General features: G+C 32.8%; 3 protein-coding genes and 1 long non-coding RNA gene across 7 annotated transcripts; 3 read left to right on the top strand and 1 right to left on the bottom strand.

The window, feature by feature from the left end:
- Nucleotides 1-25,360: 25,360 nt before the first annotated feature.
- LOC111916889 (homogentisate 1,2-dioxygenase) lies at nt 25,361-28,882 on the bottom strand. The gene is made up of 9 exons (XM_023912544.3): nt 28,599-28,882; nt 27,748-27,978; nt 27,587-27,666; nt 27,321-27,488; nt 27,064-27,239; nt 26,632-26,701; nt 26,327-26,481; nt 25,887-25,970; nt 25,361-25,749 (listed from the first exon to the last, which is right to left on the bottom strand). The coding sequence occupies exons 1-9, from the start codon at nt 28,793-28,795 to the stop codon at nt 25,525-25,527; spliced, it is 1,386 nt and encodes a 461-aa protein (XP_023768312.1). The 5' UTR covers nt 28,796-28,882; the 3' UTR covers nt 25,361-25,524.
- A 23,977-nt stretch (nt 28,883-52,859) lies between these two features.
- LOC111916891 (ras-related protein RABA1f) lies at nt 52,860-55,505 on the top strand. Its single transcript, XM_023912546.3, has 2 exons — nt 52,860-53,356; nt 54,932-55,505. The coding sequence occupies exons 1-2, from the start codon at nt 53,136-53,138 to the stop codon at nt 55,362-55,364; spliced, it is 654 nt and encodes a 217-aa protein (XP_023768314.1). The 5' UTR covers nt 52,860-53,135; the 3' UTR covers nt 55,365-55,505.
- A 28,832-nt stretch (nt 55,506-84,337) lies between these two features.
- LOC111916921 (dynamin-related protein 4C-like) lies at nt 84,338-85,252 on the top strand. The gene is made up of 2 exons (XM_023912573.2): nt 84,338-84,843; nt 84,907-85,252. Exons 1-2 carry the CDS (start codon nt 84,338-84,340, stop codon nt 85,250-85,252), a joined length of 852 nt encoding a protein of 283 aa, XP_023768341.2.
- Nucleotides 85,253-92,082: 6,830 nt separating this feature from the next.
- On the top strand, nt 92,083-95,351 carry LOC111916892 (uncharacterized). 4 transcript variants are annotated; one of them, XR_002858726.3, is made up of 5 exons: nt 92,083-92,210; nt 92,859-92,922; nt 93,004-93,065; nt 93,134-94,727; nt 94,802-95,351. It is a non-coding gene; the product is annotated as an uncharacterized LOC111916892 (long non-coding RNA). The 4 variants fall into 4 exon arrangements; XR_008226782.1 differs by having other exon boundaries at nt 92,096-92,333; nt 92,859-93,065; nt 93,134-93,239; nt 93,690-94,727; XR_002858724.3 differs by having other exon boundaries at nt 92,097-92,333.
- Nucleotides 95,352-144,179: the final 48,828 nt, after the last annotated feature.

The raw sequence follows: 144,179 nt of genomic DNA, 5'->3' as shown, positions 1-144,179 counted from the left end.
CATCCCAACCCTTCAAATTATTGAAAACCACTCGAAAAGTATGATATCCTAGACCCAAAGCTTTAGTACACTAAAAATGAAAATGCTCGATGAAGGAAAAAGAGTAAATTACCTTTTTTTCTTGAAGTAAATGTGTTTTTTGAATTTTGGTCCTAAAAAGTCTTTCTTGCAATTTTGATCCTTTCTTATAATATATTGGCCCCAACTCCAAAACAATAATTTATTTTAGAAAGATAAATTATTGTTTTGATTTAATACAAAAATATTTTTATTGCAATTCTAGTCCTTATTTGAGTTTTTTTAAAACTCTTTTCTATCTTTGTTCCAAATAAAATGACTATCTTTTTAGACCAATTTTACAAAATTCAGTTTTATTCATGAAAAAATAGTCACTTGACTTGAATAGAAGTGCTAAAACTCTATAAGAACATCAAATAAAGATCACAATTATGAAAAGAAAAAAAGCCTTTGAGACCAAATTACATAAACCAATACTCGAAGGTCAAATATGTAATTTACTCTATAGTCATTTTACTTGGATTATGAACCAAAAAATATTAGAAAGACATCAAAAAGCTATTGAGACCAAAAATTTTCTTATAAAAAGAATTATACTAAAAAACAAGCATGTAGTTTTCAAAAAAAAAAAAGTAAAATACCTTTTTAAGTTTAATGATTTTACGATTTTAGTCCCAAAAAAGATTAATATAACACTTTTGGTCCTTATTTAATGTTTCATAACAATTTTGCTCCCTATTCCAACTAAATTAACTATTTTATCCCAATGTTATTCGTGTTATGACTCTGATACCACTTGTTAGGATCATTACTAGCCCAACAATTCCAACATAAAAGAACAATGAGGTTCAATTTTCTAAAGATAATTGGTGATTGAAGGGATTACCCATTGCCTTATATGTTAGCATCTAATTTTTCTTTTTGCCGATGTGGGATTGGGTTTGCACCCAACAATTTCATTTGTGGTTTCTTATAGAGGGTTTTGAGAATATTGATGTGGAGTCTTGGGGTAATGATATCGTCAGTAACTCAAATGTTATGGTGGCTCTAAAAAGTAAACTATAATTCATAAATGGTAAACTTCATTTTTGGGTTCAAATTATGAAGGAGGAAAAAATTATGCTAAGTTGAAGATGCTTTCAGCCCTAGCTGATATTGATGTTCTTTTTAGATTGGGGTGACGGTAGGGAGTCGATAATTGAAGACAAATCGACTTTACTCAAGTCCCTGTCTAATGTTGAGAAGTTTGATGCTCTTGATTTAGCTCAGAAAGCTAAAGTGTAATGGGCTATTAAGGGAGATGAAAACTAGAAATATTTTCATAGGATCTTAAATAAAAGGTGCATCCAACTTGTTATCTGTGGTGTTTTTTTCGTATGGTGATTGGATAGATGAGCCAAATACAGTTAAAAAGAAATTCTTTTCCTTTTCAACCACGTATTCTTCTAGGTGATATTTTTATGACGAGACTTCCAGATTTTCAACGAAAGTGGTTAGAAGATAATATTTTGACAGAAGAGATAAAGAGGGCAGTGTAGGATTGTGATTCTGATAAATCCTCAGGTCTGGATGTATTCACATTTGAAGTTTTTTCATAAATTTTGGCATATTGTGGGCCCTAATGTAGTTAGTGCAATTCTTGAGTTCTTTTCCTCGGCCAAGTTCCCGACCGACTGTAATCCCTCTTTTATTGCCCTCATTCCTAAGGTGGCGGATGCCAAGTTTGTTAAAGATTTTCTTCCTATTAGCTTGATTGGTTACCAGTATAAGATTGTAGGGAAAATCCTTGCTAATAAACTGAGTTTTGTGGTGGGTGACTTAGTGAGTGTTGAGCAGTCTACTTTTGTCCGAGGACGTCAGATTCTTGATGGTCTTATGATTCTAAAGGAGTTAATTTCTTGGTGTAACAACAAGAAAAAGAAGGCGATGCTTTTTAAAGTAGATTTTGAAAAAGCGTATGATTTGGTAAGATGGAATTTTATTGATAATTTTCTTCATGGGTTCGGTTTTAGGGAGCGTTGGAGGAAGTGGATTACAAGGTGTCTCTCTTCTTCTAGGGGTTTTGTTCTAGTTAATGGTATCCCCACATAAGAGTTTCAGTTTTTTCGAGGGATTAAACAAGGAGATCCTTTGTCTCCTTTTTTTTTCTTGGTTATCCATACTCTTCACTTATCTTTTTCTCGGTCTAAGGAACAAGGGCTTTTCTCTGCTATTTTTGTTGGGTCCTCTTCTTCGGTCCAGGTGTCTCATCTGTTTTACCTAGATGATGTATTTTTTATTGGAGAGTGGAAAGATTCTAATCATCGCCATATAGTTCTGATTTTATAATGTTTTTTATGGCTTCGGGTCTTAAAATCAATCTACGAAAATGTAGGTTATTAGGGATTGAAGTTCCATCCCCAGAAGTGGAATCAGCAGCGGCTATGATTGGTTGTATGGCGAGCAAAACACATTTTCTTATCTTGGAGTCATGATTGGTGGCTCTATGTCAAAGTTGGCTTCTTGGTCTGATATGTTAAAGAAGGTGGTAGAGCGGTTATCCAGGTGGAAGGTTAAAACTCTTTCTGTTGGGGGTAGGCTTACTTTACTAAAGTCTGTTTTGGGCTCCATTCCAACTTATTATATGGCAATTTATAGGGGTCCCTACTGGTATTTTGGCTAAATTGGAGGCTTTAAGAAGGAATTTATTTAATGGTGTTGATAAGGATGAAAGGAATATAGTTGGTAAGCTAGGAGAAGGTGTTAGCTGCCAAAGACAAGGGTGGTTTAAGGGTTGGTAACTATTTTGCTTTGAATCGTGCTTTGTTATTTAAATGGGTTTAGAGGTTTATTTCTCAACCAAAGGCGTTTGGGGTGGAGGTGGTTAAAAGTATTCATGGCCCTAATAGTTTCTTAGATATATCGACTCCGATTAATAAACATTTGGCTTGGATCGACATTATACGCACATGTGAAAAAACAAAAAACTCATCTTCCCAACATCATCATCTATTATATCAATTTAGGACAAATAGACAGATGGTTTTCAGATACTTACAAAGAAAACCTCATTACATAAATCCTACTCTACACTCTTAACAAAACACTCATCCTAATCTATTGATTAAGAACAGACGGAGAACAATTAGGTTATACAAACCCTAACGTCTTATTACACACAAAGAGAATTAAGAGACAAACAAAGAAATATCTAGTGAATAATGAAGAATCAGTCTTCCATCCAACAACATATACTCCGGGTAAAAGGATATTATGACCTGCGTGTTAACCCGTATGATTAATAAGAAGAACCTTCAACCTTAGTCAACAACTTCCATTAATTAACACTATCAACCCATATACTCTAAATTCATATCAAATCTTATCTATATAACTTCCACATGACACTCTGCACAATCTCAAATGACAAGTTTGTAACACTGATTGTAATATTGACAATATTTAACACCCCTCCTAAAACTTGACATTTGAGGAAAAATATTAACTCTATTTAAAAGGATTAATTAAGCCAATTTCATCTATCAAAAAATTATGTTGTGAAACACTTAAAAACTTTGTTAAAATATCAGCTCTTTTTTTTGAAGAAATTATTTTTTTCAACTTTAAAAAACCCCTTGTAATTTTTTCCCTAACAAAATGCAAATCAATTTCAAAATGTTTTGTTTTTTCATGAAATACATGATTTAAAGCCAGCTTAATAGCATATTCATTATCACAAAAATCTGGTACAGGTATCAAACTTTTAATTCCCAAATCAAACAACAATTTTAAAATCCAAATATTTCACATGTAATAGATCCTAAAACTCTATGTTCACACTCTGTTGAAGATCTGGATACAGTAGCTTGTTTTTTACTTTTTTAGGAAATTAGAGAATTTCCAAAATAAATTAAATATCCAGTAACTGACTTTCTTGAATTAAGACATTTAGCCCAATCAGCATTTACATAACCCATTAAGTCATAATTTCCTGATTTTACAATTGAAATACCTTTACCAGGACTACTTTTCAAATATCTAAGTAACCTGAATGCAACATTTAAGTGTGACTTATGTGGTTTATGCATAAACTAACTAAGAATTTGAACACAATAAGATATATCTGGTCTTGTAATGGTTAGATATATAAGTTTTTCAACTAATTTCTGAAATTTAGTTACATTTTCAAGTAAAGGATCACTATCATCACAACTCCTTTTGGGAACAAAATTTGCCTCTAAAGGAGTTGAAGCAGGCTTATAGCCTAACATACCAAACTCATGTGAAAGTTCAAGACAATATTTCCTTTGGTTTAAACATACTCCTTTATTAGTATTTAATACTTCAATTCCAAGAAAATAGCTTAATTTCCCTAAATCTTTGATTAAAAATTTTGAGTTTAGGAAAGATTTAACATTCTAAATTTCAAACTCATTACTTCCTGTAAGAATAATATCATCCACATAAACCAACAAAAGAACAATTGAATTGCGGTCTTGTTTAACAAACAAGGAGTAATCATTTACACTTCGAGTAAAACCATAGCTAAACAATTCAAAACATAACTTTTCATTCCATTTTCTAGGAGCTTGTTTTAATCCATATAATGACTTAACCGGTTTACATACTCTTGTATGACCTTTAGTAAGATACCCTTGAGGTAAACTCATATACAGATCCTCAGTTAAGTCTCCATAAAGAAATGCTTTATTAATGTCTAATTGATACAGAGGCCAAGATTTATTCACAGACAATGCAATAACTATACGAACTGTAACTATTTTCACTATAGGAGAAAACGTTTCCTGATAATCAACCCCTTCTCTTTGGTTATACCCCTTAGTTATAAGAAGAGCCTTATACCTTTCTACTTCCCCATTGGGTTTATACTTAATTCTATAAACCCACTTACAACCTATTGGTTTTCCTTTTTTTAGGAAGTTCTACAATACCCCATGTATGATTACGATATAAAGCTTCCATTTCATTATTCATTGCTTCAATCCAGTTTGGATCTACACATGCTTCTTCAAAACTTTTTGATTCAATAGTTTTATTTAAATTACAATGAAAACATTTATTTTCAGCACTAAGAACACAATAATTCATTGTATGTTCAATTCCATATCTATGCCTCCCTTCAACAATATAATCATTGAATTTCACAGGCATTCGAGACTCTCTTCTAGACCTAGATGCCCCTATTGACTGTCCTAGAGAAGGCAATGAATCTAAATGACTATTTTCCTCAGTTGAATCTGAATGACTTGGCATAGTCCTATCAGATGAAGGTTCAGATACCTCGTTAGTTTGGTTGTTATTATCAAAAGTAGTACCAAACTAAGTTTCATCCAGATTCTGAGCTGTATTAGAGCTATCCATTTGATGGTTAACACTCAGGTCATTTAGATCTATTAAATCACTCACATATTCAAAATTAGTGTGATCATGATAATAAAAAGGGTCTACTGAATTACTAAAATCAAATTGATTATCAACAGCTGTTGACTTCAGCTTAAATGGGAAAACCGACTCATAAAACTTCACATCCATGGAAACAAAAATAGAATTTGTATCAAGACTTAAAAGTTTATAACCCTTTTTTTTCAGAAGAATATCCTAACAAAACACACTTTTCAGCACGCTCAAAAAACATATCAAGATTATTAAGTTTTGTAGCAAAACACAGACTGCCAAAAACTCTTAAGTGATCAAAAATAGGCATTTTCTTAAACACTAATTCATAAGGAGATTGTCCTTTTAAAACTGAAGTTGGCATTCTATTTATCAAAAAAATTGAAGTTAGAATAGCCTCTCCCAAATATTTTATAGGAAGACCAGACTGAAAAAGCAAAGATCTAGCAACATTAAGAATATGTTTCCTTTCAATAATACCCTTTTGCTGGGGTGTATAAACATAGGTAGTTTGATGAATAATACCATTAATTTTAAAAAAAAATCTCCATCTTATGATTTAAAAACTCAGTTCCATTATCAGAACGAACTGTTTCAATTTTAGAATCAAACTGATTTACCAAAATATTAAAAAATGAAGTACAGCTAGCATAAACTTCATCTTTACTTTTTAAAAGATAAACCAAAGTAGCCCTTGTGAAATCATCCACAATAGTCAAGAAAAATTTATAGCCTTCTCTAGTAGACACTCTATAAGGACCCCATACATCTAAATGAATTAGTTCTCCAAGTTTAGATGAACTATGAACACTATGAGGAAAAGACTCACGAGTTTGTTTTGCTTTGTGACAAACATCACAAGGAGGAAGACAAGAATTATCAAAGTTAAGAGTATCTTTTAAAGAATTTAAAGCTTGTTCAGTAGGATGACCTAATCTACTATGCCATGTAAGCTTAGAAACACAACACTTAACAGAATTACAAGAACTAATACCTTAGGAAAAGCATCTAGATAATACAATCCCCCAGACTCTCTACCATTCTCCACAAAATTTCTTTGATTGTAAACCCTGAATTTTACAACAATTTTCATTAAAAACTTCACAATTTGTGTCTTTGCATAACTTGTGAACAGAAAGAAGATTTACATTAAAACTAGGAACAGCAAAGACATCAAAAAGTGTTAGTTTTTCAGAAAATTGTAAATTTCCAATTTTTTCAATTTTAGTAGAAGAACCATTAGGGTGATTAACAAGAAGATTCAATTTAGAAACATCAACAGTATCTTGCAACAAAGACTCAGATGAAGTCATATGTTGATTTGCACCTGAGTCAACAATCCACTTTTGATGATTGACAGTAGAGTGATAAACATAAAAAGAAGGAATACCTATCATATTAGCATTGACAGAAGTATCCTGAGAAGTTGAGGATCTTTCATTGATAAGACTCAAGAGCTTATGATATTGTTCACTTGTGAAACAATATGCTCCATCATTTCCAGAGACACTAGAAATAACACCAGAAGAAGAGGCACTACTAGAAGGAACAGAACAAGAATTAACAGAAAAAGTCTTATTCTGATTTCTTTGATTATCACTAATAGACTCATTTCTAGGTTTAAAATATGTTGGATAACCAATCAGTTTATAACATCTGTCAATAAGATGTCCCTTAAGACCATAATTCTTACACTACAAATTTTGATTTCTATCTCTATTAGAATTAGAACTCTTTTATCATTAAATCTACTATTAAATGCAGATGATTGAGTTTTAGACACATTAGACAAAGAAGTCAAAATTCCACTCTTTTGATGAGACTCCTCTCTAGAAACAATTGAGAAAGCAGTTTTAACATTTGGAAGAGGTTCCAATAAAAGAATATGACTCTTTACTTGATTAAAAGAGTCATCAAGACCATTTAAAAACTGCATTAGCTTCATAAGTTTTGAATGATCATTATACTTAGTAGCAGCTTCACAAGTACACTCAGCAAGATTAGTAAGACCATCAAACTCTTTCCAAAGTGTATCTAGTTTGTTAAAGTATTCAGACAGAGAAGATCCATCTTGTTTAAGTGAATTAATTCGTTGATGTATATTGAAAATAACAGACCCATCAGCCTTATTATTGTTGGATTAGTGTCTAAGTCCATAACTATTTTGGTATGTACTTGACCCGATGGTGCATGGTCCTTTTGGGTTGCCTTCACCAAAGCAACTTGATTGGAGAAATAAATAGAGAGAGAGGTTATTATGATTTATTAATATGTTATAAGAATAATATATTAAAGGAGAAATCATATTTGTTTAATTAATATTGGTCAATAATTAATTAAGAATTAATTTTGTGATCAAGTGTAATTAATTAAACTAGAGGGGCTGAATTATAATTATGTGATAGTTACAAAATAAGGTAAGGATTATCTTATATATATGGTGAACGAATTTGAGGTGTAAATCCCTTAGAATTCGACTAGGATAAGGATTTCTAGGACTTATCTTATGGTTGCTTGGTGGACAAGCAACTAGATAAGGATAAGGACTAAAACCCTAATCTTTACACCTATATAAACCCCCTAGGGCTTAGGAATTCGGCCAACCCTTCCCAAGAGGTCCTAAGGACGAATTCTAACACCTCTCCTCTCTCTTTATACCTTCTCCATTTGCTCTTGGTGTTTGTAAGCCATTAGAGGAGTGACACTTGTGACTCTAAGCCTTCCAAAGCTAATTCAAGGTGGAATTGGGATTGTTATTGCTACATAACAATCAAGGTAATTTCTTAAACCTAATTATATGTTTATATTGATTTCCATATGCTAGAATTAGGGTTTATAGTCTTGGATTCAAAGCATGTACAATAGAGAAACCTAGATCCAAGCTTTAGGGTTTGTATGAGCACATAGGATGTCTTATGACCAAAACCCATCAATTATAAGTTTCAAAAAGTTCATTCCAAATGTCTACAGTAGATTCAGAATAAGCATGCCCAGAATAGATTGACTCGGACAAAGACCCAAGGATCCAAGAACACAATACAACATTAGCAGGTTCCCATTTTGAATACTTGAGTTCATCCTTAGAATCCTTTATTACAGTTGCTTCTACAAACCCTAGTTTATTTCTAGCCTTAAGGCTCTTTATCATAGAGCTACGCCATACACAAAAACCCAAAAGTTTTGTAGTTTGAAATTTAAATAGTTAAAACACTAATGTGTTGAAATGTTTCAAAACTTGCCCTCAAGTTTTGGAATTTAAAAGTTGATTAAAAGTTTAATTAGGAATGTTAAATTCTAAAACTCAAGTATAGTTTTGAAAAAGTTCAAATCACACCCTTATGGTTTTATTAACTAATTAAGGTGTTTAATTAAAGAGGTTTAATAAATCCATAAAAGTTTAGGTTTACAATTTAAGTGAATTAAAAGTATAATTGTTAAATTGAACCACCTAATATTTTAAAAGTGTAAAATACACCCTATACTATATATAACATTAAAAGTCTAACATTATATATGTGTATGAGTAAAAGTCAGTCTTACCGTTAGTAGGCCTCATTCACGAAGCTGGTCTATAAGGGGTGTTTAAGGAAATTGCCTATAAAATGGCGATTGAATGGGTATCCACTCTTACCCACCACACTCTTGACTAGTGGAGGGTCGTTAGCCGAACAGGTAGGATAGGACGAAACCTTCCATTATAAGTATAATGAAATATAAAAGTAACTAAATGTTTTTATAAAATTCCCAATCTTAGTTACTTAGGCAAAAGTGAATTGATGCAATTCCATGAAATTACACTTTGTGCCCTTGCGAAGACGTTAGTGGAGCGTGTGTGGTTAACCGGCACACTAAATGGGTCTAAGCAAAGGTAGTAAAGGGTGACTCAATGTTTGTCATAGTTCGGTGGAGCGTTTGTGGTTTACCGGCACATCGAATAGGTGACTGTAACATGTGAGGGCACCATGTAAGTTTGCATGGTTATTCACACCCGCTTTGTGATCCTCGGCATCCCAGTCACAAACAAGAGGGGCATATCGAGATTTAAACATGCCATTGAAAGTTCAATGTATCTCAAAGGATCTAGGAGTTTTCATAGATTTAAAACTTAAATTCTTTTTCGTTTTTCGTGGTGGAAACTAGTGAATCGTCATTCACTTACCTTCAAATATTCTGCAGTTAGGGTTACGGCATCCCTCTCCCGAGTTGTAGAATATTGTGTTGGGTCCTAGCCTTAGTATCTCATTGGGGTGATTTACTAAGGACTCAATCAATCAACTAACTTGAATTCGTTTTCTCCCGTTTTGTAGATGTCAAAGTTCGACAACTATGGTTTTCCCAAATCCCGTGGAACAAGCATTCCACATGAAGATGGTATTCCACGATTCAATCGAGGAACGAGAAATCATGCTTCACTTCCTCCTCCTCCTCCTATTGTTCTCCCCAACCCATAAGATCGAAGAATTGAAAGGTTCAATATCACTAAAGCCCTATTGGAAATGAAACATGAAGATGGTAAACCCGTGTGTGCCCACGTTCTAGGAATGAAATCACACATTGATAGGTTGATAATGTTGGGTGTGTCATTCCCAGATCAGTTGGCTGTGAATTGGGTTTTGCAGTCACTTCCTGAATCATATAATGAGTTCAAAAGAAAGTGTTATATGATGAATCATGACGACAACCTCATTGACCTAACTTATATGCTCATTGCTGCTGAATCAGAAATGATTTGGCAAAGCAATGGAGCGTATTTGTTGGGAAAGTCAACCAACCATGCTTCCGAGGACGTTCTAGGAGAACCGACCTGCGTTTGCTACCAAAAGAAAGGGCGTTGGATACAAGTCTGCCCAAAGAGCCTGAAGAGTCCAGAAGATGGGAGAGTCAACGCTTCAGGTAAAATCCACTATCTAACTCCATTAAGTTCCTATTCGTTAATTCTTAATACATAATGTAATAAGATTGCATTTGAATGTTTTACAGGATCGGTGAAAAGAAAGGAAGCTTGGTGAAAGAGCAAGATGAATCTAATCACAAGGAATGGATCTTGATCGCATGGACTTGAAGATTGGATTTTGAGCTTAGATAGTTATGAAAGAGTTGTTAGAAATTCTTCTTTTGAAATACATAGTTTTCAATGGATTTTGCATTGTAAGGACAACTGTTTTCCACTGCTTTTATAAAATAAATTTTTGTTTGACTTATTTATTTATTTGTTTATTTCCTTGCAATAAAATCGTTATGAAAATTGGTGTTTGAATATTTCTACAACAAATGGATATGATTCTTATTTATGGTGTTTATGTAAAAGTCGAGAATTTACCAAATAGGGAGAGTTTCTCATCGCCCAAGTTTCAATTGGACAGAAATTTGGAATCATGCAACTTGGTTGCACGATGAATGAGAAATTTCATATTTGGAAATTAGACTAATTCATTGACAAAGTGTCAAGTGAAGGACTTGGAGATTGAATACACAAAGTTGCGTGTTGATCAAGTCCACCATAAGAGTAACAAAGATATTCGTCATGATTTACTAAAGGTTTAGTAAATATGATTATACTTACAAGATTAAGTGTAATTCTGAATTGATTAAAGGGTTTAGATCAATAGCAGAACGAATAAGAAGAATCAAGTAGGCAGAAAGATAAAAGTTTCTCCATTCTAAGAAGAAGGGAGAGTAGCTTTTATGCTTTATGATATGTCTTAGTGATTAAGAACCATACCTCAATTGATCCTCTAAGTGAGTCTTAGTACAATTGTATGTCTAAGAAGAGGAATCAAGAATTGAAGAAATGGTTAAATCAATAAGTCAATCATACTTCGTTCCAATAACAAGTCTTAAAGTTAAGATTGTGACATTGAGTGAAAGGTATTAAGAAGGTTTGTAACTTTCATTAAATGTGGAAAGTTGTGATGTCTTGGATAAGACAAAGACCAACTAGGACCAATTTATGAAGTCTTTTGATAAAAGCTACACTAACTCTTAAATATTTGTTTGTCAAGAAATGGTTTTTGACAAGAGAATCTTATATGTCAAGGAGTCAGTGGGAGTCTTAATGGTCTTGAAAGTTTCAAGAACAAATCAAATAAACCTTATCGATCATCACTAGCACACGAGTTGAGGTTTACAACCTATCGTGTTGACATTATTTTGATTCTGTGCCAATCCAATCAAGTTAATTATGCATGTGAGTTCTATGAGTTCTCATTTTGAACGCATAAAAGGCAAAGCACCTTAATCAATGAAAGGTACATTGATAGGAAAGGGTGAGCTGCTTAACTACTTGGAAGACATGGTGGGCAGCTGTGCTACTATAAAGGCAAGAAATCAAGATTAAGAAAGTTTGGTCCATATGAATTTGAATTTGTCATAAACTTTAGTTTTGACAAATTCACATGGATAGGAACAAATACACTGTTTAAATCTAAGTGTCATAAGATTTCCTCCTTCATGAAAATGATTGTGAGGAAATGCTTTCACTAAGACAGATTTTAAGAAGATAGTGATTGTAAAATTGCATTCTCGAATTCAATTATGGTTACGGCATCCCTTTCCATAATTTGAATTGTGAGGTTTGGCAATTAGTCTTAATTGTTTAGACACACATATGAACTATCGAAGGCAAAGGTGTATAAGTTCAAGAAACATTGATAAAAGATTATCAAAGCACTAAGTATTAGAAACATGAACTTAAGAAATTCAATAAGCATTGTTTTTCTGAAAGTTAAGATGTTTATGAATACATGTCGAAGCTAGTGGGAGCATAAGTGTTATGTTTTATAATAATCATCAAGATAGTGGGAGCATAAAAGTTATGATTGTATGATTATTAAGGAAGTATTGCAAGATTAGCAATATTAATTATAGAAAACAAGAGTCATACTTTGCAAAGTCGCAATAGTTGAAGAGTTGTTTTGCTATAATTAAGAGAGAGAATATTATGCTTCATTTCAAATCTAAAGGATTAGGTTGAGAAATGTTAATAAAATTTAGTCAAAGGTACAAAGTGTGTTCTTAAAATTTCGATTATGATTACGGCATCCCTCTTCACAATTCGAATTTTGAGAACATAGCAAATAAAACATTATGTGTCGTGTTCCATACGCTTCGGGTATAGGATCGATTGCAAATGCTTTAATGTTTGACCATTCTAAAATTTTCCAAATGTCAAGTGCATTTAGAGGGAAAAAGGACTAGAATTGGTTTTGACTAAAACAATTAAACAACTATCAAAGGACAATCCAAAGTTCGAAGAGGATTGGTCGCTTATGAGTAGTTGGAAGTATAGTATTGGAAAATATGGAAATGTTTCCATATTGGATGGACCATATCAACATCATTACGAATAGATAAGATTCTATTAAGAATGAGTTGTCTTATGGAACATATGGAAGTGTGTCCATACTGGGAATTGAATGTTGAGAAATCTATGACTGGATTAGAAACTTCTATGCAAAAGGATGTTCAAAGAATGTACTTTGAGTGAGAGACATCACGTCTATGGAATTGTCTTGTAACAATCTCCGATAGAGGACTTTGTAATATCATTGGCAATAGTCTTTGTGACTTTGGTGCAGTGACATTACGAAAGGATAAGTTGCATAGAATGTTAGAATCTAGCATATTCTATAAGTAGCGAGAATTTGATATTCTTTAACTTATGGAAAAAGGATTTGGAGCTGTGAAATGAGAATGATTGGAAATGTGTTCAATATGATCTATTTCACAAAGTAAGAACCATAGGTAAACATTATGTGCATGCTAGGAGCATGGGACAAGTGTTGTAATTCAAGTAAGAAGTTGATTACCCGAAACGACAAATAATGAGTAATCGATATGGTGATAAATAAAAGGTGTTTTATTTATACTCAAAGGTTTGAGGCCATATGGGATTAGTATTATTCTTGTGTTTCACATTTGCATGTTTTGACTTCCAGAATAATTGAGTTTATTAAGAATAATCGAATTATTCAAATGGGCCACAGTCGTTCATATGTTGGAAGTAGATATGAATAAAGACTGTCGTGAATTGGTGTGTGGATTGTCTAAAGAGCATTAGACATAAGCAAATGTTTGCTGCAACGTTCATGAGTGCTTATGAATGTGATTTGAGCATTGGATTAGACCCACGCTCACTTGGATCACTCCATGGATTGTATCACGAGTGATTGGTGAGACGATAACATCTTATATTCTTGAAACCGAGATGTGTGAGTTGTATCTTGCGAATCGGTTGCACATTGATAATATGTAAACGCACTAGTAACTTGGTGTTATAAAACATATTGTTGTGTGTGATTCGGTGCGTGAGTACAAGCAAGCATTGTATCAAAGTTTATCCGTTCCTTTTATTCAAATAGGATAAAAGCGATATCTTTGGGCCCCTCGATGGTTTAGTGATGACAAACGTATATGCTCGGCCGGGCTAGGGCTAATTTGATTTGGTCAATTAGTCAGTCGTCATAAATCCGAAATCGAGATATAGTACAAAGAGAATGATTTGAAATCATATCTCATATGATATCTAGAATGGAGGAATATATGATCCCTTATCTAAGGACATGCGTATTTGATATGATCAGAGTTGACAGCGGCTTTGGAAAGCTACGATTGCAGATCGGGATCCGAAGTCATACGCTGAATAGTTGTTAGACTTATCCAAGTGGGAGACTGTTGTATTAGTGTCTAAGTCCATAACTATTTTGGTATGTACTTGACCCGATGGTGCATGGTCCTTTTGGGTTGCCTTCACCAAAGCAACTTGATTGGAGAAATAAATAGAGAGAGAGGTTATTATGATTTATTAATATGTTATAAGAATAATATATTAAAGGAGAAATCATATTTGTTTAATTAATATTGGTCAATAATTAATTAAGAATTAATTTTGTGATCAAGTGTAATTAATTAAACTAGAGGGGCTGAATTATAATTATGTGATAGTTACAAAATAAGGTAAGGATTATCTTATATATATGGTGAACGAATTTGAGGTGTAAATCCCTTAGAATTCGACTAGGATAAGGATTTCTAGGACTTATCTTATGGTTGCTTGGTGGACAAGCAACTAGATAAGGATAAGGACTAAAACCCTAATCTTTACACCTATATAAACCCCCTAGGGCTTAGGAATTCGGCCAACCCTTCCCAAGAGGTCCTAAGGACGAATTCTAACACCTCTCCTCTCTCTTTATACCTTCTCCATTTGCTCTTGGTGTTTGTAAGCCATTAGAGGAGTGACACTTGTGACTCTAAGCCTTCCAAAGCTAATTCAAGGTGGAATTGGGATTGTTATTGCTACATAACAATCAAGGTAATTTCTTAAACCTAATTATATGTTTATATTGATTTCCATATGCTAGAATTAGGTTTTATAGTCTTGGATTCAAAGCATGTACAATAGAGAAACCTAGATCCAAGCTTTAGGGTTTGTATGAGCACATAGGATGTGTTATGACCAAAACCCATCAATTATAAGTTTCAAAAAGTTCATTCCAAATGTCTACAGTAGATTCAGAATAAGCATGCCCAGAATAGATTGACTCGGACAAAGACCCAAGGATCCAAGAACACACTACAACATTAGCAGGTTCCCATTTTGAATACTTGAGTTCATCCTTAGAATCCTTTATTACAGTTGCTTCTACAAACCCTAGTTTATTTCTAGCCTTAAGGCTCTTTATCATAGAGCTACGCCATACACAAAAATTAACGGTCCCAGTCAATTTAAAACTCACAATTGTAGTTACAGTATTATCATACAGATGTATATAAAGAGGATCATCGTGGTTCACATAATCAACCTTTGAACTACTACCAATCTCAGGAAGAGAATCAGTCATATTCACACAAAATTAAGCCAAACAGAAGAGAACAAAGACTACTATGGTCCTTATATGTCCAAATGGTCACCACAGTATGTCGGGGTCCAAGACAAGAATCATAGAGTAAAAAAACAACCACAGAGAATCAAGAAATAATAACTGGCGTACACAAGACAACCAGGAGCTATAAAATCTATAGCTAGAATAAGAATTAAAGGGAACAAGAAAACTCTCACAGAGCTATAAGCTGATCAGATGAAACGGATCGACTCCTATTGCTTCGTTCTCTTTTACGGGATAACGGTGATGAAATCCGTTATCAAGAGTTATTTCATAGAATAGGATTAATCGACCAAAGAATGATGAATCAACTTGTCGATCAAGGATCTCCACTCGACGATGACAACAATCACTCAAGGATCTCCACTTGAAGACAAACCTGCAAGATTACAAAGAAACTCGCAGTACCAGAATCACAAAAAAACTAGAAGATGATCCAGCTGATCAAACCGATGATCATCCAGATCAACAACAGAAACCACACTACAAACCCAACAATGAAGATCTACAAGGATCTAACCAAGAAAAAACACTAAAAAAACAATAATACCTTTACGAAGATGATCATCAAGCAGAAATCGAAGCCCTAAAGCTCTGATACCATGTGAAAAAACAAAAAATCATCTTCCTTACATCATCATCTATTATATCAATTTAGGACAAATAGACAGATGGTTTTCAGATACTTACAAAGAAAACCTCACTACATAAATCCTACTCCACACTCTTAACAAAACTCTCATCCTAATCTATTGATTAAGAATAGACGAAGAACAATTAGGTTATACAAACCCTAACGTCTTATTACACACAGAGAGAACTAATAGACTAACAAAGAAATATCTAGTGAATAATGACGAATCAGTCTTCAATCCATCAACTGTGACAACCCGAAATTTTCATTTGTACAAACTCTACAGTCAAACACTTCAATTAAAAGTCAAATTCATTTCTGCTAATTTGTAGCTCGGTTTAAAGTCCGTTTGGGGTATTTTTAAATATTTATTCTTTGAAAGAATAAATGAAAGGAAGTATACTTTAGTATTAATGGTACAACATTTAAGTCACAAAACTCCAAGAGTTAGGATTTTTCGGCCCAAATAGTGTTTGGACCGAAAACTCTAAAGGGTATATAAATGACACTTAGTCATTTTTACCATTCTTTTCCATTTCCAAGTCAAGAACAATTCTCCCTCAAGTATCATCCAAAGATTTTTCGAGATCTTCAAGATTGTAAGTGTTTCCTTCCATGTTTAGTTGATCTCTTCCATTATCTAGTGATCTTACATGATTTCATCTGTGAAATCATTCCATTTTCTTAGATCTTCAAGTGTTCTTCAAGAACACCAAGAACACACACTAGTGTTTTGGTCCAGAAACAACTCTATAAGCCTCTAAATCGTAAGTATTACTCTCCTATACTTGTTATCTAGTTAAAACTCTTGATTTAGGACTTGAAATCGGCACTTATCCATGAAAAAATGGAGTTTTCGGTTTAGTGTATCTCCTTAGACCAAGAACCCTCATGAAGGGTGTAATATGACTCTAAACCTTTCCTAAGGCTAAGCATGAACCCTAGAAACCGACCCCATTGAGCATGACTCTTGAAAAGCATCATTTTTACAAGAGTTGATGAGTTTCGGTTGAATCTCCTTATACCGAGAACTCTATGACCGAAAGGTCATATGGATCGAGAATTCCATGACCAAAAGGTCATTTGGACCGAGAACTCATTTGGACCGAGGACCCTAAGAACCGAATACCACTTGGACCGAAAGCTCCATTTGGTAGCTATACACTCCTTTTATGCAATCCTAAGAGATTGTAACACTTCTATTTAAGAAATTCTCAGTCCTAAAGGAGTAATACTTTACTTAATTAGTTGTATAAACACTAATTACATACATATATGTGTCTTTATATGCTAAATAGGATCCATGGGTGCTTAAGTATTCACTTGACACTTAGCATCTTTATTCCGATCTTACATTCGCATCACTCACTACAGGTGAGTTCATACCCCCTTAATCAACCTTTTAAATGATTTTAAATGCTCTTATGGGGGGATACAAGTTGAATATCATAGTTATTATATCAATCACATGTGATTAATAACTATCAATCGATGGATTTAATATACTTTCAAACTGGTTTACCAAACATACAACTTCATACTGCTTATCAAACTATGTTACATGTTAAACTCCTTATCAAATTCACTTTTGTATACCAAACCTTTCTTTTACAGTTTTCAAACTTATATATTGTTAAAACCATGTCTACTACATATATAGTTATATAAATAAGGTTTGAAGGACTTAGGGCTGATAACTCACTTTACTTCATGTTCCTTGTTTGGTTGTGGACTTAGAGTACCCAATTGTTTGTCCAAGTGTTGTTAAATCCTTAGGGCTGTTTGGTAGCATCTGAAGTATTCATATCTGGATGATGTAGAGACCTGGATGATGCAGAGGCTCTGTATGAATCAGTATCTTAATGATAAATTGATGTTTGGTCGGTCATCTGAACGTTTGTCTCTTAATGATGAAAATGACCATTTTAACCCTCTAAACTATTTGTTGCTGTTTGACATGACATTTAAACGCCTCTATTGAACGATACCGAATTTGTAAAAAAAATATAAATAAAATACAAAACGATATACAAAATCCAAATTAAACATTAAAAAAAATCCAAATTAAAATTTACAACATCTAAAATTGTATTATGTTTTCAACCTTTGCTACATTCTTCCACCAATTCGCTTTCAAACTACTCCCTTCAGGTCCATAAGCTATAATTTCTTAAATACAAGCTTCAAGAAATGTCACACCTTCTATCTGTTTCCAATTAATTCTAGACATTTTTGTGCCATTGTGCCCTCCCTAGTATTCAAAATCCAGCAGGTTTCAGCATGCAATTTTGAACAGGTTTCAACAATTTTGAACTTTTTATTCATAACAACAAAACCCAACAACAACAAAGCAGCAAAAATCGAGCAAGAACATAACAGATTTCGAGCTTGAAAATTTGAACAACAACATAGCAAAAATCGAGCAAGAACAACAGAGCAAGCAAGAACATAAACCTAATTTCACACAAGTTTCAACAAAGAAAGAAGAAACCTCAGCAAAAACAGATCAGAAACAAGCTTCAAGTTGACCAAAAGTATGAAACAATCAATTTCACAGAAATCGATTAGCCAAAGATAAGAACACAATGAACAAGAGATAGAGATAGAGAGAGAGAGAGAGAGGGGGGGAACATACCAGCGAGGAGGGAGGTGACGAGGACGGAGGCGGAGGTGGATTGGCATTGTTGCAAGTCCGATGGCAACGTGAGAATCACCAAGAAACAGAGAACGATGTCGATGGGAGAAGAGGGGGAAAGAAAAAACAAAAAAGAGGCGAACATTTCTTTTCTTTAGGGTTAAGGGTATAAGATGGAAAAATTTTCATCCAGACTTGTTATCACATCTAACCGATCAAAACCACTTTTACTTATGTCTGACCGATTAAGAGGCTGAGAAAACTCCAACCAAACGCTCTGAATCTGAATGATTCAGATCTAGCCTCTTTATGATATCATTAAGAGGCCAAACAAACAGCCTCTTAGTTATATATTATGTATATATGTATAGATTATAAAGACTTTTATCTCATTTCAATACATTCAGTCATACAAACAAGTCTACTAGTAAACTATAATAGGTATAGTTTAGGGTTATACACTTACTACTTCTAGTCCAATGAAGCATACAAAGAGTCAGTTCATTCATGAGTCACTACTTACTATTATGAGAAACTATACAACGATACTATTATGAGAAACTATACAACGATACTATGATGAGAAGAAATACATTCACTACACAAGTACATACATTACATATACAAGTATACTATAACATAAATGTGATCCACTGTATCGGAGCATGTCTTCATTGCCATGGCCCGAGTTGTATCCAGAATCGCCTGGAGGGAGAGCGTGAGTTTGCGTATAGATCTATACTGGATTGACTATCCTACACCTTGTTGCTAGCTACAGTGGGACCTGTAGGTCTTCGGGTGCCAAATGTCATTTCTTTTGACGACTTACATTGTCGTGTTCATAGTCGATAGTATGGTACAATTAATCACATAATACCTTGATATAAATCCGGTTTAAGGTAGTTAGTACAGCAGTAGTTATTATAATACAACACTACAGTACTATATTAATTTACCCTTTACATTTATTGGGTGATCACTTCACTTAAACGTTAATGTACAAACTATATTTTGAAAATGATAGTTACACTTAGGAAAATTATACACTTTTACAAGAAACAAACATACATAACAGTTGTGCCTTGGTAGAAGGCTACTTTTAGTAGAAAATATACGATTTTCTAGGAGTTACAAACTTTTACAAACATTTACATACTTTTACTACAAACGTTTACAAACTCGTACTTCAAACATTGTTTCAAACATTTTGATACAATCATAGACACTAAATACTTATGAACTCACTAGCTTTAATGTTGATAAACTCTTTCAAAATAACTTGTATTCTTAGGTCATCAATAGACAGGTACCGATGCCAGCTGTTGAGAAGATGGAGCGCATACAAGACCCATCTTTTATTTTGATTCATATTTTGGTGTCTCATAAACTACAGAACACACTTGTATTAAGATTATATATTTAATGTAATGGATGATGTTGTTTACTTGTTTACTAGTATACTGTGTTGTGATACTATACATGACGTCCTCCGCCCCAGAACGTTTCCGCCGTTCTTGGTTTTGGGGTGTGACAACAACATATACTCCGGGTAAACGGATAATATGACCCGCGTGTTAACCCGTATGATTAATAAGCAGAACCTTCAACCTTAGTCCACAACTTATATTAATTAACACTATCAATCAATATACTCTAAATTCATATCAAATCTTATCCATATAACTTCCACATAACACCCTGCACAATCTCAAATGACAAGTTTGTAACATTGATTGTAATATTGACAATATTTAACAGCACGGTGTCTCAATTGAAGGGTAAGGGAGTGAAGCTTAAATATATTTGTAAAATGAGAGTTGGTAATGGTAAAAAAAACTAGATTTTGGAAAGATGTGTGGTTGGGAGAAGCTTCCTTTTGTGTCTCTTTTCCAAGATTATACTTGCTAGAGTGTCATAAAGACGTGTCTATTGTTGAAAAAATGATTTACCCTTTAGTTCAGTTTCCGCAGGAGTCCGAGGGGAGGGGCGAGAGTGTTCAAGAGTAAGCTCTTGACTTTATTCAGTTTCTTTATCTTCGACGAAGGATAGGTGGGTCTGGTTTTCTAATAATCCAGGCAATCTCTTGGTTGCTTCAGCCCATTCCTTGGTTAATGGTCTATTGTTACATGCTTCTTCGGTTCCTACTAAATGGTGCGTCTTCTTCCCATCAAAGTTAATGTTTTTGCTTGGAAGTTGGTATTAGATAAGCTTTGTACTCATCCTAACCTTTCGAAGAGAGGTTTGGATATTTCGAGCTTATGCTGCCTGATTTGTAGTAATAACGTGGAATCAGTTAGGGTATATTTGGTTGTGGAAATTTTTCCAGTTTTCTAGGAAAATTTTCCAAAAAAACGGAAATTTTAAAACGCATGGTTGGTTCAGTTTTCTAAGAAAATGAAAATTTTCAGCTTTCCAATTTGTATGTAAATTAGAAAAGTGATTTTTATAGTTTTTCAAAGTTTTCCAAATTTCTAAGATGGAAAATGAAAACTCCACCGGTTCCAACCAAACGCATTTTCTAAAATTTTCATTGAAAACTGAAAATGAGAACGCAATTCCATTTTCTAGAAAACATTTTCTTAAAAAATGAAAACAATTTTCCACAACCAAACACACCCTTAATCATTTGTTCTTTTCTTGTCCGTTGGTGTTGGCTCTTTTGGAGAAAACAATGAGATGGTGGGGTTTAAATTGTCCCATGAACTTTTCCCATGGCGATTGGCTTGTCTGGTTCGGGAATCTGCGTCTTCAAGTAGTTTTCTTGGTTATGTGGTGGCATATTTGGAGTTTTAGGAACAAGTTACTTTTTGATAAGGTCATTCCTAAAAAAAAGCCTTGTTTTTTAGAATATAGTTAGGCAGCTTATACTTCATGTCATAATAGGTGGAAGGATTCATTTACTTGAGTTTGTTGGTTGCAAAACTCATCTCTTGTTGTCATGTGAAGTTGTGTTTTTTTTCTAGTTTCTTATTAGTTTTGTTTTTTATAAAATCTTCGTTGTTCTAAAAAAAATGAACTCGCAACTTTACTAAGGTCTACTAGATGCTTTTTCTCCGGCTATCAAATTTTAGAAAAACAAACTATTGTTTTTAGGGCTGTAAACGAACTGAACATTCAGCGAACTGTTCGTTAACCGTTCGGCGGGAAGTTCGCTTATGTTCGTTTATTTAATAAATGAACGAACATGAACACAAATTCTCGTTCGTTTAGTTAAACGAACGAACATGAACAATGATCTTGTTCGTTCAATTATGTTGTTCGTTTATATTTGTTTATGTTCGTTTGTATATGTTTTTTCAATGTTCATATATGCTTAATTGTATTTGATTTCATTACTATATTATATGTTCATTTATGTTCATATATGTTTGAATTATGTTTGTTTATCTTTGTTCATTTGTATTCGTTCATTTATGTTCGTTTAGCATGTGCACGAACATAAACGAACAAAAATGAACAATGCAATTTGTTAACCGGACGAACATGAACAACAAAACTTGTTCGTTTATCCATTCGCATTCGTTCATTTGTTTGGCTAACTTAAACGAACGAATATGAACAAGCCATGTTCGTGTTCGTTCGGTTCGTTTACAGCCTTAATTGTTTTGATTTGATTTTATAACTCTATTCACTTTATAGTTAGTAATCAGATAATATAAGGTTTTTTTTTAAAAAAATTATTATCGAAAGTATCTTAAGAAGAGGTCATTTAAAAGTTCTTGGTGAACTGTTTTTCAGCAACCCAAACCCGTTGCGAGTGTCATCGGTGGAAGAGTTTTGTGCGACCCATGTTAGTGGAAAGGGAATATCGTAACGACTATTTACATATTTAGTCCTTTAAGTCTAGAGGTGTTACTTATTTCGGTCCAAGGGCAAGAAAGTCCTTTTACATTGGACTCAACAGAAACGATATTAGCCAAAATTACCAAAGTAGATGAGCTATGAAATCACAACCATTGTTTGTGCTAAATCTCAAGACTTACACTAAAACTATGATAAAGTATCAACCAGTGAGACCAAATACTATGAGAATAATATTAAAGAAAATTAATCCAAAATACTCCATGGTAGTCCAAAATTTCATAAGAGCGATATCAAAAAGATTAATACATTGAAGTCCAAAATACTCCATCACAGTCCCTAGATTTCATGATTAGTGCTCAAGTATGTCCGATTTAATTGAGGTGGCAAAATAAAAGCAAAAAAATATGATTATCGAAACGGGTTATCAATAATACCACCTAAGACAAGTTTTAATAACAAACTAAAAACGTAATTTAAGAAATATTAATCAATGTCTTGTAATTGTTGCACGTTTCTTGGTGGATGTTTCTAAAATTTCAAAATCAATACTAATTTCAGTTGAAGATAAAACATTGTCTATATTTTATATTTGTTTGTTTCGAGAATCATCTCAATGTGTGTACAAACCATAAAAGATATGTCAACCTAAAAATTATCATATACTATTCAAATAAATAAATAAATAAATAATCTCCAGTAAGGTGTGTCTATAGACACATGTTTTTGTTATGTGGACTCTCACTTGATCAAAACAATATGTGGTCAAGATTATGAGAAATTAAATATTCTATTATATTTTGTTTTTATTAATCTTTCAATCTATTTAAATGATGACATGTGTCATATTAGTATATTAAAATATCATTAAATTTTATTAAATGAACATTAAATGTTACATATTTCACTATTTTATTGGGTATAAGGATATATATAAAAACAAAAAGTAAGAGGATATTTAATTTCTCCAAGATTATATATTGATTGAGTAGTTGCAAAGTGGCTGCACGGTTAAAGACAACAATCAGATGAATTTCATTTATGATCTTAACTTCTCTAATATATATTTAGGTGTTTTTTTTAACTTTCCTTTAATATAAAATATCTCCTATCGAAAAGTATGATATTCTAGACCTAAAGCTTTAGTACACTAAAAATGAAAATGCTCGATGAAGGAAAAAGAGTAAATTGCTTTTTTTTTTGTTTATAAAGTGAAGATGTTTTTTGAATTTTGGTCCTAAAAAATCTTTCTTGCAATTTTGATCATTTCTTATAATATATTGGTCTCAACTCCAAAACAATAGTTTATTTTAGAAAAATAAATTATTGTTTTGATTTGATACCAAAATATTTTTGTTGCAATTCTAGTCCTTATTTGAATTTTTTAAAACTCTTTTCTATCTTTGTTCCAAATAAAATGACTATCTTTTTGGACCAAATTTATAAAATTCAGTTTTATTCGTGAAAAAATAGTCACTTGACTTGAAGAGAAGTGCTATAACTCTATTAGAACATCAAATAGAGATCACACTTATGAAAAGAAAAAACGTTTTCGAGACCAAATTGCATAAACCAATATCGAAGGCCAAATATGTAATTTACTCTATAGTCATTTTACTTGGAATATGAACCAACAAAAAAAATATCAAAAAGCTATTGAGACCAAAAGTTTTCTTAAAAATAGAATTATACTAAAAAACCAGCATGTAATTTTCAAAAAAAAAAAAAAAAAAAAAAAAAAAAAAAAAAAAAGTAAAATACCTTTTTGGCCTCTAAGTTTATTGATTTTACGATTTTGGTCCCAAAAAAATTAATATAATACTTTTGGTCCTTATTTGATGTTTCATAACAATTTTGCTCCGTATTCCAACTAAATTAACTATTTTATCCATCAATATTTTTTAAAAATATACAGTTATTTATTTTAGGGTTAATTTTGTATTTATACGATAACATTTCATATTTTTCACGCTTTATGAAATGGTGTTGTTTTTTATACAAAAGATGAAAAGGTATTTCTAAAGAAAACCAAATCACATGACCACTTAACTTGAAAACCGTTAGATATATGGCATGTTTTTAGGTTAAGGGTGGGAGAAGATGAGGTGGAGCACTTTGAGTGAGAGAAAACGATAATATGGCTTAGACATCACCAATTCAAAAAGCTTCACAGACGCTCAATGTTGTAAAACTCGCCAAGTTGGCCGATTACTCCTCAGAGTACTCGTTACTCGGTCCCTTACCAAGACGAGTTGCAAAATCCCGAGTACTCCCCGATCGACCCCGTACTGAACTCAGCAATGTTATAAAATCCGGTCAACTCAGTGATTAATATGTATAATATAATTAATGATTTATTATTTAACACACTCACATGTGATTATTACTACATATATATCTTAAATGTTCAGTAATTATTTACGAAATGAGACCATTAGGTGTTTTTTAATTTTTGTGTATTCACATGTATCTAATTTTGTTGTATATTTCTTTCAACTTTTGATTTTAACTTTTGATTTTGATATATATAATGTCCCTAAAAATGTTTCTACATGAATTACCGAATCCGAGTACTCCCGAATACTCACTACTCGGTAGTCGGTCGAACAGGTATCAAGTAACAAATTCTACAACCTTGCATACACTCACTTTAAGTCTAACAATCATAACATGTGGCTTTGAGGATCCATATATAGGTTTCACAATCATATAAACAAGCTCAATAAAAGTAAATTTAACTGATAAATAAATAAAATAATATTTACTTGAGCTTGTTAATTCCATGAGAACACTTTCTCCAATAAATAAAAAGCTCCTATTATGGATGCTTATGAATATTAGTAACTTTGATGCGTTAATTTCATCAAGTTGCAAAAGGTTTTTTTTATTAGTAAGCTAAAATTTTGTAGGGGTTCACTAGCAAAAAGTATGATCCAGGAGACCAAGTAATTAGATTAAAGCGAAAATAAAATTGCAAAGTTTAAGTTGGATTCATGTACAAACAAAGTTGTAATTTTATTTAAGTTCCCTTCGTTTATGGTTAATTCTCTACAATATGTGCATCTATTCCTTTATGATTATATGTACATAGGATTGATTCATCATCTACAAACACAACATTTACCATTGATTCCCTATAAGTAGAAGCAACAAGTAAACTATTCTTGAATTTCAGGATGCCCATTATTATTATGTGAATTACGCGTGTTGTTGGGGTTAAAATGTGACTTCAATCCAATCCAACATTGGTAATAATCATGATCCACATACGATGATTCAAGAGCCCATGGGCAAATACGTGGCATTAGACATGATTCAAACATGAAGGCCATTGTGTCCCTTATTCTATGTGGCCCAACATTATCACCACCCGTAATTGTCGCCTATAGACAATATAAAAAAAAACTAGATACCATGAAATGTCAAAGTATAATTATAAAAAAAAATATTTAATTTTTAAAAAAAATATATTTAATTTAAGAGTATATGAATAAAAGTAATTTAATTCAAAGAAGCTTACCTCGTAGGTTTTTGTGTCGGGACCATGAGGAGTCATACAACTATGAAGACTCGCACCACCAGGGAGAAATCCGTCCGCTTTTGCCTGAAAATGTCATTTCTTTAGTTACTATCAAAACAAGATGGGACAACGACTCACTCTCTGATCTTTTTTCTATACAAAAAGACGTAAATACCCTCATCATCAATCATATCCCTACAAAGTTTGTCCAGTCATGTCCTGAACTGTCATGACGTCATGTCCAGTCGAGTCATGACGTCATGTCCAGTCTAGTCGAGTCATGACGTCATGTCTAGTCTAGTCGAGTCATGACCTGAACTGTCATGTCGTGAACTGTCATGACGTCATGTCGTGAGCCTATCTTGTCCAGTCATGTCATGTCTTGATCTGTCATGTCATGTCTTGATCTGTCATGTGTAACAAATGTAGTGGAAGAGTACCTCGTATCCTCCATGGATAAGACCCATAAATTCACTCATACAATTGCGGTGGTAGTAAGGAGGTCTAAAAGTATGCTCCGCCACCAACCACCGTGGAGGAAATATCACAAAATCAAGCAATGCAACCCCAGGTTTATCAGTTGGTGCGGTCAACACTGCATTAAAATTTACAAAATGAATCCTTTATTATATCATTATCAAAATACATTGCTATTTCTTACACTTAACCCATATCATAAAACATATAAATCAATCTTGTAAATGAACAAAAATTATCTCATTTACTAAAAGAAAATCACACTCACCCGTGTTTATTGATGGATCACCATGGTCAACCAAAACCGTATTATACGGGCAAAACTTGCTTAGATCATACTGCAAACAAAATACATGTAAATCTTTATATATATACTTAGATATAGAGTAAATTACAAGTTTGGTCCCTGAGTATTGTTGAATTTTGCAATTATCATCTCTCTTGAGGTTCTTGCGACATTTTTGGTTCATATTCCAAGTATAATGACTATGGTCCTTGGATATAGGCTATATAAAAATCAATTTACTTGATACAGGGACTAAAAGCGTTATAAAAACTTCAAATAAGGAGCAAAATTGTACGAGAAAACTCATTGGGACCAAAATGGAGAAAAGAAGCTATACTCGGGGACCAAAAATGTAATTTACTCATGATTGTAAATCAAACATACATAAGAAACTATAATGAAAAAAATGTGTACCTTATAAGGGACATAATTGCCATGCCAAGCAACAACATTGAATGGTGAAAAATCTTGTCTAGCAGTAAAAAGTTCACCACCAAATTTCTGTATAATTGTATAACCTGGACGAGATTCCTGTTCAAATGAAGCTGTGGGGACAAGAAAATCCTTTGGGGAAGCAAGCCCATTTGCACCTAAAAGCAACACCAAGTTAAAAAAGACAAAAATACCCTTATAGAGATACAAGGGATAGTTCATAGTAGTAGGTTAATTACCTATTGGCCCAAGATCAGGGAGTTGGAAATGAGTACCAAAAACTTCAGCAACATAACCACGCGAAGGGCCATCTGGTAAATCAATAGCAAACCGGAATCCTTGAGGGAGGATTACAATTTCACCAGGTGAAACTTGTAGTTTTCCACATTCTGTAGTGACCCACAACCCTAAAAATAAAAATGTTTTATTATAATTTATAAATTTATAATCACAAGTTCCATAATCATGAAGGGTAAAAAGATGCGTTGAAAATGTGGACACTTACTTCCAGTTTGAGGAACTATCAAGAAGTCGCCATCTGCATTGCAGAAAGCAGAGTTTTCCATAGATATGTTTGCAGTGTACCTACATGATCATGAAGACAACACTTAATGCAGTAAACGAATGCCAGATTGTATAAGGTACAACATTTGAAGCATATGTTACATGTGAATGGCGAAACCATGTCTAAGGAATGAACTACCAGCTCCACATACAGAATAGAGCCCATCAACAAAGTCTGTTGGTTCATCAGGAATATCAACAGGTTTCCATCGAATTTGTGTGGGGTTAATTGCACTGTTGACCTGGCTGAATTCACTTAGTAGCTTCTCATGTTTGGGAGCTCTTGGTTTAAATGGTTCGTGTGTGACTGAAGGTTTGATCCGATATAGCCAACTGTTGAAACAGAAATAGCATGAACATGTGAAAAAATTGGATGTTGCGAAAATCATAAACCAAATCTTATATGAATCAAAATACTGTGAGATGTAACAATTAGGCGCCAGTATTCATGTATTTTGAGTTTAGTATTCAGCAATTAGTATGTATATGATTATATGAATCCGATGCAAATTGGAAGTTGGTTGAATTTGTAGAAGGCATGCTCTTACAGAACTTAAATCGAAACTAAATTTAAACGAATAACGGTCGATTAGATTGATCAAGCATAATGAACCAATGATCTACGATTATCAGACTAGTGAACCAAGTTATTTTAACAATTTACATCTTACACGACTCTTCAGATATACTTCCCGACCAAAAAACTAAGTCACAGAACAAAGAGTTGTTCACTCGAATTTGCATAAGCAATACCTAGAATCGCAAAAGATCGAATAGGAACTTCATGTACAACGATTAACTAAAATCGGTATGGATAATTGTGAATATTAACTTCAAAAAACAGGAAAACACTAGAAGAAGCAGAAGCGTGATTTAATGGAACTCTTCCATACTAGAAAAGTTGTTTAAACAAAAATATAAAATGATGCGTATAAAGTGAGTAAGTACTGGACCTTCGTTGATTGAGCTTGCGAGGAGCGGTGAAAGAGGTGCCGGAGATCTGTTCGGCGTAGAGACCAAGGGGGCAAACCAGTGGACTGTTTTGACCTTGAGGGAGAGCTCCGGCTATCGCCTCCGATGAGAAGTGGTTTCCGAAGCCGGACTGGTAGTCGGAATCTGCAGAAGGGAAGTCGGAAGATTTGGGAGCCATCGAGAACAGGAATCAGAAGAAATGAGGGAAAAATAAGATTCAGTTCATTATAAACGAACTAAAGGTGTCACGTTGGGAGGGAGATGCAGATATATACTGACGTGTAGTCGATAGTCTTCGCCGTCAATAAATGTTATAACGAGTAGAAACGGCTAATCACATCACATATCAAAATAAAAAGGAAATTAATTTTTTTTTTGAACGGCAAATGCATTAAAGACTCCAATTAAACCACGAGATAGAATTAAACTTCGATCTATTTTTAACCCAATTGAAAGCAAGAATTTGAATATCATCTGTCGTCTTGAGATGCGAACATCTCTTCTTCTTAAAAACAAAGTCATCGCGAGTTCTCCATATACACCACAACACCGAGTATATTAACATCAATCTGAGCTTCAGTCTCTTCTTATTAATGCCCGAGGAAATCAAAACAGTTTTTTTAAGCTCATCATAATTATTGGGAATGCTAGGCAGTAAGTCACTCCAATTACTAAACCAAGACCATATCTTTTTTGAGAACGAGCACTGTGAAAAAATATGCTCAACTGATTCCTCTATTTCCCTGCAGAAGTGACAAGTAACAGAATCCAACAAAATTCCTTTTTCCACAAGCTTGCAAGCCACCGGAATTCTATTGCAAAGCAGCCTCCAAAGGAAACAATTCACTTTAATTGGAACCCATTTCACCCCATGAAAATCTCACATATGATTATGGATATCCAAATTATTATCCATTAAATCTCTAAGAGATTTAACAGAGAAAATGTTGGAAATTAAGTAATCTCACCATTTTTTGTGGTTTCTTTTTTTTTAAATAATCATTTAGATTTTTTTTTTAAATGACCTTTTTGTTCGGAATGTATTCTTGATTTGAATTTTGAAATTGGTTAACAAGTAAAATGATTCAATTCGGTAACGTGGTCCTCCTATATATAACACTAGACGAATTCTCGCGCGTTGCGCGACAAAGATTAAAAATATATTGTTAAAATATTGAAAAATATATGTTTAAAATGATTATGTTATTGTCATTAACTTTAAGATAATATTTTTACACTAATTTATATATATATATATATATATATATATATATATATATATATATATATATATATATATATATATAATTTTTAATAATAATATTCATTGACATCAACTCACATTCCTCATTAATAGAATTAAATATAATTATCTATTTAGTATTATATTTAACAATTATTATTATTGATTAATTATATTTTTACTTATGCGATCATTTTCTAATTTCAATAATGATGTTCATTTAAAATACAATTTATTTATAGCTAAATGTAATTTATAATTTGATATTATTATCATTTAAAATTGTTATTCATTAATTTTAAACCACTTATTATTAATAATAAGTTAAAGAAGTCTTTTAAGAAACACTTAATATTATTATTAAAATGTGAAACATACACTAAATAATAAAGTATTAAGATAGACAATTTGCATTTCAAAAAAGTCTTGCATGGATAATATGACATATCTATGTAATTTGATTTTATTATTTATAATTATTGCTTATTAATTTTAAAATTACCTGTTATTATTAATAAGTGAAAGAAACTTTTAAAAAACACTTATTATTATAATTAAAATGTTAAACATATACTAAAAAGGTGATAAGATAGACAATTTGCATTTTAAAAAATGCTTACATGGATAATATGGATAATATGACATATCAATGATTTTTAATTAATTATTATTTTGAAGCAACATGAACATACAAACATATATACAATAGTTAATTAAATATTATATATATTACCTTTCATAACATATGATCGATAATATGAATCTAATCTAATTTACATTAAAATTTCAACCATAACATACAATGATATTTTGAAAAGAATACTTAAATCAAGAAAAATCAAAAAAGAATTAGTATATAACAAATTTATAAGTTAAAAACTTCAACATAATAACATGGCTCGAAAAATTGTTCAAAGCCCTCAAACCAATACAAAAAACTTTAAACTTGTTTTCTTTGTGAATTTTGTATGTGATTTGTATTTGTGTGTCTACTAAAAAAGATTGACATTTTTATAGTAGAGTATCCATCAATTATTTATTAAATATATTATATAAGTTATAAAACCTTTGAGTTGTTCATTATTATTAAGAGACTTTTGAGTGGTATTTATTAAAATAGGAGATTTCAAATGCATGAGGTGTTTGTAAATTTTTATGGGGGTTTCAAATGCATGAGGTTCAAGGAAAAATGCTAGCTTTATAAGTATGTATGATATCAGATCATGGGTTTGAAATTGGTGTTTTGGACTTCATTTGAAACTTATTGTTTCGGACTACGTCAAATTCATAGAATGTCTTTTTCTAGCAGTGAAGAAATTCATTTTTTTGGTCTATGTTGATTCTTTTTATGATTATATGTTTTTATTTGTAAGCTTTCGTTTTTTTATATGAATTGATGTGATTACATAGCTATAAATCATTTTCCTACGAATTTTAGTTATTGTTAGGCTTTTGTGTGATTATATGTGGGTATATTTGTGCACTAAAAACAATTCTTTTTTTTAAATCTAGTTTTGAATATGTCCGGAAAAACTTTGAAATAGTGGTTTGGGATGCAGCCTCGAACATAGTCATTATAGTCCAAAATGTAGTCTGGAACTTAGTTATTTTTACTCTGGAGCATATAGTTATGGTTGTAAACGAATCGAACGATCAAGAACGAGGGCTTGTTCATTTTTGTTCGTTTAAGTTAGCCGAACAAATAAACGAACACGAACGGATAAACGAACGAGTTTTCTTGTTCATGTTTGTTCGTTTATGTTCGTGAACATGCTAAACGAACATAAACAAATGAACAAAGATAAACAAACATAATTGAACCTATATGAACATATAATATAGTAATGTAATCAAACACAATTAAGCATATATGAATATAAAAAGAACTTATATAAACGAATAGCATAAACGAACGTTCACGAACATAATCGAACGAACGAGACCATTGTTCATGTTTGTTCGTTTAACTAAACGAATGAGAATTTGTGTTCATATTTGTTCATTTATTAAATAAACAACCATAAACGAACTTCCCGCCGAACGGTTCACGAACAGTTCGTTGAACGTTCAGTTCGTTTATAGCCCTACATATAGTAAATGACTAATTAAAATTCATTTCACTATGGCATGACAGAACTGATGGGTTTTCTAGATTACAAAATAAAATTAATCAAATATGATTTGTAAAGCGAAATTTCACATAAACAATTACGGGCACATGCAACCTGGAAATTTATGGTTTTTTTCATAATAACAACATACTTTGAAAAACTAAATAACCATAGCTAAAATCGAAAATCACACAGTTTAGTTCACATACATTTTGTTATTTTCGAAAATAATAACCAACTTGGAAGAACCCTTCTTTGGAATGCTAGTCCCAATAATTTGAAAGCCTCTAATGTGTCACACCCAATAATTGAAAATCAAGTGTGTGTGTGTGTGTGTATAATAGCAGTAAATTGAATATGATAAGAATATAGAAAATTTTATTTACTTGTGAGGATATCACTATGGCAGGGATGAAGATTGAAGACTTGAATGGCTTGAGGATTATGCAAAATTTCTTATACGTGATGTTTTTTCTTGGTATACATTATCCGTTTATATAGTGATATGAGGGTAATTGTGTAAACTTCAAAAAAAAAGTAAAATGCAATACGATTGACTTCTCTCCAAATCTCTCCAATTTTGGAGGAAGATTAGGAGGGAAGATCATCCCTTATCGCCTCTTTTTTTCTTTCGAAATCATCCCAAAAAAATCGAGGAACAAGATCTTATCATCCTTTTCTTTCAATTCCTACCAATTACCTCCCCTTCCCTCCTTAAATGAGACTTGAGAGCGAGGTGTTATAAAGCAAAGCAACAACGGGAGTTTCAGATTATTGATTTGGATCTGGCGACTTGCAAATCCTCCATGCTTTGAAACTAAGTTGATTCAGCCCTAAATATACTCTCTTTGTTCGTTTAAGGTCTCCATCTCCTCCCTTGAGCCTAAAACCGACAGAATTGAGAGAGAAATAGGAGGTATCAATCTAGGGTTTTTTAGAATAGGAGTTTGAGTTGATTTCTTCGACTTGCAAGACATCTCCAATGTATGTCTCGATTATACTTGGTCCCTAGAGTCCATCCTAAATTCTTTTCAGTGTTGTGGTGGCCGAAGCAGCCTCTGGTTGCCCTCAATAGCCGTGAAGCCCTTTATTTTGAAATTTTCTCATTTTAAGCTTTGGTTGTCGAGTTTAGCTAAGTTCTAAGCATTTTAATCACTCCTAAAGATATATATATATATATATATATATATATATATGTTCCCTTGACACTTAGAAACAAGTATATATGATTGGATCTAAAGAAAAGCACCAAAAACACATAAAAACCTCTATATGCTCTCCATTTTAGCAGGATTTCCATTTTAATTTATTATGTCGAGTTCAATGGGCTTTATTATGGTTAAGGTTGTTTCTAGGTCCCTTGGACACCTAGAAACAAGACCGTGCTTCAGGAAAAAATATTGATCAACTCAAAATGCCTCGAAACCTCCTCGTGAACTCATATGTCAGGATTTTGTTAATGTGTGATTTCGGTTCCTATTTAAGGTTATGGATATGTGTTAAACTTTGCTTAGGTTTATAGGGCTATTACTAGGCTCCCTTAATTCATTTGGAATTGTGTTGATGTATTAAGTCAACAAACACCTTTTTATACATGATTTTTGTCCTGAAAACCCGTAAATCGTATAGCTTCACTTTGTAAATAATTTTGTGATGGGTTTTACATGTAATTATGTGGAAAAATCATATACTCTTAAGGGGACATGCAACCTACTTTGATCTATGATGGGTGGATTTAGTTGTATGGGTGGTGTTTCATAAATCTCTTGGCGAGGGTTGAGACTAGATTTGGGTTATAGTTTAGTTTCGGTGTCACTAGAGGAAGCGGTTTCAACCTCCAGATCCACACTAGGGTTAGAAGTTTGACCACATTTTATTCTCCTTTTCCTTTGCCAAATGTCTTGCTTCTTTTTCAATTTCTGGATTGTAGACTAAAGTACATGTACGATGAGATCTATAGGGGAACAAATTGATTAAAAATATACTAATCCTTAGTAATGGAGCCAAAATTTGGTGGTTGTTGAGGCCAACAAATATAAATACCTTAAATATTACACACTAAAGTAATGTACAGTGATAAGGGAATCAAATCCACTGGAATTGATTCAATTTTATAAATCTATAATAATCTTGTTGTACAAACACTTATAAAATAACAATAAAAATAAAATGGGGGTTTTAATGTTTAAAGGTTTTTAAAGAAACTAAGTTTATACTAAGGTTTGAAAAATGTAAATAAACAAGTAGAAGATTTGATTTTTAAATCATTGAGAGACATATGGTTGACATTAGACTTTCATTACTTGAATATTTGGTTAAATAATCATTATAGTACCAATGTGCAATACTTGTGTTTACAATCTTACTTGGCTATAGCAATTTACAATCATAACTTGCCTCAACTCTTCTTTTGTATTTAAATGACTAGAGGAGCTCATAACATGTTTCCTAAATCAAAGTCACAAAACTAATGAGGCATGTAATTTTGTGAAAATCAATTAGCATTAGGTTTTAAGACTCATCAACTCCAAAGAGTAATCCATGGCTTTCATTACCACTATGTAGAAAATATTTCATTAGTCTAAATAAAATGAAAACAAACATTTAAACTAATTGTTGCTTGTTAAATTGAAGACCCATTACTTAGCAAAAAATTTAACCAACAAAAATAACATTCATATACCAATATTCATGACTAAAGATACATAAACATAAAGAAAGTTTTGATAGAAAATATGATCACAGATATTCAACACAAGTTTATGATATTCTTCAAAACAATCAAATCATCCAAGCAATAATATTCAAGTCAACCAAAGATTGTTTAGCCTAGCATGGCTAAACTCATGAAAACAAGATGAGAGTTAAAAAATATCAATCATTTAACAAGATAAAATAGGAAACTTCCACAATTATTCAAGTGTTCTTGAGAGCAAAATGTCTTCTTCTTCCCAAAAGGTTATCCTCCTTTTGCTCCAAAAGTGCAATAAATAACATTCAAAATCGGATCTAAAACATGACCAAAAAAGCATCTCACCAATCTTCCTAAAATAGAGGCAAAGGCTAAAATTTTAGATCCTTCAAAGATCAACACACATGGACCGTTTGGGACACTCATACGGACCGTGTGAATGTCGCTGAGTGGATCATTGGACCCAATTAAGTGGTCTTCACCTCTCCAACACTCTTGTCTATGATCCAGCCCAAATGCAAGTTCTTGATAGCCCATTTTTGTCTTCTAAGATCCTCTAAACTAGCCCACAACATTTTTTGATCATCCAAAGCTTCATTTGTCTTCGCATCTTCATCCATTCTTCATCCGAGATTAAGCCTGATTGGGTCACTTCCGCAATCTTGCAATTCTCCATATTCAAAAGTTTTCGAGAAATCTTGCAATTATGTTCAAAAGACTAGAAAGTACCAGATAAAGATGAAAAATAACAAAAACAGAATATATACATGAAGACTAATTAAAATGAGACAAAATGAACTAAAATAAACTATAAAATGAGACAAAATGAACTAAAATAAACTAGAAAAAAAAACTATCAATTAACCTTTTTATTAAATGGCATTAGCAATATATAAAAAGTTGTAATGTGAGCTAAATTAACCGGGCGACAATACAAATACATAGAACTGACTATACATCAATAATACTACATACTAGAAAATCAACAAAAAATGACTAACTAAATAATAAAAAACGTTATGGTTTTTTTCAGTAAATTTTTTCACAAAATGACCTTTTGAATCACTCATGCATAATATACAAACTTCTCTGTATATTAATATGTTAGATTTTTCTATATTTGTCTAAATTTAAAACTTTAAAAGACATAAATGATAAGTCCCACATCATAATTATTACATCATTCACGTGAATAGAATATCATGTATGGGCCCCATACTGTCAAGTTCCTAAGAGCCCAACCTGATGACCAGCTTAACTTAAGACGAAATTGATCTATATTTATGATTTATGTATTCGATTTTCGTATTTAAAATAATATTTACTACTACTCAAATATGTGTTGATAGAATAAATAGATACGGAAAATATTAATAAAGTTTTATAAAAATCATTGATAAAATAATATTGCATTTCATGACAAAGTACAAATCACTTCGTTGTCTTTAGATATACTATACAAAATAATATAAGAATGGTAAAAAAAAGAAGACACTTCCCAATTCAATGTACATGTGAAGCTACGATAATTGTGGTTGTGTTACTTGTGTAGTTGTGCACGCTTGGTGCACAAATAAGGAGGGTGATGGTACAATAAAAGCTTCCGGGCCACCGGATCAATATGCATGTAATTATCTTTTTAATTAACATAATTACAAAAAATTCAGAAATATTTTTTAGTGTTTGGGATTATGGAGTGAAAACATAATGGATTGGACAGAATTATACTAGTTCTTTAACTAGTGAGTTATGTATTTGATAAAAACTAGTATTTAAGTCACCTCGCGTGTCGCAGTGGAAAACTTGTTTGCAAGTAATAAAAACGAAAAGTATAAAAGAAAATATATGTAAATGAGTGAAACGTAACTTTCATGCGTGTTGTAACTCATTTGAAGTCTATATATAAAATATGATTTACAAATGTCAACAATTAACATATAGAGTATAACATATAAAGTAACGAGTATAACATATAAAGTAAATAACAAAAGTATTAAAATAAAGTTTCAATCCAAACAATTATGTATGAAAGAAATGAGCAAAGAAAAAGCTTTAAAGTGTATATCAATGTAAATAAATAACGTAAATGATTATAACGTTTAAATAAGTATCACATTAAGAAAAACAAAAAATATAAAAAAAATTATGTACATGACTAAAAATGTAAGTTTATAATATAATAAAGGATCGAGATCATAAATTATAAAATACTAATGATTTAAGCGTAGGGTGAAAAATGTTTGTTCAAAATTTATTTGAGAAAAAGAAAGTATAAATATAAAATATGCTATAATCAAATATTAAATTTTTATTTCTAGAAACTTTTATTCTTAATTTTGTATTAAATACTTTACAATATATATAACTTGATTCGGCTCACTTTGCTGAATCTAATACATCAATCCAACTGTTGATCCTCCGACAAGACATTCAGTTCGCTTTCACCCAAGACTTGCACTAATGACCGAAGCCGTAAGACCAACTCATTCAGATACACTCCAATCATGACTCTCGGTATACAAAATGACATATGATGATCTTTCGATAATAATAACTAGGCAACCTGTAACAGCCCGAAAATTTAGATAAAAAATTTCTTTTAATATTCAGAAATCACAACCATATTTGTTTTCCCAAAGTTACATTACATAAACTTATGTTCATAAGATCAGAGTATCTAAAACAAGAAATGCGGAATACTGGAGAGTGTTTGTTGCGTCATCAAGTCGGGCCCATGCCCTTAGACTCTGGAGTACCTGAAACACTCAACAAACTGTAAGCAAACGCTTAGTGAAAGAACCACTACTTCTCTAAACTATACCGCATGGTTACTACAAACATGTTACATGCATATTCATAATATATTTTACAAGAGACTGGATACAAACCAACTATTAAGATTTTTACAGAGTTTTATATATTACATAACTTCTCAGGACTTTATACCCTAATTACAAAAGTGATAATATTAACTAATCTACATCTTCTACCAGTACATGACTATACTGGATGCTTATCACCTGCAATAGTTTAAACATTGAGAGGGATAAGCGGGTGACGCTTAGTGAGCTCAATAACAGTTACAATATAACGTTATGCCATATAAATAACAATATAACAGAAGCAAAGAGGGACAAAGAACAACAAAGGCAAATGAGTATCATATGACATGCTTTCCATATCAACAAATGATTTGATTCAAAGATTTACAATCAATGAGATACAACAATTTCAACATGATATACATCAATAAGACTTCCGCCCCAAGTGGCACAGAAAATAAACGATTTCTGAATTATCATTTGGCTACTATTTACAGGCTTTCAGCCCTACCCAACCTTCTGCCAATGCCAAAGTGATGCTTAGTCATTCACTTCATGGTCAAAGGCTACATACCAGTACCAAAGTGATGCTTAGTCATTCACTTCATGGTCAAAGGTAAAACTCTATTATCATAACGACACGGGAAATCACATTGCACAAATAACACATAACATACAATTGTCCCTGTATTGAACTCACCGTGAAATAACCGAATGATAAAATGCTGATTTGGGCAGCACTTCATCTCTAAAAATGACTTTCTTTAACGAAACCAAGGATTTTAGTTGAAAATCGGGCTTTGTGTGAGCAAAGTTTCAACTTGAAAATATTATTTTCTCGGGATCTTCAGACTTTCTGGGGCTTACTTACAATGCTAGGATGATATTCTAGATTTAGGGGTATTTAGTGTAACATAAAGGAAAGTAGAGGGTGAGAGAAGTGAAAATTGTAAACAAAAATCGACTGGATTCGATCGCTATTTATAGGGGACCGAAGCTCCTCATTACGTTGGGCGTAATTCCCTGGTACGCGGGGCGCACTGCTTCGTTCAGTTCTTCGCTGGGCGTACAAAGTGGATCAGCTCGGACGCGTCAAGGCTATGACATGTGGCTCTCATGCGAAGGAGTAGGGAGGGTGATGGACTCTAGATCACTTACACGAGTACGATGGGCGTACTCCTTCGGACCAGCCTTGAAGTTTGTGACCAAAACTTCAAAAATTCATATCTTTCACATACGAGCTCTGTTTTAGACATTCTTTATATCCACACGTAGGTGAGATTATACTCTATAACTTTTATTTAGACTCCATCGGCTAATTTTGATTTCATTTTTTGATATTATATTTTTAACAGGCCACGACAGGAAAAGTCCGTTAAAAATTCATAACTTCTTCATCCGACGTCCGTTTACGTCTGTCTTTTTACCGTTTTACTACTATTGACGAGATCTTCGATTCTCGTTTAGGTTGTGTCGGCTAAAAATCACTCGATCTTTATTTCGAGTTTCAGACTGTGTACTGCTATGCCGATTCTTAGAAAAATTATAACTTCTTCATACGAAGTCAGATTTGGACGTTCTTTTTATGAAAATTCTCGGTTTAACGAATACTGCGACTTTCATTTAGATCACAAAGGCTAAAAAGTAGTTTATTGTAAACGCACTTTTTACGTCATATGACGTCGTGCCGGTTCTAACGTGAAACTTCGATAAGTCATAACTCCTTCGTTATAACTCGGATTTCAGTGAGGTTTTCGCCTAAATGTTTCGAACGAGATAATCTACAACTTTCAATAACATTAGTTTTACTTATTTCCAACTTAAATTTTACATTTTCGTTAATTTCAATATTTGACTTTTTGATCGGAATCTCATAAGATTTCTTATCACTTTCTGAATGATTCTAAACATAGTTTTACTTCAATTCTCGTAAGAACTATCTTATTAGAACTCAATGCTCAAAACCATATAATATTTAATAATATTCATTTTTGAACTAACAAAACACGATGATTATACATGGTCATTAACGTGTATGTTACAAATACCTCCTCCTTTTGAGGATTTCGTCCCCGAAATTACAACGATTTAAACAAATGGGGATATTTTGCTCTTATCTCATTCTTATTTTCCCAAGTATAATTTGGGCCTTGATGGTGTTTCCACTTAACAAGCACCAACTCCACTTATTTGTTACGTAATTCAGTTGTTCTTTCGTTTACGATCTCTTCAGGCTCTTCTACACATCTTAATTTATTATCCAGTTTCACCTCGGATAACACGACCGTTTCATCATATATGCTTAAACATTTATGCAGATAACTTACATGAAACACATCATGAATATCTGCCAAATCTCCCGACAATTCCAAACGATATGCTTATTTATCAATTCTCTAGATGATTTTGAAAGGACCTACAAATCTAGGACTCAATTTTCTTTTCTTTTCAAATCACATAATGCCTTTCCATGGGGATACCTTCAGGATTACAAAATCACCCACTTGGAATTTTATGGGTCGTCTTCTCTTTTCCGCATAGGACTTATGTCGATCATGGGTCGCTTTCATTCTTTCTCTTACAATTTGAATCTTGTCAGTGGTGTCTTGAATCATTTCAGGGCCTCCGAGGATTTTCTGTCCTACATCACGCCAACATAATGAAGTACGACATTTACGACCATATAATGCTTCATATGGTGACATTTTGATTGAAGTGTGGTAACTGTTGTTATATGAAAATTCAAAAAGAGGTAAGTACTTGTCCTAGTTACCACCAAATTCCAGGACACATGCACGAAGCATATCTTCCACTGTTTGGATTGTTCTCTCCGTATGATCATCTGTCTGGGGATGATAAGATGTGTTGAGAGCAATCCGAGATCCAAATTCACGTTGCATACTCGCCCAAAAATGAGAAGTGAAGCGAGTATCACGATCGGAAATAATCTTTAGTGGAACGCCATATCTCGCAACAATCTCATCCAAGTATACTTGTGCGTATTTCTCCATTGGAGCTGTTTCACGCATGGCAAGAAAATGTGCACTCTTAGTCAGTCGGTCGATAATTACCCAAATGCTATCATTTTGTCTCGCAGTCTTTGGCAATTTGGTAATAAAATCCATGGACAGCTCCTCCTATTTGCACATGGGAACATTAATACTTTCTGGACTCCCTTATGGCTTTTGGTGTTGCTTTGAATTGTAAGCATACTAAACATTCCTGCACATATTTTCCAATATCTCTCTTCAATCCAGGCCACCAATAATCAGCTCGTACATCATAGTACATTTTACTTGTACCAGGATGTATTGACTGTTTAGACTTATGGGCTTCATCTAAAATCTTCTGTCTTAATCCACCAATATCTGTAATCCATAGCCGATTCGTAAATACTTTCAGTCCACGTGGATCATCAAGTAAAATATCAGCATAATGTACCATCCCTTCTTTCTTCACATTTTCTGGCTTTAAGGCCTCTACTTGCCATTTCTTTAATTCATCAAGAATAGTGAACTTTACGGTAGTGTGGGTAATAACATAACACACACTATTTTGATAAACCTTCCTGCTAAGTGCATCGGCAACTACATTGGCCTTTCCAGGATGATACAGGATTTCACAGTTATAGTCTTTGATCATCTTCATGGCTCGATGTTGTCTCATATTCAATGTTTGCTGACTGAATATATACTTGAGACTTTTGTGGTCAGTAAACAATTGGCATTTTGTACCAAAAAGATAATGTCTCCAAAGTTTTAGGGCAAATACTACTGCAGCGAGTTCGAGATCATGGGTGGGATAATTCTTTTCATACTCTTTCAGTTGTCTTGAGGCATATGCTATTACTCTACCACGTTGCATCAACCCACAACCGAGTTCCAACCTTGAAGCATCGCTATACATGGAAAAATCATTATCACCTTCTGGGAGTAACAAGATTGGAGCATGAGTCAAAATATCTTTTAGAATTGAGAAATATTTTTCTTGGGCTTCACCCCATTCGAACTTTACTTCCTTTCGTGTAAGACTCATGAGAGGTACAACTATACACGAAAAATCTTTAATGAATCTCCGGTAATATCCTGCAAGACCCAAGAAACTGCGAATTTCTGAAGCATTACGGGGCGCTTCGCAATTCTGAATGGCTTCAATTTTGGTAGGATCTACTGATATACCGTCATCAGTAATCACATGGCCGAGAAATTGAACTTGGTGAAGCCAAAATTCACATTTCGAGAATTTAGCATATAGTTTCTCCTTTCGAAGAAGTTTCAAATATTTCACGAATATGAACGACATGATCAGATTCAAACTTGGAATAAATTAGAATATCATCAATGAATATGATGACGGATCTATCGAGCATTGGGCGGCATACCCAATTCATCATATCCATGAATATAGCAGGAGAATTTGTCAGACCGAATGACATGACAAGGAATTCATAATCCCCATATCGAGTACGAAAAGCAGTCTTCGGTACATCCCACTCGTGTACTTTCAACTGATGATAGCCAGATCTCAAATCAATCTTCGAGAAATAGCTAACACCCTGAAGTTGATCAAATAAATCTTCAGTGCGAGGTAATGGGTGCTTGTTCTTGCTCACAGTAATCAATACACATTCGCATCGAACCGTCCTTCTTCTTGAAAAACAATACTTGAGCACCCCAAGGAGAGGTACTCGGTCGAATAAAGCCTTTGTCAAGTAATTCCTGCAGTTGGATCATCATTTCCTTCATCTCAGTTGGCGCAAGATGATAAGGAGTCTTTGCAATTGGAGCAGCACCAGGTACAAGATCAATTCATAATTCTACTTGCCTATCCGGAGGAAGTCCAGGAAAATCATCGGGGAAAACATCAGGATATTCATTAACAATAGGAACAACATTTACAGTTTTATTCCCCTATTTTGAGATATCAACTGTATAGGCCAGATAAGTAGAACACCCCTTCGATATAAACCTACGAGCTTTTAAGAAAGAGATTATTTTAAAGATTTTAAGTCTTTGTTCGCAGTATACATAAATAGGATTCTCCCCTTCAATAACACAAGAGTTCTGCATGGTTCTTTGACAACCAATCCATGCCGAGAATAATATCAAAGTTGGGCAAGGAGATAGGAATCAGGTTAGCAAGAAAATTATAACCTTCAATTTCTATGACACAGTCCTTATAGACTTTATCAACAAGTAATGATATACTTCCCGCAGTATCTACATGAAATAGTCATGCGAGTGCATAGCAAGCAGTTTGAAAGGAATGTGCAAATTCATGAGACACAAAAGACTCTGAGGCACCAGAATCAAATAAGATATGAGCAGGTCTAGAGTTGACTAGAAATGTACCGGTCACAACATTCGGGTCTTCACATGCCTCATCCATGGTAATTTGGAATGCACGACCTTTAGCTTTTGGCACCTCCTCCTTTTTAGTTGGAGTGCTCTTTGGTTGTTGAACGGAAGCTTGACTCCCCGCCATTTGACTAGTAGGGCAGAAACGCTTCCTGTGGCCAGTAACACCACAAGCAAATCATGTAACATTCTTCATCAGGAAAACAGACTTCATGTGGCCTATTTCTCCACATCCATAACATACCATTGATCCTTTTTCTAATCTGCATTCGCCCAAATGATTTTTTTCCATAATTTCGACACGATGACAACTGAAGAGAAAAAGATTGTGACCTACCGCGGCCGCAAGAGGTATTATGAGATTGCACTTGTTTGCTAGGTTCAGATCAAACGGATTGAGCTAGTGGAATAGAGGAAACAGGAACAGTTCGATCAACACGTGGATGCTTCGAAACAAAAAAAAGTGGTAACATGTATTTCTAAGTCATGCTCGCACTTCCAGGCATACTCAACAGCTTTATCAAATGACAGAACATCCCGATTAACCACGAAATCGCGGATTTCATACTGTAGAACTTCCATGAATAAATGAATTTTATCGTCTTCAGTTGGAATATACTTTGCAGAAAACCGTGCTTTCTGATTGAATTGAGTTTCATAATCATTCACAATCATTCCTCCTTGTTTTAGCTCGAGGAATTCTTTCTCCAATCTTCTCCTCATTTCTAGAGGACAATACTTTCCTAGCAAGTGAGTTTTGAACATTTCCCAAGACAAATTATCCTGGTCATACTCGTTGAGAGCTTCAAATGTTGCTTCCCACCAGACCAAGACTTCTCCGATGAGCATTGCAGACGCATAATAAGCCTTGTCTTCATTAACCACATGCAAAATACAGAATACTTTTTCTGTGTTCTGGATCCATGTAAGAACAACAATGGGATTAAGAACACCCAAAAACTCCGTAGCACCATTACTTTTGAAAGTTTTGAATGAGGGACGTTTCACCTCCCCTTTTGAAGATTCTTCGGTGGCTTTCTCTTTTCCTTTATCATTATTCTTCTTGTGTTCTTCGAGAGTCTGCCGAATAACACCAGTAAGTTTATCAAAGAGTCGCTCCTCATGAGGGGACACTGGAGTATTTACTTCATCAGGATGAGGATCTCCACCCACATCTGGTGTATGGCTACTCACCTGTTCAGCCATTGCTCTGAAATTTCGGAGTAATATAGTATTTTATAATATTAGGATTTATTATTACCTAATACTTCAATTAAGTCTTTCCTATGGTTTGTATCCATATTCTTACAATGAATCCGTTCATATATTGAACTTCCAACGGTTTAAGTCTAAATATCAATCCATAGTATTTAGTTCACTTAAACTATTGCTCTGATACCATGACTGAAAGAACCACTACTTCTCTAAACTTAACCACATGGTTACTCCAAACATGCTACATACATATTCATAATATATTTTACAAAACACTAGATACAAACCAACTATTAAGATTTTTACAGAGTTTTATATATTACATAACTTCCCAGGACTTTATACCCTAATTACAAAAGTAATAATATTAAGTAATCTACATCTTCTACCAGTACATGACTATACTGGATGCTTATCACCTACAATAGCTTAAACATTGAGAGGGATAAGCGGGTGACGCTTAGTGAGTTCAATAATAGTTACAATATAACACTATACCATATAAATAACAATATGACAGAAGCAAAGAGGGACAAAGAACAACAAAGGCAGATGAGTATCATATGATAGGCTTTCCATATCAACAAATGATTTGATACAAAGATTTACAATCAATGAGATACAACAATTTCAACATGATATACATCAATAAGACTTCCGCCCAAGTGGCACAGAAAATAAACGATTTCTAAATTATCATTTGGCTAGTATTTACAGGCTTTCAGCCCTACCTAGCCTTTTGCCGATGCCATAGTGATGCTTAGTCATTCACTTCATGGTCAAAGGCTACATACCAGTACCAAAGTGATGCTTAGTCATTCACTTCATGGTCAAAGGTATAGCTCTATTATCAGAATGACACGGGAAAGCACATTGCACATATAACACATAACATACAATTGTCCCTATATTGAACTCACTGTGAAATAACCAAATGATAAAATGTTGATTTGGGCAGTACTTCGTCTCTAAAAATGACTTTCTTTGACGAAACAGGGGATTTTAGTTGAAAACCGTGCTTTGTGCGGGCAGAGTTTCAACTTGAAAATATTAAATTTCTCGGGATCTTCAGACTTTCCGGGGCTTACTTACGATGCTAGGATGATATTCTAGGTTTAAGGGTATTTAGTGTAACATAAAGGAAAATACAGGGTAAGAGAAGTGAAAATTGTAAACAAAAATTGGTTGGCTTCGATCGCTAATTTTGATTTCATTTTTAACATTATACTCTACAACTTTCATTTAGACTCCGTCGGCTAATTTTGATTTCATTTTTTGATATTATATTTTTAACAGGCCACGACAGGAAAAGTCCGTTAAAAATTCATAACTTCTTCATCCGACGTCCGTTTACGTCTGTCTTTTTACCGTTTTACTACTATTGACGAGATCTTCGATTCTCGTTTAGGTTGTGTCGGCTAAAAATCACTCGATCTTTATTTCGAGTTTCGGACTGTGTACTGCTATGCCGATTCTTAGAAAAATTATAACTTCTTCATACGAAGTCAGATTTGGACGTTTTTTTTATGAAAATTCTCGGTTTAACAAATACTACGACTTTCATTTAGATCAAAAAGGCTAAAAAGTAGTTCATTGTAAACGCACTTTTTACGTCATATGGCGTCGTGCCGGTTCTAACGCGAAACTTCGATAAGTCATAACTCCTTCGTTATAACTCGGATTTCAGTGAGGTTTTCGCCTAAATGTTTCGAACGAGATAATCTACAACTTTCAATAACATTAGTTTTACTTATTTCCAACTTAAATTTTACATTTTCGTTAATTTCAATATTTGACTTTTTGATCGGAATCTCATAAGACTTCCTATCACTTTCTGAATGATTCTAAACATAGTTTTACTTCAATTCTCGTATAAACTATCTTGTCAGAACTCAATGCTCAAAACCATATAATATTTAATAATATTCATTTTTAAACTAACAAAACACGATAATTATACATGGTCAGTAATGTGTATGTTACACTTAGTGAGTCCCTAAAATACACAAACATATAACCACATAATGCCATGCAACACACACACACACACACACACACACACATATATATATATATATATATATATATATATATATATATATATATATATATATATATATATAATTTTCATGGACTCCCTCCATGGTCTTCACCTGGAATGCCATGGGCTACCCCCATGGTCTTACACCTGTGGGCCATGGGTACCCCCATGGTCTTTTCCAAGTGTCATGGGATCCCTCTATGGTTTTCACATAAGTCATAACTGTTGGATTAGTGTCTAAGTTCATAACTATTTTGGTATGTACTTGACCCGATGGTGCATGGTCCTTTTGGGTTGTCTTCACCAAAGCAACTTGATAGGATGAATTATGGAGAGAAAGGATTACATATGATTTATTAATATATTATGAGAATAATACATTAAAGGAGAAATCATATTGTTTAATTAATATTAGTCAAGAATTAATAAGAATTAAGTTTGTGACTAAAAGAGATTAATTAAACTTAAGGGACTGGAATTGTAATTATAAGATAATTGCAATTGGGCCATGGATTACCTTATATTATAAGGTTGGACGAATTCTATGAGGAAACCCATTAGAAATCGTCCAAGGCTTGATAAGAAAGGGGTCCATGGGTTGCTTAGGGCTTAAGCATCCAAATTAGGGTTTCCTTGTTAGATAACCCTAATAGTCTCACTATTTAAATAACCCTTATGACCCAAAAATGTGGTGAACTTGTTGATTAGGGTTTCCACACGTTTTGGGCAGCCTCCTTCTCTTCTCTTCTTCATCCTCTTGCTCTTGGTGTTTGTGAGCCATTAGAGGAGTGACATTTGTGACTCTAAGCTTTCTAAAGTCATTACAAGGAGGATTTGAGATTGTTATTGCTACATAACAATCAAGGTATGATCTAAACCCTAATTCATATGTCATATTGATTATTATATTCTAGATCTAGGGTTTATAGTCTTGGATGGATTGCATGTACAATAGAGAAACCTAGATCCAAGCATTAGGGTTTGTATGAGCACATAGGATGTTATTATAGTTAAAACCAATCAATAACATGAAAAATAACAAAATCATTGCATATTTAACTATTGAGACCTCAGATCAAGCAATGGGCCGACATTGGTGCCTTCGACCCATTGGTAAAATGAGAAGACTCATCTTAGGCTAACATAATAATTGCTCGACTACTCGCCCACAATCTCACACTAAACAATATACAAATATCCCTAATTATATCACCCATAAAAATCATGCCAAATTTAAACTTTTAAAAACATTTCAAAACCATTAATCATTACAAAACTTGTTTTCAAAATAGTAAATATCAGAGTATCCCAGAAACAAAGTCATAAATGTAAGGAGATGTATGATCACGCCTTTGCCTTCCCGCGATCATCTGATGTACCTAACACACAAATTGAAACTGTAAGCCCAAAGCTTAGTGAGTTCCCCTAAAATACTGATACACTGCAACTAACACATATAAAAATAACAGCATGTATTAGGTCCACAACTTTACAGACTGGATTACCCCTGGGCCCACAATGTGAGTCTGGAGTACCTTCCGGGCCCACAGATCACATCTGGATTGCCACCGAGCCCGCAATACGAGTTTGGTATGCCTTACCCAACCCTCAGCTCGTATTTGGAATGCTCCTGAGCCCACAATACGAGTCTGGTATGCCTTACCCAGCCTTCAGCTAAGGGGAAGGAGCTGGCAGGGTAGCAACGCATCGCACACACATGATTTCCGCTTTGAGAACCCTGGGATTATACTCTGATATTTTACTATTTGATGATATGGTTTTCGAGACTTGTGATTTGTGACTTGATGTTTGAAATGATAACAATGATGTTTTCCATAAACTATTTTCATAAGTAATATAATTAAGAAAAAAATTTTGGGTCTTGATTTTGGGATGTTACATATGACTAGATCTAATAGGTTGCATGTACCCTTGATTGTATAAGGATTTATCCGCATTATTGCATGTAAAACTCATCAGGTTTTGGGGGAAATACCCATTAGTACAATCAAGTCTCACCCGAGCCTTACTTAGTTAGATTCTCACCACCTTCTTGGCTAGAGAATTTTTCTAGGTGTCTAGAGTGGATAACTAGTTAGGTTTTCTTCATCACGCCTTACATTGATAAACTTTGAGGCAGGTCCCCTAATTCACATTTTTGGGACCATGGTTTTTTTTTCGGTAACAACCATTATTGAGTCATTCCCCACCTTTTTAGTAGATCTTGACATATTGTTAATGATAATTAGGTATTCATTACCAACCTCTATTTATGGTGCAATCTCTAATCCATGAATAAAAAAAAACGAAAAATGAAGAAAATTAGAAAAGCGAAGTTACAAAAGGAAACAATAAAAGAAGAAGAGTCGAAGAAACCACAAAAAAAACATCAAATTTGGAGAGAGAAATAAAAGATAATGACAGAAGACAGAAGACCGAAAGAAGAAGTTTAAGATAAAGACTTAGTTTGTCTTGTGTCTATTTCTTAGATTGAGTTGTTTTTTATTTTATTTTTGATTTTGTTGAGAAAGGACAATGAAAGTGAGATGGTAGATTGTAAAGGACAATATAAGAGAGAAACCCCTGAAGGCAAATGTTTGCCCTGAGGCCATGCAACACAACCATGTTTTGTTATTATACACTTTGGCATAACAAATGTAGGAATCATCGTGTATGCGGACATCTTTCCTTAATGCATTATGGTCTGCATTAATGAATTCAAAGTGCCCCCACTGGGCGTATCACATGTTTCCTTTTTCTAGTAAGCTTTGATGGCCGCCACATTAAGACATAATCTAGCCCATCAAATGGTTCAGAAATGTGGTTTATGGTTCTAAAGTGCGGAACATTGTGAAGGCGCGTAGGGTCCATGCAAGGTCGATTCTAACCATGTTGAATGATCTTGAACATGTTTTGTGGTTCTGTCAATTCTTTTTATTTTTAGGATTATTCATCCCAAGTTCATTTTAGTCTTGTCTTACTTGAGGACAAACAAGGTTCAAGCTTGGGGTGATATGATAGTTTCATTTTATTTACTTCTTTTCGTAGTTTATTTTATCTTATTTCGTCTCATTTTAATTAGTCTTCATGCATATTTTCTCTTTTTTTTATCATCTTTACCAGGTACTTTATAATCTTTTGAGCATAATTGCAGGATTTCTCGAAGACTTTTGAATACGGAGAATTGTGGGATCGCAAAATCTTGAAGTTATAGGCTTGCGGCTTATTTGTAGGCTTGAAGTGGCGTAATTGTGTTTAATCTATGATAAAGAATGGGTGATGATGCGAATACAAATGATGCTTTGGATGATCAAAATATGTTATGGGCTAGTTGAGAGGAGTTTAGAAGACAAAAAAATAGGCTACCAAGAACTTGTATTTGGGCTGGATCATAGACAAGAGTGTTGGAGAGAAGAAGACCACTTAATTGGGCCCAATGATCCACTCAACGACACTCACGCGGTCTGCGTGAATGTCCCATATTGTCCGCGTGTGTTGATCTTTAAAGGATCCAGATTTTAGCCTTGGCCTCTATTTTAGGAAGTTTGGTGGGATGCTTTTTGGTCATGTTTTAAATCCGATTTTGAATGCTATTTACTACACTTTGGAGTAAGAAAGGAGGATGACCTTTTAGGAAGAAGACATTTTGCTCTCAAGAATAATTGAAGAATTATGGATTTTTCGTCTTTCATCTTGTTAAATGCTTGGTATTTCTAACTCTTATCTTGTTTTCATGAGTTTAGGCATGCTAGGCTAAACAATCTTTGGTTGAATTGGATATTATTGCTTGGATATTTTGGTTGTTTTAAAGAATATCATGAACTTGTATTGAAGATCTATGATCATATTTTCTATCAAAACTTCCTTTATGTTTATATATCTTTAGTTATGAATATTGGTATATAAATGTTATTTTTGTTGGTTAAATTCTTGGCTAATTAATGAGTCTTCAATTTAACAAGTAACAATTAGTTTAAAAGTTTGTTTTCATTTCATTTAGACTAAGAAAATATTTTCTTAAAACCTATTTGGACTTGGTGACTCTTAAAACCTAATGCTAATTAATTTTCACAAAATTACATGCTTCATTAGTTTTGTGACTTTGGTTTAGGAAATGTGCTATGAGCTCCTCTAGTCATTTAAATACAAAGGAAGAGTTGAGACAAGTTATTCTTATAAATTGCTATAACCAAGTTAGATTGTAAACACAAGTATTACACTTCGACACCCTAATGATTATTTAACAAAACGTTCAAGTAATGAAAGTCCAATGTCAACCATATGTTTCTCATTGATTTAAAATCAAATATTCTACATGTTTATTTACATTTTCAAATCTTAGTATAAACTTAGTTTCTTTAAAACCTCTAAACGTCAAAACTGCTATTTTATTTTTATTGTTATTTTATAAGTATTTGTACAACAAGATTATCATAGAGTTGTAAAATTGAACCAATTCTCGTGGATTCGATCCCTTACCACTATACACTACTTTAGGTGTAATATTTAAGGTATTTATATTTGTTGGTTTCGATAAATATATTTTTATGTTTATTACTTCTGAATAATTTGTTTGAATTTTTCTACAGATAGTTTTAATGTAGATAGTTTTTTTTTTTTTTTTTTTTTTTTTTTAATTTTTTTTAATTTTTTATTAAGTTGGCTTTATATAAGAATGATTTCCATAGATTGTTTCATGAACTTTGGCATATATATCATTTTTCCCATATATATCATTTTTGTAATTTTTTAAAATGTATTGAACCAATTGATCGATCTATCTATGCATGAATATTGTTTTGAATTTGCATTTTAGTTATTTTTATAAATAAAAATAAAAATTGAAAAAAAAAACTTTTGAAATTTAAAAACCAAAAACCCAATTTAGTTAAATTTTAATTTATTTTAACAATATGTAAATTTCAAAAAACAATCAGTATTTTTCTTACTAATTGCAGATGTTTGATTCATTATTTTTTTGTAGATATGTCCCACAGACTGCATACATTTTATTATTTAAAAACCAAACCAAGCACGGTCCTGACGGTGGACGACCCGAACAACCGTCCATCACCCATGACTTTTAAGGGGCCCAAAATCTTGGGTTATATGGTGTATATAGTTAAACAAACTAGAAGAAATATTTTTATTTAAATTAGTTGTTTTTGTAAAACTTGTTATATTTTGTATTTTTGATAATTTTATTATTGGTTTTTGTAATCGATATGTCTATTTTTGAAGTTTTATTATATTTTTGATTTTATAGGGCTTTTTTTTCTTGTCGCCCTAGGCCTAAAATATGTTTGGACCGGCTGAACCAAGCTAACATCTTATAAAAGTTGGATGAACAAGTCAATACCTATATGTTTCGATGTTTTTTCTTTTCCGTGCAAAATACAAAAATCATAATATTAATTGAAAATATGTGAAAACAATAGTATTTAATATGATATATATATATATATATATATATATATATATATATATATATATATATATATATATATATATATATATATATATATATATTAAGATTGTGAAAAATTTCAACAGTAAACTGTTGAAATTTAGTCCAACTTAGGTCCCTCAAATATTGTTACAGTTTTTGTGCCCCTTTTAGTTTAGTTAGAGGGGGGTGTTTTGTAAATTTGGAGATGCACAGGTGTTCTATTTCTACTTCACCCCCGTCTCCAATTCATTGGATGGAACGTGTCCTGCTTCATCTTCCGATGGCTGTCCAAGTTATGAATGTTTGGAATAGTAAATTTCATAAGTTTTGGCAAGACTAGTCCCTAAGGTTATGTATGTTTTGCTAATTTTTTTGTCACTTTTGATCCTCCAACTTATATTGGTTTTAAAAAACTACTTACAACATTTACCCTTCACATTTTAGTTTGAATTTTTCATAACCATCGCCTTTTATTACATATTATTAGTATTTAGTTTTTTGGCAATAATGGTCCCTCATTATTATTATTATTATTGTTAGACAAAATTACACGATTGGTCCCTGTGGTTTACCAGATTTAACAAATTGAGGACAACCATGGAAACCGAAATCACTCTTTTACTCATAATCAGATTTTTTTTTTATTAATTTATATTTCTCTTTTTGGTTTTAAATTAATGTTTTATTTATTAGAAAATACCCGCCCAATACCATAAAGCCACCCACCAACTGCCATCACCACCACCACCACCACCGCCAAATTACATAAATGGTCCATATGGTTTACCCGTCGTCACAAATTTAGTCCATACTACCTTAAAAGACCAAATTACCCTCATATTAACGGACAAAGAACAACGGTCTATATTTTCCGGATTGGTTTCCGATCGCTGCCATACATGACAATAAAGTTCAATTTGCGAGACCATTTCTTTATTTTCCTCATTTATTGCAAGAAATAATTATTTAGATTTCTTTATTTATGTAATTAGATGACATTATTTATCTTCCTTTACTATATTATCTCAATGCAATTCAAATGCTACTTTACTTTACAAAGCAATACCTTCCGACCCCGGCAACGCCGGAGAATCTTTTCTAGTTTGAATTATTGTTGGTAACATTGATGATTGTGAATTTGGGTCGTAGAATTAAATTCACCATCTGCATCTGCATAATTATTTTAAGATATTTATTGAAAATATATTTATCTTTATTATTGTACAATTCCTACATGTTTGATTATTTTAAGATACCTACTACAAATATCATACACTATTTTTATGTGCGTTTTTTTCCCTTGATCTTTCTCGGTAAAAGAAAGAAGAAACGTTTCAAATAAAATCAAAAATCAAAACATTTATCTCTTGAATCTTCAATTTCGAAACGCGTCCCCGCCTCTCTCTCTCTCTCTCTCTCTCTCTCTCTCTCTCTCTCTCTCTCTCTCGTGAATCTTGTCGACACGATTTCGGTGATCTTCAGATAAACCCACAGAAGACTTGATAATCGTAGAAGCGGAGTAGTTTCATCTCAAATTGTTCATCAGACACTGAAATTCGAAGTTAATTTTACATTTCTGTATCTAATCATGGCGGCTTACAGAGCCGACGATGACTACGATTATCTGTTCAAGTTAGTTCTGATCGGAGATTCTGGTGTCGGTAAATCGAACTTGCTTTCTAGATTTGCTAAGAACGAGTTCAATCTCGAATCAAAGTCAACTATCGGCGTCGAATTCGCTACCCGAAGTATCCGTGTTGATGATAAAATTGTCAAGGCTCAGATTTGGGATACTGCTGGACAAGAAAGGTTCGTTTCTCTCATGAACTTTCACATCTGTGTATACTATGCATCTATGTATCCGTCTACAAGTCTGTTTTTTGTTTCAATGTTTGGAATCTTGGATTCATATGTAGAATATACTTGTATACCCCGTCGTATGAGATTCTTAAATTGGAAGTTTTCTTCTTCTTCTTCTTCTTTCAAGGTCTCCGAACTTTAAGATCTGATTATTTACTTTTTTTTTTACCTAAGATCTCGATCTATCATATATTTCTAGGGTTTATATCTTCATCGTTTTCGAAGGTGTTAATAACTTATATACACTTCCCGATCACACTCCCTTTGTTCCAAAATTCGAGATCCTTTTGTATCCGTGACTAAAAATGCTTGTTTTTCATGTCAATCGTTGAATCGATTTTAGTTTTTCTTGTAAAAGTCTCCACATTATATTTAGGATTATAATTTTGTAATGGTTTCTTTGTTTTCCTCTTCAAATGTTGAAAAGATTTCTCCAGTTTTGCGATCTTAATTTTGGTATATTCAGTTTAAGTATGATCATCTCTTTGACTCTTTGTTCTTCATTTTACTGTCAATGAAGCTTAACAGTTTTAGCTTCTAGAAGTTGTATGCATACCACATTCTGAGGCTAACAAAGTGAACCATGTAGACACGTTTGTTGCATAGAAGATATTTTCTTTTAAATTTTTTTTGGTTACTTAACACTAAAGGAATAGTTAGGTTACCCTTTCATCTTTTAAAAATACATATCAATATATCATCTTGTTTTATTGTGACATAAAAACAGTACTTTCATTTCTTTTGACTCAACCAAAGTACTTCTGTTTTTTTTATTAAGGCATTATATTTTGAAAAACCTAAATTTTTTTCTTATTCAAACATCATACTTCAAAAATCTACCAGTTATAACAGTAAAATTTGTTTCACTTTATACTTTGATACTTCCAATTTTTTCCTTATTTGAATATCATACTTTTAATAATGTACCCAATTATAGCAATAAAAGTTATTTCATATTTGAATGATATTGCTGTAAGCCTATAACTAGGTAGATTTTTCAAACTTAATATTATTGTTTTATTTTTTCAAAAGGTGTACTTTCATTTATTTATATAAGTTTATTTAAAAGAAAAATTAAATATGGAATTCTAAACATTTGAGAAGTTTGAATTTATAAAAAAAATGAGAAAAATATTGAATTATTAAAATTAAACTGTTTTTTCTTTTTTTTTTTTAAATTTAAACAAATAATTTAGATAAATAAAAAAGGAAACTAATGAGACTTTAATTTAGTAATTTTGAACTAAGAAAGAAACTCCATTAATAAAATCAATATTCATTTATTATTGCATGTAACTATCATGTGGAATTTAATAAAATGAAAAATATAATAAAATGACATGTGGAAAAAATAACATAAAATGAAATAATAAGAAAAAGCCATGTGACATAATGCATTAGAAGACAACAAGCGACAAAATTATTTTCATTTATTATATATATTTGAAAAATCTACCTACGTAGTTTTTCCAAAGTACAATTCTATAATTAAAAATCAATAAAAATACATTACTATTTCCTAAGGTACCGAGCAATCACAAGCGCGTACTACCGTGGCGCAGTGGGGGCCCTACTAGTCTACGACACGTCCCGCCACGTCACCTTTGAGAACGTAGAAAGATGGTTAAAAGAGCTCCGGGCCCACACAGACTCAAACATCGTGATCATGTTAGTAGGAAACAAGGCGGATCTTCGACACCTACGTGCGGTCCCCACAGAGGAAGCAAAGGCATTTGCGGAAAAGGAAAATACATATTTTATGGAAACATCGGCTCTTGAAGCGTTGAATGTTGAAACGGCTTTTACTGAAGTGTTGACACAGATACATCATGTGGTGAGTAGAAAGGCGCTTGATGCCGGGGATGATCCTTTGGGGTTGCCTAAAGGACAGACGATTAATGTTGGGAGTAAGGATGATGTTTCGGCTGTTAAGAAAGTTGGTTGTTGTTCCGCTTAAGAATAAATGTTTTTTTTTTTTATTTTATTTTAAATTGCTTAAAAATTTATTGTGTTCTTATTTTATATGATGATTTGAGACGCTTTTGTTGAAGGAAACTTGGAAATGGGTTTGAATTTATTTTTAGCTTTCAAACGACAATTATTCTTAGTTTCATTGATGTTTTTTGGATTTTTTGTCGTGATCTTTTTTGGTTTTATTTGTCTCTCTTTTATGACTTTATATGTGTATGTACTATCCATTTATTTTTAATCAAGATCAAGTGCTATTTCTTTTTGCCAAATTGGGTGTCTATTCATTCTAATCAACCACTTTTAATGCATTCTTTATGGTACTTATGCCAATACTTTAACACAACGATCTATTCTTGATCCTCAAACTCAATCAATAAAACATAAGTCACCATCAAACAATCAATTAGTGGACAAGTTAATGAGGATTGGGGATACAAGTTAGGTTGATGGGTTGTATATGAGTGTTTTTTATTGGCTTAATACAAAAAGAACGATTTAATACAAAATCATGATATCGTCAATGGGTAATGAGTCTTAAACAAGGTCTTTGAGGAATCAAAAGTTTTTGTTTTAAAATTATTTGAAAAAATTAACTACAAGCCCAAGCCAATATTGCCATCCCTTTTCACCTAGTGGAACAAGTTTCTGCATATAAAATGGAAAAATATATATATATTATTGGTGCATGAGTATAACTTATTTTTGCAATTTCGGTCCTAGATGTATTTCTTTGTAATTTAGGTCCTCTTATGTGAGAATTTTGTAGTTCTTTTGTTCCAAATAAAATGATTATTTTTGGGAACAAAATTGCATAAATCAACTATACTTAGGGATCAAAAATATTTATTTGGAAAAAAGACAAACATTACAAGAACTTTAAATAAAACCACAATTGTATTCAAAGAGCTTATAGTATATCAATGTTAGTAGATGTTGGAGAAAAATGTCTCTCAACCGTTCAAATCCTCTTAGAGACTATAGTTTGTAGTTCTAAAAAAGAAACCAAAATTGTATGAAATTTCTTTTGGGCCATTGCATAGGAAAGGATGCAAAAAGCCCGGCTATTTTGGTCAAGTTAAGCTTTAACATATTTATCAAAATTTGTTTTTTCTCTTGATTTAATATAATCGTAAATTCGGTAACTGTCACATTTCCTTAGTGATATTCGATTTGAAAAAGCTAACGCATGTTCCCGAGATTTAGCAAAGAAAAAGAAAAGAAAAGAAAAAAAAATAGGAGACACTACAAGAAAAATGACTTACAGTGACACCAAAAAAGTGTGATCATATGCATATAGTGACATTTTTTTTTCACTGAAAGTGTGACGGAAGTGACGTCATCATATGGGTCTTATGGTCACTTTAAAATATAGTGTCCGTATGAGATGAAAACATGTGGCCGTATTATAAAAGTGTGACAAATGTGTACGGATTTTTTTTACTTAAATATCTAATATTGTAGCGTTAAACCGTCAATAGACACATTTATTTAGTAACTATGGTGACTGTATATCACCAACTTGTGACATTCATGATGTTTTAGCGTAGTTGTTTTCTTTTATATTGTCACACAATTTATATTTTGTTAAGACTATTGTGTATCTTTTGTAAACATGTAATTACAGTGAGCATGACCATGTTTGCTAAATGATCACATATAATTAGTTTCATAAGTGGCGAATTGCTAATAATTAGTCACAAAAAACAATCAATTTTTGTGACTATAGCCTATCGTACAGAGACGCATGATTAAGTGAAATACAATCATAAGTATTATAAAGACACACATTTTGTCAAAATTAAGGACTATTCGGTATCGTAATAAGACTATTAGGTATATTTTAGATACATATAATTACGGTGAACATGACCATGTTAGGTATATGGACACATATAATTAATTTTATAAATGACGATTTGCTAGTATTTAGTCACAACAACAATCAATTATGGTATCTATTGTTAACCATTTGGCCACACGTTAAAAAATGATGTAAAGTAACCATTGTATAATTTTAGAGACATTGAAAACCAATAAAATATGGCCAAATTTATATTAAAGCCATTTTAATTTAATATTTATTGTTACTTTTTCTATAATTTTAGACACATCAAAATAATTTAAATTAAAGTAACCAAACCCAACAATATGAAACAAAAGCAAAATTCATAATTTGATATTAGTAATAATTGAAATCAAAATCCATATATTAAATTCCTAATTAAAATACAAAAAAAAAATATAATTGTTCTAATGTCAAGAATTTAAATAATGGTAAAAAAATCAAACACATCATAAACCAAAACCTAAACATAACTAGGCATTCTTCTTATTTGTATTACTCCTTGTCTTCTTGAGAAGGGCATCAGATGAGATGTAAGTTAGTTTCATTTTCTTTGAGTTTTGATGTTGATGTTCTTGATGTGATATAATTTCTGGTACCTATAACAACAACATTGAAACAAAAAAATTGAGTTCATCAAAACCTTAGTATACTACTATATGAAGAAAACAAAGTGTAATGCACAAAGTAGTGAACATAATTAAACAAACCTTTGACTCGGGTTGCACAAAATATTTTGGCCATGGAATAAAACTTTTATATGCATCCTCAACTAATGTGATTTCTCCAGTTTTATGGGGTAGAAATGCTTGTTTTATTACCACTTCATCAATGGAAACTTTATAGCAATCATCTTGTAGAGGAACTCCATGAATGAATTGTCTTTCTGATGATAAGTGAATGGTACCACGAGCAACGATGTTCCTTTTATACGGATGTGATAGAGTACACTTGATTGGGTACAATGATAAGTAATATTAGAATCAGAAAAAAAAGGACAGAAATGTATATTCAACATGTAAAAAACACTTACCTGGTGAAGGGGTTTATTTGGTCAAACTATTGGTATGTCAAGATTGATAGTGACAGTCTTAGAGTCAACAACTTTTCTGGTGGGTTTTGTATTTGCCTAATATAAATGTTTAATACATATATGTAAAGTTATATTTTAATGTAAAAGATAAATTAAAAGTGTTGAAAACTGTAAAGTAAGCATATACTACCGTTGCAAATTTCATGGAAATCAATTGTGTATCGGGAGTTGTGGTTGCAGAGTTGGTTTGAACTTGTATCTTGGTGGGTTTTGCAATAACCTAAATAAGTTAAAGTCCCAAGTGAAAAAACAGAAATTAGTACCAAAAAAGTATATCAATGATTATCTTATAAAATGATAACATACTGGTGTTACAGGTTCTGATGGTTGCTTGGTTTTGAGACTAACAGGAGTTGTTTCACTACTTTTAACAATCTTGTCACTTGAAATACCCTAGCAAATATAAAGAAACATGGAAAATGTCTAAAAAATGCAATTTAGATGTAACATTGAAAATACATGTTGTTAATAAGATTACTTACAACAGTATGAGACAGATTTTGAAAGTCGGCTCCTTTTGCATTAAGATGAGCCAAAACTAGCTTTAGTGTTTGATCTTGTTCATTAACCTTTATAGACAAATCCTTGAGTTCAACATCTATTTTCTCAAGCTCAAGTTTTCCATTATGCAATTCAACTTTAAGATCTTTAATTTCTTCTTTAGATGATCCTTTGCTGCGAGGAACATTGAAATATATGTTGTAAGTGACTCCTGTGCCGACACCCTTTAAAAATCCTCCATTTTCCTTGCCAAAAACTAAGGTCATGGCATCCGTGCCTGGTTCAACATTAACTAGTCCTTCTTTTATCTGCTTTTCTTGTTCCATCTAGCACACAAAATATTAATAATTATTGTCCTAATAAAACTGATTAAAATCTTTACAGTAATAGTAATAAAAAAAGTTTATTGAAGTTACTAGTTTATCCGCCATGAGTTTAACATCTTCATCCTTAAATACTCCTTTACTTTCACATCGTTTACACCACATAATTGACCTTGGGGGCATTTCTTCCTTTGAAATCACTTTCTCTTCAATCTTGATAAAAAAAATTAAATTGTAAACAATATAAAGTAAAATTCCGTTAAGTAGAATACTATGAAGGTAATATAATGGATCATATAGCTAAAAACAAAGCTTACCAACTTCCGCCTAAGAGTAGTATACCCCCCTCGTCCCATCCGATGAGGGTACTTTGACATCTTTCGCGCTTTGACTGTTTTTTTGTGACACAACCTGTCAAAAAAAAGATTTCTCAAGCACTTTTTGGTAAATTTTATGATAAATAAATGAAGAAGTTTTGGGAAAAAGTTGTAACATTAAACTCTTCAGATTGTGTATATGTCACGAATTTGTTCCAATCATCTTTTTCAGTAATTATTGCATGATATCGAACAAGGATTTCTCCAAGCTTTTTGGAATTCCCTAGATGTGGCTTGATGTAAGCTGCATACAATTTCCTTCTGAAGTTTCGTAGAAGGATACCAAGCCTATTCATCACAAATTGTTTTCCAGTTTCGTCAACTTCAAAATAGCGCTAAAATGAAACAATAATGAATTTGTTAGTATTTAATACGTGATTTGTAAATAAAATATGAGATGCACTTAAAAAAAGTGAAAAAAATATTTACTGTAATCTCTTCCCAAAGTTTGTCCTTCACTTCCGGTTTTACTTTCTTCCAGCAAAGAGCACTTAATCCCACATTCTCGCGGACAAGATCTCCCAAATAACTAACAAACACTGCATTATTCTTCCCTGTAAACTTACCGAATTCATCAAACTTGACACGCTTTTTTCTACCACCAGAATTGACATACTCGGTCTTCAGCTTTGGCAATCGAGTCAGTCCCCTCTTCCTAGGTGACCTTGTAGGAACTTTGCTTTGCATTTCCTCTTCCGAATCTAAATGGCTATGGTATTCAATGTCATTATTTTCGCCATCTACTGTGTCCGATTCATAAAATTGGGTTCCATCATCGTGCTCATATTCCATATCATAGTCAGGCATATCCTCATGTTGTTCCTTGTTCACCTCCATGATTCTTCTGTTGACATGAAACATATGAATTAAGTTTGATTATTTATATGTTTAATAAAAAAGTATGACTAACTTATATTACATACAAAATTTCACATACACATTTCATCGAACATTTGGTGTGCAACAAGCACAGTAATATGAAGAATCAAAAAATTTCTGTTTTATGTATAATCCCCTAATCAATACAATCAATAACATTGACACCATATACAGAGAATATACTTACAGTAGAAATGCGTGATGAATGTTGTCGAATGATGAACTGAAATATAATCCAATTGGGATCGATATAACCTAGAGAAAAACCATACAATGGTTGAAAAAATCAAAGTCTTTTAAATAATACATTGTTAGTACGTCCTAATTTGAGGGTGGTTAGCAAATTTACCGGATTTTCCTTCATCTGATGGATTGATCTTCATAGTTTTGGCGGTGAGATAGATGTATACTTCCCGTGTGGATTTGGAGCCCAAAACAAAATGGAAAAAAATGTTTGCCTCCCATTATATTTGCTTAATTTTGATTGTCGAATTCAATTTTTTTCCAAATTTTGATCTGATAGTGAACTCACACGATCAGAAGCATAAATCGTGGTTTGGAAACATGTTCTGGCTTTTAAAACATTATTACGAGTTATTAGATATCAATATAAATGTTACAACTTTGGTTCATGTAAATTAACAATTTTACGTTAGGATACAACTATATCACTATTGGAAATAAAAAATATTTAACATTTAATTATGCATATACAATGGGATAATAGTATAATAAAACGAAAATAAGAATAAGGTCTAGTTAGCTTACTAATTTTTCCGTGTGAACACTTTGTTAAGATTTTTTATTTTATTTTATATTAAGTAAGAAAAAAATCCATACACCTACTATAAACCCATTTCGATCCTAAACCCGTACCCATATTAGAAACCCATTTTGATCCCAAAACATTACCAACACCCGTACATGACCTAATGATGGTTAACCCGTACCAACACCCGACCACCTACAAACCATACACATATTATAAACCTATTTTGGTCCCAAATCATTACCAACATCCCTGTAACAACGTAAATTTTGCAAAAACAAATTTTCACTTTTAAAAGTATAATTTCATTCATAATATTATCAAATCTCAATGTATCACATGACAACTCCATAAAACAAATCCCAAGATCATAACACATAAAATCCCCCCAGTGTGTACGACTCATGTCGGCGCCTTCCCGCGATCCTCGCTGGTGCCTGAAACATATATCACATAACACAGTAAGCATAAATGCTTAGTAAGTTCCCCAAAATACCACATACAACACATACACCACTCGAGGCTACAGTACGACCCTCCGGCCGATGTGTCTTAGCGGGACCCTCCAGTCCCGTAGCTTGTTGGACCCTCTTGTTCGGTCATAGCTCGCCGGACCCTTCAGTCCGGTCTGTATCGTTGGACCCTTCGGTCCGGTCTATATCGTTGGATCCTCCGGTCCGGTCTATACAACACAAAGCATATATATAACAAAATACACATAATCTCATACATACACATAGCATACAAGACCCTCCGGTCTACACATAGATACCACTCTAGGTAATGTATAATGAGACGACTCACCTGGAATGAAGTCGGATAAACTCTCGTGCTTGACGTCCCGACCTAGCCTCCTACTATTATCCGAATAACATTCATGATCAATACCCTCTCATAGTCTCATATCTAAAGATTGGGTAGAAGGCCATTTTACTCCTCCCTGAACTCTCTTGAATCAGTCTTGATCAAAATCCTCAGGTCAACTGAAGTCAACGGTCAACTTTGACCCGACTCGTCGAGTGCACATGGGCGACTCGGCGAGTCCATGCGGGGTCCTCTGAATTCTTCTAGCCTCACTTGGCACGTCGAGTCATCCCTTCACTCGACGGGTTACTCCTGTCATGAATCGCGGGACAACCCCGACTCGACTCGTCGAGTCCACTTATGAACTCGGCGAGTTGCTTCCATGGCAACACTCAAATGACCTTCTGAGGGCAGATCTGCTTCTCTAACCTATAGATCTGACCTTCCCATACACGATAATCACGTAAAGGTACGAACTTTACATGCATGCAACATACATAGGGCTCCTTTTGGTGAAATCTCCTCGAAAGCGGCAAACTAAGTTCATTTCCTCCACGGAACAACATAAAGCAAGAAGGATAAGGCTCTCTGGACCTCTAAAGGTCCAGATCCATAGTCTAACACTCAAAGGGACAATAAACCCAACAAATCAAGCCAATAAAGGGTATAGAAAACTCTAGATTCAAGTATCTTAAGCTAAACAGAAGAAGGGGGCGAATTACTACCTCAACAATGGAGATCCAAGCTTGAAAACCACAGAATAGCAACCTCCTTGACCTCCTCTTGCTGGAAACACCTTCTTCTTTGCAAAATAACACCAACAAGAATCAAAATAGCTTTCTCTTTCACACAAATCGCTCCAGCTCTCTAGGGTTTCTCTCTCTGGACTGGTAACCGCAAATGAGGGCTATAAGGACCCTTAAATAGGGAACATGCCTAAGGATTTAGGGTTTCTGCCGTCAGCACAGACTCGTCGAGTCCATTCATTAATCTAGTCAACAGATCGCGATCCTACTCGACGAGTCTAGGTGTCAACTCGTCGAGTCCCTCTTTTTACCTCAAAATAAATGAATAACATAGAATACCTGGGAATCTGGATGGTACAATCCCTACATGACCTAATGATGGTCAACCCGTACCAACACCTGACCACCTGCAACCCATACCCATATTATAAACCCATTTTGGTTCCAAACCATTACCAACACCCCTAAATGACCTAATAATGGTTAACCATTACCAACACCCCTACATGACCTAATAATGGTAAACCATTACCAACACTCGACCACTAGCAACCCATACCCATATTATAAACCCATTTTGGTCCCAAACCATTAGCAACACCCCTACATGACCTAAGGATGGTCAACTATTACCAACACCCGACCACCTGCAACCCATACCCATATTATAAAACCATTTTGGTACCAAACCATTACCAACACCCCTACATGACCTAATAATGGTCAACCATTACCAACACGCGACCACCTGCAACCCATACCCATATTATAAACCCATTTTGGTCCTAAATCATTACCAACACCCCTACATGACCTAACGATGGTCAACCCATACCAACACCCGACCACCTGCAACCCATACCCATATCATAAACCCATTTTGGTCCCAAACCATTACCAACACCCCTACATGACCTAATAATGGTCAACCATCACCAACACCTGACCGCCTGCAACCCATACCCATATTATAAACCCATTTTGGTCCCAAATCATTACCAACACCCCTACATGACCTAATGATGGTCAAACCGTACCAACGCCCGACCACCTGCAACCCATACCCATATTATAAACCCAATTTGGTCCCAAACCCTTACCAACACCTCTAAATGACCTAATAATTGTCAACCATTACCAACACCCCTACATGAACTAATAATAGTCAACCATTACCATCACTCGACCACCTGCAACCCATTTCCATATTAATTAAAAAACGGTTTTATATATTTATAATTAATTTATATATAAATTTATATTTTGTATGGTAATAATAAAAACAAAGCAAGTATGGATGTTACACTTAATTAATATTATATATATTAATGTACATAATATATTAATGTATAACACAATATCGATAATCATTATCACAGCCGTCATTCAAATTGCACCTCCCCTGTAGCCTGCTATTAATCGGAAGTGATGGCCTGCGTCGATGTCCCTTCAGCTCCGAATGATGATCCATTTAAAGCCTCCCCTTATATCAAAATCGTCATTCTTACATCTTCATTACCAACATACGATAACTTCGATTATTTGCTCCTCTTCTGTGAAAAAAAGTCTGACGATCAATGGAAACAAAGATGAATGCTTATCGATGGGCAAATCCGAGGTTCCAACTCTGGAGTGTAAGCAGTGAACCACCAAAAAACAAACCATTAGTAGAGTACGGGAAAGAAAACGATAAGAGATTCACCATTAGATTTGTACATGTCAGGTTTTTTACAGACTATCCAGGTAAGTCGTATCAAAAGACAAAAGCTAACTTTATTTCATGTGTCAACATCGATTTGCTCAACATGGAGATGCTTGGTCATTTTTCGAAAAGCTTGGGGAATACAACTATGGGTAATTGGTATCATATGCCAACCGAAGAAAACCATGGGTTGTCAATGATTCCAATTCTGAATGATTATTGTTTGGGAACTTTCAAGATGATCGTTAGGGCACACCAATTCTGAGAGATTGAACATTTGTATGTTGAACATAGGCCTGTATTTGTTCCAATCAATTTCTCCCACTTTTTGATGAACTCACCATCCAAAAGAGTTGAGAAGCTTATTCATTTGTTTGTAACTAAACACCCAATGGCAACAGTTGATGATGGAATAACATACATCAGGCATATGCTAAACATGACCATTCCAAGAGAAAAAAATGGAAGATGCAATGGACATGGCGAAGGAGAATGAGATAGCATGGAAAAACATAGTGTAGGCGACCTATGATGTACTCCATTTTGTGTTTAATACAAAGTACATATGAAACTCTTTTTTGTAAGCAATATGATGTTGTTTTGATTATAACTGTCTTAAGGGAAAAATGAGAAGTAATTATAATTATAATTTTATATTGTTATTTATATTTTGTTTCATACTTATAACTGAGTCAGTATTGTCCCTATTTTGCTGCATTGTTTTGTAAAAAAAGCAATATACTTTTCAACTTATTTCCACTTTAGAGGTAAGCTATTGGTTAGATTAGTTAGCTTGTACCATGTTTGTTATCAACATATGGAGATTAAGCTAAAGTAGGAGTATATCCGTCAATTATTTGTTATTATCATAAAACAAAGAAAATGTTATAATTTCCCATTGAAACTGTGTTTGAGATATAAAGGTATAATGGTCATTCAGTATATATAATGAAAAGAAAAAGGAAACATCATCTAAGGGTATGCATCATCATAGTATTGATAGAAAAAAAAGTTAATCTTGGATACAAATATGATGTGCATAACTACAATTAAACAATAAGAGTGTGAGAAGAATCAGGGGTATTTTTGTCATTTGTTTTTATTTCCAATTGTGAAGGCTAATTAAAAACAATGTGCAACCACAATTATGTATATTGTATCAAATGAGGAAAGTACGATTTATGGTAAATGTGTTTGTCTTAGATCAATACTGGAGGAAGCAGGGGTATTTTTGTCAAATGTTTCTCTTTTAGTTTATTGTTATGTTTTTTTCGTAAACTAATAACTTACAAACAACCAGTCACCCCAGTTGGTAAGTGTAAATGTAGGTAAATGTATATTTTGGAATGTCATGGGTTCGAACCCCATTAGGAACAATTTTTCTCTCTTTTTTTTTTGTTTTTTCTCGATATATCCTTAATCATCCACACATGTTGCGTAGATATGAATTTTTAGACAATATGCATTCCCATCGAATCCTTCTCTGCTTACTACAAACGCATTTCAACTACGTTTATACTTCAACCAGGAAATGATACTTCAACATGAAATTCATACAGGTATACATGCCACATTAATTTATACAGGGACATAAAAAACAATTACCTTTATAATATTAATCTTTGCTATTTCGTTTGGTCATGTATCATTATATATTCTTGAATTAACAAGTATTTGGCTTCCAGTTATTGGATTTAATTTTAATGTGATCTTTTTTGTTTATGCACACCAACTGTTTTTTAAAATGCTTCAATGAACAGGAAACATATATTGCTTGTTGATGTTGTTATAAACTGAATATGGATAAGTCTTGGATGGGAGCCTATAGAATATCAGAAATGTATGTAAAGGGTGTTGCAGAATTTTTGAAATATGTAGTACACAATTACAAGATTTCTAAAAATATGGATCCTTAACATACCAAAAAAAAGATAAGAATTCCATGTCCATGTGTCAGATGTGTAAACCACATATCTCATTCGGTGGATGTGGTAGATGATCACCTATTCAGGAGTGGAATTGATCAAACATACACGAATTGGAATAAGCATGGAGAAACAGAGGAACCACCCAGAAATTATATATATGAACATAATTTTGACATTGACACGTCATACGTTGTTGATTCCATGAACATGAACACAGAAATGCCAGCAGATGCTGCAGAAACAGTAGAGATGGTGGAAGCTGTAGAAGAAAATTTTATTGGGAACCTTGAGAAGTTTAGAGAACTGATTGAAGATGCCGAGAAGCCCCTATATAAAGGGTGTCCTAATTTCACAAAATTATCTGCAGTCATATAATTACTAAACTTAAAAATATGGTTTTGATGAAAAATATGTTACCAGAAGGTGATGAAATGTACAATAGTACATACGAGGCCAAAAAAGCATTCAAGGCAATGGGTTCAGGGTATAATAAGATACATGCATGTGTCAAAAATTGTATACTTTACAGAAACGAATACACAGACATGGCAACATGTCCTACTTGTGATAAATCAAGATGGAATAATTGGTCACACACTATGAGTCATAGTGTGTGACCAATTATTCCGCGGTTGAAACGACTTTTTCAGTCTAATACTACTGCAAAAGATTTAACATGGCACGCAACAGACAGAAAGGGGGATATTGGTGTTTTAAGTCACCCAGTTGATTCACCAGCATGGGTTGCCATTGATGACAAATATCCTGACTTTGCTAGCGAGCCAAGAAATTTGCGGCTAGGCATTTCGGTTGACGGGGTCTATGTGAATAGAGGAACTATGAGTCATAGTGTGTGACCTATTTTAACTGTCATTTACAACCTTCCACCATGGTTGTGTATGAATAGAAAGTTCATCATACTTTCGTTATTGATTTTGGGAACACCACGAAACGATATTGATGTACCTTTCATTGATGATCTGCAATTATTATTTGATATTAGAGTTGAAACATACGATGCATATGCACAAGAGCAGTTTAAACTACGTGCAATAGTGTTATGGACTATTAATGATTATCCTGCTCTAGGTACATTAAGTGGTTGTCCATACAGCGGATTTCAAGGTTGTGTTGTGTGTGGTGAAGAAACACACTGCATTAGACTCCCTGAATCGAATAAGCAGAGTTATGCTGGTCATAGACAATTTCTACCATATGATCACCCGTTCAGAAGAGAAAAAAAAAGGCATTCAATGAACAACAAGAGTTCTCACCCTCTCTAGAACCTATGAATGGGGAGGAAGTATATAAGAGAGTCAAATTTATAATTAATAAACGGGGAAAGGTGTCTAAGGGCAAGGAGGCAGAAATCCAACAATCTACAACTAGAAGAGGTGGGAAGATTAATAAAAAAAGATAAAATCATGCCAAGTGGGTACTTCAGATGTGGGCCAGCAAAATAATACATTATGGAAGAAATTCAATATATGGTATCGATAGCTAAGGTATTGGCGCGACAGTTTGATTCCACATTGTATAGATTTTATGCATGTTGAAAAGAACGTGGGCGAGAGTTTAACTGGAACTGTGTTGAATGTTCCCGGGAAGACGAAAGATGGTTATAAAGCTCGATTGGATTTGGTTCATTATGGTTTAAAATCAGAGCGACATCCTAAGATAGAAGGGAACAACACAACAATTCCCGCAGTAGGTTGTACATTGACAAAAGAGAAAAAAGACAAATTTTGTGAGACTTTATACAGCTTAAGGGTTCCTCAAGGGTATTGTTGTAATTTTTCTAGTTTGGTGAGTCTCAAGGATAGGAAGTTGATCGAATTAAAATCACATGACTCTCACATGTTCATGCAAAAAATTTTGCCCATAGCAATTCGATATATTATGCATCCACCCACCAGAGTTGCCATTACAAGGTTTTGTTTCTTTTTCAAATCAATATGTAGCAAAGACATCAAACTGGATGAGCTCGATAAGTTGCAAGAGGAGTTATGTGTAACCTTATGCCTTCTTGAGAAACACTTTCCACCATCATTTTTTGATGTGATGATTCATTTAACCGTTCATCTAACTATGGAAGTAAAATTATACGGTCCAATATTCTTTAGATGGATATACCTGTTCGAAAGGTTTATGAAGGTTATTAAGGGGCACGTGCAAAACAAAAATAGACCAGAAGGATGCATTGCAGAAGAGAATGTTGCAGAAGAGATGATTGAGTTTTTTAGTGAATTCCTCAAAAAGATGGATACTGTTGGTATTCCACCTGAAAATCATAACACATGTGGAATTCAGATAGGTGTAGATAGTAGTTCTATTACGAACGATACTCCTCTATCAACTGCTAAATCGGTAGAAGTTTCTGTAGAACTATTCAGCAAAGCACATTTCATTGTATTGCAAAATACATCTGAAGTACTCCCGTATATCTAGTAAGTTTTTTTACATGTATGTTTTTTTGTTATAATATTAACATTAACGTATTGACAGACGACACATGGATTTTTTGCAACATCAACACCCTACTAAACGAAAGGCACAACTAGAACAAGAGCATAGTATTTGTTTATATCTTAAATTCATTATCTAATTACAATTCAGGTAGAGAGAGTTGGGGGGCTGTAGAGAAAGTATAACAGAGACAATGAGATGGATTTCACATGGACCCAATAAGAACATTATGAAATACGATGTATATGCTATCAATGGATATACTTTTCGTACAAAAGCTCGTGAAAGTAAAGTTTACCAAAACAGTGGGGTTAGTGTCGTTGCAACTGACACACACATCAGTAAACGAATTCCAATTTATAATTAACATATGCCAAAAACACTTATTATGGTGGTTTGCAAGAGATATGGGTACTAGATTATCATTTTAAACGAATTCCAATTTTCATGTGTGACTGGGTTGACAATAGAAATGGGGTAAAAAGGGATAAATTGGGGTACACACTAGTTGAACTATAAAGATTAGGCCATAAAGGTAATCCCTTCATATTGGCCTCACAAGCACAACAAGTATTTTATGTCACAGACCCGCTCGACCAAAAAATGTCTATTGTGTTCAATACACCTCCCAAAAATTACAAAGATACATATGAAGATGTAGATGAAGAATTTAGTACTGTAGTTCCTCATAATGATAATATATTGCCATGTGTAGACACACTTGAGTTGCAGAAGGAAAATGATTATTTTCGTACTGATTGTCATGGTATTGTTATACGTACGGTACGTGTTTCTTAATGTCATGAATTACATTTGTAGCGATACTATTTTTCCTTCTTTTAACATTTAATGATCTTTATTTTTGTTTGTAGAAGGGAAAGGCCAAACCTTGATCCTAGCGTTACGTGGGGAATAAGTAAATGACAAAAAATGACGATGTAATTTCCTTAATATTTTTTTACCATATTATACCATCAAACTATTCTAGTGTAATATTGTTATAACTCAAAGTTATTTTTTTTCTTCAGTTTTTTAATTAATGGTGGATGACATGTTATAACATAAACTACATGTTATCGTAATGTACTTTCGTTATGCAATGTTAGACAAAGTTGTATTCTTTTCATTTATTTATCATACTATTCTGTTAAAATAAGTTGTATTCTTTTCATTTTTAATGGTGTATGATCTGGTGCAATTAAAAGAATAGATGACAAAAAGGGCAATTTGGTCCTCTCTTATAGCTCTTATTCAATACAACTATATTGTTATTTGTTTTTGTTTTTATTATTTTTAGTTTTTTTTTTAGAAATTGTTTCTAACTTTACAAAACTGTCATTCATTTTTTTTCATTAATTTATACAACCCTTTAATTGCAAAATAAGCAATATACTTTTGTAAAATGCCATGATTGAACTTTTTGTTCATTTTTTATTCTGCCAAATGATATCAAAGATCAATATGGTAAAATTTAAGAGTCTTCCAAATACAATAGTACAACCAGAATAAACATTACATATGTGTCTATATTTACATATTTACATATAGACACATATAATAGTTGTAATCGTAACTAAATGCTACCTACACACAATATTTGTTTCTTCTTAAAGCCAATTCATAATATTTTGACACACATAATAAATGATACATGACCATAAGTAAACAATACTAACTTGTTTTAATTTCTTGCGTTAACTAAGTACAACTAGTACAGACCCGCCCTATGGACACACAAATATTTAGTGTGACCATATGTATCACCTTTTAGCTACTTTGTCTGTTATGTGGCTAAATAGGCACCAAGTTACAAACACACATAGAACTAACTCGTGTCATGATACGTTAATCTACTGTCTCTCATAAAAAAAATTATGACAATCTTAATCGATACCTATGGCTGATTGTGACCTATGGCCTCAGTGGTCGAGTATGACTAATATTTGTCACATTTGGTATAATTAAGTGTGGTTAAAGTTTTGATTATCTATATAATGGGCACACAAACTAATTTAAATGTATCCAAAAACAGTCTCTAAATTTTTTTAGTGACCTTTGGCCACACTTTTAATAAAAAGTGTCACAATCCGTTTTTCAGAAAGTGTGATCGTAGGTCATTTTTGTATTAGTGAGAGAAAAGAAGAGAAAGGAAATGAAAATAAATAGTGACGAGGCTATTGCAATTGAAGGTGGGTCACTTGACCCATCTAAACAAAAAAATTGTGTAACAAGTAATTAATAAACATATTGTGACCTATCTTAAAATTTGTAGATGACCCACCTTAATTTATTTGTAATGGACTTTTAGCCCATCTTTTGCATTTCAATGGTCCAATTTTTAGTTTATTTCAAATATTGTCTATCAAAAATTAACCCAATACCTTTTAAAATTAAAAGAAAAAAAAATACAATTTGAATGCAATTTGTCCATTTGTTTCTAGCAAATACACATGACGCAATCAAAAAAATCATAAGGAATGGTTGAAGACCGAAGCACTCCTATCGATCACTAGATCAGTTTGCCTCCTTCCGGCCGCCGACAAACTCATATTTACATTAGTCTTGGCCAGCAATCCACATTGCTTTCTTCTTCACATCGAGTTTTAACTTTGAAGGTTCTCAATTGTGAACTTGTTTTTTTTAAAAGAGTGAATTGTGAACTTGTAATTAATAATGACTGTCTTCTACGATTTTACCCTTCTTCTCATCTTCTTCACAGTTACGAATAAATATAATGAAATCAAAAGTTCAGGACATAATCAATTTAGTATGTATTCTCTAATCTTGGTGCCAGTGATAAAAACATCTATTTTGACTTATGCACAATAGGTTAGGTGTGGTAGGTTTCGTCACTTCATGTGGTATGTTTTAATATGGATTGCCATTGATTCAATCAATCGTGAAATCAATATAGTTTTATTTGATTGTTTTTGTTTCCCAACTTAGTTGATAGTTTAGTGTTATATATTGAAAAAAGTGTTTTAGATAGTATTAGTAATGATACGATTGTGGACATATATCAAGATATTAGAGCTCTTCAGGTACAATTGTAATATCTATAAAAAAATGCTTATATGAATCGACTAGTTACTAGTTTTTTAGCTATGTCATTTCTATCGGTTTCACTAAAATAGTGACCCATGTAGGTTGTTGTTCTAAACTCGCCACTGAAAATAAATTTGTCTTTCGTGTTCCCCAGTCGGAGAGAAGTGAAAGGAAAGTTAAAGATTTTGTTCTTTCTCTCCATATTCGTCCAAATCGGAAGAAAAGTTAGGAGGGAAACTGATCATTCCATTTCCTTTCACTTCCTTTCTTTAATGAAACTCGGGAACACTAATTTATTTTACTTTCCTCTCATTTCCATCCATTTCCTTTCTTTTCTCTCGTTAAGTTGATGTAACACCCTGTTATGAAAGTATTCATTTATGGATTTCAGAGGCCAAGGCTAGGGGCGTTTTGGTCTTTCAAGGGTTTGGAGTTTTATTCCAGAAGTTTTGGGCAGGGGTGTGTCGCTAGAAGCCTAGGGCTTCTCGCCACCTTTTCGTGGACATAAAGTTCGTCGGAAACGGACTTAGGATGAAAGAGTTAAAGCATTTTGAAGTTGTTAACATTTATGGTCCCTTAATGGAAAATTTGGCAAGGCAGTCCCTTGCATGCATGAAGGCACACGTGTGTTTAGTTGGGTACGCCCAACGTAAGGCTGGGGTATGCCGAGCGTAGCAGGGCAAAGTGATCGCGGGTGTTGAGGACGTACACACAATGTACAAGAAGTATGCCCAACGTACGCCCAGAGTCCTTAAACTCTAATTTTAGGGTGAGCCACTATATAAAGAACATAATGGCTCAAACCCTAGCCTCCTTATCAGCCTCCCAACCTCAGAGAAACCCTAGAACGCCTCAACCCATCATTTTGGTGAAATCTTGACCTTGGGAAGCTCATCTTGGTGGTTTTAAGCTTGGAAGAGGAAAGAAGAAGTATTCAAAGAAGGACTTGGGAAGTTGGAGCTTATAGATCTGGAATAACATCATCATTTGGAACTCTTTGGAGGTATAAAGTTCTTAGCTTTGCTTAAGAATGCTTAGATCTTGTGTAGTGTGGTTTTGGGGTTATTTTGGTCCCAAGAATGGACCTTTTTGGTGCAACTTAGATTTTGAGCTTGGGGTTGCCACCCTCAGAGCTAAAAGTATCCCATAAGTAATAAAGTTTCAATCTTGATGGTCCTAATGAGTTCATGCATGATATTAGCGCTTGTTATGGAAGTATATTGTCACCTTTTGAGTTTGGGCTTGTTTGGTGGGTTGCAAGTCACAAAGTTAGTGACTTTATGGAGTAAGACAGGGAAAAGGACCTGGAGATGAGTTGGTAGCCTCTGGAGTGGAGTATTAAGCACTTAATGGGAAAGTGTCTTAACAGGGGCAACATGCCAAGCGTACATTCAGGTATGCCCAGCGTACACACCATTTGCCTAGTACGCTAAACGTACGTGAGTGTACGCCCTACGTACTCTGGCAGTTTGGGCTTCGAGTTATTGGGCCTCGGTTTGGGCCATGCTTTGGACCTTAGGCCTTAGTGGGCGAGCAAAAGTCAGATGATATGGGCCAGGGATTATATTTTGGGCTTAGGGTAAGGCCCATTAAGGGATTGGGCCCAATGTAGCAAATTGGGTCATCACTGGGCTACTAGTGGGCTTGGGAAGCTTACTTAGTATTAGGCCTTGGTTGTGGGAATTAGATCTGGACCAAGTTGGACTAGGGGTAGAATGGTCATTTTACCCTAAGATGGATTAATGTATTGGACTAAGTGATATTTGGTGTTGGTAGCTCGGGGAGCCGAAGGAGCAGCAGTGCGGGATTTGGCAGATAGCAGCTAGAGTAGGGATGAGCTTTGGAACCGGTTTTCGTATATTATAAGAACCGGGAACCGGACCGCCGGTTCTAGCGCAGGTTCCGGTTCCGGTCCCGTTTTTTCGGTTACTTTTCAAAGTAGAACTAGTTGAAATACTATAGATTATATGCTATCTTCTGGAGCTTGTAAATGATTCAATATTTAACCAAATTATGACTTTTTACATTCTAAATTGAAGTACAAATACTAAATTACATGATGAAAAAAGAATCAAGTAATTCCGACTTCATATGAGTGAGTTATGCTCATTTTAAAAGCAGGAACAGATTCCAAAAAAATAAAAAATGTTGAAACAGAAAAAACGCAGCATTGATATGTTGTCTTCCGGGGTCTATAACTGATTCAATATCTAACCAAAATATGTGTTTTAATAGTCTAAAATGAACTAAAAACATCAAATTACATGCTGGAAAAAAAATTAAGTAATTCCGACGTCATATGAATGAGTTATACACATTTAAAAAATGGGACATATTAAAAAAAACAAAAAAATAATGCTGAAATATAAAAAACACAACATTGATATGCTTTCTTTCGGGGCATGTGTCTGATTCAATATCTAACCAAAACATATGTTTGTACCGTCAAAAATAAATTACAAACTCCAAATTACATGTTGGAAAAAAATCAAATAATTTCAACTTCATATGAGCGAGTTATGCGCATTTTAAAAAATGAAAAAGAATGTCAAACCGATTCCGGTTCTTAGAACCGGGACCGGTTTTCATAAAAATGGAGAACCGGTAACCGGACCTATTACCAATTCCGGTTCCGGTTCCGGTCCGGTTCCGGTTCCGGCGGTTCTAATGCTCATCCCTAAGCTAAAGGGATATCAGCAAGGTTTCAGCAGTGCAAACCAAAGGAGTTTTAGCCTGGGATGTTTACTCTGATAAAATAAATTAATGTTTTATACATGATACTCTGATGTGATATGTTTTGAATGAATCATTGACACTTGTGGTTTATTTATTAAATTAAAAACAAAATTTTTGGTCATGATTTTTGGGTCGTTACAAGTTGGTATCAGAGCCTTGGTTTAAGGGATTCGGCCTTACTCTCGGGTGTGACTGAAGTCAAACTGAGGGCATGGTATGAAAATTATCAAAAGAAAATCGTTTTTATAAAAATGCATTTTGAGAAAAGGAAAAGAGTTTGAAAAGAGAAAAGGGGTGTGGTTCATGCAATCAGCCGAGCTCAAGTAAGTTCTCTCAAATTACCCATACAAGTTTATGTATGATATGATTATGTGATCGGCATGCTAGATTTAGGCCTAAGGGTCTAGGAGGATGCCTTATATGCCTGTTATATGTTTTATTGAACTGCATGCTAGTACTTATTATTGTTGTATGGATAGAACTGCTTGATTATATTCTAGTTATATTTCCCTTTTTGTCTGAATGCTACTTGCTTTGTGCTTTGTGGGACTCTAAGTGATGGGAATTAGCCATTAGGTGAATGCGTCAAGTCACATGTGACCAGGGTTGGCTAATCTCAGAGTGCTGGATTTGGCCCTATTGCACAACTCTTGTTTGAGTCTAGTCGTTGTAGGGAAGAGTCCTTTACTCGAAGGAATATCTGAGCCTCGTCACATATGATGGTATTCAGGTAATGGCTAATTGGCATTATAAAGATACCTTATGTAGCTGAGGATTGAGTGCGGGTTGGAGGTTACCCTAGGGCAAGCTTAGGATGAGAGTGGTGTTGGGAGCAGTGTTAGTAGTAGTAAGGGACTTGGTGGAGTTGAGGCAATTCTTGAGGAAAGTATAGATAGATGTGGAAGGTAGTATGGGCCCATACTACTGAAAGCATAGGATCCGTACTCGATTCAAGAAGGGTTAAGATAAGACCAGGGAACTTGTAGAAAGTGTGTGATCCCTCGTTGGTGACGAGTATTCTAATGGTTGTTGTGGCATGTTTCAGCATGGTGACGCCACGAGGTAGGCCATCGGGCGGATCAGGCGCAGGTGAGGGATCAGGCTCAGGTTTAGGAGTCGATCAGCTCGGGGAGCAGATGAGGGAGTTTATATCAACTGAGATTACTCGTAGTATTCTAGACCAGACTCCTATGATCTTTGGTACGGTCAAGGAGGAAATACTAGAGATTTTGGATGAGAGGCTGGGAGCCTTCCACACTGAGATGGTGGCCACGATGGGGGTGCGTACACTGACATTCCGAGAGTTCAGGGCTTATGGAGCTCCGAATTACCATTGGGCCAGGGACCCCATTGCTAGCAGCAGATGGTTGGTCGATGTCGCTAATGCTTTCTGTACGAGCCGTTGTCCCGAGGGGGATAAGGTCCGACTTGCCTCCTGTCTTCTGAAGGACAGAGCACTGTATTGGTGGGAGGAGGTTGGTCATGCCATTGGGGATGATTCCGCATTGTACGCAATGACATGGAGTGATTTCTCGACCAGTTTCAGGTCTGAGTTTGCACTAGCAATTGAGGTGCAACAGCTAGCACGGGAGTTTCAGGATTTGCGGCAGACTACAGAGACATTGGCAGAGATCACCGCCAAGTTCAGGGAGAGGGATCTTCTTGTTCCTTAGTATGTCGCGGACGAGGAGATGAAGAAGGCCCGATATCACGAGATGCTGAGGAGTGACATCAGGGAGTTTGTGAGCAGGTCCAACTGCAAGACGCTGGAGGATATGATTGCTCGGGCTAGGGAGAGGGAGATCGATTTGGAACTCCTCAGGAAGAGGAATACGTAGGAGGTCCAGGTAGCCTCAGGTTCAGACAAGAGACCCAAGGGGTCGGACGTGAGATCGAGGGATTATCAGGGCCGCAGTCGTTGTGGCAAGTGTGACAGGACGCACGAGGGTGCGTGCAGGAGTGGTAGTGGTGGTGATTCTGGCTGCTTCAAGTACGGCCAGACTGGTCATTTCAGTAGGGATTATACTGCTACCACCACTCAGGGATCAGACCTGATATGTTTTCATTGCAGTCAGAGGGGCCACAAGAAGCCGTAGTGTCCGAGTTTGTTTCCAGCAGGACATGTGATGGCACCTGCCCCTGCGACCATGAGGATCACCGACGACCGTCAGGGCCGAGCAGAGGCGCCTGTAGTGGGAAGCAGGGCTTTTCAGTTGTCTACGGTGGAGGCTCGAGCAGCACCGAACGTTGCAAGTATGTATCTTTTGGCTTTCCTGTCAGTTTTTATTTATGATCATAATGGTATGGTACTACATCTATGTTAGCTAATGTATGTTAGAATTCTATTTCTGTTCGTGTTTGGTTCATATACCATCTGCATACCATGGGTTTTTGGGTGGTAGTTTATAGCAGTACCCCCTCCTTTTTGGGCTGGTTTTGGGACGTGATCGACGTAGCAGGTGAGAGTGGGACTCAGGAAGTGTCTTGTTAGTCTGCACGAGTGGTTCGTGAAGAAAATTGTTATCGAGAATTAAGAAACAAAACAATAGATTTGAATGATGAAAGATGATGAACACATGAAGTAAATATTAATCAGATCTCGTTTTATTAAGACTGATTACAAAGTAAGCTGAAGAGAGATATTGTGTTTCGATATCGTGTGTCTACTTCAAGCCTAAGTCCCTATTTATAGGGAGTATACAAAAAATATACTAAGTCTATACATTGACATTTCGCATGCTACACTTCGCATATAAAATTGACTTAGTAAAATAACATACAAAATGCGAATCATTACAAGACACACTATTCGACTTTTACAACTAACATCTACATTCTCCCCCTTTGTAAGCAGTCGATACAATTCAACTTAAACGCTTTTGAATTGCAGAGTGAATCGTTCTTCGCACTTCTCCATACCAGGAGATCATCTTCTTCAAGTCCTTCTTGTCACCTTCGTTATTTTCTTGCAATTGTTCATACGTACAATGAAGTGCGTATATTGCGAAGAATTGTATCTTTCAATCTCTGAAGCTTTGAACAAGAACTTCTTCGGTTTGCCTTTAGTGTCTCTTCCCGAAAACACCATGCCAAATGGTTTAAGGCATATCTCACCCACAACATACTTCGATAGAGCTGATTGTGTCAAAGTATCTTCCCATGGAACTTTCACTTCTCTTCCTAGCACATTCGCTAACTCCTCATCAGTAAGTGCCAGACAATCGAAGTAGTTGTCGATATAAGTCTTCACATGTGCGAATCTGACTTTAAACACATTTGTTTCCGAGCCTTTGAGTTTGTTTTCTTCCATGTGCTTCAGAATAAGAGCTACTTGAATGAGATCGTTGCAGTTCATTAAAGGAAAATCAGCAACAGTGAAGTCGTATTGTTTGTTGTCAGCCCTGATGACAAAATATCGAAAATTTTGAAGCATGTCTTCAAACAGAACATCCTTCTTTATCGTAATCACCTTCTTGATCTTCATCAGGGACCAGACTTCATCAGGATTCTTCCCAAGAACAGCATGAAATCTGATTTTCATATGAGTGTAGTCATCCGGATTATCGAATTTCTCACTAATCTTGTATTGAGCTGTGATGAACAACATTTCATTAATTGGGAAGTCCAGTTGACAGTGATCTGAGTTCGCAATGTCGTAACTTCTTTTGGGCTTCTTCTTGAACTCATACATCTCCCTTCCTATAACTTTAGACTCTATAGTTTCGTAAGAGTAAAGCTTCGCAGGATCACCTTTGTTCATTGAGGGAGGATCACTTGCTCTTTGTCTCATTATGCTCTGGACTTGTCTCATTCTTTCTAGTTCAGCCTCAGCATCAGCTTTTATCTCCTCCTTCGATTTTTCATACAATATGCCTTTTCCTTTTCCTGAAACATCTTTCTGAGGTTGAGAGCTAGAACCTCCTTCGTTTCCTCCAATAACAATTCCCTTGGAAATTGTTTTTGTGGTTATTGTTGTTGAAGAAATCGGTTTAGTAGGAATTGGAAGAGTTGCAACCAGTTGAGTCGAGATGACTTTTCCCACTGTTTTGGCTTCACCTTCTTTGCTTCGACTTTTCTCTCCCCCTTGATACTTCTCTTTTAGAGTATTCCAGATGTCTTTTGCTGTTTTACAACTACGAATGTAGTTGTAAACCACAGGAAGTAGAGCACCTCTTAGTTCCCTCATGCACCTCTTTTCATTATCCTTCAGTCGTTTTCGTTGTTCTTCAACATCATGAGATGCAGTGGATGATCCAATTTGTTGAACATTAGTAGGAGCTTGTACTGTTCCATCGATACAATTCCAAAGTTCTTCATCAATTCCATTTAAGTAATCTTCCATTCTATCAGCCCATTGATCATAGTATTCTGGAATCAACATCGGAATTTTGGTTGAGGAACCAAGCAAGTGAGAGAAAGAAGTCATTGTATTCATGTTGAAGTTCGCCATTGATGAACACAGAAAATATCAGAAAACTTGATGAATTTCAGAATTCGATCAAATGAATTGATCAAAAATGACTAATCGATTACTCGATATAACAATTCAAATACAGAATCGATTCAAATCTGAAGATCAAAATTGATTTTCAAAACCAAAAACGCGCGGAAAATTTTGAGTAAATTTTGCAACTCAAAAAGCAAATGATTCTTTTACGAAAATCAGATCTAAGCAGTTTGAATCCCGCTTTGATACCATTTGAAGAGAATTGTTATCGAGAATTAAGAAACAAAACAATAGATTTGAATGATGAAAGATGATGAACACATGAAGTAAATATTAATCAGATCTCGTTTTATTAAGACTGATTACAAAATAAGTTGAAGAGAGATATTGTGTTTCGATATCGTGTGTCTACTTCAAGCCTAAGTCCCTATTTATAGGGAGTATACAAAAAATATACTAAGTCTATACATTGACATTTCGCATGCTACACTTCGCATATAAAATTGACTTAGTAAAATAACATACAAAATGCGAATCACTACAAGACACACTATTCGACTTTTACAACTAACATCTACAGTTCGGGCTTGATATTGTTTAGTTTTGGAGCTTCAACGGTGGTAAGCGTAGCTGAAAGCAGATCGACCTTTGGGTGGAGAAAAGGATTGGGAATCCTTTCCAAGTTGGAACCTGTAGGGATCTAGTTGAATCGAAGTGGGGGAGTATTATCCCAGTAGTTAGGCGCTGGAGTAGGAGCGCAACTTGGATGCGTTCACCTCCTGACTAAGAAGGAAAGCAACTGAGTAGCCATTTGGTTTGAGCAGCGGGGAGTTGAGAGTTTGAGAAACGTACTGACGATGAGTTCATGTATTCGCGGTAGTAGAGGACTGGTTTGGGAAACCAGATTGTTGTTTCCCAGTAGCATGCGAGTTAGTCAGGATGTTAGTCTATGGAGCGCTCGTTGTTAGACGTTTTCAGACTGGTAGCTAGTAGTTAGAGGAGTGAGGGCGGGGACCTGAATCTCCTAGTTAACGGAGTGTGGGCGAGGCCCGTATCTCCTAGTTAGTCAGATAAAGATCGAGAAAGGATAGTTTGTTGAGGATTCAGGATGGTTTAGGACCCGTGTAGGCCTAGATATGTGAGATTGGGGTATGGTCACTCAGTAGTATGGTTTGGGTGGGACCCGTGGGCGAGGCCCTTGCGAATGTAGCAAGGAAAGTGAAACTTAATGGAGAGACCAGTCCAAGATATAGTATGGGGTGAGACCCGTGGGCGAGGCTCGTGAGATTCCAGCAGTGCAGGTGGGACCTGGTATAGGCCTTAGAGTTAAGTTAGGGGATCGAGGATCCCAGGACTTAGGGATCCAGAATAGCAATGTAGATAGAGAAGTTTTAGCTAGCCGAAGTTTCTTCGGAGGTTGCTGGGAGCGACTGAGAGCTTGAGCTTGGGTTCGGTGACCGGAGGGAATCCGGTATTCTGGCTGGTTGGCAGAAAGGTTTGGACCTGGGAGGTCCCCTTTCTTTCGGAAGGAAGACAAAAGGCAACATGGTGTTCAGGCAGAAGCATTTATTGTGAAGGTTCCTGTGTGCGAAGTAGCTTGGGGGTTTGAGGAAGTTTTAAGTTCGCCTTTTTTAGAATAGAAGACCGAGTTGGCTTTCAGTATCTTAGGGATGTTGTTTCGCGTGTAGAATCATTGGTTGTGTCCCGTAGATTAGTTGATGGGGTGATGGGTGTTAGTAAGGAGATATTTTGAGGATGAAGTCTAGTTTAAGTGGGGGAGATTTGTAACACCTTGTTCTGAAAGTATTCATTTATGGATTTTAGAGGCTAAGGCTAGGGGCGTTGTGGTCTTTCAAGGGTTCGAAGTTTTATTCGAGAAGTTTTGGGCTGGGGTGTGTCGCTAGAAGCCTAAGGCTTCTCGCCACCTTTTTGTGGATATAAAGTTCGCTGGAAACGGACTTAGGATGAAAGAGTTATAGCATTTCGAAGTTGTTAACATTTATGGTCCCTTAATGGAAAAGTTGGCAATGCATTCCCTTGCATGCATGAAGGCACACGTGTGTTTAGCTGGGTATGCCCAACGTAAGGCTGGGGTACGCCCAATGTTGCAGGGCAAAGTGATCGTGGGTGTTGAGGACATACGCCCAACGTACGAGAAGTACGCCCAGAGTCCTTAAACCCTAATTTTAGGGTGAGCCACTATATAAAGAACATAATGCCTCAAACCCTAGCCTCCATATCAGCCTCCCCAACCTCAGAGAAACCCTAGAACTCCTCAACCCTTCATTTTGGTGAAATCTTGACCTTGGGAAGCTCATCTTGGTGGTTTTAAGCTTGGAAGAGGAAAGAAGAAGTATTCAAAGAAGGACTTGGGAAGTTGGAGCTTATAGATCTGGAATAGCATCATCATTTGGAACTCTTTGGAGGTATAAAGTTCTTAACTTTGCTTAAGAATGCTTAGATCTTGTGTAGTGTGGTTTTGGGGTTATTTTGGTCCCAAGAATGGACCTTTTTGGTGCAACTTCGATTTTGAGCTTGGGGTTGCCACCCTCAGAGCTAAAAGTGTGCCATAAGCAATAAAGTTTCAATATTGATGGTCCTAATGAGTTCATGCATGATATTTAGCCCTTGTTATGGAAGTATGTTGTCACCTTTTGTGTTTGGGCTTGTTTGGTGGGTTGCAAGTCACCAAGTTAGTGACTTTATGGGTTAAGACATGGAAAAGGACCTGGATATGAGTTGGTATCCTCTGAAATGGAGTATTAAGCACTTGATGGGAAAGTTTCTTAACAGGGGCAAGACGCCAAGCGTACATTCAGGTATGCCCAGCGTACGCACGATTTGCCTAGTACGCTCAACGTACGTGAGTGTACGCCCCACGTACTCTAGCAGTTTGGGCTTCGAGTTATTGGGCCTCGGTTTGGGCCATGCTTTGGACCTTGGGCCTTAATGGGCCAGCAGAAGTCAGATGATATGGGTCAGGGATTATATTTTGGGCTTAGGGAAAGGCCTATTAAGGGATTAGGCTCAATGCAGCAAATTGGGTCATCACTGGGCTACTAGTGGGCTTGGGAAGCTTACTTAGTATTGGGCCTTGGTTGTGGGAATTAGATCTGGACCAAGTTGGACTAGGGGTAGAATGGTCATTTTACCCTAAGATGGATTAATGTATTGAACTAAGTGATATTTGGTGTTGGTAGCTCGGGGAGCCGAAGGAGCAGCAGTGCGGGATTTGGCAGATAGCAGCTAGAGGGATATCAACAAGGTTTCAGCAGTGCAATGTGAGTTTCCTCACTGTGTGAATGGGTCTACGACCATAATGCCGGACCATGTGGTTTATGAATAGGAAGACCCGGGGGTTAGCCCTAGGCACTGTATGTTAGAATGTGATTTTGGATCAAGGTCCGATGTTGGGCGGGCGCCTGAGGAATGTCTACATGATAGTTTATACTTGTTGACTGTGTGTTACTTGTATGTGCCTGGTAGGGAGGTGAGTGTGGGTGAGGTCCCGTATCTCATCCTTAACAGAGTATGGATGGGGTTCCATATCTCATTAGTAACAGAGAAGGGGCGAGGCCCGAGATAGGAAATGAGTGAGTGTGGGCGGGGGCCCGTATCTCACTAACAGCAGGAGCATGGACGGGGTTCCATGACTCGTTAGTAGCAGGTCAGGGGCGAGGTCCTAGTTAGGCAAGGCCTTAGATTAGGAGTATTGTAGAGTGTGATAGCTGCTTGTTGTGTGTTATGTTATATGTTTGTATGTGTTCAGCGGGCGAGGCCCAGAGATAGGCGGGGCCTAAGAAAAACAGATCTATATACCGAGCGGGGCTCGATGCCAGACGGGGCCTGATGCCGGGCGGGGCACGATGCCGGAGTTCGTCCGATGTTGGGAAAATCCTGATGCAGCGGGCGGGGACCCAGTATGTGGTTGTATGTGGTAGGTTAGGGAACTCACTAAGCTTCGTGCTTACGGTTTTCAGTTTTGGTTTCAGGTACTTCCGGTAGTGGAGGGAAGACCTCGGGGTGATCGCATGACACACACACCAAAGGAGTTTTAGCCTGGATGTTTACTCTGATAAAATAAAATAGCGTTTTAGACATGATACTCTGATGTGATATGTTTTGAATGAATGATTGACACTTGTGGTTTATTTATTAAATTAAAAATGAAATTTTTGGTCATGATTTTTGGGTTGTTACAGTTGAGATCGGGAACGGGGTGTAAGTCCAATCACACCCTAATACTTCGTTTATTTTTTCTGGTTTACGAGTGAAGATTTCCTTTCGCCTAGACTCCTAATGTATCTCCTCTCTCCCTCTAATGCATCTGTTCAAGCAATGAATGATAACGACGATGGCGACGACACAATAGCTGACCATCTTCTTCTCCACAATCCCACATCATACCTTCCACCTCTTTTTTCATCTTGGAATGACAAGATACATCCCATTGAAGAAACCATAGACATGCTCGTCAACCTTAAAGTCATCAACGAAGGCATCTCTGTCCCCACCATTGTTGTTGTCGGGAATCGTGACTCAGGGAAATCTATCCTTATAGAGTCACTCATCGGCACATGTTTGCCATGTGTACAAGAAACCTGTACATGGGTACCTCTAATAATAAGGCTTCAAAACCATCTGTATCCTGTGACAGAATTCCTACTAAAGTATAAGAAAAAGTCGGTTTGTACCATTAACGAATGCTAATATCTGAAGCCATTAATAATGCTACCATGGAGGTTGTTGGGGAAGGTAAAAAGATAGGAAATGTTCCTTTAACATTGTTGATGAAGAAGAGAGATATTCCGGATCTCACCATAATCGATTTCCCTGGAATACATCGAGATAATTTAGAACAAACAATGGGTATTTTTTCTTCCTTTAGTAATGTTTTAAATATTTTGTATTTTTTGTAGATGGCAATGTCAATCAGTTTATCATTATATATCGTCAACATATGTTATATGACTTACTCCAACACTTGAATGGATGACTCATGATGATATTATTAATTGCAATATGCACATACTACTAAAGAATTATACACATGTACATAACAATAGTGTAACATGGATATCTATAACTAATGAAATTATAAATGCTATTGCTAGAATTAAGGTAACTTAAAAGAAAGGAAAAAAAAACCTTTAATTCATTTAAGTTTGTGTTAATTTGGCCATTTGGGCACATGTCGTTTATATTTTTTTAGGTATTGCTATAGAGTTTGAAATGCCTAAGGATAATTTATTTTAAATGTTGCGTCTGCCACCAGTGATCTCTCAAATTGGAAATGAAGTATGTACTACAAAGAAGAGAGGATGCTAGCTATGATTGCCAAATGTGACCAAGTCAAATATGGTAATGTCTTCGACACCGTTGGGATAAATAAATACAACATTGATCGCTACCAATACATATATGTTAGAAACATAATTAATGATGACACCCACAATAAAGCTAGAATCGAAGAATCGATACTCTTTGAACGTCTCCATCGTGTGAATGGGTTGCCCGAGAGTGAAAAGTCCATGTTGGGTATTCCCGCCTTGGCAAATAAGCTTGTTCAGATGCAATTGGCATTCATATTGAAATGTCTTCCGGACATTCTCAAGAAGATCAATGAGAGGCTCAATGCTTTGAATTTGGAGCTCAACCAATTACCCAACAATCTCATGAGTGTTCCCGAAGTTATGGCTACTTTCATGCATGTTATTGGATCCTTGAAAGAAATTGTTCAAAAAATGTTGATACAAGGTGACTATAATGAGTATGAGGACGATAAACAAATGCATTTCAATGCTCGGTTAGTCGAAATGCTGGATCGATTTTAGAAAAAACTTCACTTGAGCGACAAATTCTCTGAAAGTTTCCTTGTTGAGGAGATCAAAGTTTTAGAGGAAACTAATGGGATATGGTCATCTAATTTCCCTCCTCATTCATGTTTGCTTAGCAAAAAAGTGAACAATATCTATAATTTTCCACTTCTCGTCATAAAAGAAGTCTGTGGATATCTTGAAATCGTTTGTGTTAGAATCTTGGTTGATCATTACGTAAGTTATCCAAAACTACTTTCCTCTACGAGGAAAGCGACTCATAACGTGATGGAGAAAATGAAGCTTGAGTTTTCAAAAAGAGTTGTTGAGATGATGGAGATGGAGAAGACCACAGATTATACATGTGACCCTGATTTTATGCTTCTTGGAACAAGTTAATGGGCAATCGTGGTGAGTTTATGCTCGCGACTAACGATTTCCAAGAAGAAATATATATTGAAGGTCAAGGCAGGATTTTTGTTGACCATTTGTTTGATGTACATGAAAATACAAGGGATCAAGCGTTTGAATTAAAAATGAGGATGACAACCTACTGGAAAATTGTTTTGAAATGAGTAGTGGATTGCATGGCGCTTCAGATTCGGTTTATAATACAAAAATTGATGAATGTGGAGATACAAAAGGAGATAGTGAATGAGGTAATGTTGCATGGTGGTGGTGTAGAAACGATTATGGAGGAACTATCACCAGAGAGGGTGAAGCTACAAAGAAACGTTGGATTGGTCCAGGAATCAATAGGTTTCATCGAAAATGTCATGGATGTCAATTTAGTTTCAGCCCATGCTCTTTCAGGGGAAGAAGACGAGCCTAATTAACTAGGATCCGAAACTAAAACTTCAAAAATAAATTGGTTTAGATGTATAATATATAAAACTTTTAGACAAGACAACTAAGGGCATCCATAATGCATTAAACTTATTAGAGTTTAATAGATTGACACAACATATTTTATTTACTATACAACTCTACATTAATTTTTCTACAATGCATTGAACTTAATAGAGTTCAATGGAATATATATATATATATATATATATATATATATATATATATATATATATATATATATATATATATATATATTAGCTAAAATGTTTCATTTTTCCCATTGAAGAGTTCAATGATCATTGAACTCCATATCCATTGAATGTCAACATGACATCCCACAATGATAGAGTTTAATCAATTGAATATCACCTCAATCAACTCTCTCATTGAACTATACATTATGGATGATATGTCACCTCAATCAACTCTCTCATTGAACTATACATTGTGGATGCTCTAATATAAAATTTCTTTACATCATTGATCAATGTTGAAACTGTCGATCTTTTGTATTTTTTGATACTTGCATAATTATCTATAATCTAATATATTAATTTAGATACAAAATTAATAAATCTATTTTAATCGTTGATATAGATATTTATTTTCTATAATAAACTAATATATTAATTTAGATACAAAACCAATAATTCTATTATAGTCATTGATATAGTTATTTATTTTTTGAAAATATTGTTTTTTCATTCTTTTATATTAATCCTCAGTAATCCTCTTGAAGCGTTGAATGTCGAAATGGCTTTTACTGAAGTGTTGACACAAATACATCATGTGGCGAATAGGAAAGCGCTTGATGTAGAAGATGATCCTTTGGGGTTGCCTAAAGTACATATGATTAATGTTGGGAGCAAAGATGATGTTTCGGATGTTAAAAAAGTTGGTTGTTGTTCGGTTTAAGAATGAATGTTCTTTTTTTTTTTTTTTTTTTTTTTTTTTTTTTTTAATTTTGAATTGCTTAAAAATTTATTGTGTTCTTATTTTATATGATGATTTGAGACGCTTTTGTTGAAGGAAACTTGGAAAAGGGTTTGAATTTGGTCATTCAAATTCGTTATTTGTAGATTTTAAAGCACACAATTATTGTTAGTTGCATTGATGTTTTTGGATTTTTTGTCGTGATATTTTTTGGTTTTACTTGTCTTGTTTGTTCCCCTTTTTATGTGTATGTACTATCCATTTAATTTTAATCACGATCAAGTGCTATGTGTTTTTTTTTTTGGCAAATTGGGTATTGTGTTCTGATCAACCAACTTTTAATGCATTATTTATGGTATTCATGGCAAGAATACTTTAACACAGCAATCTTTTCTTGATCCTCAAATTTTATCAATAAAACATATATCCCCATCAAACAATCAATTATGGACAAGTTAATGAGGATTGGGGTTACAAGTTATTCTCGTAAGTTGTATACAACCGTTTTTATTTGTTTAAGAGAAATTATCAGAAAAGTCTTAATATTTTAAGAAATCTTTTAATAAATTCTTCAATTTTATTTTTTAAATATAAAAGTCCAGACTTTTTAGCTCTATAAATAGGAAAGCTAATAAACCGGCTAATTTATTTACTTTAATCATTTTTGACATGTTCAGCAGGTTATGAGACAAAATCGTTATTTTTTTCAAAATAATAAGACTTTTCTGCAAATTATATAAACGTATTTTTTATGTATTTATATCTATTTTTACGTGTATATATATATATATATATATATATATATATATATATAAGTTTTTATATGTATAACTTTACATATTTATATGTATTTTTTAAGTATTTTACATATTATTCGAGTATGTCTAGATGATTTTCATACACACCCACATATTTTAAGTGTTTCCCATTCGTTTATCTTGAAACTAAACATCGAATGAGAAAAACTTAACATATATGGATATGTAGGAAAACCATCTAGATATACTTATAGAAGCTGTGCGAATTGGATGAAATTGTGAATACGACTTGAGGTAAAAAATACATAAATATGTAAAAATAATACGGTTATACATTTAAATACATAAAAAGACATAAACATCTAAATAAAAAACTGAAAAATACATAAATACGCAAAAATACATATAAAGAGTAAAGACATAATACAAAAAAACACATAAAAATACACAACATATATAAAATAGTTAAAAATACATACAGATACATAAAAAAATATGTTTATACAATTAAAATACATAAAAATATATAAACATGTATATAGAAAACTTGAAAAAAAATACATAAACATAAAAATACGTAATACATAAAAAATACATAAAAGATGTAAAATACTTAAAAATACATATAAATACGTAAAAAATATATTTATACATTTAAAATACATAAACATCTATATAAAAAACTTAAAAAATACATAAATACATAAAATTGCATATAAATGTGTAATACATAAAAAATAACGCATAAAAAATATGTAAAATTTTTAAAACACATATAAATACGTAAAAAAAAATATGTTTATACATTTAAAATACATAAAAATAGGTAAACATATACATATAAAAACTTAAAAAAATACATGAATACATAAAAATAGATATAAATACTAAAAAAAATTACTTTTATACATTATATATAAATGTTGATGAAATATGCAAAAAAGTCTTATTATTTCGGAAAAATTAGCAATTTGGTCCAATGACCTATTTTACATGTCAAAAAGGACTAAAGTGAATAAATTAGATAACTTCTTAGGCTTTTCTATTAAAAAACTGAAAAGTCAGGACTTTTTTGTTCAAAAAAATAAAATTTAGGATTTTATTAAAAACTTTTTAAAATATTGAGACTTTTCCGGAAATTTCCTTTTGTGTAATACACATCGTCAGGAAATTCTCACTTTGTTAATAATACGTGACAAATTACACAAAAATTATGATCATCATCAAAAGATAATGAATCATGGGATGAAAATGTATCGAGGAATAAAAGATTTTTATTTTTAAATTATTTGAAAAAAACTTAACTACCCTAATAATGCCACCCCTTTCGCCTAGTGCAACATGTTTTTGCATAAAGTGAGGAAAAAAATGTTGATATTACAAAAGTCATTAAGTTTACATTAAAATTCTAATTTGATATTATGTTTTTTTTTTCTCAAATTTGATAATAAGTTATCCAACTTTTTACAATTTTGACCACTTGATCATTGAATTCAATTGTCTGCTGACGTGGCATGATCACGTGACATGATAACGTGACATGCTGACGTGTCAAAATTGAAATTTGTTTTCACAAAACACACCAATTTTTATTTTTATTTTCAATTTTGATGATAAGTTTTAATTTTTTTTGACACTATTTTTTTTTTTGTTTCAAATCTAAGATTGTTGTTTTTTTTTTCAATTTTGTTCAACGTCGACCTTTTCCATTTGAAATGGTATAAACTAACTTTACATAATATTAACATATTTTGCTATCTAAACTTTTGTGACAACACGGGCGCACGGGGCCATGGGCCAACGACTGTCAATAAAAACATTACTAACCAGGGATGCATTTTGTGGTATTATATTTTTAGAATTATGGTATTATATTTTGTGGGAATTTCATCGTTAATTAGGGATGAATTTTGTGGTTCCATTACTAACCAGGGATGCATGGATTCCATCTTTCATTCATTTTAATCTCCAAAATAAAAACATTAATTAAGATTGTGTTTGTTAGCGCTAATTAGTGATGAATTTTGTTGTTCAATCACTAATTAGGTATGCGTTGATTCCATCTTTCATTAATTTTAATCTCTAAAATAAAAACATTAACTAAGATCATGTTTGTTACATAAGATAACACCGGGAAAAATAAAAGTAGACAAATTTTTAGTGATGTTTTCGATGGGTTAGGTTCATGTGAGACGCCTAATTTTGTGAGACCATGAGACGCATTTTTTTATTTATTTTTTATTTTTTTTAGTTAACTCAAGTTCCGAAAATAATATTTAAAAAAAGAATTTTTGGATTTTTCCATTTATTTTGCATTTTCAAATTCTTTTTTAGAATATATATAGTGTAATATTCTATTAGAATATTTCACGTATTTTAAAAAAATGGATTTTTTTTATTTATTTTTAGTTAATTTAAGTTCCGAAAATAATATTAAAAAAAATAATTTTTAGATTTTCCCATTTATTTTGCATTTTAAAATTATTTTTTAGAATATGTCAGTGTAATATTCTATTAGAATATTTCACGTATTTTTCAAAAAAAAAAGGGATTTATTTATTTATTTTTTAGTTAATTCAAGTTCCGAAAATAATATTTAAAAAACGAATTTTTGTATTTTTCCATTTATTTTTGCATTTTAAAATTATTTTTAGATTTGGTCTCACGGTTTCACAAAATTAAAATAGTCTCAAATGAACTGAACCTATATATATATATATATATATATATATATATATATATATACCATTATCATTATTATCATTATCATTATATACTTATAAAAGAAGCATTTTTCTAAGCACCACATTCATTTGAAACCCCCATATATTTTTTCTTTCACTATATTCATTTGAAACTCCCATGACTTTTCAATTTCTTTCTAATAATAATTATAATTTGGTTAATTAGGTTAAACAAATATCAAGCCTAAAGTCTAATCATATATAAACTAAATTTTAATATTAAAATAATATCTTTACTTCTACTTATAAAGTTATGTTTTTAACTTTTAACATACTATATTTAATTTATTAGTTTTAATATATTGTTGAATGTAAACCATTATCATTTTAAAGATACCATTTTGGAACAATTTGTATAAAAATAAATTTTTCATTTAAATATAACATTACTGAATCAACTTAAATATCAGTTTTAGTTTAACTTAAACAAGCCAAAGAATATTTTGTACATACTTAAAAGTGATAAATTATAGTGTCTTTCTAATAATGATTATAAGTTGATTAATAAGGTTAAATAAATATCAAACCTAAAGTGTTATCATTAATAAACTAAATTTCAGTTTTAAAATAATATTTGTACTTCTACTTATAAACTTATGTCTTTAACTTTTAACATAATATACTTAATTTATTAGATTTAAAATGTTGTTGTATGCAAAACATTATTAGTTTAAAGCTACAACTTTTGAACAGTTTTGACAAAATACTTAAATTGTTAATTTAAATATACCATTACAGTGTCAACTTAAATATAAATTTCAGTTTCACTTCAAAAACCAAAGAATATTTTGTAAATAGTTAAAAGTGATAAATTGTAGTGATAAATGCAAAAACTAAATTCTAATCTCAATTTAATTAAAATATTTCCTAAAGATATTTTTATAATTAGTAAAGGTTTCAAATAAGTAGCTTAAAATAACTTAGAATAACAACAATTTTAAATACCTCTATATAAATGATTATGTTGTTACCTTTAAATTAAAAAAAAAAAAACAATGTTTGATGTTTTAAATAATTATATTTAGAAATTAAAACATTAAGCAACTAAATTTTAAAAAATTAATTAACAATAACAACAACTATAAATAACATTAAACCATATATTATATTTAATTTTATTCATGTGTAACCCACGGGTAGAAGTCATTCAAATGATTGAGATTATGAAGTTATAATAGATACATATTATTGTATAATTGAAAATAATGAATATATTATATCAATTTAGTATACAAATTATTATATAAAATTTAACGACGTTACTGTTATATTTAAAATATATATATTTGTAAAGATTTCAACTATATAAGTGTTTCTGCATATTAAAATGTGAATTTAAAAATAAATTTTAGTTCCAATTAAAAAAACCAAAGAATATTTTGTAAAAAGTTAAAAGTGATAAATAGTAGTGATGAATGCAAAAACTAAATTATAATATCAATTTAACTAAAATATTTCCTAAATATATTTTTATAATCGTTAAAAGTTTCTAAATAAGTAGCTTAAAATAACTTACAATAACAACAGTTAAAAATAACTTTATATAAATGATTATGTTGTTACCTTTAAAATCAAAAATAATGTTTAATGTTTTAAATAATTAATAATGATAGATTAAAACATTAAACAAATAAATTTTAAAAAATTAATTAACAATAACAACAATTATAAATAATATTAAACAATATATTATATTTAATTTTATTCATGTATAACTCGCGGGTAAAAATCATTCAAACGATTGAGATTCTGAAGTTATGATAGATGTATATATTATCATATAATTCAAAATAATCAATATATTATACAAATTATTATATCAAATTTAACAACATCGTTAAGGTTATATTTTAAAAAAACATATATTTGTAAATACTTCAACTATACAGGTGCTTCTGCGCAATGCGTATATATAAAACCATTTTATTCTCGTACCTCCTAAATCACATTTACATGGTTCCAAAATTGACACGTAACCTACCTTCCAAAACGACGCCATGGACATCAATCTCCATTCAGAACGACTCCTTTTCCATTGTGTCGTACCGTCGTATCGATTAATCAGCGTTGTAGGTAATCGATTTCATTTTCATTTCATCACACGCCCTTTGTCATTGTCAATTCCTTAGATAGGGGTTAGGTTCGCGTGAAAATGTCTTCGCAAAATATGTACCTGAATTGCATTCCACTTAACATGTGAGTCGTCTACTTAATCAACATACATGTTCATAATCGTTTGTGTGAACTGTTATCTTCTTTCATCCCTACATGCAGATTTTTATAATCGACTGGCTTTATGCCCTCCTTCCCCGTTGTTTTTACACACATGCACACACAATATCTTGGTTACGATTTTTTCCCATTCTTGTTGTCGATCAAAACGAAAAATGCATTTCGCGTTCATCGTTGCCTTGATTCATTAAAATGTTGAAATCTATTTGAAATTGTCCCCTTTTTCCAATGTTGCAAATTCGATTTAAGTTCAGAGGTTATCTTTCTGGAATTTAGCATTGTTGTTCCAAGTTCTAATTTCAATATCATTTTTGCCAAGTACATCCTTTTCAATGCTAAGTATGATTACCGATTACAATAGGAGAAAATAGATTGCTTTTTTTTTTTTTTAGTTTTCTGCTGTGTTGAGGAGCTTTAAGAGTCTCCCTTAAATTTGCTCCACGATCTTCCTAATTTACCTGTTCATGATTGCACACCATCCACTACCAGGGTGAGGCGACATTGTTTTCTGGAAGCGTCATCTCCAATGGAAGAATTCCTGTGGATTATCTTGGTAATTTGCTACTATTGTTTTAATTTCAATTTCAATAAAACCGAACTGGGTGCAATGTTCTTTTTTCTTTTTGACGTCAAGGATTTATAAGGGGCAGTTGAAATTCATTTGAAACTGAAGCATTAGAGAGATTACATTTCAAGGTTTGTTAAATATATTCATGATTTTTTAGTTTTTTTGGGTTATTTAAAAGACTCCTCATTTTTGACAGCACCCAAGAAGAACAAGAAGCAATCCACTATGGTTCTACACTTGCTTTTTCTTATTTTCTATGAAAAGTAGAAGGAAGACAAATTACTACTTGATTGTGGATTCAGGTATAGTTTTATGATTGAATATTATATAGACTAGCCTTAATTTCAAAATTAAAGACAAAAATCAGGATTACAAAATGTTCTTATCTTTGGAGAGGCCAACTCTCTCCCTGAACTTCCGTTCTCTAAATTCAATTTCAAGATAATCACCAACTAACTCCAAACTCCTATTTAAACTACCCGAAGCCGAGTTTCATTGTGTTTCATTGTGTTTTTTTTGCAAGAGTCTTTGATTATGACAACAAAATATTCATATTGTTGGTATCCCATACTAATTCATTGGAGTATAGAAAGATAATCTTTTATATGAACAATAGTAAAAAAAAATAAAGAAAAGAAAATTCGAAACCAAATACAATTTGATTGCATTGTCAATTATTCCCCACTAAAATATGTAATTGTGTAATACTTTTCGAGCTTTCTCCAACTAATTATCCTCTATTAAAATACTAGACATATATTCTTGTTTGTGGGTGCGGGATTTTAGAACCAGATCATCTCCGTTAGTCCTTGAGTCATTCTTCCATGGCTAACAAATTGTAAGTATAAAGTTCAAGTAAACATATGCTTGTAACAACAACTTTAAACAATTATGTTGAATTGAACATTCGACTTAGTGGTTTTTTGTGATCAGTGAGATCTTTCGTGATGGAAGTGAAATCATGATATATGTTGTCTCTTCTAGGTACGTAAAGTTCTTCCATGCCTAGAAGGTATATTATGGTTTTAGTAATCAATTCTATCTTCTATATGCTCGAATTTTCATTTGTGTACCCATTTTTTTTTCCGAGTTTCAATCGAAGGAGCCTCGGTTGTTATTTATTATTATTATGCTATGTTTTCAAAATTTTATTGTTTACTTGGCTCGCTTATAGCTATTGACTATTGAAGGATTTATCCGATATATCCCTTATGAAAAACCCCTCTATCATAGTCTGAGTTTATTGGTTGAACTATTTCTTATTCAAGACAAAGATGAAAGCCTACTATTTGGTCACTCTTAATATTATATTTTTAAAAGCTCTTGTTTAGAGAGGATAAGGACATCGATAAAGTTACCTGGAAAGTATAGATGTTTTGATATTCAATGGGTAATTATGACATGTTGTCTAATTTACTTTTCATACAACACCTTTATCACCATTATGTACCTTTTTATTGTTAATTTTTTATATATATATTTCCCTTTTTTGTGATGTATATGATATAACCATCTTGGAGTTTCTTTGGTTTTTTTAATTCTAAAAGAAACCCCATGTGTTATATAATTTTGCATCCAAAGTTAACAATTTATGATGTTTGCAGTTATTTTCCAAGAGTAAATTAGTGTTGGTTCAAGATATTTGTCGGTTGTTAGTTATCTATTTGTTTTAATTTCAGTTTATGCATAGCTAAACTACTAATCTGCCGAACACATCACATTGTTTTCAAAATTGAATAGGCAATTACAGAAAGACCTCAATAGAGTGAGCGCCAATCCTCCATTATAAGGTATGTTGTGCTTAAGTTGTCATTATGATTTATTATATCTTTTTGATATGAGAAGTTTACTTTTATTTTTATAGGAAAGAAGCATAAAAAGCTACATTCACCAAATAAAAAGATGTTATGTGGGAATGGAAAATGAAAGTGCAAGAGGGTGAAGAGAGATTATGTGAAGAGCGTAAAACATTCACTTCAACCAGTGAACGAAATGGAGAGGTCCCTTAAACAGAAGGAGAACAAACTTGAAAAAATAAATAATAAAAATTAAATCGAACATTTTACTATCAAAGAAGAGGGAAGATGATCGTTAAAGTGGAGGGTCCAATCATTTCTGTTAATTTAGTTGTTCAAAAGTCAAATGATTTCATCTTGTTTTCTTTTCGCTTCAGCAATGCTAATTAAGGCGGTTAGAAAACCCTTGAACTTTAAGGGAAAAAGAGTCGCTCAATTGAGAAGTTGACCAAGTTTTTTACTTTTGTAGATAAATTACAAAAATGATCATTTCCTTTATGTTTTTACCATATTTAGTCTATAATCTAAACTTTTTCAATTTTGTCTTTGAATTTAGCATCATGTTAATTTTTTTGCTATTTACATACACAATCTTGAAGCTTTAATAGTATGTAAGATATTTGTAAAACACCTTTTACTTTAAAATGCATATTTAAGATATTTGTATAACACTTGTTTCACAAGATATTTGCAATGAATCACGTTTGTTCAATCAAATAACACATCGATTGCTATTTGATTGCAACATGTATGTTATGAAGGTTGCACGATATAAAGAAATATTTTAAACTCCCAAATACTTCTAATTCATTCTTCATTTTTTAGGTCAGATTGAATGAAATATTGGACATAGCAATATAGATCAAGTGGATAAAGCCTTGAATCAGATTCAAAGATAGTATTTCATGATTAATCCCAATAGTGCATAACAAATGATCTTAATAGGTTTTCCATAAGGTAAAAATGTCGTATAATATAGATTATAAGTATATACTTTCATTTTCTTTTTCTTATTAATGCAACATACATTGAAAATCTACCCATATCTACTTTAGATAACGGTAAAAAATACCCAAATTACCCTCCGTGGGTTGTGCTTAGGAACGCGAGAACAGTTGTAGACCAATCATTTTTAGAGGGCATAAATGGAATTTTACCATCTAATTAAATTATGATTTCCTAAATTTTAGTGATTATGATGACAATTACCCAAAATATCTCATTTTTTAGATCCTATTCTTTTAATGAACCAATAATTAATAAAATCATGATTTAATTTTTATCTAAAAAAAACGTTTTTTTTTTTTCATTTTATTTTTCATTTTTATGTTTTGTTTTTAGCAAATCAAATATAATGAATAATTTATCGGTTTACCTCATTTATTTTTTTTTTAAAAAATATCTTCATAAATAATGATTTATACATTTCATTTTAAAATGAATAAAATTGTAAATTATAAATGAATTAACTCATATGTATTTATGAATACACTTGTAAAATCATAAATGAATAAAACCCGAAAAAAAGATTATAAAATCAGCTAAAATGATACTCATATATAAATAAATAAAACACATTTCTATTCATATAAGAATATAATTATAATAGTAAATGAATAAGTTACAATATATATATATATATATATATATATATATATATATATATATATATATATTGATACGGAACCTAATACTACAATTACAATCATAAATGAATAAAACATCTTTGCGCTCCTTCCGAAATCTATTGGTGTCAATATTTCATTTGGTAAATCTCCTACCTTCCACTATATGCATGTTTATTCATTGGATCTGCAAAAATGTTAAAGAAACAATTATGTATAATTAAATAGTTATTCACACATGAATACACTGATATTCACAAATGAATACAGTCTATTCATAAATAAATACAAAATAAAAATAGTGTAAAAATTATCATTTCTTATTCTTCGTTCCCTGCCAAGAATAACCACCAGGATGGGGTTGTGTTTCCGGTGAAATCAAAAGGTGCAATCGCCTCTTGGCTCTTTCCCCTAACCTGCATTGTCGTGGCTGCTTTCCTTGCTCCTCTCGAACCAGCCTCATGGAGTATTCATTGATGATTAACTGCGAATGAGACATCTGACATTGTATTCACACTAATTGCAACTAAAGATGTAAACAAGCAGCCAAAAAAGAAACAATCAAAATAACAGTATATGATTTACTTGGTACTTAATTACCATATCAACAACAGTTTGGCTAGATAAGAACTCAAATACGCCGTCACTTGCAAGAACAAAGAATGGATGATTATGAGTGAGTTGAGTTACAGAACCTATTCAAACATGCTTTATCTGGCCCTAATATGAACTCGAGAAGTTGCCTCAAATTCACAAACCTAGACTCCAGTTTGCAGAAGCTCGTTCTTACAAAGTAAAAGTCTAACAAAGCGTACAAAGAAAATGTCCTAAACAACCAATGTAAAGATACTAACTCATTGCAAAGCACACGAACACGAATTACAAAATGCCTACGGAATCTCGAATGCAAACTACAGATAAGTAAGCACACAAACGCGTTCAAAAGTGAACAGTTATAGAAGAGGCAGATTTGGGGGAAACTGATTAATTTTACCCATTAAAGCTTCAGAGCCAAGACCAGCACCAGATCCGATGAAACGGCGAAGGTTACAGACCCACAACATCGAAGAAGCCGGTGGAATCTTCCAGCACAACAAGCGGATTGTAAGAAGAATTTGAACAACTGAAACTAAAAACCTTAACAACGAAATTAAAGAGATGGAGAATAAGTATATGTTGAAGTTGATAGTACCTGATTCGATGATGTGAGTGTGCGACAACAGGGGGAAGAAGGAATTGTGCTACGATCAGAATGAAGCTAGATACGGAAGGAAGCTACAACTTGCGTGTGTGTATATGCGATAACAGGGGAAACACCAACCGGAATCAGTGATTGGATGCAAAGATCGGAAGCCTCCGGGAAGGGAAGTATCGATCGTGACTTAAGAAGGTATGGAGGAAAGCGATTTTTGGCAGAATCGAAGATGGAGAGGGTGGGGGTGTGCGGCCGATTTTTTCAAAATAATTAGATTAGGGTTTTCTTAGTTAAGTAGAGAGAGAGAGAGAGAGAGAGAGAGAGAGAGAGATTATAGGAATTTTTATTTAAATAAATTATATGGATTTCCTATTGTACCCTTCTTGCCATTTCAAAGTTACATATTTAGCACATCAGTTTCATAAATGTTCATAAAAGGTCCAGTTAATAATAGCCATAGATCTAATTATTTACAAGGTTGTGATCTGTTCTCACGCTCTCAACCTTTTTGGTGTTCTCATTTGATCCTACTCCTATATATATATATATATATATATATATATATATATATATATATATATATATATATATGAGTTACAATTCAATAAGTCATATTCAAGAGGCATATGTTATCTTATTGTCACTTTTAATCACAACTTATTTTCTACCTATGGTAAATCTTACTGGGACAACAAAAAAAACAATGTACATGAACTATATCCACATACTCAGTACCTGACCGAAAATCACGGGCAGCAGTCACTCAAGGGCTTAACGGTCATTTCCCATCAATGAAGCGGGCAGAAGTGTAAGATTAACTTAGTAATCTTAGTGACACTTACCGGCAAGATATCTTGAATTATAATGGGAGAATTCATTAATATCCTTACAAACTTTTAATATTACGTCAATATTCTTATAAATTTTAAAATTATTTATACGTCCACCTAAACCTATAAATTTAATGTCTATATGACTATATCCAAACTCATATATTAAAAATCATCTAAAAAATGAAAACACGATATCTATCCTTCCCAAGAGAAATAAAAAATTAGTGTCAGTTTATTTTGTTTCGTCCCTTCGAACCATTAACAATTTCCTTCCTATATCACAAACTTGAATTTTTTTTAAAGTTTGAATTGCAAATATATTAATATTTTTTGTTTTCTATATAGATAAGACTAAGAGTTTCAAAAGAGTTACTGCATGCAAATGAGTTTTTTCGGTTCATGGTTTAGAGGCTGATTGCTTAATAAAAAGAGTAAATTATACGAATGGTCCCTATAGTTTGGGGTAATTTGCGTGTTTGGTTCATAATTTATTTTTTTTAACTCGGAAGGTCCCTACTGTTTGTTTTTGTTATGCGTTTGGTCCCTGTCTTACCTAAAACGATCATTATTTAAATATGAAAAAATGGTGGGGTAGGTAAGGTAAAATAAGGGGTGAAGTTGGGGGTGTATTTATTTAAATAAATCTAAAAAAATCAAGGACAAAATAGTCTTTTTAGTTAAGACAGGGACCAAGCGCGTAACAAAAACAAACAGTAGGGACCTTCCGAGTTAAAGAAATAAGTTAAAGACCAAACATGTAAATTATCCTAAATCATAAGAACCATTCATGTAATTTACTCTAATAAAAAATGATGTCCTTCATTTTGTATTTAGTTGGATACTGTTTCTTCATTGGTTTTGTCTTGTGTTTGATAGGTAAGATCCTAACTTAACTTGAGGTTTTTAAGATCAACGGTTGAAAGAAATCTATCGTCGCACCTCCGGCCACCACTAACACAAGGACGTAGTCAATATAGGACAAGAGTTGGTCTTAACCCACCCACACAAAATTAAGGTTATATATATATATATATATATATATATATATATATATATATATATATATATATATATATATATATATATATATATATATATATATATATATATATATATATACTAGTAGCGTACCCGCGCGATGCAGCGAACGACGAATAGTTTCATTCGACGATTAGTTATTTTTTCGGACGATGAATAGTTTGCTTTCGACGTATTTAGGTCGGCCTATTTTTGTACCGTTTTTTTCAATATTCTGACTCATCTTTACTTTTCAATTTGGTTTCGTTCTAGACCAGTTTGGTCTAGCAATCTTTTTCGCTTAATCCATCGTATCTCTCAATAGGTTCGGTCAACGGTCTATATATTTCTCTCAAATGGGTCCTGCCGGTCCGGATCATATAACCAAGCTTACTTTTGAGTGTACGGCACATTTCCTTATATCTAATATTGTAAATGCAGAATGTTACATATAAAATATACACAAAAAAACTTATTTTTATTATATACATTTAGAATGAAACTTGTAATGATTAAGCTTGAATCTAGATACAACTTTCATCACATAATATGAATTATAATTTCATTTGCAAAAAAATGAGGCTTGTCTTCGTAAACAACTTAAGAAACATCATTATTGTACCAAAAGGGTCATTTGTAAATTAATAAACATTCATGTAAAAACCATATGCAAACAATTGGACATAACATGATAACGTTGGTTTTTGAAAAGTTTTTACAACTCAGTTAGAATGTACATAGTAAATGTTACATACTAATTTTAGAGTTGATAAATAGTTTCTCTCGACCATAAAAATTGTTTCTCTCAATGAATATTTTTCGACGGTTATTTTTCTTTTGATAATTGTTTTGGGTGAAAAGTTTGTCTTTAAGTGGCCAACCCTTTACCCAAAACGCATTTACAAGGACATGGTGATACATTGAGCACACATGTAGCAGCTACAATCTTGGACCTCGAATGTACATACTCTAACTCAAAGCAAGTTCAACATATTTCCATTTCTCTTATCTGCTAGCAAATATAGAGACATCATCAATCAAACATATTTCTCAAAAAAAATAATTCCAAAACTGGGAAAAAACTAATAGCTTCAGCAAATTCTGGAATTTAACCAGATACTCACCTTTCACAAAACTAGAAAAACTTACAAGACAAGAGAAAAACTCAATCAACTAAAAATTGAGTGTACATCACCAAAAAACAAAAGTCAATACTTCAACAACAACTGCTTATTAACCAACACAAAACTAATTCACCTTTGCTCCAAAACTAATTCATCTTTTCTCCAAAACGCTCGATTAATATCTTGCACATAAGACATTCTCATATAACAATTTTTAGCAAGATTTGTGACTACAACTCTTGCGTGTACCCTCAACTTTTTCAGTTTTTTGATGCCAAGTAAATACAACGGAACAGATAAAATCAACAAAAAGAAATAAAAACATTCATGTTTAACAATGAAAAAGAAATAGATAAAAAAAATACTTACTGAAGTGGGTTTTTCTCGATCTGTTGACTCTGGTTTACCTGAACCCACAAAGTCAAAAAAGTTGCCAAAAGGCTCTTCGATTTCCATACCAATTACTTAAGCGAATACACATCATCATCAAATCTTGCTGTCAAGAAACCAATTCAAGACCCCTGAAACCACAAAATCACAAAAATAAAATCAACACGTATAACATTTCATATATTAGATTAAACAGAGAAAAGCACAAAAATAATTTTTTATAGACAGTATAGAAGAGTCATCATAAATCGATTAAAGTATGGTTTATGTCAATCGGAAGACAAAATGTTTCTGAATAAAACTAATGCATACTTTACAAACGAATAAGCAAATATAGAAATAGGCTTGTACTGCAGTTTGACTATCACTACAAGGAAAAAGGACATTACTGGCGACAAAAGTCGCCGGTAATACTAATAGCGGCGACGCGTCGCCGGTACTGAGTCGCTGCTACTGCTTCGTCGTTATTGATCAGTTTGTCGCCGCTAATGATAAAAGTCGCCGCTATTGAATCTGTCACCGCTAATGAGTATTGTCGCCGCTAATAATCTAGTCGCCGGTAATAACTTCTGTCGCCAGTAAAAGTGTCGCCTATAATTTTTTTTTCAATTTTTTAATTTTTTTTTAGTTAATGATTTTAGTTGCCGGTGATAATGTCGCCGGTAATAACAATATTCGATTAAATATCAAAACCAATAGTGTCGACGCTAATTACAAAACAAACATCCTATTAAATATCAAACATAATAGTGTCAATGCAAATTACAAACAAACATCCAAATACAATTAAATATCAAAAGTCATAATATCCGAGTAGCAAAACAACAAAATTTTTACAATCTACCAAGTAGCAAAACGTGACAACATATGCAAATAAAACCCATCCTTACATACCATCATCGTCGTTCCCATCGTTTCCTTGATTATTTTGGGATTGAAAAAACGAATAAAGTTCATCCCTACATGCCGGGTCGGCGAGCATTGCACGAAGATTTTCCAACTATATAATTAATAACAATATACATAAACTTATAAGTTAGATCGTCAAACATAAACAAAAACTATCAAAATACATTGCTATTTTTAAACTAAGATAGAAAACCAAAGTACATTGCTATTTCTTGCACTTGGGACAAAAACCAAATTACCAAACTTTTTAGCAAATAATCACCACAAAACCAAAACTACCAAATCAACATGCATTTTACGATGCTAAAGTAGATTGCTATTTTTAAACAAAGATAGAAAACCAAAGTACAATGTTATTTCTTGCACTTGAGACAAAAACTCAATTACCAAACTTTTTAGCAAATAATCACCACAAAACCAAAACTACCAATTCAACATGCATTTTACGATGCTAAAGTAGATTGCTATTTTTAAACTAAGATAGAAAACCAAAGTACAATGCTATTTCTTACACTTGGGGAAAAAACTCAGTTACCAAACCTTTTAGCAAATAATCACCACAAAACAAAAACTACCAATCCAACATACATCTTACGATGCTAAAGTAGATTGCTATTTTACCTATGATGGTTGTGATGGTGGCGAAGGCTGTGGAATTGTCGGGAGACCAGAAGGTTTGCGACCAATGCCTCTAATGTGGCCACGTCGCTCTCCTAATACTTTCTCGAACGTAGCTCTTTCTTGAGCGGGTGTTAACTCACTTTCACCTTGAGTTTGTTCTAACAGCTCTTCAACTAACCGATTCTGTAACTCCCAAAAGTGAGTAACAATTATGTATAAATAAACATTTAAATATATGATGAAATTATAATTAAATACTTACATATTGTTGTTCCGATTCAGCAGTAACAAATACACCATTCTTATCGGTATGAGCTTTGCGAAATGTTTCCACTCTCTTAAGGTTCTGTTTAACTTTAAAAATTAGATTATATTTTAAATAAATAATTACATGTATCGTATGGTACCTTCTTATAGCAAGTACTGCTATACGAGCGCGAACCCCCACGATTCACATTTGTTTGCTTTTCACGGATTTTTTTGTTCCTTTCTGAAGCAATTATGTGTTTGTCAGTTTGAAAATACTCAACTGCCTTCGCTCAGTTATCAACAAGCATACCATCCGAAGGATTGGCCAATGCTCTCGGGATATCTTCATACCCTCCGACCTTCTTGAAATATTCTTTTGCGTCGGCTTTACGCTCTCGATAACCTTTTAACAAGGTTGCTTGAAAACCCTATGTCAATAGATTAGCTTGTGCATCCTGTTACATTTGATTGAGATCAAACTATGTCTACAAAAAAAATAAAAATAAAAAGTTAACCAAGTAAAAAACAATTATAGTTAACCCTATAAAATATATTTAAATAAATAATTACCGCTAAATATTGTAATACAGTGTCCTTTATATCAGGGGAAACTCTTTTCCAACTCCATTTGTCAAAAGGGACCATCTGCCACATTGTTTTTCCAACTTCTCGGGAAAACATGTTTCCTGGCTCTCTTACGGGATTAAATATGATATCCATATCATATTGCATGGAAATTGGTTTCCCCTAGTTCTGTAAGATTGCTTTTTCAAGCTTTATATTTTTAGCTTTTCCTCGAACTTTCATTTGGGCACGTTCCTCAACTACAAATGTAATTAAAAATTATTAGAAACGATATTTAATTTATGATAATTGAACAAAAATAGTAAATAAAAATTCATGATAAGACTTACCGTCCTGCTCGTGCTGGCCAGGACCTCTACCACCTGGGAAAGGTGGGTCCTCAGCTCCGTCTCCCCCATGCCCATGACCCATGACAGCAGCCATGGTAAACATAAACAAAAGCCACACTCTCATCATTTCCTGAAAAATTATAAGATATACAAATATAATTTTTATTATAGATACACATTACATAGAAATAAACATTTAGATAGGAATAAACATTTCTATTTAACTAGAAATCCAAATAAAGTTCATATTACAAACACATATTACAAATACATATTACATAAGAACTATTCTAATTAGAATCTTCCTCATATCCTTCAGTGTCTTCTTCGGTATCATAATCAGAATCGGTGTCATCGTAATCAGTCTCGCAATCAGAAACATCATTGACTCTACCAGTTGGCGGAGGAACTTCAGATGCACTTTCTACATCAACAATGACTCTAGGAATGTTTTGAAAGTACATGCTAAAATCGATAAAAAGTGGATCATCGGATGAAGAGATATTTTGAAGTACATCGACATCGTCTACATTTTAGTGTGGGACATTGTCAACATTTTGAACAAGGTCATCGTTCGATGGTAGATCCCAAATACTTCGACGATTAACATGCTCGACAAAACACCGATGGTTATTGTTTGGCTCTTTCATACAAAGCCAGGGTGGCAGATTGTATCTGGTGAGTATGACCGGCCATGTGCTATGTGGATTACACATGTTTCCAAATGGATTGAAACCGTCAGCTGAAAGACCTAGGCGTACGTAGCGGGGTTCACTCGAGAAGTCGGGGTATTTTTTTTTATCAAAATCTTGCCAATGTTCCCCATCAACAGGATGAATCATCACACCATCTTCTGAACGTTTGGTACTATGCCAAATCATATTTTTGGTAGTGTGCCTCGAACAATATAAACGTCGTAGTCTGGGGTCACAGGAAAGTACCGTAACACCTTATGAGGTACTTTCTTACCCTTGGTGTTTTTATCGATCAATCGGCTCTTTTACAAACGGGACAAACTTGCAATGAATCGTGTTCTTTCCAAAAGAGATAACAATCGTTTTTGCACACATGTATCGACTCATACCCTAGGCCAATAGACTTTAGTTTCTTTTTGGCTAGATAATGTGAAAGGGGAACCTTGTTGCCTTTGGGAAATGCTAATTGCAAGAGCTCAAGGAGTTGATCAAATGAACTATCAGTCCATTTGTTGTTCACCTTGATATGCATTAACTTTGCTAGAAACTCAAGGGAAGAAAAGATGCAACCAATATACAATTGAGTTTCCATTTCTTCCAAAAACTGTGCAAAATCATCATCCACACCGCTACCCCTTGTATTCGAGGTTCCTTCATCGAGGTTGGTATCATTTTCTCTCGACTCCCACATCACATCGTCGATTAAATAGGCCATTTCATTACTTGGAAAGACGACTGGAGGAATAAAAGATTCACCATGATAGATCCAAATTTTGTACGCCTTACTAAAACCATTTATAAATATATGGCGTTCAACTGCAGTCGGGTACTTGAAGTAACGGTTATCACATTTTTCACACGCACATCTGATTTTACCATTACTATCAAGGTGTGACTTGGACTTCTCGATAAAAGCTTTGAGTCCTACTTGGAACTCGGGATGCTTTCGATATGGATTAGTAGTCCAGCTTTTATCAATAGACATGATGTTGCTGAAACATAATTTTGGGTTTAGAGTTTAGTATACATAATTAGCATTGTTTTTTTCCAATCCACATTTTTTTTACATCTAAAATAATACAAAAGTTAAATAATAAAAAAATAAAAAAATAAATTAAAAATTTTTATTTATGCATTTTTTTAATTAATTTTAATTAAAATTACTTGTAAGTTTTTAAACAATTTTATAATAGACATTATGTTGTTGTGTTGTTCTTTTTTATCGTTGAGATTAAAATATATATAAGTTTTTAAAAAAATTTATAATTTTTTTTGTGTTTTATTTTTCCAATTATAACAATAATTTATTTATTTATTTTTTTTTCAATTATAGCATCCTTTAACCTATTTTTATGGAAACCGATTATTATTGGTTATAGAAATATAACCTTATGAATTAATTTGAAGATTATAAGTTAACTATATAACTTATTGTTTAATTAATTTGGAGTTAGCTTGGGTAAAAACTAGAAACTTTTTAGTTTTTGTATATAAGTTTTTAAACAATTATATATATATATATATATATATATATATATATATATATATATGGTTTTTTTTTCCAATTATAACAATAATTAATTTTTATTTTCTTTTCAATTATAGCATCCTACTTATAAGAAAACCACATAATTTTACATAATACATAAGAACATGAAATTCACATACTTTTACATACATATTATGTTGTTGTGTTGTTCTTTTTTACCGTCGAGATTAAAATATATATAAGTTTTTAAACATTTTTTTTTTGTGTTTTTTTTCCAATTATAACAATAATTTTTTTTTCCAATTATAACATCCTTTAACCTATTTTTATGGTAACCGATTATTATTGGTTATAGAAATATAACCTTATGAATTAATTTGAGGATTATAAGTTAACTATATAACTTATTGGTTAATTAATTTGGAGTTAGCTTGGGTAAAAACTAGAAACTTTCTAGTTTTTGTATATAAGTTTTTAAACAATTATATATATATATATATATATATATATATATATATATATATATATATATATATATATATATATATTTGTGTTTTTTTTCCAATTATAACAATAATTAATTTTTATTTTCTTTTCAATTATAGCATCCTACTTATAAGAAAACCACATAATTTTACATAATACATAAGAACATGAAATTCACATACTTTTACATACATATTATGTTGTTGTGTTGTTCTTTTTTATCGTCGAGATTAAAATATATATAAGTTTTTAAACAATTTTATATTTTTTTTCCGTGTTTTTTTTCCAATTATAGCATCCTTTAACCTATTTTTATGGTAACCGATTATTATTGGTTATAAAAATATAACCTTATGAATTAATTTGAAGATTATAAGTTAACTATATAACTTATTGGTTAATTAATTTGGAGTTAGCTTGGGTAAAAACTAGAAACTTTCTAGTTTTTGTATATAAGTTTTTAAACAATTTTATAATTTCTTTTTTTTGTTTTTTTTTTCAAATTATTACAATAATTTTTTTTTTCAATTATAGCATCCTACTTATACCAAAACCATATACTTTTACATAATACATAAGAGGATGAAATTCACATACTTTTACATACATATACCACATATACACCAAATACAAATACATACACATGATGGGTTTTATGCATAAGAACAATCCTATGTGCTCATACAAACCCTAATGCTTGGATCTAGATTTCTCTATTGTACATGCTTTGGATCCAAGACTAACAAACTTAGATCTAACATATTATAAACTGAATTAGGGTTTAGAGAATTACCTTTGATTGTTATATAGCAATAACAATCAATTCCTTGCTTGAATTGGCCTTAGAAAGCTTAGTGCCTCAAGTGTTGCACCTCTAATGGAGTCACAAACACCATATACAACTTGGATGAAGAAGAGAATAAGAGAGGCTGCCCAAAAACGGCTGGAAACCCTAATGGAAGACTTCTCTACGTTTTAGGGGCATAGGGGCCCTTTATATACATGTAGGCTATTAGGGTTTACAACTAGGAAACCCTAATTTGACTGCTTAGGCCCTAAGCAGCCCATGGACTCCTTAAACATATCCCTTGGACGATTTCTAATGGGCTTCCCATAGAATTCGTCCAACCTATATATTATTAGGTGATCCATAGCCCAATTATAATTATCTTATAATTACAACTTCAGTCCCCTAAGTTTAATTAATCTCTTTTAGCCACAAAATTAATTAACAATTAATTCTTGACTAATATTAATTAAACAATATGATTTCTCCTTTAATATATTATTCTCATAATATATTAATAAATCATATTTTAAACCTTTCTCTCCTTAAATCATCCTACATATTGCTATGGTGAAGGCAACCCAAAAGGACCATGCTCATAATCGGGTCAAGTACATACCAAAATAGTTATGGACTTAGACACTAATCCAACAGTCTCCCACTTGGATAAGTCTAATAACTATTTTCCATATGACTTCAGAACCTGATCAGCAATCGTAGCTTTCAAAAGCCGCTGTCAACTCTGATCTTATCAGATAGCGTGTCCTTTAGATAAGGGATTATATATTCCTCCATTCTCAAGATATCGTATAGACAAAAGACATGAATTTCAATCATTCTCTCTATACTGTTTCCCGACTTCCGATTTATGACGACTGATAACAGACTACAATTGAACACATCAACTTAGTCCCGGCTTGGCCAAGCGCTTAGGTGTCATCACTAAATCATCGAGAGGCCCAATGATATCGCTTTTATCCCACTTTGGGTAAAAGGAATGGATAAACTTCGACTCATATGCTCACTTGCATTTGCTGATCGAATCACACACAACAATAAGTTTTATAACACCAAGTTACTGGTGCGTTTACTTACTATCAATGTGCAACCGACCAACAAATAACAACTCACATGTCTCGGTTTCAAGAATATACAATATTATCGTCTCACTAATCACTCGTGATAAATCCATGAAGTGATCCAAGTGAGCGTGGGTTTAATCCAATACTCTAATCTTATCAAAGCACTCATGAACTCTGCAGCAAACTTGTGCTATGTCTAAACACTTCAGACAATCTACAGACAGATTCATGACAGTCTTCCTTCATACTTACTTCCAACGTATGATCGACTGTGGATGTTTGAATAACCTAGTTATTCTGGAAGTCAAAACATGCAAATTGAAACATAACAATAATACTTAATCCTATACGGCCTCAAACTTGTGAGAGTAAATAAAACACTTCTATTTAACCACCATATTGATTACTCATTTTTATCGTTTACTGTTTCAGAAAATCAACTTATTACTTGAATTACAACAACAATTGTCCCATGCTCTAAGCATGCACACTTTGTTTCCCATGGTCCTTACTTTGTGAAATAGAACAATTGAAAACTTTTCCAATGATTCTCATTTCACAATTCCTCAATCCCCATTGTTAGTGTAAGAACACAAGGTTCTTGCCACTACTAGAATATGCTAGATTCTAACATTTAACGATCCTTTCGTAAAGTCACAGCACAAAAGTCACCAAGACTTGGCTAATGAAATTACAAGGTACTCTATCGGAAATTGTTACAAGACAATTCCATAGACGTGAAGTCTCACATTCAAAGTACATTCCTTTGAACATCCTTCTTGCATAAAAGTTTCTAATCTAGACATAGATTCTTAATATCCAACTCCCAATATGGAAACATTTCCATATTTGCCATATGACAACTCATTCTTAATAGAATCTTATCTATTCAAAATAAAGTCGATATGGTCCATCCAATACCATACTTCCAACTACTCACAAGCGACCAATCCTCAACGAACTTTGGATCGTCCTTTGATAGTTGTTTAATAATTTTAGTCAAAATCCATTCTAGTCCTTTTCCCTCTTAATGCGCTAGACATTTGAAAAAATTTAGTATGGTAAATTATTATAGCATTTGCAATCGATCCTATACCCGAAGTGTATGGGACACGATGCATAATGTCTTACATAAAGATATGATACTTTACCAATCTTTTGCCATAATATTTTATGTGTCATGTTCTCACAATTCGAACTATGAAGAGGGATGCCGTAATCATAATCGAAATTTTGAGAACACACAATGTATCTTTTGACTGAAAATATTAAAATTTCTTAATCTAAGCTTTAGATTTTGAAACGAAGTATAATATTCTCTCCCTTAATTATAGCAAAACAACTTTTCAACCCATGCAACTTTGCAAATGGAATCTTTGCTTTTCTATAATTAATATTGCTAACTTGCAATACTTGCTATAATAATCATACAATCATAACACTTATGCTCCCACTATCATGATAATTATCATATAAGCACAACACTTATGCTCCCACTAGCCTTGACATGTATTGAGAAAACAAATGAACTTCCAGAAAACAATGCCTATTGAATTTCTGAAATTCATATTTCTAATACCAGATGCTTCGATAAGCCTTTATCTAAGCTTCTTAAACTTATACACCTTTGCCTTAGATAGCTCATATGTGTGTTTAAACAATCTAGAACTTATGTTACTAAGTTCCAAATGTTCAAACTAATTGCCAAATCTCACAATTCGAACTATGGAAAGGGATTTCGTAACCATAATCGAATGTGAGAATACAATTTTCACAATCACTATCTTCTTAAAACCTCTCTTAGTGAATATAATTTTCACAATCCTCACAGTCATTTTCATGAAGGAGGGAATCTTATGACACTTAGATTTTATGGTGTATGAGTTCCTATCCATGTGCATTTGCCAAACCAAGGTTTGCGACAAATCCAAACTCATATGGACTGAACTTTCTTAATCTTGATTTCTTGCCTTATGGTAACACGAGTGCCCACCATGTCTTCCAAGTAGTTTAGTAACTTGTCCTTACATATCAATGTACTTTCCATCGACTAAGGATCTAGTATGCATTCAAATGAGAACTCATAGAAGTCACATACGCAATTAACTTAATTGGAATGGCACAGAAAACAAGATAATGTCAGTGCGACAGGTTGTAAACCTCAAGTCGTGTGCTAGTGATGATCGATAAGGTTTATTCTTGATTTGTTCTTGAAACTTTTCAAGACCATTAAGACTCCCACTGACTCCTTGACATATAAGATTCTCTTGTCAAGAAACATTTCTTGACAAAGCAAATATTCAAGAGTTAGTGTAGTTCTTATCAAGACAAAACACTTCACAAATTGGTCCTAGTTGTTCTTTGTCTTATCCAAGACATCACAACTTACCAATTTCTAATGTGCAAGAATAAGAAAACTTTTCCAAATTCCACATTTGATGAGTGTTATAAACCTACTTAAGACTTGTCACTCAATGTCACAATCTTGACTCTAAGACTTGATATTGGAACGAAGTATGATTGACTTATTGATTTAACCATTTCTACAATACTTGATTCCTCTTCTTAGACATGCAATTGTACTAAGACTCACTTAGAGGATCAATTGAGATATGGTTCTTAATCATTAAGACTTCATCATAAAACACAATAAAAGGTACTCTCCCTTCTTCTTAGAATGGAGAAACTTTTATCTTTCTGCCTTTTTGATTCTTCTTATTCGTTCTGCTATTGATTGAAACTATTTCAGTCAACTCAGAGTTATACTCAATCTTATAAGTATAACCATATTTACTAAACTTTAGTAAATCATGACGAATATCTTTGTCACTCTTGTGGTAGACTTAATCAACGCACAACCTAGTGTACTTGATCTTCCTAGTCCTTCAATTGACACTTTGCCAAAGAATTAGTCTAAGTTTCCCAAATGTGAAAGTTTTTCATTCATCATGCAATACACATTGCATGATTCCAAGTTTCTGTCCAATTGAAACTTGGGCGATGAGAAACTCTCCCTATTTGGTAAACTTTTGACATTTCCACAAATAACACAATTAAGAATCAAATCCATTATTGCTAATAATAGAAACATTCAAACATCAATTTTTTTTTCATACATGCCATCACAAGGATAAATAAATAATATAAAATCAAAATTCATTTTATTGCGGAAAAAAATTTGTCCTTACAATGCAATTCAATTGAAAAACAATGTTATTACATATTTCTTAACAATCTATTCTAACTCCAAGTAGTAGCTCAAGAATCCATTCTTCAAGTAATGCGATCGAAATCCATTTCTTCATGATTAGATTCAGCTCACTTCTTCCCTCAAGCTTCCTCTCTTTTCTTCGATCCTACAAAACATCAAAATGTAATCTTATCACATCATGTATTAAGAATCTAGAATAGGAACTCAAAAGAGTTAGATAATGGATTTTACCTGAAGCAGAGCCATACGTCTTGACTCTCCCATCTCTTAGATCTCTCAGGTAGTTAGGGCAACTTCGTCTCCAATGCCCTTTCTTTTGGCAATAAAAGCAAATGGACTCCTTTGGCACAGCACATCGGACAATCACAGACTTAGTTCTTTCTGGACTTCCAATGTTGCCAGTGTCCATTAAGTTTGGGAGTTTGATTCACTAGACAAATTTGCTTGACCAGCACGCCAAGTCATTGCTGATTCAGCAGCTATAAGCAAATAGGTGAGATCAATTAGGGTCACGTCGTGGTCCATCATATAGTACTCTCTAACAAACTCACTATATGATTCAGAAAGTGACTGAAGAACCCAGTCAACAGCCAACTCACTTGAAATATCGACACCCAACATGCTTAACCTATCAATGTGTGACTTCATCTCTAAGACGTGTGCACACACAGGTTTCCCATCTTCGTGTTTACTCGCCAAAAGGGCTTGAGTGAGCTTGAAGTTTTCAAGCCTTTGAACTTGTGGGTCAGGGAGAACAATTGGAGGAGGTGGAGGAAGTGAAGCATGACTCTCATTTCCTTGATCATATCTCGGAACGTCATCTTCATTTGGAAAGCTTGTTCCAAAGGATTTGGGAAGACCATTGTAAGATTCAGACATCTACAAAACGGGAGAAAATTCAAGTTAAGTTGATTAGAATTCTTGATGTAACACCCAAATGAAACATCAAGCTAGGATCCAACACAATACTCTACAACCTAGAAGAGGGATGCCGTAATCTAGTTGCAGAATATCTGAAGGTAGGTAAATGACGATTTACCAATTTCCACCATGAAAAACGAAAAGGAAGATTAAGTTTTAAATGAATTGAAACTCCTAGATCTTTTGAGATTCATTGAACTTTTCAATGGCATGTTTAATCTCGATTATGCCCTACTATTTGTGACTGGGATGCCGAGGATCACAAACAAGGTGTGAATAACCATACGAATCATGTGGTGCACCCAATGCTACAATCACCTAATCAATGTGCCAGTTAGCCACACACGCTCCATTGATCTATGATAAGCATCGAGCCACCCTCCGCCACCAATGTCATCCCCAAATTAGTGTGCCGGTTAACCACACACGCTCCACTAACGTTTGACAAGGGTACGAAGTGTAATTCCATGGGTTAGCATGCAATTTCACATTTTGCCTAAAGTAACTATGATTTGGGAATTTGAAAAAGCATTTAGTTACTTTGTACTTCATTATACTTATAATGGAAGGTTTATGTCCTATCCTACCCGTTCGGCTAACGACCCTCCACTAGTCAAGAGTGCGGTGGGTAAGAGTGGATACCCATTCAATCGCCATTTTATAGGCAATTTCCTTAAACACCCCTTATAGACCAGCTTCGTGAATGAGGCCTACTAACGGTAAGACTGACTGTTTACTCATACATATATATAATATTAGACTTTTAATGTTATATATAGTATAAGGTGTATTTTACACTTTTAAAATACTAGGTGGTTTAATTTAGTAAATTATACTTTTAATTTAATTAAATGTAAACCAAAAGCTTTATGGGTTTATTAAATCACTTTTAACTATACACTTTAATTAATTAATAAAAAACCATAAGGGAGTGATTTGAACTTTTTCAAATTACTAGGGTTTTAGAATTTAGCATTTCAAAATTAAACTTTTAATCAAATTTAAAATTCCAAAACTTGAGGGCAAGTTTTGAAACATTTCAAAACATTAGGGTTTAACTTATTTAAATTTCATAAACGAAACTTTTAAGTTCAAATTTAAACTATAAAACCTAAAGGGTGAAATTGAAACTTTTTCACATCACAAGGATCAAATAACAAATAATATAAGTTAAACAATTAATTTATTCATTATCTATATTTGACCTAATCTTATTTTAGTCATTAGATAATTACCAAATAATTTGAAATAATCCATATTTATCATATAAACAACCAATATTTAAAAGATTTGAAATTATCTATTGTTTTGGCAAGGATAATCATTATTTTAAGATAAAATTCGGATTTTAACTTCATAAAATAATTTAAGCATCAAATCCAAGTCAAAACAGCAGCTAGAATCCGAAATACCCTCTGCCTGACGCACTGACTCGCCGAGTCAGCTCTGAACTCGCCGAGTAGGGGCCAACTCGCCGAGTCCAGATACTGACTCGCCGAGTTGAGTCGGGCAGAGGCCAAAAACACGTTTTTCAGTAAATAATTCAACATAGCATCACATACAACAGAAACCAATCAAGGCTCTGATACCACTGATGGGTTTTATGTATAAGAACAATCCTATGTGCTCATACAAACCCTAATGCTTGGATCTAGATTTCTCTATTGTACATGCTTTGGATCCAAGACTAACAAACTTAGATCTAACATATTATAAACTGAATTAGGGTTTAGAGAATTACCTTTGATTGTTATATAGCAATAACAATCAATTCCTTGCTTGAATTGGCCTTAGAAAGCTTAGTGCCTCAAGTGTTGCACCTCTAATGGAGTCACAAACACCATATACAACTTGGATGAAGAGGAGAATAAGAGAGGCTGCCCAAAAACGGCTGGAAACCCTAATGGAAGACTTCTCTACGTTTTAGGGGCATAGGGGCCCTTTATATACATGTAGGCTATTAGGGTTTACAACTAGGAAACCCTAATTTGACTGCTTAGGCCCTAAGCAGCCCATGGACTCCTTAAACATATCCCTTGGACGATTTCTAATGGGCTTCCCATAGAATTCGTCCAACCTATATATTATTAGGTGATCCATAGCCCAATTATAATTATCTTATAATTACAACTTCAGTCCCCTAAGTTTAATTAATCTCTTTTAGCCACAAAATTAATTAACAATTAATTCTTGACTAATATTAATTAAACAATATGATTTCTCCTTTAATATATTATTCTCATAATATATTAATAAATCATATTTTAAACCTTTCTCTCCTTAAATCATCCTACATATTGCTATGGTGAAGGCAACCCAAAAGGACCATGCTCATAATCGGGTCAAGTACATACCAAAATAGTTATGGACTTAGACACTAATCCAACAACACATACACACAAAATAACATCCTACTTAAACCAAATACACATAATTTCACATATAGATAATAGAGTAAATTACATGAATGATCCCTATGGTTTGGGGTAATTTGTGCGTTTGATCCCTAACTTATTTTTTTTAACTCGGAAGGTCCTATTGTTTGTTTTTGTTACACACTTGGTCCCTACTGTTTGTTTTTTTTATGCATTTGATCCCTGTTTTACCTAAAAATACTATTATTTAAATAGAGAAAAATGTTGAGGTAGGTAAGATAAGATGAGAGGGGTGGAGTTTGGGGTGTGTTTATTTAAATAAATAAATAAATCAAGGGAAAAATAGTCATTTTAGGTAAGACAGGGACCAAGCGTGTAACAAAAACAAACAGTAGGTACCTTCCGAGTTAAAAAAATAAGTTAGGGACCAAACGCGCAAATTACCCCAAACCATAGGGACCATTCGTGTAATTTACTCTAGATAATAACATCCTATTTATACTAGATACAAAAGTTTCACAATCATATACCACATTTACAACAAACATACATACATTCATATACACACAATAACATCCTACTTATAACAAATACATATCATTTTTACCAAATACTCATATACCACATATACATCAAATACATATACATTGGCATATATACAACAAATTCACATATATTCAAATTAAAAGTGAAATTAGCAAATGAACTTACATTTCTTTAAGAAATGGAGTTAGAAATTGGTCACAAAAGCTTTAACCACACCTAAAGAAATTTGCTTGGAACAACGTGGGGAGAAATTTGCTTCTAATCCAAAACAACACCACCAAAAACAAATATATGAACAATTTATTACCATTCAATCACTAGATGAAGCTAAAAATCGAAATTAACATACAAATTGAAAAGGAAATTACAAAATCAACTTACCTTTGTTGAAGAAATGGAGTTAGAAATTGGTCCCAAAAGCTTTAACCACACCTAGATTCTTAATAGGACACAATGTGGGAAGAAATTTGATTGGAACAAGCAAATAGAAGTGAAAATCGAAAGAAGCTGGAAATGGGGAAGGAAAGAAGCGCAGCAAACAGAAAGCAAATGGAGAAATGAGGGTTCCTCGTGCGTTTTTTTTTTATCTGCGAGAAGCAATAGCGGCGACACCTTTAGCGGCGATAGGTAGAGCTTTACCGACGACTTTTAGCAATAGCGGCGACAAACTGGAGGGAAGGATACCGCGTGTTTTTTCGTTAACTATTAGCGGCGATTTTTTAACTCTTTAGCGGCGACAAATATGTCGCCGGTATTAGGTTTGATACGATAAGACACCCCACCCCACTACAAGAAAAATTTGAAATAATTATAGAAAAAAATCTGTAGCTAAAACATGATTTTCCGTAGCTAAACATGATTAGAGACGGAATTTACTTGGAAACTATTATGTAGCAAAATTCTTCGTTAGTAAAGGGTCGTTACGGAATCCGTAGCACATTTGCAACGAAATTTGCAATAGACTGCTTTCGTAGCAAAATAGCTATGAACTACATCCGTAGTTACCCCGTAGTAAATTAACTACAAAATTTTGCCGTAGCAAGTCCGTAGAAAATTAACTATGGCCTAATTTGTAGTAAATCCGTAGCAAATTCACTACGAACTAATTTTTATAGCTAATGCCAATAGTAATTTGTAGTAATATCGTAACAAATATTTCATAGTAGTTTTTACTATGGTCCTCTTCCGTTGCAAATAGTTCATAGGAAATTAACCACAATCTACTTTCTTTGCAAAAAAATGTAAATGTAACGAAATAAATTTCATACAAAAATCCATAGAAATTTAACTACGTAATAAATCCGTAAAATAACCGTAGCAAGTTAACAACGAACTAGTTCAGTAACAAAAATGTTGACAAGTTTAATTCTGTAACTAACAAATAAAATTGACTAATTTTCTTCCCAAAATATATTTATAACATCAAGATTACCAAATTGCAATAAGCAACAAAACAAATTACATAAATTCTTAATAAAATAGTTGGCCATCGAATGTGAACCTAATTTGTTCAAAACACTAATAAAATAAATCTAATAGTGAAACTCAAATAGAAATCATAAACTAACAATCAGTATATGTATCACGTAATAATTTGTGCTTTTCATATCATTAACCATGCTTCTTACGTCATTCAAGTCCATCCGATGTTGCTCTATAATTTCTCTGGTTTCTAGATCTTTGACTCGAGGTGATGTTCTTCAGATCTTGTATGCGGCGAAGTGCATGTTTGAAAAAAGTTTTAAGCAAAAATTGACATGTCATATGATCCAAGCATATAAAATTTTCTTTTATAGTACCAAATGGTGTAGATGACTCATTAGCGTGCCTTTATATTAAATGATGCATATTCTTGTGTGGCTTTGTTGAAGCTTCTTTTAACGGGAGAGGAGACATCTTACTGTAATATAAGTTAAATAGAAACGTAACATTATAATTTTTAAATATCACAACATAAAGTGGTCAATTAATTATTATCTTCCAATCAAAATATATAACATGTGCATAAGTTTAAAATATATACAAATTTACATGAGAATAATATTGCAGGAAATTTAATAATATGGTGCCATTAGATATTAAAATCAAAACCATGCATATTCGGTTCATACCATTAGATATTACATGTGAACTAATCGATTTATATAGGCATTACTCCGTGACATACATATATTACACATTTGAAAATTTTTAAGAAATAACATGAGCATATAATTTCTAAACTAATGAACGTAAACATATAAACAAATTTGGATTGAAGTACAGTACATATTAAAAAATAGTTAAAACTTTGCATCTAATAAGGAATTAATATTCATATTCTATTAAAATCAATAAACAAATACTCCAAATTGAAATATGCAAGATACATTGCACAAAAATCTCCCATCAATAACATGAAAATAAGATGACAATGGTTCAGGGAGAATGGATGTAATAGGTGTTCAACTGATTATAAAATTGGAAAATGTATCCATTCATTTATTCTTGAACCTTTAATTTACAAAGTACATCAGGAACCTATTACCTATACTCCTTTTGGTTTCATAGATGAGAAGTAGAACTACAAGAAGATGACGGAACAAAAAAGAGAAAGAAATAAAACATACTTGGAATTATAACGACATCTTTTTCAGTTATGGGCGATTTTTCTTACTATATTGTTGGTTTCATATATGATAAAGGAAGCAAAATTATAGGGAGACGAGGGAACAAAAAAAGAAGAGAACAAATAAAGCATACCTGGTATCGCAAGGATATAAAGCGACGAACAGACCTTCAAGACGAGGGAAGCACGACTAGAAAAAAGCGTATTGAGCAAAATTTTCTGGTCGTGGGCAAGTTAGGTCTAATTAATGGGATACGGTTTTGAAGAGAGTGGATATAGGGAGATTTGTTTTGCAAGAAGCGGGAATAAGGAATTAATTTTTTTATTTTGAGTATTTTTAGTTATATACAATAAATAGTAAAGATATAGGGAGGTTATACATGGAATCTCTATCTCTATATATATTAAAAGAGAAATTTGATGACATCACCTTCAACAATCAGGGTCATTCATTGTGTTTCCTTGATGAATTTCAACAATTGGATCATTTTGATGATGTCTTCATAAAATAAAATAAAATTACTATCAACTAAATTAAGTTGACTACGTTTGGAAAGTTGAAAACTTATTAATGGTGATTGAAAATTTTAATTGGAATGTATTGAAGTCAAATAAATGTCAGCATAATTGTCAAAACATAAATATGATTCATTCTTTTTTAAAATCAAGTAATTTGTATATACCTTTCATAATTATAGAATTTGAAATCAAAGAATTCAAAATAATATAATATGAATCACAATATTAATTTCTTCATATCCTTTCCAAAATCATTGTTCAAAATTATGTATAAGTATAATCATTCAGTTGTTATCACAATTTCATGAAATCTGGATTTTGCAGCATCACGTTCAAATACCAGCTTCATATGGTTAGCAATTTTTTTGATTTACTGATTTATTTCTTACATCTGATTATAGTTTATGTGTTCAGTATATGTATAAATGGCTTATTAGTGGGTTTTTGATAAACAAATTTTCTATTCTGTGTGTGTGCGTGTATGTGTTTAGATTGGATTCTATGTTTGGATTGGATGAAACAAAATTCAGTTTAATTATTTATGTGTTAATTGGATTGGATTATGTGTTTGGATTGGATGAAAAAATAAATAAAGAAAAGTAAAAATGGAGTACCTTCCCGAAGGGTTTAGTGTATATGCATTTTTTTTCCAAAGGTAAAAAAAGGAAAATGTAATTTTGATATTGCTGTATTTTACATACTTGTTGTAAAATGACCTATTTACCCTTCTTGTGTGTGTCTGTTTGTGTTTAAATATGTGTGTGTGTGTTTGGATTGGATTTTGCGTTTGTATTAGATGATGAAAAATTCCGTTTAATTAGTTTTGTGTTTGGATTTGATTCTATGTTTGGATCGGATGAAAATAGAAATAAAGAAAATTAAAAGTGGTGTACATTCATGAAAGGTTTAGTGTCTACATATATTATTTCGTCAAGATGACTTATTTACCCTTGCAGTAAAAACTACTTTTTGGGAATGATTCATATATTTCTTTAATATATGTTTGTGTCTGTGTTTCTCAATTAGCATATGCTTTTTTGTCCAAAGGTAAAAAAGGCATTGTACTTTTGATATTGCCTTATTATACATACTTTCTATAAAATGACTTGTTTACATCAAAATGATTATGCAGGTGTTATCATCCTCCTACGTATGACAAAGCTCAAAACTTGGGGTGGTAAGAATATTTTTTTTGTTAATGTTCATGTCATTACATTAAAATTTTATTTATAAGATAAATTAATTTATAACTTTAATTGTTATTTCCAGGTCAGCCTCAAGTGAGTAACTGTTTGTTTGAGTCGAGATTGCATGTTAATGATGAGATATCTCACATTTTAGAATTTAAAAAAAAACATATGTCTTTTATCATTAATTAATAACTTAATTTTGTTTTTCCTTATTCTTAATAATTAATTATTTATATTGTTTAACTTCCTCATTTTTTTCTTCTTGTATGTAGTATTGTTGATATGGATTTGAATGTTAAGTCTTCCATTAATACTACACAATTTAACACTGATACTCTTGTAGCCAAGACATATGATTACTACCTTCGTTTTCCAATCAAGAACATTGATGATATTCCAGATTACAATAAGATATACTTAATAGTATTAATATTTCTCCATTAATTTTATAAATTTATGACGCATAATACAATGAGTATATATATATATATATATATATATATATATATATATATATATATATATATATATATATATGAAATTTATTTATGTATTTTTTAAAAAATTTATGAAATAGCAAATTGGTTTGTCCATCATAGCTATTATTATCGGTTTTGATTTAGACGAAGGTTTGTCTTCTTTTTATTGTTGTGACTGTTAAAAAAAAGTACGTAAGAATGATGATGGTACTAATGTTGAACCATTACTTGTGATGGCTTCTGATGTTTACAGCAAGTAAGTTTATAACTTTACATTTGTAAACTTCTTGTGCCATTAATCTATATTCGAATGTTTCCAATTTTATTTCATTGTCCATTAAAGTATCATTTTATAATTTTTAGGGTGAGGGTCGTAATTTGTGTTCAATATGAAACCGAGTCTGCTTCTTTTGTATTATTTGAACGTCATGTTAAAGATGTTATTTACCATGGTAATCAGTGGCTGATGAAAACGATATCAAAGGTAGCGTTAAGTTTTTTAATCGTCAACTCATCTCTGATTTTGTTTTATGATATTAATTTTGGTTAACATATGTATTGAAGAATTAAATAAATTCAGTTTAACTCATTAATGCATCAAATTCTTTTTAACATAAAAAATTGTCTACAAATATGTCTTTCAACGATTTGTATTTTTTATGCATTTCTACGTTTAACGTGGGTTATAATCTAGTGATTTTAGATATACAAGGAGTGAATCAAATGTCAATTGTCAAATCTTAGTTAATTTCTGTCAAATATATATATCTAGGTTGTTATTTTTGAAAATAAATATGTTTGTAATTGAGTCGAAACTCATTTGGTTGTAGAATAAACTATTGGAATGCTATTAATCTACTATAATAAATGAAGGTTTTTTTTTGCCACATGTCATCTTCTCATTCATTTGGACACATGACATTTTCTAGAATTTTTAAATTTTCTATTTTCCACTTGTCATTTTATTGTATTTTTCATTTTATTAAATTAAATTCCACATTTAATGTGTAAGGTAATATATATGTAAAATATTTATTAGAAAAAGTTTATATATGTAATATATTCAATACATTAAAATCTCATTAATTTTAATAATTCAAATTTTTCTCATTTTTCTTATAAATTCAAACTTTTCAAATTGTTAAAATTTTATATATATATTTTTTAATTAAACTCATGTAATACATGGATTTCACACCTAGTATGGCATACAGCCAAAATGCCTCCATTTGTTCATAGGATTTCATACATGAATAACCACTATTTCTTAATTAAGTAATTATATTTAAATGCAAAATTAAAGTTCTATTAAAGACATATTCCATCGGTATATATTTAAAGTATATATTCGTATATATTTTTTATGTATAAAATCATGATATTTTATCTAACTTAACTTTTTAAGTATACATCAATCGCCAGTTTTTTAAGCAATAGAACAACATAGTATACAACATATTTTTTTTCATAAACATTTGAAGTCCTACTGCAATCTCAAAAGATTAGGTAAATAAAGTCAAATGAAATTTATCTCAATCATGATAACATGAACGACCAACTACCTATTTTTGTAGGAGAAGAAGGACATCACCGGTACCTTCTTTCGACGAAAAGAAAATCGTGCAAGGGAGCGGAAGCTTAGAATTCCTGAGCGCGAATGTGAACGTGAAAAAGAAAAGAGGATTTTTTTTATGTAGGGTTTATGTAACTTTAAAAAAAAATTAAGTGAAAGTTAGCTTTAACCGATTCCTAGGTTGACCGAGCATCTCCAAGATTAACCAAATAGTATCGTGTTTGACCAAGTAGTACCGAGGTTAATTGATTGAGTCCGACCGAGGTTGACTGAGTTCATGTATTTTTGTTTGATTTCAAATAAAACGCATTAGGACATGTCCGATTCTTTTTATCAGTTTTATCATTTTGAAAAAAAAAAACAAAGTGATTTTCATTTTGTTTTCGTTTAATTGTGTTTTGGAAAGTATTTTGGTTTCCAATCTCGAATAGATTGTGTAGGCCTCTAATGTTTAACACATTAAAATTAGTCTCTAATGTTTCAAACATTAAAATCAATCGAATAGTATTGGGAACTTATTATTGGCCCTTTAGGGTCGTTCAAGGGTCCAAACTTTACTTGAGAATCCTCAAAATACTTAAAACTTCTTATTGGAAAATTTCATCACCTAATGTTTAAGGCTTTTTATTTTATAGTATATACCTATGATCATTGATTCCATAGCAAATTCTATAGCGGCATAGCTACATATTTTGACTCTGTAACAAATGTCGTAGCAATCAGCTACAGACTTAGATTTTGTAGCAAAATAACTACATATTTTGATTCTATAACAATTTCTGTAGCAAAATAGTTACAAACTTTGATCCGTCGTATATATTTTAGCAAAATACCTAAAACTTATAATTCCCTAAAAAATTTTGTAGCACTCTAGCTATGGACTCCGATTACGTAGCAAAGTTCTGTAGTTATTTAAATAATATCTACAAAACATAATTCCAAAGCTAATTCCATAGCAAATATACCTACGTCTAACTATTCTGTAGCATGGTTCATAGTAGAATAACTATGACTTTTAATATCGTAGCAAAAATCCGTAGCAATTTAAATACTAGCTACGGAATGCAATTCTATAGCAAATTACATAGCAACATAGCAACGACAAGCCATTATGTAGCATATTTCATTGCAGAATCACTACGGATTATACTTTTGTAGCAATTTTCCGTAGTTATTTCAACTTTTTCTTGTAGTGCCCGTTGGATTAGATATCTCATCGAACGGTTCAGATGTAATAGAGGGGAAAGCGCGGATCCGGGTGCCAACCCTTTACCGGCGACACTATTACTGGCGACAAAGGGCTTTAGCGGCGACAATATCTAGAGTCGTCGCTAAAGCCCCTAGTCGCCGGTAAAGGGTATATTTCTTGTAGTGTATGACATGGTACACATTAGGAAAATACGAAGTAGGGTTCAACTTGATTAGAATGTGCTCAAATTCTTGATCTCAACTTACCAACAATTTTTCCATCATGGCTAACAAACGTGTGGTGGATTCGTCTGACATAGATGAGATATGAAACCAAAATACCATAATACAAAGGAAATCATATACAAATCAAATATGAAATCTAATACCAAAATAGAAACCAAATAAAACCCTAATGGTGATGATCGTTGCTAAGGAAAAGCAACCGTGGTGCCATGGTCGTCGGTAAGGAAAAAAATCGACAATCGTTTCCTCTTTCTTGAAAACGAAGAGACAGAAAATGTATGAGAGAGGTCGTGAGGTATGTGAGTTTATAATCACAGTAAATGGGGACATACCTCGTTGGTGGGATCTCGAATACACGGTGTCATGGGTTTATGGTGACTGCTATTTTTAGAGGTGGCGACCGATGTGATGAAGACTCCGTTGAGCAAGGATGTGACGGGAATACAAAATGCAAGAAATAGTTATACACATTGATAAAATAATCAAACAAAAGAAAAACAGATATTCATGAGATTTACCTTAGTAAGATTAGCATAGAAGTAAAGGGCCTTTTTTAGGGTCGTTTGAATGAGTCAGTCACCGATACCAAAGTCCAAGCACGGTGATCGTCGACACTTATCCACCGAATGGCGGCAGAGATGGGGGGAAACAGGGAGTGTGTTGTCCGTGACGATGAGTGGTGGCAGGGCTGGATAGTAAGTCAAGATAGAGAAGAGAGGAAGATATGGATCGTGGGGCGGGTTGATCGTCGGAAAATTGTTGCGAGGGTAGAGAGATGATGGAGATGGTGGGTGTTGTGAGGTTGGAGAATGGATGTTGCTTCACTGCTCGTGCGATGGTGGCGTGGGAGAAAAGAGGAGCATCCGATTAGGGTTTCTATGTAGATGTTTTTTTGACTCCTACATTATGTTTTTTATTTAATTTAATTAAATTGATACGATGTGTGTTATAAGTGTAATGAATAATAGGCATAACATGATTGTATATTATGCATTAAGTTTTGTACCTCTTAAGATTTTCAAGAAAAGTTAAATATGCTTATATATATATATATATATATATATATATATATATATATATATATATATATGAGTAGGTTCAATTGAAAACACCAAAAAGATTAAGAACGCGAGAATAAATCTGAACAATCCAAATACTTAGATCAATGGTTGATATCAAAAGGGCCATTTGTGTCAATTTTAAAACTAGTAGTAGCAAGATATAAATATGAAAAACACGGAAAGGGTAAAGAAGTAATTGCATATTTATTTATATCCTTAAAAGTAGTAGAAATTAATTTAGATTGTATTATACATCCCGAATCTCTCACCGCCCTTAACTTACGATCTCCATAAGTCAATATGTCGCCTCCTTCTTTCTTTCGGTTGACGAAAATCCTATGTAATACCTTCACTATTAATCATATAAAACCCACCTACACCCATATCTTCTTGTTTCTTATGCCTCAATACCAGCACCACAGCCACCCGGAAGAAAAAGATGGATCACCATCCTCAGTCCTCACCTTACCAACAACCGTCTCCACCTTCTGGATCATCACACAACAATCATCTACACACCTATATCATCTGTCACACCATCGACCTGCCATCATAGAAGCCGATACAACCAATAGTTCTTTATGCATCGAGACCCACCAAAAAAAAACCCTACTACAGCCGCTGGAAATTACGATGCCGATTCTGAGCATTTTTCAAATCCTAGAAATGCGGTATCAACACATTCATGCGAATCGGAAGATCTCGAAGGAATCAAAATCAATGATTTTTGTTAAATGCATAAAAAATAATTTTTTAATCTCAATCTGGTAAGATGAATCCTATTTTTTGGTTTTTGTTGTTTTGTATTTTAATTTTGAAAGAATAGATTATCTATGGGTTTAACTTTTGGATATCTTTTAAAGGTTAAATGTTTAAGATATAAGAATTTGGTATTCTAAATTTTACATCACTAATATTGCTTAAAATTTTAGACTTTGTCATTCATTTGAGTTTTCTAAATATGCAGATGGTTTAATAATTTAATATATTTTGAGCTTAATTTGTTTCTAATTTGTTTGTCAAGTTTGTATTTTGGAAAAAGGCCCAGCAGCATGCCAACACCTATTGATTTTTCATTTGTTGATAAATATTAAGTTTTATGTTGATACAAAACAGAAACAATAGTTAGATCGGGAAACGTACAAAGAATGAGAGAAGGCTACGAAAAAGAGAAGTCGAATGACGCTATTAAGTTCTATTTAATTATGATTATAAATGTATTGGATTCATTTTTAGTATATTCATTTATGATTATAGGATTAGTATATACAATTATGATTATAATTGTATGGGATTTGGTGCATAGTATTAATTATGTATTTCGTCATTTGTATATTCATTTATACATAAAACAAAATTAATACAAATTTATTAATACAGTCTTATTATATTCATTTGTATAACTATATGAATGTCATTTATGAATTGATATATTTATATACGATAGAACTTTTGAATATAACTTTATTCATGAATACACATGTTTTTTGGATTTTTCAACTCTATTAATATATAATAAAAATTAATTTAATGAAATTATAAAATTATATTGTGTTTTATATTAATCTATGATTGAAATCATATATAAATGAAATGATAGAAGGAAAAATTACAGAATATTTTTGTTTGAAAGAAGAAATTAATAAAAATAATTTTTACCATTTATTAATAAAAACGAAAAAATAATTTTTTTTTTGGTAACAGAATCCCTAGATTTTAGAAAGTATAATTTAATTTTTTTTTTATTATAATTTTAGTAAAATACGTAATTACTAATATACCCTTATAGAATGATTGGTCCAGAAATGTTCTCGCATTCTCAACCTTTTTGGTGTTCTCATTCGATCCTCACTATATATATATATATATATATATATATATATATATATATATATATATATATATATATATATATATATATATATATATATATATATATATAGGGTTAGGTTATTTTGTTTTTACTAACTATTGTGTGCCAGAATGCACAAATCTGGACCAACGGATAGAATTCATCAATGGACATGATTTGAGAGTGTATGATATTACAATGGGGTAGCATGTACCATATAATCATAAAAGGAAATTTTTCGATATTTATGGATAATTAATTCTCCGAATTTTAAAAATATGAATTTTTTTAATTAATTCAATTTTAATTCTAACATAATTTGTAAACATAACCGATTTTATTCTGTTAGAATATTTTTCTAGTTAGAATGATGCTCTTTCAGAATTTTATTCTATTAGAATATTATTGAAAAATAACAAAGTTCTTGAATCTGAGGTTGGAAAATAACAACATTCTAATATATTCTTATACATCCAAATTTAAATACAAATTCATACATATTCTTACCGACAAACTAGTCTTATACATTTTAATATAATTATACATATTCTGAAAGAATATTAACAAAAATGAATAAAATTCTTAAAAAATAACAACATTATTAAAATGTGAGTATGTTCGAACTTTATTCGTTCTTTAAGTTATTCCTATTAGGTCTTCAACACATTCTTCCAGTCATTCCTATCACAAATACAACAAAAACTAATAATGGTTAAAAACATGTTGCTTGCAATTAACTATCACTTTATATATTCTGGCAGAATACATAGAATATATTCTGGCAGAATACACAGATTTTATTATGGCAGAATATATTCTGACAGAATACCTAGAATACATTCAAAAGTATCGTATTTACTGCTAACATAATTTTAGATTCCAAATACACAATAACAAGGGAGAATAGAAATTGGAATTCAAAATCACAAAATGAACCAAAATAATACACAAACAAATTACTTACCTTTTTAAACAATTTTCTAGAACAAGATGAGTAGCTTTCACCAATCTATATTGGCATATGATATTAAGCCTTTACTATGTTGCTATATGAAATCAAACAAAATTAATTCACTGTGTTGGCATATGAAATCAACCCCATCAGTATATACATAGCATATGGAAGACGACATAATATACATTCTGGCAGAATATTGCCCATACTTTCTTTGATTTTGCTCCTTCAATGGTTTACCTGTAAGTTACAAATCAATGACACAATTACCTACTCAATTTTCATGAGATGAGATAATATAAATTAATTTCATGATCATTATTTTAATTAGGCCTATTGAAATTATATATCCATATGATGCGAGAATTGAACCAAACAACATTAGTGCACTTTACACAAACATAAATTGATAATTGAACCAAACATAATTGAAAGGTAAACAACTATTTGAAAAAGTAAAAACAAAACCATTACTCAAAATATAAGAACTATCTAAACTCAGTAACAATTCACTTAGGACAATAGAAAAGAGATTTTAATGGACAAGTGACAAATTACAAAGTAAATCTTCATTTAGGCATTTAGTCGAACACTTGGTGTTCAGAAAAAAAAAGGACTTGGATAACTAAAATCACTTCCTGAGAAACTTATATTATTATCAACAAATAAATGGTCTAACTGAAATCTATCAGAAGGGTTAAAATATATAATTTAAATTCAACAAAAAAATCGATTAGAACCCAAAAATCGCAAAAACAGAGGCTTTAAACTAGAGAGAAATTGTAAAAGAAAGATGATGTTTTTTTCAACCCATTGAATCGACTTACCAGATGGCCGAAATAGAGGCTACATACGAGATTGAGAGGATGACAAGTGAGCTTTTGTTTCAGCGATTGAAACTTTTTTGGGGTCGAGGTCGACTTCTGTGGGGATAGTAATGAAGGGACGATGGTTGTTGAAGAACAAACACCCACGATGAACGATGAACAATTTTGTATCCTACAAAATCGTATTCCAAATCAATTAGAAAGTATTAGTTAAAAAAATCAATTTCAAATAATCAATGGATTTCACAGATGAGAAGAGAAACAATAAAATTGATTTCAACAAATTGATTTTGCCAAGAAAGAAATCAATTTCAACAACCGATAGAATCTAAAAAAATAAAATTTTGAGAAAAAAGAAAATCGATTTCATCGGTGGTGGTGGAGGAACTCACGACATTGATGGAGGCAGGAGGTGGAAGTATTGGTGGACAATGATCAGCTAGTTGCGACTTCACCGGTGAATGGTGGACGAATCCGATGCAGTGGATGAAGTGGGAGGCGGCTACAACTGTTGAGCAAGTCAGAGACATGTTCTACCACACACAAGTAAGTCAAATATATTTACCTTATTTCCTTAATTATAGGATTTCAAATAAATGATTTCCATAAATAAAAATACAAATTGTCCAAAATACCCTTAAATGATTTATTTAATTATTTATTATTTCTTGAATTCTCATTGGTACATTTAGGCACACAATAGTTGCTAAAAACATTTGAACCTAGCTCTCTCTCTCTCTTTCTCTCTCTCTCTCTCTCTCTCTCTCTCTCTCTCTATATATATATATATATATATATATATATATATATATATATATATATATATATATAATATTTCTGTTAAATAAAAAAAATTAGGGTTGTGATATGGCCTATTATATTCAAAACTTCAAATTATTTTAAGGGGATACATTGTTGTAAGACAACATTATGTGTAAAGTATAGATGGACAAAATCTTAAAGGCAAATTGATTATTATTTGGTCAAAGTCAAAGTCAAACCAATACGAAACATAAAACAAGTTGGTAAACATTGATCATCTTACAAATACGAACATCAAAATACAAAGTATAGATGGACAAAATCTTAAAGGCAATCAAATCAACTAAAATAACAAATATGGGCGAATAACCATATGAATTTTATGCTAAACAGTAAATTAATGTAATAGTGCAGGAATAAATTTGCAAGAAATATAAAATAAAAAAGTAAAATGGACAGGATAGTCATTAATAAAGATTCAAATGGATACCAAAAACAGAAAACATAAAATTCCCAAACAGCCCCTCTTAATGAAGGTGATTTTTTTTTCATGTCAGCTAAATAAAAGTATGTTGTCATTTAAGAAACAACTTTGTTGTCCCCCTAAAAACTTAATATAATTTCGATAAAAGAGGAGCTTTATAAAAGAAGAAAATCCTTTATTATATACATTGTATGAGGCGTTCCAGTGAACATCTTGATTCCAGCAACAAGGTAATTCTTCCTTCCAGATCCTCCCTCCTTTCTCTGATTATTTTTTGTTCTTCATATGTTATCATTTATAAAAGAAAATCCTTTATTATATGTTCATTTATCAATCCTAAAACATAAAAGCATAAATCTATTATAAGTGTTTCTATAATTCTACTAAATCAATCGAACTCAATGTCAGACAAACATACAAACTATACCACATCAAACATCAAGTTAAAACAGAAGTACATGTGAGAATCATTTAAGTGATATGTTATCATTGACTTTTAGAATGAGGCATTTTGCTCAAACCATATTAATTTGAGAAAGGATTAGCTATAATCACATTCTATTCCATGTTATAAATACAAGTCAATTATCATCACTATCAAGTATCCACTTCTATACTTTACTTCTTAAATGCATTCCCTTAAGTCTCATACACTAATATATATATATATATATATATATATATATATATATATATATATATATATATATATATTGTTGAAAATCAAGTTGATGCTACTGATAAGAAACAAGAACAGAATACACAAATGTGAAGCTATTAAACTAAAAACAGAGACCAAAATGCCCCTGAATACAAACATGTGTTTTGAACCAGTTTTGATTAAATCCTACATATGCATACATACATATATATATATATATATATATATATATATATATATATATATATATATATATATATATATAGCTAACTTGATCACATATAGCTAATTTGATCACCAAAGTACATTTTAGGGCTACTCATGATATATAATCTAACAAAGTTTTCATTATGTAGTATGTTGTACCTTTGGAGTCTAACAGGAAAAGAAATAGAGTCCATTTTTGCAAAACTAGGTACAATTAGCTTGGAGCCATCTGTTAAAGATCATCACTAGCCCAATAGAACCAATATTATTATCTAATACACTTTAACTTGTTCTAGAATGCTCTAGAAGATTCTAGAACATTATGGAAGACTATGGAAGGCTCCGAAATATATCGGAAGAGTCTAGAATACCCTAGAACGACATAGAAGAGCCTGAAAGGTTATGGATAATTGTAGAAGACATTGGAGCATCGTAGACCTCTCCAGAATGTTATAGAACATTTTAGAAACATATAGAAGTTTGTAATAGATATAGAATACAATAGAAAGTTCTAGAATAGTCATGAATGTATGTAGATCTAGAACCTTCCTATATGGAGGTGAAAACACCTATAAATAGGTATGGAACTCATTTGCTCCAAACCAATCCCAACATCAAACCATCCAAGAAAAGCCTCAAAGAAAGCAAAGTGTGTAGTAGTCTCTCAAAGTGTAAGGTGTTGTTTGTTTTTTTGAAGCAAAAATCTATAAAGTCTACGGACCACCTCTACAACCCTCTGCAATAGAAGAGGTGGACCAAATGGATGCAAACTATAATAAGAAGCGTGTTTATTTTTTTAACAGCTGCATGTTGCTGCAAATATTAAAAAATTAAAATAAACTGATTTTATAATCCAAAAATAGGTTTTTAATACCGAAAATTTAATAATGTATGACATTCTGGCAATGATTTATGATATTTCAGAAAAAAAATAATGATATTTTAACAAAAAATAAAGATATATTAACATAAAATAATGATGTTTCATCAATAAATTATTATTATTCAATATAAAAAAAAAAATTCAACAAGAATAAACAAAAAAATGTGAATTTAAGATTTCAGCAATATATAATCAATATTTTAGATAGAAAAAAAAAGAAGAAGAATACGTTGGAAGAGGTAGGAAGAGACAAAACAAGTGTTGCACCAAGAAGAACACGCGCAAAGGTGTTTTAATCCGAAGATTTCTGAAAAACAAACAACTGCGAGATGAAAAATGATGCATGCATGCTGTGCCGCGCAACAATAAAAGATCTGAAGAAATTTTTTTTCCCAAAAAACAAACAACACCTAAGTTCTTCTTAAGTGTCTTAATAAAAGTATTGTTGCTTCCCACACAAAGAGTCGTGTTCAACACCATCCACTAGACATGAGATGAATCTACCAAGGAAAACACAAATCCAAAGGACACACCATTCATATGGCACTAGTATTGGGGACAATTTTAAGGGTGACAAAGGCAACTTCCATAACCTAATAGTGATCTAGAGTTCATTTAAATCCCAAAGAACAAGCAACATAAATAAGTTTTGATTAAGAAACAAAAAGAAAATACCTCTTATGATTTCGTAATTGTTGCCTGTTGGAATCAACCCGGGCAAATCAACCACCATTAAATCCCTAAACCCCTTTTTCTTAACAAATAGTGTCAACAACACATCAGTTTTTATCACTTTCTTTTCTTTGACTAGCCTCAATGTAGCGTTATGAACAACATCCCGTATATGACTTTCACTCTGGATTGTTTCCGATTTTCCCTCATATTCGAGTATGATTTTCTTCTTGTAATACGAATGATGTAGAAGCTTTATGATAAGCGGTCCTTTTGTGCACATATCCACTCCACATGGTAAACTTATGCCGGTGAGAGACTCTATTACGCTGGTTTTTCCTGAAGACCGATCTCCAACAACGACGATTTTAGAGACAAGGGTGTCTTCTTTGATAAGATTCAGTTTACGTAGCTTGTATAATGAGTCCAACACTAGAACAAGTTTGTTTTGGGAAGCCGAAACCAAAGGGATTTCCACAATTTTTGAAATAGTGTGTTGGAGCTATTGAATTGCAATCAAATTCAATTAATCAAGAAGAATGAACGAGAGGATTAGTCGCAAGATTGTAAAAAAAATCAATGAAATCAAGTGGAATCACGAAAGTAAAGAAATTGATGAAAAGAGCAATCGGAAGTCACTACCATAGCAAACTTTTGAAACGAGAAACCCCAAACTTCTTAAAAAAGCTGTCATATCCGTCACAATCTTATAATCATGTTTTTTTTTTTTTTTTTTACTTATTTTATTTTGTTTATAAATTGGGTGTTGTTATGGACCTCCACACTAATAAATGATTTCTATTATAAAAAAAATATTTCTCTTTTTTTTCCATGTCATTTTTTTCTTTAATTATTATTATATATTCTTTTGGTGATTTCCCATGTCCAAGTTAACGGAATTGATGCATCATTAAAATTAAACAAAAAAAAATGTAAATGAATACCAGAATTAGATATTTCTTCGTGATTTTAAATAGGGAAAATGACTTATCAATGTAATTAACTTTTCGGTATGTTCACATCTGGGTAACTATTTTTTTTATACACATTTAGGTAACAAACTTGTTGGAAGTGTTCACATATGACAATTATGATCTGCTATAGCAGGTTAAATCCTAGATGTGAACGCTTTTAACAAGTTCGTTACCTAGATGTGTACAAAAAAAATAGTTACCCAAATATGAACAAAACCAAAAAATAAAAGTAAATTACACGAATGGTCCCTGTAGTTTGGGGGAATTTGTGTATTTGGTCCCTAACTTATTTTTTTAACTCAGATGGTCTCTACTGTTTATTTTGTTACGCGTTTGGTCTCTATCTTACCTAAAAAGACTATTTTTTCCTTATTAATTTATTTTTAATTATTTTTCTTGTTTATGTATTTATTTTTTATATATTTAAAAAAACTAATAAACCCTATATATCTGTATCTCTTCACCATAAACCTGAAACCACATTTGAGAAATTTAATTCGGATGATCCCTATTATTTATTTTTGTTGCGCGTTTGGTTCCTGTCTTACCTATAAATACTATTATGCCCTTATTAATTTATTTTTAAATTAATTTTCTTATTTATGTATTTATTTTTTATATATTTAAAAAAATTAATAAACCCCACATATCTGTATCTCCTCACCGTAAACCTGAAACCACATTTGAGAAATTTAATTTGGGTCTTACCGGTCACCATCTCATCTCTCATCCTCCCCAACTTCTATTTTTTTTCCATCTTTAATAACATCGACGTCTTCACTATCCTTCTTTTTTGGTATTTCAACTCTGGCAAACCAACACCATAACCTACTGTCTCTTCATCTTTAGTGGGTTGTGGTGTTGATTCGACGGAGCTAAAGAACCGAAAAAAGAAGAGATGATGAAGACGTAACAAAATTAATAAGTGCACAATAGATTTTTTTAGGTAAGACAGAAACCAAGCTCATAACAAAATTAAACAGTAGGGATCATCCGAGTTAAAAAAACTAAATTAATTAAAAAATAAATAGTATGGATCAACCGAGGAGATACAAATATGTGGGGTCTATTAATTTTTTTAAATATGTAAAAAAACTAAATACATAAATAAGAAAATTAATTAAAAAGTAAATGAATAAGGGCACAATAGACTTTTTAGGTAATACAGGGACCAAACGTGCAACAAAAATAAACAGTAGGGACCATCCAAGTTAAAAAAATAAGTTAGGGACCAAAAACACAAATTTCCCCAACCCACAAGGACCATTCGTGTAATTTACTTTTACTTTTCGTTTTGTTTATATTTGGATAACTATTTTTTTTTTGTACACATCTAGATAATTAACTTGTTGAAAACGTTCACATCTAGAATTTAACCTGCTATAGCAGGTCATAATAGTCATATGTGAACACTTCCAACAAGTTTGTTATCTAGATGTGTACAAAAAGAAGGTTACTGACTTACTTTTAATTTTTAGAAAGGGCCTTCAAAACCAAAAATGTCCCTGCTAATATAAATATTATTATAAAAATATATTCAAAGCTGATCCTTTCAAAAAAAAATTATTTTATATAATTTTATATATAATATAACAAAAATATGATTTGTTGTTTTTGTAGGCCATGAATGAGTTTTTTTTACGTGGTGTCATATGTTGGTTTTTAAATATTTTAGATATTAGATATTAGAGTTTTTGTATTTTATATATATATATATATATATATATATATATATATATATATATATATATATATATATATATATATATATATATATATATGTTCAGGTTCATTAGAGACCATTCTAATTTTGTGAGACTGTGAGACCAAATCTAAAAATAATATTAAAATGCAAATAAATGGAAAAATCCAAAAAAAATTAAATATTATTTTCGGAACTTGAATTAAATAAAAAAAATAAAAAAAAATCCCGTTTTTTTTTTTTGAAAAATACGTAAATATTCTAATAGAATATTACACTTACATATTCTAAAAAATAATTTTAAAATGCAAAATAAATGGAAAAATCTAAAAATTCTTTTTTTTTTTAATATTATTTTCGGAACTTGAATTAACTAAAAAAAATAAAAAAATAAAAAAAATCCCGTTTTTTTTTTAAAATACTGGAAATATTCTAATAGAATATTACACTGTACATATTCTAAAAAATAATTTTAAAATGCAAAATAAATGGAAAAATCCAAATATTATTTTCGGAACTTGAATTAACTAAAAAAAATTAAAAAAATTAAAAAATGCGTCTCACGGCCTCAAAAAATTAGGCCGTCTCATAAAGGTAGAGCGTTTGATCAAAATCAAATAATTACGGGCATGATCGTCATCATCCCAATCCTATTTAATTTTTTGTATTATTGGAAATATTAATAAAAACTCTCAAATTAACATTATAAAACAAAATTTTGGATTTTTTTTATAAAAAAAATAATTTTCGTTTTTTTTAAACTGCAGATTTTTTAAACTTTTTTGGAAAGCATAAAATTTTAAAAAATTTGACTTTATTTTAAAACTTCAAAATTTTTTCAAAAAAACTGAATATTTTTTTTTCTAAAATACTACATTTTTTTTCAAAATAAGTGCAACTTTTTCAAAAAAAAGAACTACAACTTTTTTTAAAAAAATTGCAATTTTTTTAATAAAGCGACATTTTTTAATAAATAAGTTTTTTTTTTAAAATCAGTAAATTTATATAAAAAAAACTTGAATATTTTAAAAAACTCTAATTTTTTTTTAAAATGAACATTTTAGGTGCATATATTCATATTTTTTTTTCAAATGAATATATGCATATTTCTTATACTATAATATTCGTAAGTAAATCATAAAAAATCTCATTTTTATTAATCAATCTATAAACATAATAGTACAAGTATTTTATTCGATACAAAATAAAATATAAAAAATAAAAAATGCTACGAAGATTCACATTGTTATCATTTTGTCATATCAAGATTTTCATATTTTCTTCAATTTATCACTTTTCACCTCTTCAATATTTTCTACAAATTCTTCAAAATCTACAAGAAAATTAAAAAAAAATTGATTAATGCAAGAACACTCACCAAAATGCACATGCATATATCATATAAGATTTACATGTGATTCATATGTGAATTACATGTGATTTACATGTGAATCACATGTAATTCATATGTGAGTTACATGTTATTTACATGTGAATCACATGTAATTCTTATGTGATTCACTTGTGATCTACATGTGAATCACATGTAATTCATATGTGAATCACTTGTGATTCATATGTAACTCATATGGGATTTACTTGTGATTTACATGTGAATTAGATGTGATTTTATATGTGAATTACATGTGATTCATATGTGAATCACTTGTGATTTATATGTGATTCACGTGTGATTTATATGTGAATCACTTGTTATTCCAATGTGAATCAGTTGTGATTCACATGTGAATCACTTGTGATTTACATGTGAATCACATGTAATTCATATGTGATTCACTTATGATTTATATGTGAATCACATGTGATCCATATGTGAACTACATGTGATTTTTTTTCTATAACTATATGAGATTTGCTGAATTCCAAAACACAAATTCAAAAATAGAATACTAAAGAAGCAGATGGTGATTATTAGTGCACTATATAATTAGTTTATGTCCAAAAAATAATATAAATATTAGAATGTTTGTAAAGATTCTTTATATCCAAATTATTAGTTGAAAAACTAAAAAAAATATAAAAGTACCCAAAATATTCAAGAACCTCCGCAACTTGATCAACTAAGTCATCAACAGATAACAATGGATCATTATATGACATTGTTGCAGCTCCCAACTACAATAGCTCTTAAAGATGTATAAAATAAGATAGTATTACAAATTGTTTTACTATTGATTTGTTTATATATTTAAAAAGGAATAATAAAAAATAAAAATGAAGTTTTGATTGCTGACCTCATGGCCGGGAGGGCTAATATGGTAAATGCAGAAATTATGAATCAGTAAAGAAAATGCTTCAGGGCATAAGAAAAGACCTTGGAAACATGACAAATCTGTTCAAACATGCAAACAAATAAGCAAGATTTCATTTATTTTCAACAAATTTTGTTGATTAACGAATGAAAAACAGAATCACTTATGATTTAAAGCTAAATCAGGATATGTAATAATAAATGGCTTCTCTTGATCTCCATATATAGCAACATAAACAAATCCACTGGAAGTTTTTACAAGGTGTTCCTAGAAATGAAATTATTAATTTGTGTAACAATAAGAACATGAATTTAAGATGTAGATTCAATTCAAATTAGTACACAATGAATAACATGAATCCCCTTTCAAAGAAAACGATGGATTCATGGAATCACAAATTACCTCAAATGGTTTAGGACAACATAGTAGTTGAGTTTCTCCATTGGTGTCAATACCTCAATATGCTGCAACCATAACCATTTCAAACATTTACATGATATCTCTTTTTTACTAAGTTTAAATGATTTAGGATCCTTTTCTTTTAACTCAATCAATCCAGATAGCTATTATGGCTTTCTTTTTCACTTAATCTTAAATCTGGACACAATGTATTAATAAGTTAAGTAAAAGAACCAAGATTAATGTATCAAGACACTAACATTTAACATTTTTGATGAATATCATGAAGATTTATCCAGTCATACAACACTATAAAAAATAATAACTCAAATTTCAGTCACTTTAGGTAGAATGATATAGTTAGTACTTGTGTGATGACTTTATTGGTAATGAGTTTATCGACATTTCCGATGTTGACTTGGACGGAAACCTAAATTGGAATTGGTTTATCATTCATGAAGTCAAAGTGAAGTTAACATGTGATATTTCTCATTGAGGCATTTCATCGAACATGTTGAGTGCACACAAATATCTATATTTTTCAATAACACATGTGTCTATTTTTATACCTACAATCAACACAAGGATTTAACTCTTTATAAAAACATATTGACTAAACAGGTTCAACTAAACGATTGGGGAAAAAAATCATAAAGGTCAAACAAAGGTCAGGAGTCAACAATAGAAATAGATGATACCTAAATTTTGATCGACAAGGGATCATCTTCTTCGTTCAGGTCCTCAATCCATAGTGGATGTCGAGATGAAGTCGACGATTACAGTGTACTCTTGGGAACGAATTGATGAAGGATAAAACGATTCAAAATCAAAGCATCTTCACTGGAGTTTTTTATATGAAGAACGTGAGATCAAGGAGTACAGCAACAATGAAACTTCGATCGTTGGGGGATTTCAGATTTCATATAGATTGATGATCAATGATGATAGTTTGATCGATTGGGATATGGAAATCGACGATAAATCATGCTCGTCGTTTATCTTCGCCGTATTCATGTGATTAGAAACAATTTCATAATCGAAAGCATGGAATTTGATGAAGGATTAGAGGCAATTCGACGGAGGTGATTCGTCGGAGGATGGATCATAGGTTTGAGCGAGAGAGGAAAATGGGGAGAGAGAGTGAGAAAGAGAAAGAGAGAGATGTGAATTTATTTTATCAGATATTAGATTTAAGAAATAATTTAATTATACTTTTATTCCTATAATACCCTTGAATGAATTAATTAAGATACCCTTCCTTCTTTTTTTGTCTACTTATTTACAAAAATGTCACCTTACATCTCGACCCTTTATTTTTTTGATCCAACGTTCCACCTTTAGTTCTCGGGTTCTCGGGAAACTTTGAGTTCTCAAATGATCATTGAAACAAACAAGACAAAGTAATATTTTTTTGTTATTTGGCTTCGTTGTAGATAGCATGACCTAAAAAATTTATCCTTTTTTCTATATATCGTAAGAAGCCAACGGTAAAAAACATAGTAAAAAAGAATGAGCCTATAAAGAGATAAAAACGAAGCCATAAAAATTAGCCCCGACTAAAGAAAAAAAACACTCCAGATAAGCATCATGGGAGAACAAACAAACGGACCCAGGTAAGGAGTAACTCCAACGATGGAAAACAAACACACCTGTTTAAAAATTCACCCATGAGTCAAAACCAATACACATCAGAAAAAGACCTTTCAAAAGGACATACCTCGGGAAATACTCAAAGGTACATATTATGGAAATAAACAAATACAAAGCAATACGGAGCAGATAGTAGTATCGGGACCATGAAAGACACCAGGTAGGACCTTGAACCAACACGTATTTGGAAGCCTACAAAAACCAATCCTCCTGGAAGGATACCAGGTAGAGCTTTTTCAACCCAAACAATTTTGCTACACCTTAATTGACATCTGACTTAGGCATTGGAGAGTAATAACTGGGTCCATCCCTCGGTATGGCATTCTAACCGAGTGTTTGTCCACTTTTTACAACGTGCCTTCTAGATTTCTTATTAGTCGAGGACATTGTCTACATACTATCAAGTGTCCACGAGGCGACATAGCAATATTGACGTCATCCGTTTCATTATACTGAGCAAAATATCCACATAAACAACACTAAGGTGCTGTTTGTTTTTTCTGAGGCAAAATGTATGTAGTCTGCGGACCACATCTGTAAACCTCTGCAGCAGAAGAGGTGGACCAAACGTCTGCAGTCTGAAATAAGAAGACTGTTTGTTTTTTTAACATTTGCAGACAACTAAAATAAACTAAAATCTAAATAAACTGATTTTTTTAAACTACAAAGTGATTTTTTAATATATTTATGACTTTGTTATAAATAATTAACAAATCTTAATCAACTTTTGTGTATTATTGTATAAAAAGTGAAAATAAAAATGGTATAAATTAACGTATATATTTGATAAAACTAACAATTTTGGTCACAAAGTTATTATTAGAGATAAAACTTAAGAATAGATAAGATTTATATTATCTCCTGCAATCTAGTATTTGTTTTGTTATTATCTCTTTGTATCTTGTATGCATTATAAATATCATGAAATATAATATACGTTAGTGTGGGTTATTAAACCTTATATGGTATCAGACTAGATTTTCTATTCTCTTCTTCATCATGGCTAGCGGCACCTCCTCTTCTGATTCTTCCCTCTCCCTCAACACTATTCTTCATATGATTACAGTCAAACTCTCCTCCACCAACTATCTTCTTTGGCATATTCAGTTACTTACTCTGCTTGCTTATCAGAAGCTATCAGGCCATATTGATGGCACTGTTGCTGCCCCCTCCAAAATGACAACCCCTGATGCTGTCGGCTCTTCTAGTCCCAACCCTACTTACACTTCATGGCTAGAAGATGATCAGAAGGCATTCTTAATCATTCAGGCCTCTCTCACTGAGGCTGCCATGGCTGAAACTCTCAGCCTCACTACTACATATGAAGTCTGGACTGCTTTCAGATTGCCTATCGCTAGGACTCCCATGAACGGATGCATGTTCTTAAAGATAACCTTCGACAGCTACAAAAAGTTACTTCCACAGTCTCTGAATTCGGTGCCAAATTCAAAAGTCTTTGTGATTGTTTGGCTGTCAAACCAACAAATGATGGGATAAAATAATATTAATAAAGCTCAAATCACTGCTATTTCTAATACTAAAGATAGTATATAGAGTAAGCAGGGTCGGTCCACAGGAATACAAGACTTCTTATCTTGCCATATTTTCACACATAATACAAATAATATTAAAACGGGGGATTGTGTTTGAACTTGAATTAAACTTCATAAATAAGAAAGATTGATAACAAATGCAGTAAAAGAAGTACATTTCCGATTCTGACTCTTATACATGTATTATGTTGAAAGATGTAATATGATTATAACTCATGTTCAATCTAGGTTGGTAAGTTGGATATAAATAAACTCTAATCTCCAAATTGGCAAACGTATTTTATTCAAAACAAGCTCTTCAAATAAAACTTCATTTAATTGATTCAATTCAAATAAGCTCTTGCATCAAATCATTAAATGACATTAAGTTCTTGTACTAATTACCAACAATGTTTAACATTCCTCTTAAGCTTGGGAATATAAACATTTAATCTTTGATTGCACTAATTTGATCTAATTACAATCAAGTAAGTGTGTGTTACTAACATCAAATCATAAAACATATACGAATTTCATAATTTGATTAACTAGATTGACTAGAACCCTAACTCATTGATCAAGTGAAAAAGAGAACCAAACAAACACATGATTAAGATCAAATCAAAGATTACTAGATGTTAAACACAATTCAAATTCAAGTTACAACCTAACAACACATACTTAAGAATTCAGATTCGGAAATGATAATGAAATCAACCACACATGTCTAGGTTGAACTACAAATCAAACAAGTTTAAACTTCAAATTAACTTACAAAAAGGAAATTAAAGTCTTTCCAAGTGTTAATCTACTTGCCAAAGTTCTGAAAATCACCTTCTTTCTTCCCAAAATCTGACCTAACTCCTCACAAAACCGATTGTCTGAATTATAAGAGGATAAAACCACTTTAAAATTGTCGAGATGTTTACATGGCTCGTGTAAATTAAAGGGTGCCATTTACACGGCCGTGTAAACAATAAAAGTAGAATGCTTAATCCTTCAAGGTCTTCGAAGTAGACTGCCCTTGCATGTACGTTTACACGGCCCGTGTAAATTAAAGGGGAGCATTTACACAGTCGTGTAAACTTCTGAGAAGCCAAATTCTTCATTCTCTCTTGTAAGCTCCAAAACTTATGTAACTCTGTCTCCAGTTCTTTTAAACTTCCTCCAACGATTTCCAACCTTCAAAAAGTCCCTGAAATATCATAAAAGTGTGTGAATGGAATTGCATCATGAAAAATCCCGAAAAATATGCAAAATGCATGAGTTTAAACCTAAATGAAATGCACTTTTATGAACTAAAACTACAAAATGAATGCATGAAATGCACCTAACAGTGATCAGCTTTCAGCAATTGGCCATCCTGTTGATGCAACTGACAAAAATCATTGGTTTCTTTATGGTTTTGGCGCATATTTTGAAACCTTTTCAACCACATACCGTGCTATTAAGCCTCCTACCCCCTTTTTGCGACTTAATCTCTCCGGCTGAGTCTCACAAATTATTCCTCAAAGCAATCCATGGTTCAAATGTTCCTACTGTTGCTTTTGCAGCAAATCGATAGTCAAATCGGGGGGGGGGGGGGGGGGGGGTTCTTCTACTTTAAATCGTAACACCGGTCTCTGACGTGGTCGTCAAACTGGTGGACGTCGACCTCCTCATTGTCAATTGTGCAGAACAAATGGTCGTTATGCAAGTTCCTATCCCAAATTAAGTACCTTTCAGGCTCACCAAAACACTTCAGGGAACAACAATCTGACACAGGCCCTTCAAGGGCAATGTCATGTGACTAATAACTCACCTGATTGGTACGTTGATTCAGGTGCTACCACTTACATGACTTCTTCCCCCAACAATCTTGACTCCAACAATCATTATCATGGTAATGATCAGGTCATGTTTGGTAATGGTAATTGCTCTTATATCTCACAAATTGGTCACAAATCTCTTTCTTAAGATATTAAACTTAGTGATGTTCTTGTTGTCCCTAACATCACCAAGAATCTGCTATCCATCAGTAAACTGACGCATGATTCTCTGATTGATTTTTTATTTTCTAATCCTTTCTTTGCAATTAAGAACCGGGCAACAAAGGAAATCTTGGCAAGGGGAAAATGTGAGCAAGGTTTGTACGTGCTCAAGCAGGGACACAAAGTTTTTCTTTCAAGTTTACAATCTTCTAAATCACGTGCATCTCATGAATTGTGGCATAATAGACTAGGGCATGTTTCATTTGACATTATTTCTTTATTGAATAAAAATGGTGCTTTATCTGTTACATCTTTATTGCCTAAACCACATGTTTGTTCTTCATGTCAATTATCCAAAAGCAAGAAATTACCATTCCAACTTAACACTAAACGAGCTTCTCAAGTTCTTGACTTAGTTCACTGTGATCTTTGGGGTCCTGCACCCGTTGTCTCTATAGAAGGATATCGATACTATTGTGTGTTTGTTGATGACTTCTCTCGCTTTACATGGTTCTATCCACTCAAGCTCAAATCAGATTTCATTACGGTTTTAACAGCTTTTCTTTCCTTTGTTCAAAATCAATTTGCATGTAAATTGAAAACCTTTCAAACAGATGGCGGTTCTGAGTTTGTTAATAATCTTGCTAGCACCCTTTTAGTCAACAATGGAAGACATCACCGTTTATCATGTGCCCACACACCGCAACAGAATGGTAGAGTGGAGAGAAAGCATCGTCATGTTACTGAAACCGGCCTTGCAATGATGTTTAATTCGAGTGCCCCAACTACTTTATGGATTGATGCATTATGTTCAGCAACTTATATCATCAACCGCCTTGCCTCCAAGATTCTCGATTACAAAAGTCCATTTGAGCTACTTTATCAATCCTCTCCCAACTACAATGTTTTTAGAGCATTTAGGTGCACCGTATTTCCTTATTTATGCAACTAATCAACAAACAAGTTGGAACCAAGGAGTGCCTCTTGTATTTTTATTGGTTATAACTCACAATATAAGGGCCATCGATGTTTAGATCCTACATCCGGATGAATTTACAGAACTCGCCATGCAGTTTTTGATGAAAATCAATTTCCTTTCACTGGTATTACTTCTCCACCCGATCAAGCAAAGATGGTTTTCTCTGAATTTGATGATGTTTCTTCCTCTTCGCTATCTGATCCATCCTCTCCGGATTCATCTACTTCTGACTCGACGCACACAACAACCACTGATTCTCTATGTTCTTTATGTTCGCCATCAGATTTTCCTACCTCGACTATCACTACTGATCATATAGCAACGCCATCTCCACCGCTACAGCAGCCAACAACCACAGGTTCTCCTTCTTCTGCTGATGACCCGACTCCATCTCCAAATCTGCCTTTCGCACCAGCTGCTCATCACAATAATCATCCAATGATAAAACGCTTAAAAGATGGTATTGTGAAACCAAAACACATAGTTGATCTTTCTATTCTTCATCAGTCTCCCTTACATCAACTTCTCTTTGCCTCCAAACAACCTCGTGGCTACAAAACAGCTGCCAAAAACCCACGATGGTTATTTATAATGGAAGATGAGATGCGAGCTTTACGCTCTAATCATACGTGGGACTTGGTGACTCGTCTACGTGAATCAAATGTTGTATGTTCTAAATGGGTCAATCGCATTAAATACAATTTTGATGGCACTATTGACAGATTTAAGGCTCGCTTAGTTGCTTAAGGATTCAGTCAAATTTCTGGACTTGACTACACTTATACTTTCAGTCCTGTCATCAAAGCTGCAACTATTCGTATTGTGTTGTCTCTAGCTGTTATGCATAAATAGTCTTTACATCAATTGGATGTAAATAATGCTTTCTTAAATGGAAAACTCAATAAAACAGTTTTCAAGGAGCAACCACCCGGATTTCTTGATGATCATTTTCCCAATCATGTGTGTCAACTAAAGAAGGCGTTGTATGGGCTCAAACAAGCACCACGAGCATGATTTCAACGATTAAGCTCATTTCTTGTTAGCCTTGGTTTTATATGCAGTCGAGTTGATACTTCTCTATTTGTCTTCAAACGCGACTCTCATATCTAGTACCTACTTGTCTACGCTGATGACATCATCGTTACCGGTAATCATCCATCTCTTATTCGCAAGTTTATTTCCAAACTTCACTCGGATGATGGGCTGTTTCTATCTCAGTCCGAATATGCACATGATATTCTAGTTAAAGCTGATCTTCTTGACTGCAAACCAGTATCCACTCCATTATCCACCACAGATATGCTTGTTTCCACTAGATCGCCATTTTCTGA

This window comes from Lactuca sativa, chromosome 9 (assembly GCF_002870075.4).
Source record: "Lactuca sativa cultivar Salinas chromosome 9, Lsat_Salinas_v11, whole genome shotgun sequence".
Taxonomy (NCBI): Eukaryota; Viridiplantae; Streptophyta; class Magnoliopsida; order Asterales; family Asteraceae; genus Lactuca; species Lactuca sativa.
Note: the sequence above shows the minus strand (reverse complement) of the source record. Positions and strands in the feature narration are given on the sequence as shown.

Bases quoted from the DNA above. Each gene is read 5' to 3' on its own strand.
- LOC111916889 (XM_023912544.3), bottom strand. From the start codon at position 28,795: ATGGCTCCCAAATCTTCCGACTTCCCTTCTGCAGATTCCGACTACCAG. The intron at 26,702-27,063 runs GTACACATTTTT...TTTTGTTTGCAG, and splicing joins GCAATTATGTCCCTTATAAG to TATGATCTAAGCAAGTTTTG. The intron at 25,971-26,326 runs GTACTCTTCCAC...TGACATTTTCAG, and splicing joins TTATCCATGGAGGATACGAG to GCAAAAGCGGACGGATTTCT.
- LOC111916891 (XM_023912546.3), top strand. From the start codon at position 53,136: ATGGCGGCTTACAGAGCCGACGATGACTACGATTATCTGTTCAAGTTA. The intron at 53,357-54,931 runs GTTCGTTTCTCT...CTATTTCCTAAG, and splicing joins GATACTGCTGGACAAGAAAG to GTACCGAGCAATCACAAGCG.
- LOC111916921 (XM_023912573.2), top strand. From the start codon at position 84,338: ATGTACTACAAAGAAGAGAGGATGCTAGCTATGATTGCCAAATGTGAC. The intron at 84,844-84,906 runs GTTAGTCGAAAT...ATTCTCTGAAAG, and splicing joins CAAATGCATTTCAATGCTCG to TTTCCTTGTTGAGGAGATCA.